This window comes from Hippopotamus amphibius, chromosome 3 (genome assembly GCF_030028045.1).
Source record: "Hippopotamus amphibius kiboko isolate mHipAmp2 chromosome 3, mHipAmp2.hap2, whole genome shotgun sequence".
In the NCBI taxonomy this organism is placed as follows: domain Eukaryota; kingdom Metazoa; phylum Chordata; class Mammalia; order Artiodactyla; family Hippopotamidae; genus Hippopotamus; species Hippopotamus amphibius.
Window position 1 is genome coordinate 160,546,504 of NC_080188.1, and position 144,179 is coordinate 160,690,682.

General features: G+C 39.9%; 1 protein-coding gene across 3 annotated transcripts; it reads right to left on the reverse strand.

Annotated features, from left to right (window-relative positions):
* Positions 1–25,114: 25,114 nt before the first annotated feature.
* Positions 25,115–104,104, reverse strand: LPGAT1 (lysophosphatidylglycerol acyltransferase 1). Of its 3 annotated transcripts, XM_057727742.1 has the most exons (9): positions 103,927–104,104; positions 103,451–103,657; positions 102,320–102,584; positions 62,279–62,397; positions 57,739–57,834; positions 54,189–54,462; positions 50,643–50,769; positions 27,887–27,993; positions 25,115–25,347 (listed from the first exon to the last, which is right to left on the reverse strand). In XM_057727742.1, exons 2-9 carry the CDS (start codon positions 103,586–103,588, stop codon positions 25,196–25,198), a joined length of 1,278 nt encoding a protein of 425 aa, XP_057583725.1. In that variant the 5' UTR covers positions 103,589–103,657; positions 103,927–104,104; the 3' UTR covers positions 25,115–25,195. The 3 variants fall into 3 exon arrangements, with proteins under 3 accessions (XP_057583725.1, XP_057583728.1, XP_057583727.1); XM_057727745.1 differs by lacking the exon at positions 103,451–103,657 and having other exon boundaries at positions 102,407–102,584; XM_057727744.1 differs by lacking the exon at positions 103,451–103,657.
* Between the last annotated feature and the right edge of the window lie 40,075 nt (positions 104,105–144,179).

The window sequence follows — 144,179 nt, forward strand, 5'->3', positions numbered from 1 at the left end:
CTAAAACTGGGATAGTCCCAGGCAAACTAGGACAGTTGATCACCTAGTAGTAGGGTTATTTTCAATGATATTTTTCTCCTCATCATGGGTGGTATTTTCCTGTTTCTTTACACACCTGGTAATTTTTTTGGATGCCAGACATTAGGAATTTTACTTTGTTGGGTGCTAGATATTTTTGTATTTGTATAAATGTTCTTGAACTTGTTCCAGGATGCAGCAGTTTTATCCTTTCAGGTCTTTAAGATTTGTTAGGTGAGATGAAAGCAGTAGTTAGTCTAGGGCTAATTATTTTTCACTACTGAAGCAAGATCCTTCAGAGTAATCTCCCCCTTAAATTATGAATTTTTCCAACCTGATGGGAACGGCAAGTACCCCCAGCCCCGTGTGAGCTCTGGGCACTCTTTCCTTCATCTTTTTGGGTAGTTCTTTCCCCAGCTGTGGGTAGTTGCTTCACACGCATATGCTGATCCGTGCTCTGCTCAAAATTTGAAGATTTCCAGGGTTTTCTCTGTGCAACTCTCTCCTCTTAGGCACTCTCTTGTATGTACTATAGCTGCTTGGGTCCCCCAAATCCCCAGCTCCTTCTCCTCCCTCATAAATAATGCTGGGCTCCACCTCAGTTCCCCTTCCCCGCACTGTGGCTTAGACATCCTCTCAAGGCTGCAAACTGGGGCATCTCTCAGGTATCACTGACCTTCGTTGCCTGATGGCCGGTGTCTTGGAAACCATCATTTCCTATGTCCCTCCATCAGGCTAGACGCTCCCAGCAGGCGCTATGCTTGCTCTTATCAGGTTGGGTGCTGCTTGAGCCCAAATAAGACCCTGGCCTCCTTGTTCCTCTTTATCCTTTCTTCAAAGCATATTTAAGTCCATCACGTTTTACTGCAAGGTTATTCTCCCCCAAATACCTGTTTGCTCTCCTGTGACACAAATTACGCTTCAGTCCCTTCATATTGCCCTTTCTTCCCTCAATTGTTCCTCAGGCCACAGGAAGTCTTCCTGGATGGAGTGAGATAGATGACACGTCTCCTTGCCACCCCATCTGCCCATGAGTTTATGAATCCTTGTTCCCTTGTTTACCGTTGTCACAGTGACTCCTCAGAACGCCCATCCCCAATCTTGCACAACTTTAGGGGGCGCCCTGCACTTGCATTCCCCTGGAGTCATGCAATACCCAGCCCTAAAGAAGGGTTTGAAAGTAAATACCCTACGGGCTTCCTCACTTCTCATCTCCAATCACGCTCTTCTGACATTCTCTTGTCTAAATTCTACTCAAGTCCTAGCTAAATGTGGCCTCGAGGAAACCATCCCCGATTCCTCAAGATGTGGTGCTGACGTCTTCCTCTGCCATCCCGTGATCTCAGCAGAGTCTGACTTTGAACACGACTGGCTGAGTCCAGGACTGTCTCCCTGACTAGAGTGTGCCTTTCATGAAGACAGGGGCCATGAGATACTCATTTCTGTGTTCCTGTCTCTCAACAGAGGGCCTGGCCCTGCGGAAGCTCAGTGATGGTTTGAGGAGTAAATGATCAGATGAACTGAGATCAGGTGGAAGCTGCAAAGAGCAGACATCCTCAGCCCTTCTGGGAATGCCTCGGGTGTAGCATACCAGAGCTCTTCAGGGGCTCAAGGCAAGCTGAGAAGGGAGGGGGCGGTTTGGGGCACTAGGGAACATGTGTCAGCTCCAGGCAAAGCCAGGGGAGTGGCAAGACTCAGTTCAACGTCCAGCCTGTTGTGTTGATGTCATCATGTTACTGGACATTAAAACCTGGTGGAGGATCGCTCAGTGTGTTTGCGAAAGAGGACCCCTACCACGAACACGAGCGTGTGCACAGGGACCGCTTAGGCAAACACAGGAATTACCACACAAGATCACACCCACGTGGAGATGAGCAGATGTGCACGTGGAGATGAGCAGATGTGCACTTGGATAGCCAGGTGTGTAGAGATGCACATGAGGCTTACGTGAACATGTGCACACATGCAGGCTTGGCGGTCTTTGAGAGCCCACAAAATACAGAGAGTATGATCACAGTTGTTAAAGGGTGGAGAAACGAGAGCCCAGAGCAGATGCATGGGCTGTCTCCTGATAACCAAAGCCAATGGATGCTTGGGCAGGCTGAACACTGAATGCCTTCCGTTCCTCTTTTCCCAAAAGTAGTCTGAGACTTTAGCAAGACCCTTGCAGCTTTGCCCCCTAAGGAACCACAGCATCTGATGCTCAGCAGCTAGAAACAGCAAGGGTGTGTGTGTGTGTGCGTGTGTGTGTGTGTGTGTGTGTCCTCTGTCCATCCAGGAGCTCCCCAGGGGCAGGGAGCATGCCTTCCACAATGAGGCTGAGCCTCACCTGGGCTCCTCCCAAGGGAACAGACATTGCTTCCTCCTCACCTTCCCATGCTCCAAGGGACCCGGAGGAGTGGTTCTGAGCTGGGGTTTTCAGTGAACTGTTGCGCTCTCTCCCCTACAGATCTTGGGAAATCCTGGCTGCCAAGGCCCCAGTGAGACAGGAGCCTTCGGGGTTCAATCGCTGGCAGGCTCAGAGGCCGGAGGCCTGGGCAGTGATGCTATTCAATCCTCGCTGCAGGGCCCCCGGGGCCGGTCCACTCAGGTTTCCTGGCAGATCGGAATCACTAGGGAGTTGTTGAGAACCCAAGGTTTCCTCCATAATTTACATCCTTGCTCCTTCTTGGATGGGATCATCTGGCCCTGGACAAAGCGGGTGAACACTGTGCTGGGGGAACCTGATCTCCTAGGTCAGGTAACAACAACAAGGTGAACAATGCGAGCATTACCCTGAACTCTGGCTGGAGCTCCTGGAGATCTGGACCCGGCAGGAGGCCAGTGACCTGATAGGGCCAATTAAGCTCAGCAGTGGCCTTTCATTCACTGGGGGGTGGAAGGTAATTGGGGAAGAGGAAGCTGAATGCTCTGGGAACCTTAGGAAAAAGACAGAGGCTCTGTTTTGCCCAACCTCACGTGCCTGTGGGGCTGCTGAATGAGGTTACTCTGGCGTGGACACCCCACTCCCCACCCTGTCTCTGATGTTGACCAAACTGGAATGTCTGCCGATGTTGCCTGTTCCTTATTCTCCACCTGTGCTCTGGGCTCAACCCCTCCCCATGTCCCACGCCTCGGTTCTCCTGAATCTTCACCCTTCTCTCTCTACCAGCTCTATTCCTTCAACGTATAATCACACTGGGGACTTGGGAGTCTTAAAATAAATTCCCCTTTGTCCCTCCAGTCACCAGCCCACTTGTCTCCTTCCCTTCTTGGATCAGCCGCTGGAAAGAGACTGAGGGTACCACGCCCTCCTCACTGCACCCTATCCACAGTCCACTTGTCTCTACCTGCTCTGCTGACACAGAGACCCCCCCGCCATGATTTGTATACCCGCAAACTCTCCTGGGCACCTGAATGTTCCACAGACAGACTCTGAACTTGTTATTCACTCATCAAACATTTTTAAAATACCTTCTTTGTGCCAGATATTGCGCTATAAGGTGAATACAATGAGGGTTAAAGAGCTTATGATTTGATGTAAACAGAGATGTAAACCAACCCTTGTGGAGCTGGTTATTAAGGAATGCAACTGAAATCTGCCCAGAATGTTATGAGAACCCAGGGAAGTACATCAAACTGGGAGGGCTGGCGCAACAGGTCAGAGTAGGCTTTGTGGAGGAAATGGGCTGGAACTGAATTTTAAAGGATGTGTAGGAAGTGGGTAGAAGAAATTGGGATTTTGGCTGCAGGACTCTTTCAATTTTAAGTGTCAGGGCTAACTTAAGCAAACCAGAACTATATCACTCAGCTGACTGTATAACTTGAACTATGTAACTCAGAGCCTCAAAAAACCTTCAGATCTGCTGCTCTTGTTGTCTTTCCCTCCTTGGACTCATTCTCTCCTAACCAGTTAAGCTTCCTCTGTGTTTCAGGGGGCAGCAGGAGCATGGACACTGGAAGTTCCAGGTTTACATCATTTCAGTTTGTTGGCCCCATGAGAAAGAGAAAACTATCCCAGCACCCATATAGAAAATCCCAGAGAAGGGCTCTGATTGGTCCAGACTGGGTCATGTGCTAATCCTGGACCAATCACTGAGGGTTGGGATACTATACTCCAAGAGGCCTGGATCTCCTGCCCAACCCTGGGGCTGGGGAGCAGGATACTGTAATTGGCAGCTGCATCAGGACCACATGGAGTGAGACAGGGGCGGTAAGCCAAAGGAGGGGGATACAGAAAACACAAAACAATAGATATAATAGAGAACTTTCTAAACAGAGAGAATCACATGCACAACAGCCATGGAATGTGTCTGGGAATTACTAGTAGTTTTATGTAGCTGGATCTAAGGATGAACTTTGATGAGTGGCAAGAAATAAACCTAGAGAAGAAGAAATTAGGAGGGTCATATAGGCTGAACAACAGAATTCAAATATTATCCTAAAAGCTATGGAGAATCTTTGAAAAATATTATATCAGGTATTTATATGATCAGATTCTTATATTTGGGAAAAAATTCTTTTGGCCATAAAACTGTTCTTTTCTTTCCTATTTCAGTTAATGGCATTCCCATCTTGCTAGTTCCCTGAGCTGAAATCTGGGGGGAACTTGGGGTTATCTCTCTCAGCCAAGTCCCCCCCGGACCCCCTCCCCATTAGCCATTTCTTTCCGTTATATGGCACTGTCTTAGTTCAGGTCCAGGTTTGTTCTTGTAAGGACAGACTGTCTGCCAACTTAGACCAGGCATCTACTCTTCCAGGGAGGTTTCTGTGTCCAGCCCAGGCTGGGTCAGACCTGGTTCTCTCTGCTTCCTTCCATAGTACCTACTCTCCTCATAGCAGTCATCTCCGCATTGTACCTGTGTACCATCTGGCTCTGACCATATGCTCTGTGTACACAGGCTCTGTGGATGTCTCAGAAGCACAACCCTGTTCTTCATTTCTTACCACAGCTGCACCAATGGTGTCCAATATACTGTAGACACTGGGTAAATATTTGTTGATTAATGAAAAGACGAATAAATGAATCCCATCTCCTGCCACTAAGGCAAATTTAAAGGCACCCATAACTGAAAAAAAAAGTTCTAAGGCTTCAGGGAGGCTCTCTGAAACAACTTATCAACTTCTAATGTTCCTGTTCTTTTTCTCTAAGCTTCGAGTTCCTCTTTTCAATTTCCCTCTCTCTGTGGAACCGTGTACAATGTTGCTTGCCATTCCAGTGAACAAAGAATGTTGCCCACCATTTCATTTCTGCAAGGATCAAGCCACAAGCCACTGCAGCCACCCACCGACAATGCCCCCTAAGGGGAATTCAGGATGGAGAAAAACAGGAAGCATCCTGTGCTTTGGATTCTGGCCCTAGACAGTTAAAATGCATATTTAAGGAATAATGTCAAATGATCCCGGATTCGTGCATCTTCCCATGCATAGAAAAGTACTAAAATCATTAACTTGAGATGTCTGTTCTTTGTGATTAGCAATAATCTTCAGATGTTCAACTACATGTTTTTTTCCAGCAAAAATCTCATATATCCTGCCTCCTCCCTTACCATTTCAGAGCAGCTCCTCAGAGCTACCGAGAGGCTGTATTCTCCTGGGCTATAGTCCTCAGTAGGTCCCCAAATAAAATTTAATTCACAAATTTTTAGGTTGAGCATTTTCTTCAGTTGACAGAACTTTCTATCTTGTCTGGCCGTGCACACTGAAGTCTGCAGTGTGTGTATGTGTGTGTGTGTATGTGTACAGAAAATGCTTTCTAACAAATCCCCCTAACCATTAGTGGTTTAAAATATTACACATGCATTATTTCAGAGTGTCTGTATGTTGGGAATCTGTGCACAGCTGAGCTGGGTCCTCTGTTTCAGGGAGTCTCACCCAGCTGTAACTAGGTTTCAGCTGGGGCCTGATCCACTTCCAAGCTCCCTTACCTGGGCGGTGGCAGGGTTCAGTCCCTTGCTGGCTGTTGGCTGGGGCCACCCTCAATTCCTTGCCATGTTGGCCTTTCCACCGTGGCAGCTTGTTTCATCAAAGTCAGCAAAAGACAGAGTCGGCTGCATAATCTTTTGTAATCTAATCACAGACGTGACATTCTGTCACGTTTGCTGTGTTCTGTTTGTCAGAAGCAAGTTACTAGGTTCAGCTCATACTCAAGGGAAGCTTGTGAGTACCAGGGGATAAAGTCATTGTGGACCATCTTTGAAATTTGCCTATCATAGGTTGTAGCCATTAAAATCATGAAACTAATTTGTTATGGCAGCTGCAGGAGTTAAAACATAAGATTAAGAAGGCATGAGAGACACACAGCATTATGGAATCAAGAATGGTATTACAAGAAGCAGAGTGATTACACAGAAATCTATTGAACTCAGAGTTCTTTTGCCTGGTTCCGAGTGCTGCCCAGATCTGCTTGTTATGTTGTTGCTACATCCACAGCCTTAATCCAGACAGAGCCACCTCTCTTTCATCCGTGCAGGCGTGACCTGCAGCTTGGAAATCATCACTGAGCTCAGAGGTGGAAGTTAAATGGGCCCAGAGCCAGCTCTGGACACTGACCCCTGAGTGCTCGCCCACGTGCTGCCACTGTTCTAAGTGCTCCATGAGGGCACCGTGCACTCGGTGCTTTTTTGCAGATGGAGAGACTGAGCACAGCAGTGGGAAAGTGGCAGCACTAAGATCAGAATCCAAGGGTCAAGCTTCAGAGCCTGTGCATGAGCTGCTCACCACGCTGCCTCGGGCAAAGAGAATCGCCTTTTCCTGATTTACTGGGCACAGCACAGCTATTACCAGAGCCTTGGGCTGCCAGCCTGCCCTTCCTCCTCCCATCTCTGCCCCCTCATTCAAGGTGATGACAGGTTTGGAAAATCCCCGTGTTCTCTAACCCCACTCCACTGCAGGCCAGTCCTGCCTTTGGTCTCCTCACTGGATGCCCAGCCCCCAGTAGCAAGGGAAATGAGCTGGTTAGAAACGGGAACCAGCTATTATCCTGCTCAGGTGCTTCCTGGCAGGTGGGACAGGACAAGGCACTGGAGGAGTTGATGTGGGTGCCAGCCTGGCCTTAGATCCTGCCACTCACCAGGAAGCTTGGTGCTGCAGCTTCCACAGAGCAGGGCTGCAAGGGGTGCCTCCCGTCTCTAAGCCCTGAGCCTCAGAATTTTTCAGGTCCCCTTTTTATCACTCCCACAACCATAAACACTCAGTGACCTCAGCCTTTATCTTCACCTCTATAGGCCCTGTCCTCAGGCCCAGTCTTTCCCTGCCACAAGCCACTTCCCTCTGAATCCTGCAGGGGTTCCCAACCCCCACCAGCTCAGGGTGAGCTCATCCAGGACCCTCATGTCCGAACTGACCTCTCCAACTCTAACACCCCCTGAGCTTCAGATCTGTTTTTAATCACTATGTCTGAAGTGATCTGTTTTTAAGTTGATGTCTGAAACTTCACATGTTGTCATCTTTTGGTTCCAGTCATCCCTGCCTGGGCAAATGGCACCCCAATTCATGTGGTCGCTTCAGCCCCCAAACCTAGGTGTCATCTCTTTTTTTTTTAAGATTTTTTTTTCATGTGGACCTTTTTTAAAGTCTTTATTGAATTTGTTACAATATTGCTTCTGTTTTATGTTTTGATGTTTTGGCCGTGAGGCATGTGGGACCTCAGCTCCCCGACCAGGGCTCAAACCTGCATCCCCTGTATTGGAAGGAGGTCTTAACCACTGGACCACCAGGGACGTCCTGTAGGTGTCACCTTAATTCCTCTCTCTTTCACTTTCCACAGTCAATTCATCAGCCAGTCAGGTTTCACTCTTCCTCCAGAATATACCCCAAATCTGTCTCCAGTGCCACAACCCCCGAGGCCACATCCATCTCAAGCCTGGACCTCACAGTCACCTCCTAGCTGGGCCCTGCTTCCATTGTGGTTTCTGACCCATTCTCTGCAGAGCAGCCAGGCATCTTTGAAAACCCAGAAATCAGGTTCATAGCTCAGCTGAAGGCCCCCCAGTGGCTTCTATGGGACTCAGAGTAAAAGCCTAAGTCCTCGTGTGTCCTCAGGGTCCTTCCTCTCATAGGCCCTCCAGCCCTGCCTGCAGCTTCCCTGCCAGGGCCCAAGCCCCGGGCCCCACTCTTGACCACTCTGCTCAGGTCTCCGCCGGGCTGGCTGCCGGCTTCTCACCACACAGATCTCAGCCCCGGTGTCATCTCGCTCGATCAACACCCCCTTCCAATCACACGCTGATCATCTCTCTGTTTGATCTTCCCCGTGGCACTCATCATAAATAAAATGACAGTCTTTCTCGTTATTGGAGGTCATTACGTTCTGTAAAGTCGCCCCGAACAATGAATTAGCAAATACTGAGCCACTGGGGAAACACAGGTTTAGGCACCTACGAGCCTCTGGCCACAGCATTTTCATCAACACCTTAACCATGTTCTTTGTGTGTTTCTGTTTAAAGACACCTTGTTTAAAATATCCTGTTGATTCATTAACATTGAACTCCCAGCCGACAGCACACATGCCTGAGGGAAGCTTATGTGACACCCGCCCTCTCCGTGGGACGCTTCCCAGCCTTCTTGCAGCTGCAAACACTAGCCAGACAGCTTCAGCCCTATGCTCGGGGCCATGTTAAACAGCGAAATCGCCAACAGAAAGCACAAAAATGTTTTTAAAAAAGTGGCCCTAAATAGCACAAAAAGGACATTTGTTTACAGTATGAGAGCTGAGAGGAGAAGCTTCCAACCCACCTGGGAACGTGCACATCAGTGACTCAGAACTGTCCCTGCTCTGCACTGGTCCCCGAATGACTCAGAGAGTACTGGCTGCATGGATCTTGGGATTGCAAATAAGTTCTAGCAAGTAGGTGAGCTTGCAAATAATGGAATGAGACTAAGGAGGATCCGCTATACTTTACTTAGTTGTGTTATGCTTCTCCTGACTAGAAGGTAAGCTCCAGGAGGACTTGTCTGCTTTGTGCACTGCCACACCCCCCAGCTCTTGGTACAGTGCTTAGTCTATGGGAAGTACTCAGAACATGTTTGTGGATTGAAAGAAAAAATGAAGGAAGGGAGGGAGGGAGGGAGGGAGGACGGGAGGAAGCTCCTTCCATCCAGGAGCTTCCCTGGGGGTGGTGGAGGAACTTGCCACCTTCTTCATCTGGCCACCTCCCCACTTTGCGCTGTCAGGTAACACCCTGGTTTTAGTTCCCCAAAGCAATGTCTGACTAAGAGCTGATGATCAGATTCTCTTTTATTCTCCCCTGGACTCTTCTGGGAGGTTTAGTGTCTGGGGGCATTTGCATCTCCTTCTGTTTCGCTCTGATTTCAGTCTCTTGTAGGTAGAGTGCAAAGTGTACTGGGCCAAGAGTCAGAAACCCTGACTTATCAGACCTACCACAGATTAGCTGTGTGACTTTGGGGGTCATTTCCCCTCCCTGGCCTCAGTTTCCTCATGTGTTTTAAAAAGAGGATAAGGTCACTTATCGTCTTGTCTTTTGTGACAATCGAATAGCGTAAGTGTATGTAAAAGTGCAGTGCAAGCTGTAACGTTCCCTTCAATAGCATGTATTATCAGTGTTATTTTATCCCGGGTTCTCTTGTCAATGGAGAACTAGGTTACAAGTGGCTTAAACGGATCCTTGTCTCACACATAGAGAAGCCTAGGGGGAATTCCAAGATGGGGCAGCTTGACACTATCCAGGCTCTCGGTCAGCATCTCTACCATGCTCTTGACTTTGTCACTAGACAGTTGTAGCCACTCTGGGCCTCAGCGTCTCACACCACCAGTCACCACAGGAAGGTGTGGGCAGGGCAGGAGCTGGTTAGAAACGTGAACCAGCTGTTGTCCAGCTCAGGTACTTAATGTCAGGTGGGAGGGCACGGGCACTGGGGGAGTCGTTGATGGGGAGGAGGGAAGAGGCTCCCTCATCTATTTTGTTTTCATCGAGGATGAAAAAATCTTTCCCCGAAGCCCCCAGTAGACTCTCTCTCAGATTCTATTGGCAGGACTGGGTTACACTCATAAGCTGATGACTGGTGCAGAATGAGATTCTAAACCAGTCATGGTTCATCCATGCTTCATGGGTCGGGGGAGGGCCCTTGTAGGTGGAGGAGGCAAGATCACCTGCCACATGAGCTGCCTCATCTTCTACCGGCTCTCCTCCCCCCCCCCCACCCCGTGTCCCCTGCGACATCCTCTCCCTTCCTGCACCCCCTCCCCTCACTCCTCCCGCGCCCCCTCGTGCACCCCCTCCTACACCCTCTCCTCCCCTCCCCCTGTGTCCCCTGCGGCATCCTCTCCCGTGCTGCACCCCCTCCCCCACTCCTCCCGCACCCCCTCGTGCACCCCCTCCTACACCCTCTCCTCCCCTCCCCCTGTGTCCCCTGCAGCATCCTCTCCCTTCCTGCACCCCCTCCCTCACTCCTCCCGCACCCCCTCGTGCACCCCCTCCTACACCCTCTCCTCCCCTCCCCCTGTATCCCCTGCGGCATCCTCTCCCTTCCTGCATCCCCTCCCCTCACTCCTCCCGCGCCCCCTCGTGCACCCCCTCCTACACCCTCTCCTCCCCTCCCCCTGTATCCCCTGCAGCAACCTCTCCCTTCCTGCAGCCCCTCCCCTCACTCCTCCTGTGCCCCCTTGTGCATCCCCTCCTACACCCTCTCCTGCACCTCCTCCCATAGCCCCCAGTCTGTCTCTCACTGCCTCCTTCCAGGCCCTGCACTGTGGGCCCTGCCTTGCTCCTTTCTGGCTCCTGCCACCCCTCCCAAGACTTCTTACCACTTTCTTCTTCCGTTTCTGGGGCTCAAAGTCCACTCCCTTCCTTTTCTTCTTTCTGACCCATAATACCTTTATACAACAACCACCACCGTAACGGTGACAACTACTGGTACCCCAGCTGGTAAAAGGACGCGTCTTTCTCTTGTGCACTGACTTTCTCAGAAGGTCCAAGAAGCACTTTAGGATCTCATCTGTGCCTCTGAGTCCACACCAGGCCTGGCGGCTAGATGTGTGTGGTGGAATCACATCAGAAAACCTTTCCTCAACAGTGACCCTCCAAATTTACACAGCACTTGAGCACTTAATTGGCCCTTTTAATCTAGCTTGACCCTCATGAGAACCCAGGAGGCAGACAGGGCAGGCATAATAAGCCCTTTTGTCAGGTGCATCACAAGGGTTCCAGGAAATCAAGGAGGTTGCCCAAGGCCACGGAGCTCCTAGGCATTGGATCCAGAGGGAGAATTCTTGGCTCCGGCCCTGGATCGTGTGACCCTTCCGTTGCACCACGACCCCAGACAACTCACAACTGGCCTGTGTGAGCGTCCAGTTTAGATTCCAGACAAACAGGAGTGTGCCAAGTGAACAAGTTCCAAATAACAAAGTCCACTGTGTGTGCCAGGAAGGTCTAAGGTGACGCCAGGCACAAGGGCAGAAAAAAATGCTTATTATGTTCCACTCACATACAACTCCGGGGGCTCACAAGTTCCGCTTCCAGATGTTATTCCCTTTGGTGTCACAACAGCCCTGTGAGGCAGATGCGGCAGGGCTGGTTACCGTTGCAGATGTGGAAATCCAGGCAATGTGACCTCACTGGCTAGAAAGAAGCTGAGCTGGGACCTCATCCTAAGTTTCCTATTTCCCAGAGCTGGATTCTTCCCCTAGCAGACGAATAACAGTCCTATACTTGCCCCGCTGCTCACAGGCTCAGGGGTTTGGCTGGTCAACTTGTCAACCAGTTTCTCAGAACAGTGTGGGAGGCGACCAGAGCCTAGAAAGTATTTTCGAGGAAATGGGGCCAAGAGAAGAAAAGCCTTGGCAAGAGGCTCAGAGCAGGCCTACTGAGCCAGCAACCCTGACTCAGCCAGGACAGCCCCAGGCCAGCAGCCTGGGAGCTCCCAGGGAGCAGGAGGGGACTGAGGGGTCTGGACAGGGGGCACCTCCTGAGTTCTACTGCCAGTGGCAGTTTCACTCTGGATCCTTGCCTGGGCATCGAGGCTCCTTCTCCAGGAAGCCTCTGGGGATTAACCCCTCCCCCAAAGCCCTTCAGCAGGGCCACTGCTAATCTCTGTGATGCCATTTGGGGTGCCGGTTCCGTGGTGGACTGGGCAGGGGGACGGGCTAAGAAGGTAGCTCAAATAATAACTGCAGTCAGTGAGGGAGGGAAAGGAAGCAAAGAGATGCACAGGAGAACAACGCCAACGGCATTTCATCCACAGAGCTTCGTGCCACCCCACCCCCATATTCTCTGGGGACCCAGTTCCTAGGGAAACCTGGTGGCCGCTGGACAGACTTCTTGGGTGTCCCTCACTGTACTCCCCTGGCCCACTGTCTTCAGCTGTCACTGCGGTGGGCAGCTCGGGCTTCCTTGCGCCTCTCACTCACCTCGGCACAGCCCACCTCAAGCACACGCCTTGGGTCTTTTTGCTTTTGGCCTTGGGGCTTCTTTACTGTGGGGGGTTGGGGGGGGCAACTGGGGGAGATTTTCCCACTCTTTGCAGGGACAGCCCTGAAGTTGGTGGCATTTAACAGCCACAGGGGCAGCCCCTCACCAGTGGGGGACAGGAGGTGGTGGGTGACTGCTCACCCGCAGAGCTGCGCTCCCACTGCCTACGGTGGCGGCCTCAGGGAGGCCCCTAACGTTGACTTTTCCTCATCCCTTTGCCTTTCCATGCCCTCCGCTTCCTGACTCACGCCAGGAATCATCTCCCAAATGACTACATGCACCCAAAGCCTCATCTCAGGCTTTGCTTCAGAGGGAACCCAAACTAAGGCATGCCTCGCTTGGACGAGGTGCGCGGTTATCTCTGCCTCTCTGGGCAGCCGGAGCTCCCGGCAGCCTTGCCCACCTCCTCGGTGGGTCTGGTGTGGTTTTACTAAGGACAATAAAGGAGAGGAGGCTACAGCCTGGTGATCCATCTCCATTCCTGTGGCAGTTTCCCCTGCAGCTGTACCCCTCTCTGAGCCATTGCACACAATCCCCCTGGAAAAGAGTAAATCATAGCGGCGAAGAGGCCAGACTGCCCGCATCTGAATCCTGGCTCCATCACCAGCTGGTTGGGTGGTCTTGGGTAAGTCAGGCAAGCTCGGTGTCATTTCATACATCCGTAAAACAGTGATAATATCAATAATAGTTCCCACCTCCAGGGTTGCCGTGAAGGTTAGAGGAGTTGGTGTGGGATGTGCCAGGCTTACGACAATGCTCTTTGTGTTTGGGACTCTTATCTCCTCTGCAAGAGCTCCTCGTGCAGTGCCTTGTGGGAAAGGACAGAGCGGGGACCCTGAGAACCCCCAGAGGCCTGGCTCCTTCCCATTCCTCGTTTCCTCCCTGGTGGTCCTGGTGGCAAGGCTGACTTCATAAGCCTGTGACCTGCACTTGGTTAAAAGCTCTGTTGTTGCCATCTTGAAAATCTTTCAAATTCTGAACCAGGGGCTCCACATTTCATTTTGTGCTGAGTCCCACAAACTGTGCAGCTGGTCCTGCCTGGTGGCTTGAATCTCGGGAAGGGGCCTCACCAAACGATGAGGGGGAAATGAACCCTGTCCTCTGGCCAAGCTGGGCTCATTGTTTCTTCCCTCCCCTGATCAGAGCAGAAAATGCGGGCACAGTGGGAGCTTTTATCACAGCCGGTGTGACTGGCAGTGGCTCCTGCGGGGTGGGGGGTGGGGCGGACAGGCCTCAGGGGCCAGCTGGTCCAACCCCCACCCGGAGTTGGGCTCTCCTGCCTGGCATCCCTGGCACAGGCTCACCCAAGCCTCTTTGTGAATTCTTCTAGTAGCAAGAAAGGACTCGTTTCATTGTTGATTCTAATTGTAACCGCCCCTCACTCTTGCGGGGTGTTTTAAGGTTCTGCAAACCTTTTCATGAGGATTATCTCATTGGATTCTCACCAACGCTTCAACGTGATAGGCATTTTCTTAGGAGTAGAAATTGAGGAAATTGTAACTTCCAGATTAGCAGCCTTTGCTGCCTCACTCAGCCTTTCCCTTCCATTAGCAATTGAAACCGCATTTCACCTCTCAAGAGAGAAGAAAACACTCCTTAATTCTTTGTAGTATGAAATTATTTTTCCCCCTGGGCTGTAGGGAATATAATGCCTTTTTTCAGATGTACTTTACTTTGAATAACAATCATGAAAATGTCATAAGCTAAGCAGACTTTCAGTGAACTGAACCTGAAAAAACTGGAGCTGAAGTAGTAGACTTCTGTTTAAAGACGGTGGAATAAATCCAGATCACAGAGCCTCCTTCTGCTTTTGCCCAAAGAAATAACATGGAAAATTTTTATTTATTTATTTATTTATTGGCTGTGCTGGGTCTTTGTTGCTGAATGGGCTTTCTCTAGTTGCAGCAAGTGGGGATTACTCTTCGTTGCAGTGCGCAGGCTTCTCGGTGCGGTGGCCTCTCTTGTTGCGGAGCACGGGCTCTAGGCGCACGGGCTTGATTTGTCGTAGCATGTGGGTTCAATAGTTGTGGCTCATGGGCTCTAGACCACAGGCTCAGTAGTTGTGGCACACAGACTTAGTTGTTCCATGGCATGTGGGATCTTCCAGGCCCAGGGAGCAAACCTGTGTCCCCTGGCGGACATTGGCAGGCGGATTCTTAACCACTGTGCCACCAGGGAAGTCCCAGAAATTTTAAAACAAAAACACAACAACCTCAAACAGTCAAAGAGTCCATCATACAAGGAAAGAGAGTAGAACACAGGCTTCTAAAAGGGCCAGTCAAGGAAAGAAGCAGAAGCTTCTAGAACCATGTGGTTTTGTCCTACTCCAGACTGGAGAAACAGGTCCATCAAGAAAATCCTGAGCCCTTCACCAGTGCCCTCGGATTCAAAGGGCAGCCGCCTGAGGCAGTCTGAAGGGCAAGGAACTCTCTGAGAGTGGAGGTCCCCAGGACCTGGGGCCTGCATGGGCAGGAAGGGCTGTCCTTGGCTTGCTGTCTGCCCAGTGGGTGCAGGGTTGACAGGAGGAACCGGAGCCCCTGGAAAGGCAGCGCAGGGAGACGAAGCCTCGCATGCCGCCCTGCCAGTGAGCACAGGCAGACCACTCGGACGTCTGTGGCTGAGTGAGAGGCGGGAGCTCCCTGAAGGCCATGCTTGCTGCTTCTCACCTGCTCAGCAGACCTCATGCTCTCCTGCCTCCCTGGCTCCCCTGTACTTTCATTTCCTTCTCGTTTGTGGTTTTCAGATCCTCCATAGCTCTGTTCCGCACCCACCACCACCACTCCTCCCCACCCCCATCCCAACCATAAATACCTTTCAAATGAAAAACCCGTGGGGCCTCCACTTGGGCTGGTCTGTGTTAGAATCTACCTCTCCTGGTAAGACAGGCAGCTCCAGTGGGGCTGGGGAGGTAGCCCTCCTGCCCCTCCTCTCCTTCCTCTTCCAGTAAAGGGTAAGTCAGTCTGAGTCGATGCTTCGCCTGACACACCACATTTCCTCACTATTCAGACAGGACTCTGATTTATTCCAATTACTATTCCTCATCTAAAATGGAACGGACTCTGCAGGCTGAGTAGTCAACTAGATCGTGTCTTTGCCTCCAAGGAGAAATTGCTTTATAAGTTCCACATTCATGAACTCACCTGATCTTTTGCCTTTTGCAGTAGTTCTTTAGGAAAACAAAGCCAGGTTCTCATTGTTAGAAGCCAGCCCGGGGCTTCTCTGAATAGTATCGCACCAGGGCAGGCACAGGTGTATCTCCATGAGTCATCACCGGATCACGGCTTCTAAGTATTTCAGATCTCTTCTAGGAGACCTATTTTGTACTCTCACCTTTGCCCTTCATCCTCTTTCTTGTGGAGTTCCACCTTCTGGTGTCAATACTCTGAAGAAGTTCTGTGAGAGATGGACTGAAGAGCCTGTTGGCAGTCAGGCTGGAAAATCAAAGGCCCTTAGGGCCGGACTGGGCTTTGAAACATCACCTTTATATCACTTCACTCCAACTCTCAGCAAAGCTGGGCCTCAAACCCATGTCCGTTGACCCAGCTCTGCCTAAAGTTCCTCTGTACTTTACCATGCACCTCCATAAGCATAAACAACATTGGATTCCAACCTGCCCACTTCCTTCGGGTACCTAGATTTCCAAGAATTGTGTATGCTGCACTTATGACTGGAAGATAAAATGTCAGTTCTCAAGATAAAAACCTCAGAATCATCTGCAACTAGAAAGGAAAAGGTTTTCAAAATTAGTGCAGCTTCCTAAACCTTTAGGAAGCTGTCAGTGCAAGCTTTTATATTTATGATCATATAAATTATACACAGAGAACTGTGGGCTGGTGGATATCTTCCAACTACTGGAAATTATATTTCCCTCCCTTTTGATAATTAGTTGAAGGTCTTTACCACAAGTGACATCATGTCTCAGAAGCAAAAATAGGTCCCTATTAAGACTATGTAATGTCTTCTGTCTAGCAGGTCCTATTTCCTCTTTATGTCCTAGTCTCCTCACCTTTCTAATTGGTTCTCTTACCACAAAGCCTTTTCTTGCTGCTGTCTGGAGCCTTAGATAATTAGATATATAGTCTGGCTAGGTGAGGTTAGGAGCTTGGCTACGCTGATTGCATTTCAGCCTACCTGGGCCAAAGGACCCAGGGCTCTGGAAAATGAGATGGTAGGCATTATAGCCTATGCCACAGTGATACAATTCTTATGATCCGAACAGGTTATTTGGACCTCAGGCACAGCTAGGTGTGGGAATAATTTACACCCTCTGTTAAACCTCGTTGGGGTGGGATAAAACAGCCTCCCTTACTGAGCATTCAGTACAATGTGCTTCACATACATGATCTCATTTAACACTGAAAATACCTCTTTGAAAGTTTCCCATTTAACACACAAGCATAAGGTTGAGAGGACGAGAAACTTGTTCGAGCTCATGGGACGAGTCCTGGGTTCCGCTGCCCATCTGCAGGCTCCTACTTGGACAAGCCCTGGAACCCAGAGGCCATCATGATGAAGGGACATTTGGGCACCAGAGATAGTCGTGAATTTATTACCTGTTGCCAGTTTCATACCTGGAATTCAGAAAGAAAGGAACTATTATGAGATTGAAATCTCTATCCCCTTGGGTCTGAAACAATGGCATTCTCTTTACATTGTACCCTATAGGGCAAAAATAAAAATACATTTCACATCTATATCCCAAAGAAATCCAAAGACATGGATTTCTGACTTTTTTAGTGGCTAATTGTATCGCTGCAACAGCTGAGGGGAACACATATTAAAAAGTAATCTTCTAGGGTTTGGGAACTATTACGTTTACTTTAAAATTGGGGAAAAGGAAATTACAGAAGCTTGTAGGTCCATTACCCCTTTAACAAGCGTACCTAATCCTTTAGATTTAACTCTTATTTACTAAAAAACAGAAATCTAATTGAGGCAATCTGCTGTTTTGAGGAAAACATTTGAATGTTTTCAAAAGACCTGGTTCTAGTCCCCAGAATTCTATTAAGAAGCCATTTGATGCTACCAGCAATGGACCAAAATTGTACCAGAATGAAATCCACCATCTCAAAACAAGGTGATTTCTAAAGTTCCAGTAACTCTGAAATTCTAAGGGCCAATGAGTTATGCATTAATCAGTGTGAAAAATAATATAAAGATTACTCCCAAAAAAAACCTTCATTGTTTTTTTAATTTATTTTTCAGTGATGGGCATCCCTTTGCTTAATGTGACATAAATGAGTGATGGAGCAACAGAGCTAATCCTCTTAAAGTACTTGGAAACTCAAAAAATTTCCAACTATTGAAATTATGGGCAAATGTGTCGAAGTGAGAGAGCTCTTCTAGACCCATGTAGTGTTCTATGATTATTTAAATAGCTGTGGAGTTTTTTCACTGTGATAGCTGGTCTTCAAAGATGGCTCCCAAAGAGCCACGCCTCCCGGTATTCATACTCTCCTGCAGACCCTCCCATATTGCCCCCTGACTCACTTCAGCCAAAGTGACATTGTGCCAGTCCTGGGCCTAAGCCAAAAGAAGTCTTGGTTGCTGCTACTTTTATGCTTTTGGAGAGCCCCAAACTGCCATTGCTTTCACTGTTCCACACGAAACACAGAGTTAACAGGCCCAATACAGGCCCAGATGCCTTATTTCCAATGCCATCCTTTGTCCTTATTAAAATGTGTACATATCAGGGAAAGAGAAAGAGCCCTATTGTGGGCTCTAGATTCCTTGATTAAAAGAAGCTCCTTGTCACCCATATTTTGAATTGTCCCTTTGTTTGGCGTCCTGGAGATGCCTAACGGCTGAGATGCATATTTCTTCTGCCAAGAGGGCAACAGTATCTAAAATGGCGGCTGGGATTTGGAGGGGAGCCCTCAGATGTGGCAGTCTGAGGACAGTTCACATGCAAGTCCATTTCCTTAAGACCACCATGTCTGAATACTCCCTGGGGTCCTCATGGATCCGGGGTGTGTGTACCTGTTTGCAGACAACTGACTTTAGCATCTTCTTTGCCTTTTAACACTCCTGGTTTCCTCTTCCTAGTACTCCAACCTCTTCTAAATCCCCTCCCAACTCCTCTCACTCCTAGGTGTCTATTTTCTTTCCCTTTAACTGTCTATCAGCTGATTCTGATACAGTGTTAGGTGTTAGTTAACTGATAAGAACTGAAGACCTTTTCAGGGAGTTTTCCATCAAAAATGAAGCAAAGGAATGAAGATGCAGCATTTGATATTTTAGGGGAGGTCTCCTAGCCACGCGATTTCTCAGACATCACTAAGATAGCTGCTATAATCACAAGGATGGCCCAGTGTTCCCTCTTCAACAGTGAGAACTTTACCACCATCTCTAGAGTGACTCTCACACCTACAAGGCAGAAAGTATTCCAAGAAGAGGCAACAGAAACTTTCCAGGGGAAAACTCAGGAAGGAGCTTTGTGATATGTTCATGCTTTCTAGCAAAAACAAAAACAAAAAATTCCAATTTCTTCCTTTGTAAAATGGGTTTACTTACCTGAGTATTTTTCTGACTAGGAAAGGAGCCTATCTCATTTCCAGTGGTTAGCCAACCCTCCTCCCACAGTACATGGGTGTGTGTGTTTATATGTGATCTGGGTAACTGATACTTAGTTTATGCTTCTCAAGCCTCTAAGAGTTAAGAACAAGGTTATCCAAGTCCTGAGAGGTAAAAATTTATTGATTTATATCATATCAGCATGTTATGATATGGTCACACCTGCTCATACAGCTGACTTTTTCTTCTAGCCAAAAGAGGAAATTTTTTTCCTTTTAAAGATACATTTTTTTCAGCAGGAAGAAACATTTTCTAAAAACAAACATTTTCATATTAAGTGGAAATTAAAAGCAATGGCTTTGCTTTTTTCCCAACTCACGAAGAATAGGGCTGGTCAGCAATGGATCTCCAAGTGCTTCAGATTTGCTCTCAGGCCTCCGCCCTCAGTCTGTTCTTTGTCTTCCACAGAAACCACACTGGGGGAGAAATTACAGCCTTACCAAAACAGCAGCCTAAATTCAGATAGGAAGAGAAGAGGTAGACTGAACTGTAACGGACTTAATTTGGTAGATTGTGGAAGATATTTAAATACATTTAATTTTTTTCAGTGGGATCAAACATATTCTCCAAACAAATATCTAAACAATAAATGTTTTCAGTGCTCAAAACAAAATCTCAGAGATGCCTATTATCAGTTTACTTAGTTTTGAGAAATGAAAGCCAAGAACCAACTTTAGAAATATGCAAGCTTCCCATGCACTTCAGGAATGATTTGCCTCTGTTAAATTTTTCAAATCAAAAGCATGTTCTGTAGGACTGATATGAATGCTTTCCCACCCTTTGAAGCCCTTGCAAGGGTCAGTGATAAGAATTTCCTGACAGCAGTGAGTTTACTCAACACTAACAGTTAAATTTAAGAAAAAACACAGGGCAGTGGTGTGCGGGAGACAGCTCCTGCTGGCTCCCTACATCTGACTGTTAAATTTTAGAATTCTGCCAGCAGTTGCTAAACAGTTGTTATTAAAATTAAATTATATAAGCTTACAATGAGTGCTGAAGCTAAAAGTGGTTCACTTTAATGAGTATAATTTGTACAAGGGTAAGAAATAGTTTAACAGATCACATATCAGATCGAATGACAATAAATTTGAGAAACCAGTGGATTACGATGTAATTCCATTTTTTAAATCATGGCTGAATTGCAACCATAGATTGGCTACAAGAGTCCAGCAAAAATCAATTAAAGCGTCCTGGGAGAATCAACTGGCTATATGGAATTAACAATACAGTATATTTTATTATGATTTGTTAACTGTGTTATATGTTCTTGCTATCAGCAAAATTTTAACAAATGCATGTACACTTGTATACAGAATTTTTTGTCTAGAAGAGCAGACTATTCAACGTTTACCAGTACACCACTTGATGGGGAAAGTGGGTAAGGAGTGGGGGGAAGAGTTTGAAACCAAAGAAGGAAATACAATGTTTTTTCATTTGGTTTTTCAGTTTGCCCTCAGCATCCAACTGCCACGATACAGGTCCACAGGTGTTAATGCCTAAATATCTCCAGTAAAATACAAACACCCCATCCCCACTACTAAGAATTAAAAGCACTTTACTTGAAAAAAATCAACTTTATTTTTTTCTAGGTTAAAAAAAATAGAACCAGCTATTAATTTTTGTTGAGAAAATGTTTCTTTTGGTGTTCACATCTAAATTTCTGAAAAGGTGATCTGGTTACTAAAACAATCCTCAATGCATTCATAAACCAGATCCACATGTGACCAGCCCTTTACAAAATTTAATTACAGTTGCCGCAGCCTTCACATTCATTCTTATCATACATTACAACATGCAGATACACAAAGACAGATCAACAAGCTGAAGTAAACATTATGGCATCGGGAAAAGGAAAATCCACCTGTATAAAATAAATACAACTTTGTAATAACTGTAAAGAAAATGAAAGCATTTAATACAACAATGGCAATTCAATGTATAACTGTGTCATTACCCAGTCATGAAACGAGTTACTGTAAAATGCACAGGCTCCTTACATGTAAAGAATCTGTGCATCACAGTCATGTGTTCAACAGTTTTATACAATAAAAATAAAGCCATTCAAAATATGAGTGCATACCTTACAAGATGACACTTAAAAACTTTTTTTGCTCTTTTAACTGTTTTAAAAAAATATTAAGTGTAAAAATCCTCAAATGAAGATTTGCAGAAAAACCCTTATTTTATTTTCCATATGGCTACAGTCACCCTTCCCCAACAGTTCAGCACCCTCCTCTGATCCCCAGGGTCCAGTTCCTAATTGTTGGGTATCAATGCAAAAGGATTACAATAAAGCACCAACCAGTGACTGCTCCAGAGAACCCCTGGCCCCTTTGTGACTGAGAAATGTCCAATTTAGGTGGTTTTGGTCCCAAACAGATTAGTCTCTACTGTCTCATAAAATGAGCCAGTATACCTGCTGCCCAAGGTGGCTTTGAGTTTGCCTTTCATGTTAACAGATGTAAAATTCACAGCACTACATTGCAAAAACAAAATAAGAATGACCATTTTTATCCACCCTTTGTGGACCAGAGCTGACACACTTACAATGGTAACTCTGGAAGGAAGTCCTATGTAATGAAGGAAATAACTAACTTCCTATTCAGTAATGCAAATAAAATTTTCTTAAATATAAAAAGAATCCAATAAGACTATCTATGATTAACTTTCTACAATTATAACCAGGTCCCAATAGTTCAGAACAGTCTGTAGGGAAGTGATTGTCAAAAAACGTTACGAAGACAAATCCACGAGAAGTGAGCGACAAAGAATGAAGAGGCGTTCTTAACACGGATCCAAATGCTATTAACACTACAGTGATGTTCTGAGGTTTACACTTGGTGATTTAACATTTCATTTTCACAAAAAGGCTTGAGAAAAATTACAATACCGCCAACTCTTGATTATTCATGGATTCCTTTTCTAGCCCATGGATTATTTAGGATTTTGTGTTTCCTCTTCCTGAAGCTGTCTTTCCAAATCTTTTGACTACTCATTAATGGTCACAAATATATGGGCAATAGAAACTAATGAACTCAAATCATTTTTTTAAATTAATATGTATCTCTAGAAGAAAAAAAGCTTGATGATTACAAAAACTCAAACTCCTAAATACAATTAGATTTTTGGCTTACTATGACTTATTACTGAATTAACTACCCAGTAATCTCTAGTTCTTTTATTGTGGAAAATTAAGGGCTGGCTGTAATATAAAAAACGACTTTACAACATGACAAATCTGAACTCACAGCTAGCTTTAAAAAAAAACCCTACTATTTAGATTCTCAGCTTGTTTGCCCACCCAAAACATCATTTTCTATTCTGTAATTTTTCTTTACCTTCCACTGGCATATAGGTTTCTCCACAATATTTGCATATTTCAACACAAATGGTAGTTTCTGAAGTTAAGCATGAGCTGCTGGGGTGGTCCCTTCTGCAGTCACTGCACCTGCCTGTGGCCAAGCAGATGTGCCCCTCACTGCGACTCATTGAGATCAGGATCCAGCAGGGAGTTCTCAACCCTCTCTGCTGTGTGAATCTAGGCAGATCGGCTGAGAACAAGAAGTGCTGAGATTCTATAAACTACTGGCATAAAACTGGCACAGTTTTATTTTTTTTCCCCTTGACAACGTGTATATTCTCTAAACATCCTTTGATCTCACTTTGCAAAGAAAATACAAATTAGGACTTTTAATTTGGTTCTGTCCAGTGGTATATCGCTGCTTCCCTGATTGCCATATAAAAACACGGATTCTCTCTTTATATTCCCTAGTGCAAGCAGGAGAACTCCAGTTACTGATAAGGAAAGCACTATCAATGCTCTCAAGCAAAACATATTCTGCCAACAGAAGAGAGAGAAAATGTTGATAAAGAATCAAAGAGGGATGGGGCAGGTCAAATACACATCTATTTACAACTCACGGATCTATTTGCAAAAATTAACTCGCACATCTACTGGTATTTGTCACTCTAGAGACTGCTGAAATGACTGTGCTTGAGAAGTAAAGCATCTTACAGAACAGTCTGTTTAACATGTACAGTATATGACACAACATCATGTTCCTTTGGAGCACAGTGATGGCAAAAGTGGCCCTAAACTGCATTTCTGTATGCATGTATGCGTTTCTCTCTCTCTCTCTTTTTTTTGGACAGGAGAACTGGCCACGCTATCTGTGGCTTGCTTAGCGATGAGGAAAAGGTCTGTTGGCTAGGACTATGCATGCCGTACTCGGACTATGCATGCCGTACTCAACAGTGAGCAACTTCTCCCCCAGATGGCTGACTAATCTCTCAAATGAACAATTTCAATTCATCTTGTTTAGTAGTGCTTGCTGGGCCTCAAACAGAGGCATCTTTAAGCTTCTATCTGGCTTCCTATCATCATCCATAACTCTAAGTTGAGATTGGCTTCACCTACTCACTGTCACTGTAAAGCACATAACGAAATGCTTGGATTTCCAAAAAATTGCATCTTATGACAACCATTACCAAACCAAGTACATTAACACTGTCTTGTGCATTTCACCAGTAGTAGTCTAGTATTCAGTGAGGTATTTCAGGTAACGCATCATTCTCTTCCACATATGCACTGAATTCACCCTAAAGAAGAAGCTGCTGTGGGCTTTTATTTGGTGTTGCTTTGCCTTTCCCACCTAACTGGGAGAAAATTCCCATCTTTTCAGTTTTTTTTTGGTTTATTTACATATAGAAAACAACAGCCTTTACTTTCATTTTCTGGCCTACTTCTCAAAATTGTCATTTGTACGATTAGTGACAACAGGGGAACCTACAATGCTCACATCACAGGTAACTACCACTGACTCGCTAGGATCTAAATAGTCTTAATAGTCCCAAACCAAGAAACAGCCTCTCTCTCAACACTGGGAGTGCAGGTGATGGGCTGACGTTGTGCCAGCACTTTTGGAGAAGTGTTTGGTTCTACTGTGAGGTAAGTCACATGAGCACAGTGACAAATTAAAAAAAAAGTTTTTTAGAAATAGAAACTTGACTTTATCCTTTCTAAAAGCAATTGGAAGAGACTGGGAAGGCCTTTTGCTGGTCTCTCTCCTGGTTACGCCACTCTGACATGGCAGCTCCTTGATGACCTAAGGGCACACAGGTTCTGGGGGTACCGTGTGAGAACTTGTCACCATGTGAAGCCAGTGCCTGGCTCTAGCTCTTATTTTTCTAATAAACTAGTCTATGTCACCATAAATTCATCATGTAAATGTCTTACATTAATTTGTTTCAACCATCTCCATATGCCTTTGATGCTAATATGCAAAATGGAGGGGGAAAAAAAGGCTCTGAGCAGGACGGAAGCCTCAGTGTGGCTGGTGTCCAGGGCAGGCGGTGCTGGAGAGCATCAGCACACAGACGGACGTGCAGACAGGCAACCTCTCACGAATCCCACTCGCTGATTACGCTTACCTCTGTTTTAGGCTAAAGTACTAATCCTTTGCTATATATGCATCTGATAAAAGTGCATTCTGTAAAAGACAATTATCAATCTATGATATGCCTTCTATACAAAAAGATAAATCAAGTCTCCCCCCCTCACACAAGGGGAAGCACTAGTGTATGTAAACATGGCATTGGACTGAGCTGGTCTTTCTGAAGAACGCATCCTAGTACCGGAATATGTCCAGCGGACACAGCGTGCTTGACATCGAACCTCACGTGGCTGTGGAGGACCGGAGTGTTGCTGCAAACCACGGGGAAATAGCTCTTCAGAAGGTGTCAACCAGCTCCCCTCGAGGTTACACAGCAAGAGTTGGTGGAGATGAGGGCGCTCTACAGCACTGCCTGATAGACACTACTAGCTAAGAGGAACGGACACGTACAACTTTCTGAGCTTGAACTAGATTATCAGGTGTATCTGGAGGCAACGGAATTTCTCTCAAAGAGTCTTCTAGGATGATTTTATGATTTCCTCTTCTCCAAAAGTCATGTTTGCTTAAATGTGTGGTAGAGTGTATCTTTTTAAAACATGAAAAGTCCTTAAAACATATTAGCAGGTCATTATATTTCTGATCCTCATTTTAGTAGAGTTTTAAAATATCCCAAAGGGGGATAAATATTAATCCATCCATTGAATCTCCTTCTCTGTTTTTTTTATATTCTGATTTGCACATGTAAAATAATGCACGCTTATGAAAGTCCAAGCTCCTATGGTGACCTTGACAAGTCCAAGTCAATTCCTAAAACAGGCAATGGTAAAAATACTGAAAGATGTTGTACCACATGTAGCCTGACAAAAATGCAAAAGACTGGATGAGAAATAGCCACATATTGCTGAGGGTCATCTCCCTGGAAACAGCTTCCTTATGGCCATTGGGAGGTGGAAAAGCCCCTAAAAGACAAGATAGAAATATTAATTTATTTTACTGCGGTGGTAGATGTTCTAGAAGAAAAGTTGAACATTAGAGTTTTTTTTAAGCATCTTCTGTGACTTCTTGTTGCTCTTAAAGAGAGAGGTCGTTTGAAATACAATTTTCAAACCTCTAAGCCTTTTCCTGCTTCTGAGCCTTTGCCTTCATTCTCTGCCTGGAATGCTCCTCCTCCACTTTTGTGAACGGCAGGCTCATCACATTCTTCCAGTATCAGAAAAATACCCACCCGTCTCTTCTCCCCTTCCCTGCCAGTCACTCTTATCTCCATGTTTATTTCCTCCTTGGCACTTTCCACATCTGTATTGATTCCAATCTATCTTTCCTTTTTTCTAATGACTGGTTTACTCTCCGTCTCCTGCTGGAATATAAACTGCATGACAGCAGGCACTATGGCTGCCTTCTTTTCCACTATATCCCTATAGATTTCCACAATGACCAGAACACAGCATGTGTGACGCAATTAAATAATTTCCAGGGAATTCCCTGACACTCCAGTGGTTAGGACTCCACACCCTCGCTGCCGAGGGCCTGGGTTCCATCCCTGGTTGGGGAACTAAGGTCCTGTAGGCTGTGTGGTGAGGCACCCCCCACCCAAATTTCCAAAACAGCGTCACTTATACTACTTCTTCAATTTACAAATTAAGTGTTTTTGCCACAAAAGGGGTTGTAAATTACTGATATTATTTTCAAAAGGCAATATAGTTTATGCAATATGTCTTAATAATAAGAAAGAGAAACACAAAGTAAACAGATGTCTTTAAATTCTTTTCTGGAAAGGAAAGCTAGACCACTTTGGAGCAATATTACCTGAGGTCATCTTGAAAACACTCTTCAGCATTTGAAATAGTCTCTGTCCTTGCTGATAATCCCCTAGGGTAAGCTGATTCACGAGAGGATTTGCTTCTCACAAACAATTTACAGAGAACATTTTTAAGTTTCAAGGTCTGTTATACAAATATATTTAGGCCAAATATCATAAAGAGATTGAGACTGAAAAAGAAGAGAGATCTTGCTGGACGTTGAATCACTTGATGCCTTCTTATATATCCATCCTTTTTTTTTTTTTTTTTTTTTTTTTAGTTTATTTGGTTGTGCTGGGTCTTAGTTGTGGCAGGCAGCCTCCTTAGTTGTGGCATGCGAACTCTTAGTTGTGGCATGCATGTACGATCTACTTCCCTGACCAGGGATCGAACCCAGGCCCCCTGCATTGGGAGTCTGGAGTCTTAACCACTGCGCCACAAGGGAAGTCCCCCATCCTGTCTTATCTTGAAAGAAAATTCTAGGGTAAAACCAAGGAATGCACACAGCGGAGAGAGGCATCTTGTTCAACTGGTCTTACTAGGAATTCTAATGGCATACACAGTGTCCTACCCCTGTCACATTGATACGCACTACTCCAAAGCCCCAGGGCCGGACATTAAGATGAGGAAGGAATCCGACTGAGGACAAAGTGAAATAATCCAAAACACAAAGACAAAAAAGCCTTAAAGGTAATTAACAGTATCACTTTGCTTATTAGTATTAGACCTTTGATAGTCTGATTTAATATCCACTTTAATTCTGTACCAAAAAAGTCTAGATGGGAAGAAAATTGAGCCTCTATTAATCTAAAACCCCATGGCTATCCTCAGACCTGGGACAACTTTCTCTTCATCTTTTTATTCCTACTGCAGGCTCTAGAAAATAGGCCTACAGCACAGCTATCTGTGAAAGCACTTCGGTATGCCCGGAGTTCTACCATGTTATTTCCTTCTTTCCTAACTTCCGTTTTTCCTCCCTGTCTTCCCTCCTCCTATGGCTTTTTCACTGAATTGTAGTTGTCATAGAACACATAGAGAATATTGAGTATAGAAAAGGGATCTTAGGGTAAATGGACTTTTTTCTCCCAAGGAGAAAAATGCAATAAGGCTATATCCATGAACACTTAAAATGTAAACTTTATCCCTCCAAGTAAAGAAAAGAATAAGCATGTGAAAATGTAGTTATTTATTATTTTTGGCCTCACGGCATGTGGGATCTTAGTTTCCAGACCAGGGATCAAAACCTGTGCCCCCAGCAGTGGAAGCGCAGATTCTTAACCACTGGACCGCCAGAAAAGTCCCTGAAAATGCAGTTAAAGATGATCTGAAATGACTGCACGAGGATGGTACCAGTCAATCAAGTACAATGCCAACAAGTGAATGATATTTGCTATTTCATAAAACAGACCACGTGATTGTAAGTGTATGTCAGCTGTTTCCCACAGACTGTGTACTCTCTTGAACTAGATCCATGTCTACAATGTTTTACTCAGCATTTGATCTTTCCGCACTGGCTGATGAAGGAAGAGCCTGAATACATTTCACATAAATTTGTCTTTATAAAAATTCTAAGCTGAAATTCTTAAATACAGAAATACTTTGATTCCTTTAGGGTATCTGAAGAATCGAAAAATGGTTATCTCCCCTAAAATACATCTTTAAAGCTATCAGTAACATCAGGAAATAGGACTCTGTGTACCTGTCTCATAAAAATGCGATAAGAGGTCCTCTTTTTCAATAAAACGCTGATAGAGCCAGTCAGCAAGGTCATCAGTCTCCAGGGGTACATCTTTAATTGGAAAGATCCTATCAAGAGTCAGAAAAAAAGCAAACACTACTTTAATTCAGAAGTCAAAATCATTCAGAACCACAACTTAGCTTTAGATTACCCTCTATCTATGAGTAATTATTGAGAAATAACCTGTCTCCCATGTTTGTAGGTTTAAGTCGGCACAGTTTTTGGAACAGGTGAAGTTTTAAAATGCAGCTTCTCTAGAACACATTTAGAATACTCAAACCCAAGGCCTAACAATGCATCTTAGCAAAGTTCCTTTGGGAGGAATGTCTATGAATCAGACAGAATCTGCCTAAATTGGTTCCTTTTTGCTAATTATATCAGAGATATTGGTTTCAGGAGCAGAGCCGACTCCTACTGACTGGGTGTAGTTGTGGGAACGTGATTCTGAAGAATCTGTATCCATGTCCTCACTTGACAGGAAATGCACTGGGATGATCAGTGATATATATCCATTGCAAGTGAGAACAGAACAGGGGCAGCATGAGTAAGTACTAGAAGTTGCTTTGAAAAAGCCTCTCTTTTCTTTTTTGTTTTCCAATTTTGAGGGGGAGGTGGTGGTTTTTTTTGTTTGTTTGTTTTCCCTCTTCATCAAAGGTATAAAGGTACAGTTTTAAAAGTCTGCAAAAAGTTTGTTTGTATGTAAAATGTAATCCCCTCCCTCTGCCCTTTGTCTCTCCCTCTCCCGAGGAATCGATTTTTACCTCTTGGTATTTATCGCCATATTTCTTCTTCAGTTTTAGGGCTTATCTACTGACTATCGAAGATGAGGACAAAGCTCCTTCCTCCTCTGTTTCCACCATTCGTGCACATCCTCCCTCTCTTCCCAATGCACTTGCACGGTCATTTTAATTACCACAATATTTGACATTTACACTATTATAATCATGTAAATATATTCAAAGGTAAGCGGTGTAGTAAACCATGGCTACTTTTCCTTTCCTCCCCAATTTTTGTTCTCCTTGGATTGAGCAACTGCACTGTTTTCCATGTATACATAACTGATTCAACCACAAACTCTGGACCAATTGCATAAAATCAATTCTCTAGAGCAGGTCTGCAAACTTTCCTTTACAGGGCCAAATAGAAAATATTTAGACGTTGCAGGCTATTAAGATTTCTGTCGCAAAAAAAAAAAAAAAAAAAAAAAAAAAGATTTCTGTCGCAACTACTTTACTCTGCTTTGCAATGTGAAGGCACCCACAGACAAGGTATAAATAAATTAGCATAGTTGTGTTCAAATAAAATTTTATTTTAAAATCTGGCCCTCAGAATGGGAGAAAACATTTGCAAACGAATCAACAGACAAAGGATTAATCTCCAAAATATATAAACAGTTCATCCAGCTCAATATCAAAAAAAACAAACAACCCAATCAAAAAATGAGCATAAGACCTAAATAGGCATTTCCCCAGGCACATGAAAAGATGCTCAACATCACTAATTATTAGAGAAATGTAAATCAAAACTACAATGAGGTATCACCTCACACCGGTTAGAATGGGCATCATCAGAAAATCTACAAACAGTAAGTGCTGGAGAGGGTGTAGAGAAAAGGGAACGTTCTTGCACTGCTGGTGGGAATGTAAATTGATACAGTCACTATGGAGAATAGTATGGAGGTTCCTTGCAAAACTAAAAATAGAACTACCATATGACCGAGCAATCCCACTGCTGGGCATACACCCAGAGAACACCATAATTCAAAAAGACACATGCACTCCCATGTTCATTGCAGCACTATTTACAATAGCCAGGACATGGAAGCAACCTAAATGTCCATCAAAAGATGAATGGATAAAAAAGATGTGGTACATATATACAATGGAATATTACTCAGCTGTAAAAAGCAATGAAACTGGGACATTTGTAGAGACATGGATGGACCTAGAGACTGTCATACAGAGTGAAGTGAGTCAGAAAGAGAAAAACAAATATTGTATATTAACACATATATGTGGACTATAGAAAAATGGTACAAATCAACCAGTTTGCAAGGCAGAAATAGAGACACAGATGTAGAGAACAAACATATGGACACCAAGTGGGGAAAGTGGGGAGGGTTGCGGGGGAATGAATTGGGAGATTGGGATACCAAATTGTACACTCTAAATACATGCAGTTTATTGTATGTTAACTGTATCTCAATAAAAATTCTTAAAAAATAAAAAAAAACAAACACCAGGCAGTGGGCCAGATTGACCTGTGGTCTAGATCTCCTCCCAGGGTATGCACATGCATCAGAAATCCTTTCAATTTCACTTTCCTGAGGAAATTCAGCCAGATTTTGGATTTGCTGTCTGTGGTTTTCATCCTGCAAAGGCCATTCACTATCATCCTGGTGATTCCCTGTACTGCTAAAGTGGATTTAATGTTTCCTACAGCTCATGTCTTTCTCTTTCTGTATTTGTTCCACATTTTGATGGAGTACGTTCTCCAGCAGTTTCCTAAGAAAAGGTGCTTGAAATCTTGCATTCCTGCCAATGTCTCTTTGGTATCCTCATACCTGGTTGATAATCTGACTAGATATAGGATTCAGGATTGGAATTCATTTTCTTCCATCTCTGTCTTTTTGTCCTCCTTTTGGAGAGATTTCTTATTTAATTTCAAACTTTTTACTGAGTTTTACTTTTTTTAAAAATCATACTTTTAGTTTCTAAGAGCTGAGTGTTCCTTTTTCTATAGAATGCTATTATTGGGGCAATATCTTACCTCTACAAGAATCTTTTTCGTAATGGGAATTTTAAAACATTCACAAAAGTAGAGAAAAGGGTTAATGAACTCCCATGTACTATTAGGAATTTTGGAAGCTGTACCTTCCCTGTACAGTCTCTGTTCCTCCAAGTGACCGTCTTATGTTTGCTTCAGTCTCCATCTTTCACAGTACAAGTCAATTAGACTCCCAGTTATCCGGGGATTCGTTGTTGCTCACTCACACATTTACAGATGTGGGACTAAACAGCTAATTGAAAGTTCTCTGCCTGCGAGTGGAGTTTGTTCACCGTGATCTTCCCTGAGGATTATCTGGCTGGGCCACTTAAGTTGGTCTTTCCTCTTGAACTCACCGTTTCCTCACAGAAAGATCCTCGGATTTTCTGCCTAGAGAGGAAAGGTCTTGTTGCTAGCTTTCTGGCGGCAGAGTGAGATGCCAGAGCTGGGAGTCTCAACACTCAGCACACTGACATCACCTAAGCATGTTATGTTCATTACGGGACTCCTGCCTCAACTGCGCCTGGTGTTCCTGAGTCCAGAGAGCCTCTGTTTCCCTCTGCAGCGCAAACCTCCAGTATTTCCAAGGTAGGGAAAGAATAATCACCCAGGAATGGAATGTAGGGTAGGGGTTCTGGGGATCTGAGTTCTCCTTAAACAGATTTCAACTAGTCTTCCCAAGTTTAGCAATTTCCCACCTCATTTCCAGAAGTACTGATGCTGCCAGTTTTTCAGGCTTTTGGCTTTTCAAAAGAGGTAGCAGATTCAACTCATGTCTACGTTCATGCTCTTCCAAAACCCCAGGAAAATAACACTAAAGAAAAGGTTTTTCTAAGGTGTAAACGCACAAGGATGGGGCATACGGCAGGAAGGACGACAGCAACAAAACGTGGGATGTTAGAAAACAGAGCAATGACTAAGGTAACAGAATCCTCAAACAGCTTTACACACGTTAGTGTGCAGGTGTGTGTGTGTCTTTCTGTACTACAGAGGCAATAATGAAGCCAACTTCAAGCCAGCCATAGAAAAGTCAAAGGATAAACAGTTCTTATTGAGTATTAAAAAGATGAATTCCTGACAGAGTTCTTCAATATCAATCAATACTGATACAATCAGAGGAGTAGCGACAAAGAGATAAAATTTCAGATGAGGAAGAGTCCCTGGGCTATTTAAACAGGTTTATTTTTCCATCTCTTCAAAGGATAACTTCTATCCTTTGAATTACAAGAAATCCTCAAATTAGAAATAATGGTCCAAGAATTTTATTATGGTCTCTTTCTGCTCTATTTAAACTAAGAATACGAGCTCCTATGGGGGAAAGTTACCAAGGATACACAAGATCCTAAGCGTGCTTGGAAAGACTACTTCACCTGCAGTGTACATGAAATCCTGCAGAGTTTAGCCATTAGGCAAACATATTTCTACGGAAAAATGTTCTCAGTGTTCACCATATAATGCTAATAAGCTCACATCTTCTTACCCTGCTATATCTTTGCTCCTCAGCTGCAAAAGGCCGAACTCCCTGTCTCAAGCCACTATCTCCACTTAAAGTGAGTTTTTAAAAGGGAGATGATTAAAAACAGAAGTCAGTTTTGTGAAGTTGTTTTCCCTCTTGCCCTCCCCTAAGAGAAGTCTTTTCAGCTACCTGGTTGCATGAAACACTCCTGTATATGTAAGGACTGAATGTCTCTGATAGAGACCAATTTTATAACCTTAATTTGCAGGTAGGAAGATGAATTAATGCAAACGATGACAATTTTGTTTTTACTTTTTCTATATTTACACTTTCGATTTCTTTTTCTCATCACATTGCCTAAGACCCCTAGTACAATGTTGAATAGAAGTGGGGGTAACGAGCACCCTGTCTTTCATTTTGGATCTTTCAGGGGAAACACTCAGTAGTTTACCACTAAGTATATTTGCTGTAGATTTCTTTGGTAGATACCATTAATCAGATTAAAGAGATTCTCTTCTATTCCCAATTCGCTAAAGGTTTTCTTTTTATCATGAATAAGAGCTGCATTTTATCAATTTTTTTCTACCTACTCAAATGCTTATATAATTTCTCTCTTTATTCTGTTAATGTGATTAATGAAGGAGACTGACTTTGAATATTAAACCAAACTTTCATTCCTGGAATATATGGTCTCAGTACATAATATGATGCATTTTAAATATTTTGCTGGGTTATTCCTTTTTTTTTTTTAATAAATTTATTTATTTATTTATTGGCTGTGTTGGGTCTTCATTACTGCCCACGGGCTTTCTCTAGTTGTGGCGAGCAGCAGGCTACTCTTCATTGCGGTGCGTGGGCTTCTCATTGTGATGGCTTCTCTTGTTGTGGAGCACAGCCTCTAGGCATGAGGACTTCAGTAGCTGTGGCACACAGGCTCAGTAGTTGTGGCACACGGGCTTAGCTGCTCTGCAGCATGTGGGATCTTCCCAGACCAGGGATCGAAACCGTGTGCCCTGCATTGGCAGGCGGATTCTCAACCACTGCGCCACCTGGAAAGTCCTGGGTTACTCTTATATCTATAATCATGTAAGAGATTTGCCCATAAATTTTCCTTTCTTATAATATCCCTGGTTCAGGTTTTGGTATCCAAGTTATTCTGGTCTCATAAAACAAGCTAGGAAGTATCCCCTCTTTTTTATGCTCTGGAATAATTGCACTTAATGTCCTTTCTTTTTTCTTTTTAATGACTATAGGATCTGAGGTAATGTCCCCCTTTTCATTCCTGATAGCAGTAACATGGACTTTTTTTTTCTTGATCAGTCTTGCCAGGAGTTGATCAAATCTATAGTGTTTTCAAAAAAACCAAATATTTTTGGTGTTGTTATTCTTTCTATTGTAAGTTTTCTATTTCAATAAGTTTTCCTCTATTATCCTGTCTTCTACTATCTTTGGATTGCATTTGCTTTTCTTTTTCTAACTTCTTGAGATAGATATTTAGATCACTGATTTTTAATTTTTTTCTTTTCTAATAGAAGCTATAAATTTTCCTCTAAACACAGATTAAGGTGTATCCTGTACATTCTTAAATATCATATTTTCATTATCATTCTGTTAAAAAATATTTTCTAATTTCATTGCAATCTCAATACCTGGTAAACATCGAATTCCTCTTATTCCCTTCTGATGGACAGTGTCTCATCTTTTGTTATTACAAACAATGTTACAATGAATAACATTTTGCAAATGTCCATTCATATGTGTATATCTATAGGATAAAATTCCAGAAGTGAAATTGCTAAGTCAAAGGTTAAATGCATTAGCAATTTTGAAAGATGTTGCTACATTGTCTTCATAAAGATTATACCAATTTACAGCCCCAGTAGCAATTTATGAGAATGCCTCTCACAGACACATTTTTAAACTGGAGAATAAGAAAATCAGAAGACTCTGATTTAGGTATAGAAGATGGCTAGCGGTGTTTCATAATTGCGATATGCCAATCTGGGGACACATTCTTGGGAATCCATCTATGAGCTCTCCTTAAGAACACAGATATCTTATGTTTTCATTTTAATATTAACCTCAATAAAAAATATTCTGAATCATATAGATAAACATGTAAGTACTGTCATGTGATTTCAGTGCCTATGTTTATAGCCATTTTGGCACAATGCAGTACTACTTCAAAAGTAAAAGGCCAGAGAAGTTAACGGGAGCATACTTAAGAGCAAAATCTATTCTTTCATCTCTTAAAAGTCACCTCCCCCTGTGACATTCAATATCCATTAAAATAAAATGAGAGGACTTCTGCTTCTTGTAATTGTAGAGTAGTTCACAGGTAACAGTTATAAATTCTGGACAAAATGCAAAAAGTAATTAGTGGAAGGCACTGGAGAGTGACTAAAGGCAGGCAGATATTGGAGGAGAGTCGGGAATGGCACAGGGCGGGTTTTTCATTTTTTACAGCTTGTTACTTGAGAATAGTTCCCAGTTAGTGCCGTGCGGGAAATTAAAACTTATATAAGAACATGTCGTCTTACTGGTTGAAGAATCAGAAGACAGAGATTAGGGAGACCGTAGAAGCTGGAAAGTGAGGAATCCCAGAAAGAGGTAAGGACTGAGTGGGAGCCACGACTTTGAGTATAATCCCCACTCAAATCTCTGGGTGACCCCTGAACCGTGTATGTATGGGGCAGACGCCAGCAGAATAAAGCCAGCGCAGCTCCAGGCACAAGGGAGATGCCCAGAGCTATGCAGGAAATTTAACTATTCAGGAAATTTAATCATTTGTTTCTTTTTGTTTCTTCCAAATTAAATGTCCTTAATTTTTGGATTTTAGGAAAGTCAGCTATTAATCCTGATACTAGAGGAATGTTTTGGTTCTTTGTTTCTTCCATGGAAGTATTCTTTTTTTTTTTTAATTGAAGTATAGTTGATTCAGGGAATGTTTCAAAATTAAAAGTTAAAAATTTAAATTTAAAAATCAAATTTTATTTTCTAAATGAATGGTATTACAAATTACTGAATTTTTACTTTTAGATAATTTAATACTGTCTTAGCACAGTTTTGTAATATAAGTAGTGCTCTTTAAACTATTCACCTCTACCACACTAAGTATAGTCGAATGGTTTGGGGAATTATTTGCATCACTTCTTAACCTCTAAAAGTATACTATTTCTGTAAATATAAAAGCAGGTCTAATCAACCTAAGGATAAGCTGGCAAGAGCCATAGAGATAAAGAATATCTTGAAATAGTATTTAAAACATCTTTATAAGGAGAAAAGTGACATTAAAAATAAGGCTGAATTAAATAGAGGAAGTTTGGGTTTACCAATTGTACTCTTTAAAGAATGTGATGACGTTGGTGAAGTATCTATTACTTTAAATGGGGTGAGTGTGGGAGTGGGGCTGTGTTTTAACAGAAAACCTATCCTACCATCTGCCTAGAATAGCTTGGACATTCTCCTGTCTTAGGAGGCAGCCAGGAGGGCAGACCACATGCTCCCTCAAGAGCACTTTACCTCTATTACTCTGATTGTTTGGTCACCATGGGATTAAAATATTAAAATGACTAATCTTCTAATATGGCAGAGTGTCAAATGCACTGGAAGCAGTCCTCTCGGAATCAAATAAAAGGAGTTCTTTATTTATGTAAATAAATAAATAACAGAAATAAATCTTTCCAATACCAATAGTTATCCAAATGCGAAACGAGCTCCTAATTTTCAAGAAACAAAAATTCTTATTAACAGTTATCCAAAATGTGCTCCTACATATAGAGTATTCCACCAAAATCCAGAGGATCCAATTTAAGAGCACTGGATAAACTATACTTTCAAAAAATATATATATAAAATAATGCTTAGCAGCTGACACCTCTATACATTCTCATCAGAACATCTGAATTTTCATGCCACAAAGACTCCAAAATGTGAGCTAACAAACAACATGGCTAAATCCTCAATTCAATTATGCCAACTGCATGTTAGGAGCTAAAAAAGAAGATAAACTGTTGGTGCTTTCTAAAACCTAATAATCTAGCAGAGGGATAAGAAAAGCAAATAATCTAAAACCAGAATGTGGTAAATGTTATATAAGGAGTTTAAAGAGTTTCTGTGTAAGTTTAAATGAGGGGCTGTGCATGTCTACTTATGATATAGGATACATGGAAAAGGCATCACCCGAGTTTGCCTAAAAGAATAAGCAGGACTAAAAAACTTAATATAAAATTTTGACAGAGTAACAATATACATGTCATTTTCAAGAGTCAGAGTACTACAAGGTTCCCAATGAAAAATAATAGACCTACTTTTCCCCTCCTCTGATACTTGTTTCCCAGATACAACCCCTTTCAACTTTCTTTTGCTGTTCACCTCCACATTGCTTATAAACATGCTAGATTATTAATTTAAAATGTACTGACTTCCTACTATGGAGGATAATGATTTGGTTTTCTTCTCCCTTTGTCCTCTGCTCCTGTGGCTTCCTCCTCCTCCTCCTCCTCTTCTACAGTTAATAATTCCTCCTCAGTGCCAACTCTGTCCTTTGTAACTATGCTTAGTTTGTGTTCTATTTATTTTCTTGTGTGTCTGTTTCCTCTATCAGACTGTGCTGTACTCATCTTTGCATACCCAATGTGTAAATCAGTGCCTGCTCCTTTGTGGGAACTCAAGTTTGCTGAATTGGATTAAATTCAAAGTAATCTGCCAGCGTAAAACTTGATGAGGTGCCATCTGCAGACAGCCACAATACCACAGGCACAGTTAACTGACACCACCAGGGCTAGTATGACAAGAATAACTCAGAAATGCGGAAACGACTTGCCACCAAAAATAGATTTATGGACAAGAACAGATCCTGTCAAATTTAACATATCAGGATATCTCCCAGCATTCAATTCCCAGAAGTTTTGCTTTGAGCCACTGTCCTTAGGAAAGCTGCTCAGGCCTCATCCTCAATATACTGAAACGTAATATTTATAGCTTCCTCCTGGATCCACTAGAAAGGTTTAAAAAAAAAAAAACCCACTCAGCTATCTGAAAAAAGAATTCAGCAACTCAGATATAAACTTTTATCCACTTTAACAGAGGAATAAACCAAGGCTCTAAGGTAGCAAACCTAAGGTCTATAGGAGAGAATTTTGAGTGACTTTAAGGTTTGTGTGGAAAGGGAGACAGCAAATAGCACCTAGACCTGGGCTTCCCTTCATGGTCGGGGACAACTGAGACCAGTTCCCCTTCCCCTTGAGCCCTGCTCCTTGTAACAGTCAAAGCTATAGCAAACCAATATGCCACTTGAGGGCATAAACAATGAGATGGGTTGTTTATACCTCATTTATTTATTATATCTTCATTTGTATTATATCCTTTGAGACACAAATGCTGAATGAACTGAACCATCCAGTAAGCAAAACCTGACTGGTATGTTTGCCTAAAAGAATCACTATTATGTCTTCCATGAGTCTAATGACTCTTAAGAATTTTTCTTAAGACTTTTTTTTGGAGTAGTTTAAGGTTCACAACAAAATTGAGGGGACGGTACAGAGATTTCTCCATATTTCCCTAATGATATTTCAGAGATTTCTCCATATCTCCCTTTAAAATTTTTTTTTATTTTGAAATAATTTCAGACTCAAAGAAAAGTTACAAAAATAGTGCAAAGAATTCATTTATATGCTTCACCCAGATTCCCCAAATATCATTATTCCCATATTTACTTTATCATTCCTTTTCTCCATATACATATTTTCTGATATATGTATATATATAGGATCTTTCTTCAATTTTTGAGAGTAAATTACAGATGGTGTGCCCCCTAAGTACTTCCATGAGCATTTTCTAAATACAAAACAGTCTCTTATATAACCATGCTGCAATGATCAAAATCAGGAAATTAACACTGATACTATAATCTACAATCTACAGATTTCATTCAGATTTTGCAGTCTCACTAATGTCTAAAACAAGCAAACAAAAAAAGGATAGAAAAAAACCACAGAAACAAAGGAATAAAGAAACAAGAAAAGAAACAAAGGGGAAAAAAGGTCCCCTGCTTTAGGAAGAGGAGAATAGCAGGGAAATAAGATAGGGTGAAGTATCAATATCAATAAAGGGAATAGGCAAATACACTCCAGGTCAGAAGTGGTGAAATCTGAGCTAGGCTATGGCATTTAGATTAGAAGAGGGAATAGACACAAACGCTGCAGAGGTACCTTTCATAGGAACTGGCAGCTGAATTTGAGAGCGAGGATACAATTTTAAAGTGGAAGAGTCAGAGAACTCCAAAATTTTCATTTTTGGTGACGGCAGAATGCTGTTAACATAAACCCCAACTGGAAATCCAGGAGCAACAAGTTTGTGTGAAGGAAGATGAGTTCAGTTCTAGACACAGTAGGTTGGAAGAAGCGACAGGGTATCCAGGGGGAGGAAAGGAAGTTAAGTGAGGATCTGGAACTTGGGAGAAAGACAGAGCTAGAGGTACACCTACAGAGGATCCATTTCTACATACTCTCCTATTATGAACTCAACCTGCACAGGAAAAAGAAAGAGGACTGAAAACAGGAACACAGAGAAGGTCTATATTTAATCTGTGTGTGTGTGTGTGTGTGTGTGTGTGTGTATTCCCGTATTAAATGGAAGGTTAGACAAAAAGACCTAGCTAGGCTTTCTACTTCTCAGATTCAATTCAATGACTTTAAGTAACTAAAATATAAATAAGGATCAGAGAGTTACGCTTAATCATTATTCAATTAAAAATTAAACTCTAAGAATGTTTTAAAATTTGGAGGACATAATATTTCCAACAAAACTTAATTAGAAAACAAAAGCATTTTTTTGAATACTGATGGCAGTCGCACTTGACTCTAGAGAAACCTGAAAATGAAAAAGACATGGTGAGCCCCTGGAGGGCCAAGAAAGTGGGAATAGAGTACTTCATTCCTAAAGCTTATGCTGTCCAGATTCATATACTGAAAATAACCTAGCAAATTAGATTTTAGGTTATGTCTTGGTTCTATGTTAACAGTAAAAAGTTTCTTTCATGTATATATATAACTTCTTATAAACACTTGAGAAGAAATTTAAGCATATCTTCTAACTAGAGGATGGAGATTTTATCTTATTTGAAATGATGATTCATCTCTTTCACAGCCTCAGCTTCATTATAGAAACACAGAATTCAATACATAATACAGTCAAACCTCAATTAAGACCACTTATTTAATGTTGTCAGCATCCTGAATGGTGCCAAATTAAAACGTTTTGTTTTCTTAAAGAAAAGGGATAAAATCTGCTGGGGCAGAAAAAAAGAACTTGAGGGTGGTGAACTTCAATAAAAACAGCCAAGCAGAACTAGAAACTTGAAGATTAAATTTAATATGTAAATTTCCATTTTCCAACCGGAAGCTTTGAATAGTGACTTAGGACTAAAACATCCAGCCTTTTCCAGGGAAAAGCTAGGGCACAGAGGCAAAGCAACAGAAAAAGAGATGACAGGAAAAGCAGTCAGGAAGAAGAGAATCATTAGATAGCAGAAGAAGAGGTGAAATGAGCGACAGTTATAAGTAGCGATAGAGAAAAGCCCCATAAGAAAAACTGAAGACAGGACAATGTTTCCTTCTGCGAGGGAAAAAAGCCACTTTTAGTTGGAGAGGCAATCCTATGACCTCACCCCAAGATGAGTAATTTGGGGGCTGGGGCTGAGGGTGGTAAACCTCTAAACCTGAATCATTAGTACCTGGTGTATACCACTTAGGTGTGTACCACTTAGGTGTGCACCACTTTAGTGTTACAGTTACTGGGAAAATGTGACGTGGTTGAATAATTGATTTTTACAATGTTAATTATATTCTACCTTATTCTAGATTTTATACTAAAAATTATTATAGAAATTTAAGCCTCTTAAAGTCACTTTTTTTTCTCTAAAAGTCACTTTTAAATTATGGTTAAAACACTAGAAAATGAAAATCTAGACTATCTATATAATTTGAGCATTTCAATACCTTGATTTAAAGGGGTAAAACCTATTTAGTGTCTATTAAATAGCATGCATTTTAAATGTGAACTTATTAAATTCTTATAAGTACCCAATGAAAATGCTTTTGTTGCAGTTACTCAAATGATTATTAAACCAAAATTCTAAATTCTGTGGGCAATTTTTTTTCAATTAATTTTTTAAATTGAAGAATCAATACATTCACATTGTTTATAAAAAAGACCTAAAATAGTACAAAGAGAAGTAAGATTCCCTCCCCAGAGGCATTCACTGTCAACAGTCAAATACCAACCATTCAGCAGTCACTGTGCTGCCTTTTTTGGGGGGTGAGGGGGAAAGAGGAGAGGCAGCAGCTACTTTTTGGACTTTTGCCTAAGTGCTGCATGCTAAATATACAATTAAATTATAATTAAGGCTTTATTATACTGGTTTTTAAGATGCCTCCCAGTTTCAGAGATGTTAATATGTGAAAAAATATGTATCTTAATGAATGAAATATGGTATATGATGTCTCACTTATTGTGTTTTTCAGAACCTAACAGTAGTATCTAAGAAGTAACACTACTTTATCTGTATGTAATGGGCTACAAATATCACCTTTATAACTACCAACTATAAGAAATATAATTAGAAAATCATCAATCATACACAAGTTCTCAAGTAAATCTGGATTTTCTAATCCTTCCATTGATCTGACCCTGCCCTCATACTGCACTGCTTTAATTACACTAAGCCTTGACAGCTGGTAGAAAGAATTCCTCTGTCTTGTTCATCTTCAAAACTATCTTAGCTACTCATTTATCTTCACTCACTCAAAAGAATTTTTTTAATAAATTTATTTATTTATTTACTTAATTGGCTGTGTTAGGTCTTTTTTTTGCTGCGCACGGGCTTTCTTTTAGTTGAGGTGAGTGGGGGCTACTCTTTGCTGTGGTGCGCAGGCTCCTCATTGCCATGGCTTCTCTTGTTGCAGAGCATGGGTTCTAGGCATGTGGGCTTCAGTAGTTGCAGCACATGGGCTCAACAGTTGTGGCTCACGGGCTCTAAAGCGCAGGCTCAATAGTTGTGGCGCAAGGGCTTAGTTGCTCTGCGGCATGTGGGATCTTCCTGGAGCAGGTATTGAACCCGTGCCCCCTGCACTGGCAGGTAGATTCTTAACCCCTGTGTCATCTAGGAAGCCCCACTGAAAAGAATTTTAGAACCATTTGTCAAGTTTCCAGAAAAACCTTCCTGGATTCTGATCATAATCCTCTTGGATATAATGTAATTGTAATTATGTTAAATTTATAGATTAATTTGGGAGAACTGACATCTCTATAATTTTCAGCCTTCCCTCTATGAACACAGCATCTCTTTCCACTTATTCAGGTCTTTTATGTTCTTCAATGCAGTTTTATATTTTCCTTCATAAAAGTTTTCTACATTTTTTGTTGTTTTATTGGTAGATACTTTATAGTCTTCTTGCTTCTCAGATGAGTATCTTTTAAAAATTACATTTTCTATTTATTGTCAGGATAAAGGGATAATGATTTTTCTGTGATTATTTTATATCAAGATTGCTGAACTCTATAAATAGATGGTGAACTCAGTTTCTTGGGTTTTCTATGTCAACTACTGTGATGGTTAACTTTATATGTCAACTTGACTGGGCTAAAGGATGCCCAGATAGCTGGTAAAACATTACTTCAGGGTGTTCTGTAAGGATGTCACTGAAAGAGATTAGCATTTGAATCAGTAAACTAAGTTAAGAAGATCAGCCTCACCAATGCAGGTGGGCAGGATGTAATCCACTGAGGGCCTGAACAGAACAAAAAGGTGGAAGAAGGGCGAGTCCACTCTCTCGCTTTGAGCTAAGACATCCTTCTTCTGCTCTAGCACATCAGTGTTCCTAGTTCTTAGGCTTTCAGACTCCCTTCCTCACTATTCTCAGACCTTGGCACTCAGACTGAATTATACCACTGGCTTTCCTGGTTCTCCAGGTTGCAGACAGCAAGCAGATCATGGGACTTCTTGGCCTCCATAACCAGGAGAGCCACCTCCTATAAGAAATCTAGTCTTGATCTCTCTATATATTGTATTGGTTCTATTTCTCTGAAGAACCCTTACTAACACAACTATCTGTCATATCTGTGAACCCGATGGATGGTTTATAGCTCATTTTCCAATTAGGTTTAGAACATTTTCAACATCTTTATAGTTAGGGACAAAGTAGGGAAAAACCCTTTTTAATTGCTCATCAAACAATATAAAACTAATGGACCCTCCTATATCATCACTATGAGGGTATCTTAGGCAAACTGATTCTCTTTATGTGTTATATGCCAGAAGAGGCCTCAATTCTAACTTTTCTGACATCAGTGCTTGGGGTTATAGGGATGGAATAAGGAGGTATCACTTTTTCCTCAAAGCACTGGATATATTTGTTTTAAAAATTTAAACTAATAACAGAGTTCAAAAACTATTTCTGACAATCAAACATTATTTACCTCCTTGACAGAAGTAAGCACCACCACTTATGAAGTATTTCTTACCTTTTTTTTTTTTTTTGTTTTGTTTTGTTTGGCACACGGGCTTAGTTGCTCCGAGGCATGTGGGATCTTCCTGGAGCAGGGATCGAACCTGTGTCCCCTGCATTGGCAGGCGGATTCTTAACCACTGCGCCACCTAGGAAGCCCCTATGAAGTATTTCTTATCAAGCAAATTCAAACCTCAATCTGATGAAGTTTTAGTATTTACCTACCAACTTATAGGAAATATATAGGAAATATAGGGGACAGAGGAATACACAGGATACAATCAGCAAAACCAAAATTGTATAAATTCTACAGAGCAAATAATATAGTATCCTCAGCAAATGAGCTATAAGGAAAATAAAAGATAGAGGGGGGAATCTATACACAAAGGAAACTTAGTAGATATATCAACCAACTGCAATCTAACTGAATCCAAACTGTTTTAAAAAAAATAATTTATGAGACAATCCAGGAAATTTGATGACTGACTAGATATTTAATGATATTAATGAATTGTTATTAATGTTTTAGGTATAATAACATACAATGTTTTTTACAAAAAAAGAATTTTAGAGAATACATAATGAAACATTTACAAATGAAATGTATAATATCTGAGCCTTCCTTCAAAATAATCCACTGGGACCTGGGAGATAACACAGAGGAAACAACATTCACCATAAATACAATAGGTACGTGGGGGTTAATTTCTAGGTTTGAAATTTTCCACAATAAAAAGTTTTGGAGGAAATTCTGAAATTATAGCCCCTAAAACTGATAAAAAAAACTTGTGATTTTTGTTTTGTTGTTTTAAGAAGTAAAGGGGAAAAAACAGAAAGAAAAACCAAAGTGATATATTCATCACAAATATATATAGGTTCATGCATAAAATTATAATACTCTGTTTTAAAATACTGGTAATTTTTCTTATAAATAAGTTTTCCTTTAATTTTAATAACTCTCCAATCTAACATGAGAACAGGTTAAACATATTATAAAAAAATCTAAAACATGGGGTAGGGTAAGCTATACGTATGTACTAAGACATTCAGCATAGTGTTATTAAAATCAAGAATAAAACCTGCAAGTCTATGATCAATAGGGAAATAGGTAATTGAATGTATCTACTAACCAGGATTTTGGAAAGCCACTAAAAATGTAAAGACTTCATAACAGTACTTAAAAATACTTATAAAATTTGTAATCTTAACACCTAGTGCACGTGTAGTACAGGTTTAATGCTCACTAAAATGCTACGTGGGATAAAGTAGAATACAAGTAACTTTTATGTATATTACAACCACAGCTACACTAAAAACAAAGGGAGTCCAACTCGAGGATGGAAGATGCCTTAGAGGACTGGGGCGGGGAGGGTGGGGGGGACTCGAGTGGGGGGGAGTCAAGGAAGGGAGGGAATACGGGGATATGTGTATAAAAACAGTTGATTGAACTTGGTGTACTCCCCCAAAAAAATAAATAAATAAAATTAAAAAAAAATACATAAAACAAATATTAAAAGGAAATATGAAAAAGGAATCTTATGTGAGCATGCTGGGAAAGATTTTTTTCCCTCTATGATGTATTTTTCATAGCTACATGCTTTTATTTTTAAAAATAAATTTAATATTTTACAAAGTACACAATAGAGAACATCTAATAACATTAAAGAAATTTAATCCTTTAATCCCCTAAATCTAAAATGTTATCATTTCAGCATATCAACAAAAATTATTAGTGAGATATTTTATATTCCTATATCTTACTAGTCTTTAAAATTCACTGTGTATTTCACACTTACAGAATATCTCAAATCAGACTAACCACATTTTAAGTGCTCAACAGCATATGTGGCTAGTGGCTGCTGTAACTGGACAGTGCATGTCTAGATAGCACGAACTTTAGCATTCATACATTCAATAATATTGCATTCTAGAAATGTTTTATTTCCTTTATTGATAAAAGTATCCTAAGGCAAATACGTCAGATGTTAACATTTGTCCATTCTTGCTAGTGAGCCTATTTTCTTTAAAAATATTCTTAAAAACTCTTTTTCTGAATTAATCCCCCCCCGACTGAAAATAATTTCATCCCCAAAGTCCCTAATTGAATGCCTTCTCTGAAGTTACCAACGTTCTAGTCAAATTAGACATGAAAGTAACAAACACCTCTGCTTTTAGTAATCTATCTATGCCACTACACTCATGGTTATAACTTACTTTAAGATTTTTAAAAATAAAAATATAAGCTATTTCTGCAAAAGAGAATCTTTTCCAACTCACGTCCCTAATTTGCAGCGAGGCAGACATTTGTATTAAGGGCAGGGGTTACTTTTGCTTTTATCTCTATAAACATTCTATCCCTGTAATTAAAATATAATTCATGTTTAATTTTGCTAATAACTCCTTAACGGCAGCACACTGTGCCCATTATTACTTTAATAGGAATAAGCTGTCTTCCAATGTGACAGTAATATGAAATGGAGGAAAAAACTGTTCGCCTCAAATGGTTCTCATAGTTAAGGCTTAGTTCCTCTTTTAAAACAAGTTTCACTTTTTTTTTTAAACAAGTTTCACTTTTGAAAGAGATCCATAATGTAGCTGCATCCATAATAACAAAAAATATTTCCCTAGTTAAATAATACATAATATTGCAAAGTAAAGAATAAGGCATCTTTTAAAGTACTAAGTAGCTTTGGGACTTCTCTGGTGGTCCAGTGGTTGAGAATCTATCTTGTAATGCAGGGGACGCCGGTTCGATCCCTGCTTGGGGAACTAAGATCCCACATGCTGTGGGGCAGCAAAGTCCACGTCCCGCAACTACTGAGCACCTGAGCCACAACTAGAGAGAAGTCCATGAACCGCAACGAAAGATTCCATGTGCCACAACTAAGACCCAATGCAGCCAAAAAATAAATAAATATTAAATACTGATTTAAAAAAGAGTAATAAGTACCTTAGAACTTACTACTTAGAACTATGAGGAATGCTAATTTATCACTACAGGATTTATCAAAAACCCATACATACTTTATATATCTTAATAATAGTACTTTGCAAGGTGCTTGGCAGTTTTTAAAACACTTAAAATCAGAGTATCATTTGGAGCTCAAACAAAGCATTTATGGCATTGTTATTTACTACCTGTTTGTAGGATAGGATCTAATAAATAACCATGTCACAAATTTTTACTTTCTCATTTACATGGTATTTTAGGAAAGTATTTCACAGCATACAATAACATGTATATTTAGTGTTCATCTCATCCAGAAATCCTGAAAATCAACAAAGCCTAAGAAGTAAAGAGTGATCTGACAATGTAAAAAACTGCTATTGGAAGAAAAAAGTTGATTTTAGAACACTTAAAATTACCTATTGCATTCTTACCTTTCTTTCCCTAAGCATCAGTACAGAAATGTAAAATCTAGAAGAACATTCTGCTGCACATTCTGGTAACTAGATATTCCTTTCCTATTTAAGTAAAGACCAAATGTTTTCTAAGCACTTAATTTTACTAACACATTATGACTCAAGTCACTTGGTAGGGAAAATGCCTTTCTTGCTCAGAGATTTCCATACATCTGTGACAGTATGTCCCAGCAAGATACAGAACAGGTAGTGGAATCCACTTAGTAGACTTGACAATAATTTCCAAGAAGAAAAGAGAAATATATTAAAGAAATTTAAAATGGCCCAACCACTGATTAATGCCAAATAAATGATGGCAACTGTATTATTTCCCAAGTGTATTCTGATGGTCAGGAAGGTTACAGCATAGAAACAGAGTGCTCCAGCCATCCAGAGGCACGCTGTGCTGTTCTCAGGAGGCGCCAAGACAAATCACATGATACAGGCAAGGAGAGTTACTACCTTCCATGAAATCTACCTAAGTGTGATAAAAGTACTTCATATATACAGAAAATTATTACAAATTTAATACTTAAGAATTCTTAAACTTGTCTTTTAATCTGTTTGTACTTTCAACTTGGACTTTCTCTTCCCTGGTGGTCTAGTGGTTAAGATTTGGTGCTCTCAGCTTGGAGTTTCTCTTAGAATTTTGTTTTATTTAGTCACTACTATCTCCACCTTGGCTGTGATTTGATCTAAAACGACTGCATCATAAGTGGTACTAGTGCTCTGGGATTTATCTATATTAGCTCTTTTCAAAACTTTCTACTAATTGTATTATTTCTTTTGAAATAGTGAAATTAAAATACATTCCATATTCTAAGTGGGATCTGATAAATGCTGACTGAGCATAATGGAATAATAATTTCTTTGTAACTCTCATATGTATACTCTTCTACACTGTACTGGAAAAAAAGCTAGCAATAATACTAACTTGTCCAGCTATACCAAATCACCAAAGTGATCATTTCAATTAAATTCTCTAAGAATGGGTGCTGCCTTATTTTTAAAGAAGTCAGTTGGGATTAAGAAGAAAACAAACTTTCTATATCATATGAAATAAAATTGGCTTATACCAATTTCAGGTTAATAGTAATGTTCTGGATAAAATATGCTTAACTGCAGGGAAAAGAATACATTCATGAATAGACTTTTAAATCTGCCTATAAGTCAAGATAAGTAAGCCAACATTAAGCAAAACTACCATTTTTTCAGTGAACTTTATAGTTTCCAGACCACATTTCCTATCTCTCTGTGCACCTATTCCCCACTTTAAGCAGTCGATGCTATTTAGTTTTTCTTGTCAATCTCTTCACATTAAAACAGAAAGAGATCTAACCCCATTATTTGTATATATATGATTTCCAATGCTGCATTTTAAATCTCGTATTCTAATTGGAAACATCTCAACCTTGCTTAAAAATTTTAAAATAAAACAAAACAACTGGAGAGTCTGAACAGAAACCAATCCTTCCAAGAACAGCAAACAAACAAAACAAACAAAAAACCAAAACTGGGTAAGGAGCATGATGTTTGTTTAAATTTACTTTAATATCAATGGTGTTATTCCTGACAGGACAAATCCAGGATATGCAATAAACAGATTATTTTGGAATTGAGAAAGCTGGGGGTAAAAAAAAACAAATCTGACAACCAAACAAAAAGCCAATCTTTCTTTCCCTATCCCCCAGGGTGTCCAAGAATATAATACATGAGGAGACCTAGTCAACCTATAGCTGACATTCCTGGGAGCTGCTAAGAACAGGGCCCACATCCCTTCTCACAAGCTTCTTTCAAGTTCTCAAAATTATCTGGAAACAAAGACACCTGTTCTCTCCTGCACCTTTCACCTGCCCTCTGCTTCCCACCTGAACACATTTTCCTAACACTGGTTAGATAATGATCTCTATTAAATTTCTGGGAAGAAGAGTCTGTCCCAAGACTCGTAGGAGCGTGAGTGTGTGTGTGTGTGTGTGTGTGTGTGTGTGTGTAAATAAATACTGGGCATAATTTGTAATTTAATTCATGTTTGGGGGTTTGAGTCTATGTCATAATTTAATTTCAGCTAATTTAACATTAGAATTTTCTTTATTATTACTATGTCTGCTAATAAGGTTTTTATAAAAAATTTATTTCTGAGAAGCTTCTATTTTATTAATAGAAGTATTTTTTCTGTATCAAACTAACCATTCCTCCTCTTCTATCTACTACAGTATTTGGTTTTGATCTCAGAATCAGGGGTCCTTAATCTTTTTTTAATCCTTAATCTATTTTGAGAATAGAGTGAAAGCTATGAAACTTCACAGAAAATTACAAACATATACAAAGTTTTGCATAGAGATTCAGTTAAAAAATTCTCTGAGGTCCATCCATGAGACCCAGGGTTAAAAAATCCTGCTTCAAGTGAATTTAAGAGCCTTGCAGTTGCTCTTATTAAAATAACTTTGCTAAAAATGGACATTTCTTCAATTTCTAAGATCCCTTATGATTCCATTCATTTTTTTTCCCTGAGTCTCTATAAACTACAATCTATTCTATTTGTTGGTCAAAAAAGAAAAGCAAGGTCAACAATAAGAATGGGACTTCCCTGGTGGCTCTGTGGTTAAGAATCTGCCTGCCAATGCAGGGTACATGGATTCGAGCCCTTGTCCGGGAAGATCCCACATGCCTCGGAGCAACTAAGCCCGTGCGCCACAACTACTGAGCCTGTGCTCTAGAGCCCGAAAGCCACAACTACTGAGCCCACGTGCCACAACTACTGAAGCCTGTGTGCCTAGATCCTGTGCTCTGTAACCGTGGAAGCTACCACAATGATAAAGCCTGTGTGCAGCAATGAAGACCTAACACAGACAAAAATAAATAAAATAAATAAATTAATTAAAAAACAAACAAAAAAACAATAAGAATGCCTATGTAATTTAATGTTTTCTTTCTTGTCTCAATTCTTTTTGGGTATGATGTGCTAGGAAGATCTAAATATATCCAATGCAGATACAATCTACATGTGGCCAAAACATACATCCAACAGCCATGTATTCCAGGCTTGAGCACTGGAACTGAGCTTCACTTATAGATTACAATTTAAAAACTTACTGAAGACTAGAAATGTTTCATACAGAGGAAAATAAAACTGCTCCTGGAGAAATTCTTCCAGGGCCTAGCACATGGCCTTGTGCATAGTAAGTGCTCAATAAATTAAGAAAAATGGACAATATATATCGAATGGAGTCAGAACAATCACCAACAATTACTTTCTTACTTTATACATGAATGCATAATTTGGCAATGTAAGCCACACAGCAGAATCAACTATAATTTCATAGTCATCCCTCACACATCAAAACCCCAAACGGTAAACTTAAATTTGAGTTTTAAAATTTGTTTCGAATTATTCCAATTTTGTACTTATATTTGAAAACTCTAACGGTTTACATCTATGAAAATACACAACCTGTCTACTTCCAATGGGTATGCAATTTGGAGTAGTTTTCCTCTTGAAAGGAGGGCTTTTGTGGCAATTGTGATCTTCCTTGGGACCAACTGCTCCCGGAGTAACTTAGTTGCCATGTGTTGAGATCATTGACCAGGAGATTGAACAAAAATAAATGGCTTATAAAGTGATCAAATCTATGCAGGCCTTACCAGCATCATTTTTTGATATGAATACCTATACACATTTACCTGAAACTCTTTAAAAAAAGAAAGGTCTATGTTAAAAAATCTCAATGAGCTGGTGCAGAAATTCACTAAATGGTTTTGCTGTTGTTTATGCAAAATACATAGGTATATTAAAATATTAAAAACTTGAAAGTGTAAGTCATTGCTAAATTATCAGTTTGATCATTTAGAAAATCTCATATGACTTAATGATTTAAAAAGAAATTCCAGGGCTTCCCTGGTGGTGCAGTGGTTAAGAATCTGCCTGCCAATGCAGGGGACACGGGTTTGATCCCTGCTCCAGGAAGATCCCACATGCAGCGGAGCAACTAAGCCCATGCACCACAACTATTGAGCCTGTGCTTTAGAGCCTGTGAGCCACAACTACTGAGCCCATGTGCCGCAACTACTGAAGCCCACGTGCCTAGAGCCCGTGCTCCGCAACAAGAGAAGCCATGGCAATGAGGAGCCCGCGCACCACAGCGAAGAGTAGCCCCCACTCCCCACAACTAAAGAAAGCCCGCGCGCAGCAAAAGAAGACCCAACACGGCCAATAAAATAAATAAATAAATAAATAAATAAGTAAATTCATTTTTAAAAAAATACCATTTCCATTAATATAAATCTACTTAACCCAAATGAGTACATATTTATCCTTGATATTTGCCCTTTAAGTTAATTACTTTCACTCAAGAATGTCAGGCAATCAAGTAATCATAGTGCCTCTAGAATGCCATTTTTAGAGACTTTTATCACTCAGTGAAAATAACTACTTCAAATGATATTTTCATACTAAAAATTAGGCTTAAGAATGATTCTGAGCCAACTGTTTTCACTATCAATTATAAGTTAATATTAAAACATACACAGTGGCCCAAGATAGTACTTTAAGCTGGGTTTACGCTGAGTACTAATGTGGAATTCTTACCTGTAATGTACATGTGTGACTACTGGTTTCCTGTATCCAAGGATCCAGGTTTGAATATCTATGGGTTCAGCTTTGGGATAAGCTATGGTTGTATCTATTATCCACTGGAGGCCTTCTGATTTGCTGTCTGAGAACAATATAAAATTGGATCAATTTTTATATTATTTGCAGCAACAACATAGTATAGAAGTATAAAGCATATTGATATATCCTTTGCTTTCAGAGGATGAACTTTGGCCTTACTGTTCTATACAATGCACTTAGGATGAAATTAAGTATTTCTTATATTATACAACGGCTGAATCTCAAACAAATTAACAAGCAACAGAGTGCTATAATTTATTGGACATGCACCATTTAAGCATTCAATACAATTATGTAGTATCAAGGTCTAATTTACATTTTATCACTCACAAAAACCGGCCTGCAAAAAAGTCAGAAGCTAAAGTATCACATCACAAAAGCGAAAAGCAGACCTCGAAACAAAAAAATCCATTCACTAAATATAACACAATATAATACAAACACCAAGGTTTGTGATACTTGGGAGGCATTAATAAATATTGGAATAAGGCAATAAAATGAAGTATTTTATTGCCGTACACAATCATCAGTTGCTGCTCTTGTTCAAAACAAACAGAAAACTCCTTCCACTTTAGCAAGAGTTATATAAAAATAAAGCAATAAACCTGTCCACCCTTTGGTAGGTACAACCGGTAACTGCTGTTGTGAGAGGGGCTCGGGAAGTTCTGTTTACTTTGGTCCTCTGCACACCGATTTATTCCCAGCATGGAGTACAGAGTTGAGCAAGAATTGAGAGGGGAATTCTCACAGAGAAGGCTGATAGCTAGACTTTAAAGTGTACTGGTCTATCCTTTGTTTGAAGTATTTAAAGGATCCCTAAAAAAGTAAAACTTATTTTTAAACATAAGGCCAAATGTACACTAGGAATTAATAACATTTTACTTAAAATGTCAAATAATTAAAAACTGGCCTCAAATTCTTTTAAAATTTTAGACAACATTCTGAAGGGGAAAAAAACTCACATAAGAAATGTTTAAAAATTTAATTTTTAAGTAACATATTGCTAAAGGAACAGAGTGTATGTAAAGAGACACATTTTCACAAGCTACCAGTGATGTACATGCTGAAATGTTTAGGGGTAAAATTCACTGATGTCTGCAACTTACTTTGAGATGCATTTAAAAAAAAAAAAAAACAACCAAGATGAACTAATAGACAGATAGAAGGATGGAAACAGATGTGATAAAGTAAATATAATAAAGTGTTAATTATAAAATCTAGTTGGCCAGCTCATGGATGTTAACTGCAAAATTCTTTCAACTTTTATGTATGTTTGAAAATTTTTATAATAAAATGGTTGGGAAAAATCACCAGAGTTCAGTTTAATATCTATTAAATCATACAATAAGCAAAAAAATACTAATCCTTTTAAAATTAATTAGATACAACTTAATTTTCATACGTGTATGGAACACATATTAAAACAGACAGGAAGGCATGGTTTGTGTTTATATGGAATAAAATATTAAATAGTGAATATCAACACTAAAGAAAGTAATATACAAAATACCAAAACATACAGAAAAAAATGGTAAGACATAAGTAAAACTGGTTTTGGGGTATACAGTTTTCTAGAATTTCTTATGATTTTTCCTAAACTACTAGGATAAAAAATTTTTTTCTTGATAGGTAAGAAGTGGATTTATTTGGAGAGATACACATTCCATAGGCAGAATGCAGTCCATCTTCAAAGGGAGAGCAGCCCTGGGAGAAACACACTCCACAGTCAGAGTGTGGGTCTTCTCAGAAGGCGAAAGGCCTAAAAATTTTAACTAAGGTAAGATAAACAATAAACAATTTCACTTTGCTTATAAACAGAGATGGTTTCTCTCCAAAAGAAAAAAATATTTTTCTTCCCTCTTGTGTAATCAGTATGACAAGTGCCCATTCCTTTGAGATCTAGACCACCACAGGGTATTGACTGGGTAAAACTATTTAAAAACAGCAGCCTTTCTTAGTGCAATTACTCCTATTTGGAAGGCCTTTGCCTTCAAGCTTTGGCTTGGCTGGCATTGCCACAGTCTCTCCCCAGCCGTGAAGCTATTCTGAACCTTCCTTTCCTATCAAAAGACTCTTTCAATTTGTCTTTTTAACAGATGATAAAAGATTAAGAGAGCTGACTGCCAGGCAGCTGTTTGGAAAACACAAATGAAAACTCAGCACAATCTCACGGGCATTATTTCTATGTCTGGTCTTTACCGTCATCTAAAATAACACATATTTCTGAGGGCCAATCATTCCCATTTTATCTAAAGAATAATGAAAGAAAAAGCAAAATGCTACTAAGGAAACAGGCCTGGTAAGTTTCTTTCAGCATTTTAATTTATAATTTATCACCAAACTTTCATGGTGTCTTGGATAAACTTGTTTGAAACAGTCCTCATGCTGTTGGCACACATATCTTCTGCAAATCTGCACAATTTATTAGGCTATCTCCAAGATAGGTGCATCTTTGAGGATGGTTTACTTTTTTCCTGGCCATAAAAGTAATATATACTCACCATATTTTTTTAATTCAGTAAAGTATTAAGAAATGGGGAAGTACCCCCCAAAAATAAATAAAATTAAAAGAAAAAAAAAAGAAATGGGGAAATATTATCCATAATGTTACAACTCACAGAAGCAATCACTGCTAATATTCTGGAATCTTTCCTTTCACTGATTTTCTACTGCCTTATTACTTACATATTTGAGCTCACAAACATGAGCTTACCCAAGAGTTGTATGTTCCTCCCACTCCGTTAACATTATAGAGCACAAGCATTTTCCAAGCCAACAAACACCATTTGTAATGGCTGTGTTGTATTCTGTTAGATGGATATTCAACAACTACCTATCTGTTCTCCCTTCTGGCTATTTCCAATTTCTTGCCATTAGAAATAATGCTGTGATAAACCGCTTTGCCAGTATTTCATATCATTCCCTTTTGATAAGTATTCTTTGCAGTGGAATAACTAATTTATCGACATTTTAAGACTCTTAATAAATACTGCCAAACTGCATTAAACTCACTCTCTGTATTAAAAACAAAAAAAACTTTCTAAATTTAATAAATGCAAAAAATAAATATTACAATTCCACTTGTGTATCTATGATTAGTTTTTCAAATGAGCCATTTCTATTCCTTTATCTTTTAATCTAGCAATTCCACTTCTCGGAATTTATACTACAGACATGTTCCACAAATCTGTACAGCTATCTACAGGAATGTTGCCTGCAGCAGTGGGAAAGGCCAGGAGTAAGGGAAAGACACCTTTGACTTTGTACATTCCTGTAGTATTTGAATAATTTATTGTAAGCATGGGCTACTTGTGTAAATAGAAACATTAAAAAATTATAATTCCACCTTCTCCCTCCGTATTATTTTTATCTGACAAAAATTATAAATATAAAAAAGAACAATGTTATCTTCTGGAACTCCAGAAAATCCTCTAATTCCAAGAAAAGAAAGAATCATCATACCTAATTCCTTGGCATCTCCTCCTGCTGGACTTCCATTTTCCTGTCGTGCTACAAGTGCACTCAAAATAATTTTTGTTGCCCCAATCCTTGGCAAAGTGACATGTGTAAGGAATGGCAAGCTATTTTTCTTGGCAAATGCTTGACTGGTTTCTCGCCTCTTCCTGAGGAAACCCCCTTCTGGAAACAGAACAATCCATTTTCGATCTCTGCTCCTGTAATTATTTTCTAGGTGCTTCTTGAGAAGAAGAAGCTGTTGGTCACGATGAGATTTTCCCTAAAAGGTAGACACGCTTATAGTAAGTATAGGCATATTTGAAATTTAAAGGCCATACCATTAAATAGAAATAACTGCTTCTGTAGTAAATCCCAGTCATAGGCTAGAAGAGTGATTCCCCCCACTACTTCCCCTTTGACCACAGTAGAAAAAGGAAGTTATTAGCACTTACATAAATAAACCCTTCCCTCTGAAGAAACAAATTGCTCTAATTGCCCCTGAAAGTTCATGCGTTCAGCAGCAGTGAGTATTTACTGAGTACCTACTACTTACTTTCCAGGCACTGTCCTGGAGCTAGAGAAGTAAGAGACACTCATGGAGTTTACTTGAATGGGGAAGACAGTAAGTAAGGAGTATACATGCAACTGGTGATAAGGGTTAGGAAGAGGAGTCAGAGGCTGGAGAAACTCAACGGGGTCAGGAAAAGCAGCTCCGAGGAGGTGAAATCTGAGCAAAGAGCGGATGATGTGAGGGAATAAGCCATGTGAAGATGAGCGTCAGGGTACACACGTCAGGTAGTGAGGCCAAAAAACACAACAGCCCTGAGGTGGGAGAACAAGCTCGCTGTGTTCAGAGAACTGTGGCAAGGCCAGTGTGGCTGAAAATTGCAGAGAGAGGCAGAGAACATAAAAGAAAGGCCCTGAGCTTGGTAAGTAGTAGTCTGGGATGGGATGTCATTAGATAGTTTTCAAAAAGGGAGAGTCATGATCTCGATTACATTAAAAAAAAAAAAAATCTGCTGGCTCCAGTAACAAAAAGACTATAGGAGTTAGGAGACTGCTCCTAAGTTAGGAGCCTACCGTAGAGTCTGGACAAGGGAGTTTGATGAGATTCAACTATGGGGTATAGATGAGAGGTACACACATTCAGGAAAAAATCTGAAAGCTAACAGGACATTCTGATGGACTGGATCTTAACTGTGAGGGAAAGAGAGGAAAGAGGATAACTTGGAGACCGAAAAGAGAAATCTAGAAGCATTTTAAGGAAGGCCCAAATCCATGACTAAATATTAAAAAGGTTCTTCCTTTCAGTATGATCGACTCTCTAATAATTTTCCAGTCAGTACAATTACAGAAGCTCCCCAAAATAATCTGTATACTTTCAGTCTTTAGACTAAATTATTCCAAATGCAAAACAAGAAACAATTTTCTTAGCTAATTTACAGACCTGAATTGATTATGATTAAGCTTTACTTATTAAGTTCTCAAGACTACATGCAAAATACTCTTAATATTCTTGGAAATATCTTGTCAAAAATCTTTAGTAGCAAAGTCCCAAAAGATTTTTTTTACACCTCTTTATTGGAGTATAATTGCTTTACATTGTTGTGTTAGTTTCTGCTATACAACAAAGTGAATCAGCTACATGTATACATATGTCCCCATATTGCCCCCCTCTTGAGCCTCCCTCCCACCCTCCCTATCCCACCCCTCCGGATCATCACAAAGCACCGAGTTGATCTCCCTGTGCTATGCAGCAGCTTCCCATTAGCTGTCTATTCTACATTTGGTAGTGTGTATATGTCAATGCTACTCTCTCACTTCGTCCCAGCTTGCCCTAAGAGATTTTCTTTAATAGTAATACTTTTTTCTCTCCCCTTCCCCATGTTATAGATTTTTATTACTCTCTGACAGGGAAAAACTTTTTTGCTCTTTAGAAATGAATTTGTAAATCTCTCCAATATTTTGAAATACAGTCTCTATGCACAACTTTATACTGTAATAAAAAGGAAAATGTTTTGGAGTACATTATTTTCTACTTTCAACTCCTCAAAGTACACTGATAATTTAGTATAGTTTAGCCTCTTCTGGATGCCTGAGGATCATCATTAGGGTCAACTATTATACAACACTATAAGCTCAATCATTTCCTCAGACTCTCATGATGTAAGGGGTTCAGCTGGTTTTCCTCTGGACTCCCCCAGATTGCTTCAGTTGTTGGTTCTGCTGTCTTCCCCTCCAGCAACACTCTTAAGATATTAGGTTAGTTTCTTTGTTATGCTGTTTTCTGATCACTGTTTATTTTGTCTCAACCTTGCTGTAGCCAATCCCCATTCCCAATTCTTCCTGAGGTTCCAGTGCCTGCTTTTTCCCATCTCTCTGCTCAGAAAAACCAAGGGTGTTTCCAGAAGAAACTAGACAATTACACAGAATGTAAAAAAACAAAAATATGTTTTGTACATAAAACTGTCTGAGGCAAAGTATATGTGTTTTGGGACACCTAGTTTCATAGAGCTTAGAAGATTCTCTACACAGTTCCAGCTTATGTGTGAATTTGCGGTGCTTAGAAGAGGCTTAATTAGATTCACCAGCAATTCATTAAGTAATTACTATGTACAAGGTACTGCACCATCCAGGGTGAAACTGCTAAATATACATACACCAGATAAGTGTGGCATCACCATACATAAAAACGCTCGATATCATATTTCGGTTATCCATTTTTGAGAAAATAAAGCATGTGATACTAGTAGCATATCAGGGAAGCATGATAAGGTAGTTGCTGACTTGATGAGAGGATACTATTCTTTTTCCTATACGAAACTATTCCTAATGCTTGGGACCCATTCCCAAAACCTTCACCATCAAACCCATACTCATTCTTTAAGTTTATGCCACATATTATCTTCTCCTCTAAGGTTTTTCTGGATTTACAGAAATTTGATACACTCACCTTTCATATCATGAATTTACAAAATATTTCCTCTTATTCATTTAATTATTTAATATTCTCCCTATTGGTAATCTTATTTACTTAACAATCTGCCAGCTGTTAATTTAGATACCATCTGTATCACGTAATGGTGACTTGTAAATAAAAATAACAGTGATAATATAGATGATACTGGTAGTTGTAATGAAGATGATGAAAGCAGCGGGGACTGTTCTGAGTGTGTAACACATATCACTTCATTTAATTCCCCACTATATGAGAGCAGTACCTATTATTCTCATTTGAAAAAATGAGGAGACTTTGAGAGGTTGAATAACCTGCCCAATTCACACAGCTAAGAAGCTGAGGAGCTGAGAATGTGGCAGGTGCTTGATAAACTGTTTAGAAGGGAGGAGGAGAGTAGAGATTAAAATATTTGCATTTTAATGCTAATGCATACTCAAATTAAGACAGAAATAAATGTTTTAGGAACAAAGATTCCCAGCTCCCCAAGAGAACTAGAACTGGCTCTATCTATTATAATTGGTTTTGTGATGCCTCTTTTTACAATAAAGAATCGGATTGATCAGGCTATCACTGTGGAAAAACATGCTCATTACTTACCTGTCTTATGAAGAAGTCTCCGTGAATTAGAGAAACTATTCCAAAGTTTGTGTACTTAAAAATATGATCCATCAACCACATCATCTGAGCAACAACCTAAAATATTTAAAAGCAAGAAATAATTAAATGTTGGATAGAAAAAAAAACTGACTATAGTCTACCCAGTCTCTAAATTCTAAATATAATCATCCAAGCATATTTTTAATTAAACTAAATATTTTAAATCTAATGTTATTTCTACAAATAAAGCACTACATGAAAAATTACAGGTCTTGATTCTAAGTCTTGAATTCCTAAGTCACAGGTACATACATATCACTGGGTAACAAATAAAATTGAATTAACTTCTTAAATTTGAACTTAATGATTTCCAGTTTGTTCTATGTAAACAAAATGTTTGGTAATTCTTATATAACTTGTAAAGTTATTTTGAAACAATACAATATGCCTAAGTTATCAAATGAAGGCTATACGTTTAATTAATAAGCACTAAGGCTTTATAAAATGTGACTTTACCTTAATGGCTAAAATATTAAAAGTTATAAAATATAAATATAAAAATTTATAAAAATATAAAGTATAAGACTATCCAAAATAAAAGAATATCAAAAAATTCATTTAGTCAATAAATACACTGTAAATTTTTTAAAAATTCATTTAGTAGAATGATGTACATATTCTATTACATTATGAAGAATATTTGTTAGTTGATACAAAGGCCATACTCTGTGCCAGCATAAAAATACTCAGTTTCTTGGGACATTTGTAGAGACATGGATGGACCCAGAGACTGTCATACAGAGTGAAGTGAGTCAGAAAGAGAAAAACAAATATTGTATATTAGCACATATATGCGGACTATAGAAAAATGGTACAGATCAACTGGTTTGCAAGGCAGAAATAGAGACACAGATGTAGAGAACGAACATATGGACACCAAGTGGGGAAAGCAGGGAGTGCTGGGGGGGAATAAAATGGGAGATTGGAATACCAAATTGTACACTCTAAATACATGCAGTTTATTGTCTGTTAACTGTATCTCGATAAAAGTTCTTAAAAAAAATACTCAGTTTCTTAAAAACAAAAATATTATCCATTGCTGATAAGAGTTAATACCCATCTCAAGACCAGAAGACTTTATTTCAAGCAAATTTCAAAATTAAAAGTAAGGGTAAACAGGATCTAGTTAATGAATTGTTAATTGTTCTCCCCTGCTGAGATAAAAGCATCCCTTGGTATAAGCTTTAAATATATAAAGTGAAAACTACAGCCTCAATCAAGAATGCAACAGAGTTCTACTTTGGTTCCTATAGGAATAACAAATATAAACTTCATCTCTAAGCACCAAACTGTATGAACTAATATATATGGAAAAAACTAAGCATTGACACCCATGTGTTGCTTTTACAAAAACATCATAAAAGCTCACAAATTATATAATATTCAAGCTCCTGCCTTAATTTTTCAGTGTCACTAAATAGTTCGGTTACATGACTCCTATTCCATCAGCTTTACTATATAAAATAACATTAAAAAAATAGATACATGCCCAGTGAAACACTGATTCCCAAATCAATTAATACAAAATAAAATAATCACCAACATCTCATTTTTGAATCTTGTTTTGCTTTGTAATAATAGTTACTTTGTTTAAATAGAGATCTGAACTAAGTGGAATTTGCTGAAAAGTGCCCCAAGAAAAAACAAAAAGCGGATTGAACCTGGTGTACCCCCCAAAAAAAAAAAAAAAAATAATAATAAAAAAAAAACAAAAAAAACAAAAAGTGGATTCAACCTGTAAACCCTTTGAGCTGTATACACAGTATGAAGTGTGGCTGCCATTCATTCGTCTCTGGGTTTAATACCAACACTAAAGTAACTAGCTTTTATGTTTAATCTTGCATTTACACTGGATTTACCGCCTCAGAACGGTAACCTAACAAATTCAAGATGACAGCCGAGCTATCTTCTGAGATCTGCATGGATAATTCTGTTCTAACTTATTTTAGGGTAATGTTACAAGTCAATAACTATTTATTACATATCTAATAAAGTTCTATTGATAGAAATAAAAATTCTTAGTTTCATCATTTGCCACGAAAGGGCAAGACTCCTCACTTCACAGATACTTATTAAAAACGTACCAGCACGCTGAGAAAATATAACTAATCCTTTGTTTCACATTCCTGAGAAAAGGAGGTCAGTAAACATAAGCTGCCTGAATCAGCTCTGTTGACGTTTCACAGGCTGTCACTCAGAAGGTTGTTACGTATTTCCAAGGGACAAAATTGGTCTACATCAATTGTCCTTCACCCGGAAGCACAAATTTTCTACATATCAAAACATCTGGAGAGGCTTATATGAATGGCTCCATTCTTTATATCCTTCTGAAATGTTAGTAAACTCAACGGTTCTGCGAGGACAATTTTGGCTGTCACAATGACTAGAGAGTTCTACTAGCATGTAGTAGGTTGCAGCCGGGTAAGGAAAACAACATCCATCAGAACAGTTCAGGACAGCAGTGCTGTCCTACCCAAATGCAAGCAGTGCCTCCACTAAGGAACAATGACAGGCACTATAGGAATTCCTGAATTCAAAAAGCTATGTTATACTCACATCACCATTAAACTAATGCCCACAATTTAGCATTAGCTTTCTTTCTTTGAAAGTGGCCATGGAGTATGCGATTAATCAAGTAAACATTCCTACCTGTGAATGTAAGTTAATATTGCCCTATACTTATTAGGCAGAAAGTAGAGATTATAATGCTTCTACCTTTTTATTTCTCAACTACTTCTTTATGAAACAAGATAAAAACTTCTTCAGGATTTCAAATTATTTAGTAATATAAGATGGTAAAAAATGTTTAGTATAATTAATCTGAAAATAAAAACAAAATAACTCTGGACAGAAAAATGAACTGAAAACCAACTAACTGAAATCTTTTTACAAAAGCAAACAAATAAACCAAAATTTTTTTTGTCCACAATACTGGTGAATCTCAGATTACCTAATATTCTGGTTAATACAGTTATCACCTCTGCCAAACTGGAATTAGAGTAACAAAGTTAGGGATATTTAAACTTACCATTTTAAGCATTCTTTGAGATTCAAAAACCAATAGAAGACACTGTAGGTCCTCAGAAAAATCACTGTAAATGTAACTATCTTATTGGTAAGAATAAAAATGTTCTCCTTTACACAAAGCCAAATAAACTAGTTTTTACAAAATTTTAACATCAAGAATTTAGGGGAAAGGAAATAAATATTATTATAAATGCAAATATATCTACACAGTGATATTCTTCTATTTTAACAATTCTGAATATAAGATTCTGAATATAAGAAAGGATTTAATTTATTCTACATTCTAACAAAATTATGCCTTTGCTTTTCAGATAAACAACAAAAACAGATTTCATAATAAGCAAACATATTTTCCATTTACTCTCACCTCATTTTCTGACCCCTGACCTGCTGAATCAAACGCTCTAGGACCTAAACACACCAGGCGTATTCTTGCCTTGGTATTTTGGCCAATATTATTTCACTAAAGAAGAGGCCCTTGCTTCACTACTCTGCCTAACTAAATTCTACAAGGTCAAGTTTATGTCCTCTCTCCTCGACAAAGTTTTCTATATCCACCAAGTAAATGGTGAGCTCACCTTCCACTGAATATTTCTCACTTTGCAATTAAGTATTGTTTGCTATTCCCTCTCTCCACCTACCACTAGATTATTAGTTCCTTTAAGAGGACAGTATCTTACAGGATGGTGTTCTATATTTTTATAATCAGTGACCATGAATATGAAACACTTATAAAATACCTATTGAGTTGTTTCTTCATTATTAGGCCAAATATTAACTCCATTAATTTTATTTACTTTCTATTTATTTACTTTTCTATGAATATAACCTCTTTACCTTCTCCTAAGGGGATAATTCTTTTAATGTTAAGGACTGACTTTATTTTAAACCCTCCCAGTTTATAGATATATTTTAGTTATCAATATAAGCAATGTGAAATCAACAGTTCAAACACAGCCCTAGAACACTGAATAAAATGGCCCTAATATCTTTACTTTCAATTTGCTTTCTAAGTGAAATCCGGAATAATATTTACTTCATTTTCTTCTGGCCAAAGATCCCCATGATCATCTAATTCCCCAACCAATTTTACTCTTCTATCTTAAGCAAACTGCTTTTTGTGTTTGTATTTCTCAAACTGGCAATCCACCACTCACCCCAAGACTGCCCCATGCTGCACCATATTAACTTTGCTTTCATCTCAGTTTTTTTTTTTTTAAACCGCTTCATGGAGATATAATCCACATTCTCCCAGTTATTTTCTTTAAGTCTGTAAATTCCTCTCTTAGAGTAACTTAGAACTATATACATAGTATATCTTTCTTTTTAAAATTTTCAGGAAAAGTATGCATATTAAAGTGTAAGTCTGCATTCCCAACTGTAGTAAGATACTGAATTGCCTGTCTGTTAACCTCCCATTCTGCAGTCTATCTCTGCCTTCAGGATGGCTTACCAGTCCTTTGTCCTGCAGGCACATCATCAGAGTACACACATCTCCTGTTGCCTGATGATTCACCAACATTACCGCTTCATCTTTTGAAACTGCTTTAATATCTTCCCCCCATTCCATCACTGTAAGAGCAAAAAGTTTCAAAGCTGTCATTTTAAAGACATATACAGTTCCATAAACCTTATATTAAGAAACACTGGTGCACATTAATGATGATACAGCACTTAGCTAAAACTTCTAAAAGTTTAGAACTAAGTTTATTTCCTATAAAAATCAGGATGTCCATGTTATACAGGTACCTAATATGTCCGTTAAAATGTAAAACCGCCATACCTTTGATTTAGAAATTCTATTTAAGAGTTTATCCTAAGAATACATTTGTCCAAACAGGCAAAGATATGCATAAGATATTTATTGCAACTTAAATGTTCACCAGCGGGGGAACAGATAATTTTTATATAATGGAAGAGTATAAATCCATTAAAAGAATGGAGGACAGCTCTATGCACTAACTCAAAAGGACTCCTTATCAAGTAAACAAAACATAACACAAAACAGTATATATAATATGATCCCATCTTTTCAAAGAAGGAATAAAATTTACATGTAATTTAATACACTGAAAAAAGTCTGGGGGAATGAATTCAAACTATTAATACGGATCATCATTGGCAGGTGGTTCCCAAAGCCCCTTAAATTCTACTTTATAATAAAATATGCAAATATTATAAAATAGGTAAGCATTTTCATTTTATAAGAAAACTAATTAAGGGTGCTACATTTATTAAAAATCTCCAGATGAAAAGTCATTGCACCAAAACCTATATGTACACTCTAAGGAAAATAGTGGTATCTCCAAGTAGTTACACCTCATTTTATAGTAAAGTTACTACACACACAAAAATAAAATTCTCAGTTTCAAACATCAGGATTCTACAAAGAAGCTTCTACTTTCCTCAAATGTCTGAGGGGAATTACCAGAGGCTGGATACATGTTAGCATTCACTCATCTCCCTCACTGCTATAAGGAAAGAAGCTGAGCCACTTGTGTGCACTAGTTCTGGATGAAACAGGGCTGGGAGACCTGGCGCTCACCAGCTTTACCTCTGCCAGCCTCTCTCCTTCACAGGCACCCTTCACTGTCACTCCAATATAGCAGAGCTCCTCGTCAGTGTTCAGTGGAGAAAAGAGTTCTGCGAGTTTTCTCTTTCTATTAAAATCCATTTAAACAAGGCATCTATGAATTCATTTTAAAGATCTTAAAAATTGGGATTAAGGGAATTTCAGCTGGGCTGAACATATATTCAGTTGTGGTACCTACTTGCAGAGTAGGGTATTCCAATCATTCTCTCAGAAGTTATTACTATGACACAAATAGCTTACCCTGTATGGGGAAACTTTTAAGTTTTTAAAATGAATGCTGAATGGAAACTACATTACAGATGTCAAGTAATCCTTAAGGAACAGAAGTGGAACACTGGGGACAGCCCAACCCTCCTTCATAGTGGCCTTTTCTTTCCCAAGTTGCCAATGAAGCTTAGCTGGTAAGCTACTTTCACTGAAACATACTTGAACAGCTGATACATTATGTGTGGGGGTGGAGGGGGTATAAATTGGCACAAGAGTTGGTACAATATATATCAGAGCTAAGAAACGTGAAAATCTGATACACTTATCTATGTGCAAAATGACACATATGCAAAGCTCTTTATTGCAGCATTGTGTATAAGAGCAAAGATGAAAACAACCAAAAAGAGAGACCAGCTCAAATTCATAGAAATTTCTAAAATGGTGGTTGACAGGAGGAAAAATTGGGGAATTGTTTAATTAGTACAGAGTTTTGGTTTTGTAAAATGAAAAAGTTCTAGAGATTGGTTACACAATAGTGTGAATACACTTAACAATACTGACACTTTAAAATGGTTAAGATGGTAAATTTTATGTGTATTTTGTCACAATTAAAAATAAAAAGGGAGACTAGGTAAATAAATTATAATATATCCATGCAATGGAATATTATGCAATCACAGCACTTATACACTAATATGGAATGATAGAAGTAATAAAAGCAAAGTGTAGAACAGTGTGTGAAGGACACTATCAGTTAGGTTTTCAAAAAATATAGAGAACATATTTACTAAATGAAAACTCATATCATGCCTCTGTTGACAACCCTTCAATGAACACACACACACACATACACACACACCATTCTTTCATTAATTCGTTCTTCACTCAATAAATCAGCATCAGGTACTGTGGATGTAAAATAAATAAGAACAAAAGTATTATTCTAATAGCAGTTAAAACACTCAAGAAAAGTCTAACTTGGTTCTACAAATTGGGCTATAAAGAAGTAATGTGGAAAGTCTTCTGGCTCCACATCTATATAAATAGATGTTTCATAACCAAATAGTCCTTTATTGCAATTTCTGCTACATGAATGGAAAATACTAGATACCTAAGCCTGTGCACTGGGAAAGCACATGTGTGAATATAACTGCAAATTAAAATGTTTCCTTCATAAAATGCATCTTACTTGTTTGCTTTATATAAAGTAGATAAATCTAGTGTGCTGGTTTAAATCTCAAAAGATAAATTGAATTTAGAACTCTGTTCTGGCTTAAATAGTGTCCCCCCCAAATTTACATCCACCCAAAATCTGTGAATGTGACCCTATTTGGAAACAGGGGCCTTGTAGATGTAATCAAGTTAAGATGAGGACATAGTGGATTAGGGTAGGCCCTAAACCTATACCCAATATGACTGGTGTATTTTTAAAAAGAGGGAAATTTGGACAGAGATACACAGGGAAAATGTCATGCGACAATGAAGGCAGAGACTGGAGTGATGTGTCTACAAGCCAGGAACTGCAGACAACCACCCAAAGCAAGCAAGAGGCAAGGAAGGCTCCTTCCCCCTAGAGCCTTCAGACAGAACAACCACCCTGCCAACACCTCAGTTTCAGACTTCTAACTTCTGGAACTGTGAGAGAATAAATTCCTGTTGTTTTAAGCCACAGGTACTTTGTTTGTGGTATTTTGTTATGGCAGCCCTCTGAAACTAATATACTTCATCCTCCTCAACGTTCCCCATCCTTTCTCTTTTCCATTCTATTCCCCACAAATTATAGTTTTTTTTTCCTAACCAACAACAGGAAAAGAACAATAGCACTGTACTTTAAACATCCAGAACATTAGAAATCTAACATTATGTATTATAAATGGTTCTCAGTGTTTATTTCTGTAATACTTTCAGGGTATAATCATTAAGAGTTAATCCAATACATATTTTATCTCTCAGCCATAGCGTAGCTAAAATTAATTTTCAAACTAAATGTCAATTTACTAAGACTCACAGCCATACTAAATCTATGGTAGTCTTCTTTTACCAATATGTTTACCATACCATCATATACTTCAAAGATCACCATTAGAAAGTTATATGACTAACAAAATCAAGATTAAAAAATGCTTGTAGAGAAAAAGCATTTATTTTATGTACGAAATAGCATGTTCCTCAAATCATACCCTGCTATCCAAACCAGTAAGTATCATAATGGAGCTAGTATCTTAATCAAGGAATAGAATTATTCTCATGTTAAAGAACAGAAGCTATGGATGCCTGCCAGTTCTTACATTGTACTTGATTAGAAGAACAAAAATATTTTAACACACTGTTCTGTGAAATGAATTCTCAAAAAAGAACTGGGTCAGGTCCACTATTTCCAAAGGGAATGAAAGACAACAGAGTAAAAACGGGAAGAAAAGTTCCCTAGTTGTAATTGAATTTTTTAAAATTCTGTTAAAAATCAAAGCCAAAGACTATATCACCTATTAGACACACACACACAGACACACACACACACACATATTAATAAACTTCCCCCAAAGTTATAGACTAGAATTGATTGGGACAGTTCACATCTCAAAAAGAAAATAAAAACAATAATAAGCTATCATAAATTCCTTAAAAACAGTGATGCTAAAGCTTTTATAATGACCCACAGTATAATTAATGTGGAGAAGAAAGGTTGCTTTATACACAACCATAATAGCTTACTTCTCAAAGTTCAATAAAATATGCCTGCGAGCTGATGTCACAAACTACTTTACCATTCTGTGCCTCAGTATTCTCACTTAAGAAACATTAATAATATCATTATGCTATTCAAACATGTTGTGAAAATGAATGAGATATAATTGATAGAATCACAGACATCCTGGGCAATTAGATTACATGACAGTTGAAGTTACTTTTGAAATCACTATTAACTAAAAGAGTCATATGACTACTGTGTCAGGTATTGTCAGGTACTTTAATATGAACAGTAAAGATTAGAGAGTAAAAAAAAAAACACATGAAAGAATCTCATGTAGCTCAAGAACTGTGGCTTTCAGCAGCCCACGTTGGAGGCAGAGTGGGTTGGACTCATCCAAAGTTAGGGGTTAGCAGAGGAAGATAAAAAGGCAGTCAGGACATGAAGGGTGGCTGTGAGAACGTAGCTTAAGGTACTGATTAGTGGAGAGGAGCCTGGTGAGGAAAGGAACCAAGCAAGGGGGTAATTCACTAAAGAAAACAGAGGGTGGGCTATTATAACAGAGATACTTGAAGCCATCCCCATCTCCACCTTTCCCCATCCTATTCAAACTCCAGACATTTGGAGAAAGGCCCCGGGTGAATCTAATGTATATCTGTAATTAAGAACCACTGGAATTTAAGCACTGATGAGTTCTGTTTTATTTTCTCAAAACTAGTATACTGAACACACTAGAAAGTTGTGGTCAGTGCCCTTTTTTGGCACTTAATTTAAGAGGTTAAACTTGAGGAGGCAAGGCTCAAGGTTTAGATTCTGGAGGGGTTGCTTAACTAAAAGAATAATAGTAGCATATATTATTAGATAATTAAGTCCTAATAGTCTTAATGGCTAACATTTATAGAATGCTTACTATATGTCAGGCATTAATAATTAGTAACAGAAAATAATTCACATTATTTTCTTATGTAATCTTCACAAAATCCCAAATGTGCAGACACGATTATCCCCAATTTACAACTGAAGAAAATGAGACACAAAAGGTTAAGCAGTATCTCCAAAATTACACAGTTAGGAAGTAAGCGAACTGGGATTCAAAACCACTATACGGTGCTGTCGCTGCTGGCAGGCTACATCCAGGACCCTTGAGGACAGTAACAGATAACTTGCCCACACGGCCCCTGACGTTGCCCATGATCATACCAGGAGGTGGGGTGGACAAGCCAAGGCCCAAAGTCCTCAACAAATGAGGTTAGTGGACGGCAACGATAAGGAGTGGCACAGAAGCCAAGAATCAAGTGTTTTTTGCACAACAGCTGAATAATAACCAAGTCTAAAGAGGCAAAGAGTATCTAAGAGAAAAAAAAAAAATCAACAGTGCCTTTGGGCCCAGAAGGCAGGCAACTTAAATTTAATATGCTCACTGCAGAACCAGCTCTTTCAACTCAAGACAAAACCTAAGACCACCTTTGATTCCCCCCTTTCCTCAAATCTCCATATTTAATCCATCTCTAAATTCTTTGGACTCTATTTATAAGACACACCCTGCAACCTCTATGTTTCTCTTTCTTTACTACTACTACTCTAGGCCAAGCCATCAACACTTCTTTCTCAGACTTCTCAAGTGACCTCCTAACAAGTCTTCTCACTTCCACTCTAGCCACCTGCTTAAAAGAAAATTTTAAAATAGTTTCCAATTTCAAATACCAATATAATCTAAATCACCACTGGCAAGCATGGAAAAAGAAAGAGCAAGAAAGTCAAAGATAACTGAGAATTAACTCTAACTGGTATTGAGATTTGCTTTAACTTAAACCTAGACAGTTTCCAAAAGGGGAGACACTGGTATTTCAGGAGAAGCAATTCTTCCTGCAGTCATCAACACTGCAAAACTTTTAGCACACCTGGCCAACATTCTCTGTTACAACCCCAGGGACCCTACATATATCCCACCTCCACCTCTATCCCATTTAAAACCACTAAGAGAGTTCAAAATGACTTAGGACAATATAAGCCTGTGGTGAGAATAGCACAGACAACATAAGGACTAAGTGAACATGTGCTTATTAAAAATAAAAGATCAAGCCCTCTGATGCCCAGCCTTTACCCACTCAGCCCCAGGGTATGGCAGCGAGGAGTCTGGAAGAGTCTTCTCTAGGAAATCTGATCAGCTCCAAAGAAAAGATCTAAAACCACTGACACTTAGGATTCTCCAGTGAAGTATTCCAATCAGATTATCCTACAATGAGGCTTAGGGTGGACAAGCTTCAGCCACTAGCAGGGCTACCAATCATCCTTATAGTCCCCTAGTCTTATTTTTTTTTTTTATAAATTTATTTTATATATTTATTGGCTGTGTTGGGTCTTTGTTGCTGCACACGGGCTTTCTCTAGTTGCTGCGAGTGGGGGCTACTCTTTGTTGTGGTGTGTGGGCTCCTCATTGTAGTGGCTTCTCCTGTTGCGGAGCATGGGCTGTAGGTGCGTGGGCTTCAACAGTTGCAGCATACAGGCTCAATAGTTGTGGCTCACAGGCTTAGTTGCTCTGTGGCATGTGGAATCTTCCCAGAGCAGGGCTCGAACCCGTGTCCCCTGCATTGGCAGGCAGATTCTTAACCACTGTGCCACCTAGGAAGTACCCCCTACTCTTAAATAAGAACAGATTGTCATGTATTACCAGATACCCAGAAAAAGCCCTTAATGTGAAAGATGAAAATAAAGCAGTCTATTAAAGAATTTGATTTTATAGTCAAAAACCTTCCAAAAAATAATTCTTCTGGCCCAGATGATTTCACTAGCAAATGCTACTAAACATTTAAAAAAGAAATAACACCAATTCTATACAATCTCTTCTAGAAAACAGAAAAGAAAGGAACACTTTCAAGTTTGTTTTATGAGGCCAGCATTACCCTTATTCCAAAACCAGAAAAAGGCAAAAGGGAAAAAAAACTATAGACATATCCATTAAAATCCTCAAAAAATGTTAGGAAATGGAATCCAAAAATATACACTGCAACAAAGTAAGGTTTATCACCACAGGAATGCAAGGTTGACTATTAAAAATTAATCAATGTAATAATCCACCACATTAACAGTCTAAGGAAAAAAAACCTCATGATTATATTGTTATGATCTGAAGGTCTGTGCTCTCCTAAAGTTTAAATGTTAAAGTCCTAACCCCCAACAGTGATGATATTAGTAGATGAGGACTTTGGAAAGTGATTAGGTCATAAGGGTTGAGCCCTTATGAGTGGGATTTTTTTTTAAGTAAACAGTGTTTTTTTAAAAAAAGTTGTTTGTTTGTTTGTTTTTGGCTGCATTGGGTCTTTGCTGTTGACCACAGGTTTCCTCTAGTTGCAGCTAGTGGGTGCTACTCTTCATTGTGGTGCACAGGCTTCTCATTGCAGTGGCTTCTCTTATTGCGGAGCACAGGCTCTAGGTGCACAGGCTTCAGTAGTTGTGACTCGAGGGCTCTAGAAGACAGGCTCAGTAGTTGTGGCTCACAGGCTTAGTTGCTCTGCGGCGTGTGGGATCTTCCCGGGCCAGGGCTCGAACTCGTGTCCCCCACATTGGCAGGTGGAGTCTTAACCACTGTGCCACCAGGGAAGTCCCCATGAATGGGATTAGTGCACTTATAAAAGAGATCCTGCAGAGCTGTCTAGCCCATTCTACCAAGTGAGGGCACAGTGAAAAGGCTAAGAACCATGAAGAGAGCCCTCACCAGAAGATGACTATGCTGGCACCTTGATCTTGGACTTCCAAGCCTCCAGAACTATGTGCAATAAATTTCTGTTGTTTATACACCACCCAGCTTGTGACATTTCATTATAGCAGCCCAAACAGACTAAGACACATACGAATTGAGGCACAAAAAGCACTTAACAAATTTCAATATCCATTCATGAAAAAAAACTCTCAGTAAACTAAGAATAGAAAGGAATTTCCTCAATGTGATAAAGTGCTTCTAAACAAAACCTACAGTTAACATACTATTTAGAGTTAATTATATAGACTGCTTTCTCCCTAAGATTGAAAACAAGGCAAGGATGACCCATCTCACCTCTCTTATTTAACATTATTCCAGAAGTCCTACCAATAATGCCAAAAAAAGAAAAGGAAAGAGAGAAGGAGAGAAAGAGAGAAAGAAAGAGAAGAAAGAAAGAAAGAGAAGAAAGAGAAGAGAGAAAGAAAGAAGAAAGAAAGAAAAGGAAGGAAGGAAAGAAAGAAAGAAAGAAAGAAAGAAAGAGAAAAAGAAAAAGAAAGAGAGAGAGAGAGAGAAAGAAAGAAAGAAAGAAAGAAAGAAAGAAAGAAAGAAAGAAAGAAAGAAAGAAAGAAAGAAAGAAAGAAAGAAAAAGTGAAAGTCATACAGGTAGGAAAGGAAGAGATAATTCTGCCCATATTCACAAATGGCATGACTGTCTCTGTAGAATGTCCCATTTAATCTACAAAAAGCTCCTATTAGTTAATAGGTGAGTTTAGCAAAGTTACAGGATATAAACTCAACAATAAGTATCAATCATATTTTTACGCTAGCAGTGAATGGCAGGAAATTAAAAAAAAATTAAATCCCACTTACAACAGCTCAAAAAATATACTTAGGTATAAATCTGAAACATACAGGATCTGTGTGCTAAAAACTACAAAGTGCTGGTGAAAGAAATCAAAGAAGGCCAAAATGAAATGAATACCATGTTCATGGATTGAAAAATTGAAAGATTCAACACAGTAAAGATATCAATTCTCCCACAAATTGATCTACAAATAAAACACAATTCTAATCAAAATCCCAATAAGAATTTTTGCAGATACAGGCAATTGGATTCCAAAACTTATAAAGAAAGGCCAACAAACTAGAATAGCCAAAATAACTTTGAAAAGGAAGAATAAAGTTGGAGGAGTCACACCACCCAATTTTAAAACTTACTATAAAGTTACAATAACCAAATGGCATGGTACTGGTGAAGGATCAGACCCACAGATCAACAGATCAGAAAAGAGAGTCCAGAAATAGACCACATAAATATGGCTAAATGATTTTTGACAAAGATGCAAAGTCAATCCAATGGAGAAAGAATAGTCTCCCTAACAATGTTAGAAAAATATGAAACCTAAACCTATACCTTATACAACAATTAATTTGAAATGGATCACAGAGTTAAATGTAAAACTTAGAACTACAAAATTTCCAGAAGGAAATCTGGGGGAAAATCTCCTTGACCTGAGGTTAGGCAAAGTGTTCTTAGACTTGACAGGAAAAACATAATTCATAAAAGAAGAAGATCAGTAAATCGGACTTCATCGAAATTTAAAACTTTTGCTCAGCAAAAGACACTGTTAAGAGAATGAAAAGACTGTGAGAAAATGCATGCAATCATATATCCAACAAAGGATTTGTCTTTGTAACATATTTGTATGTTTAAAGAACTTCCAAAACTCAGCAGTAAGATAACAAACCACCCAATTAAAAACTAGGCAAAAAAATTAGACACCTCACCAAAGAGGATATAAGGATGACAAACAACCACATGAAAAGATGTTCAACATCATTAGCCATGAGGGAAATACAAATTAAAACCATGAACAACCACTATACATTTATTAGAGTGAGTAACCATACTGATAATACCAAATTTTGATAAGGATGCAGAAAAATTGGAATTTGTAAACACTGCTGATGGGAATGCAAAATGTATAGCCACTCTGGAAATAGTTTGGCGGTTTCTTATAAAGTTAAAAATACACTTACCATCTGCATCTGACCCAGGAAACCCGCTCCTGGGTATTTACCCTAGAGCAGCAGGGGTTAGCAAACTTTTTCTGTAAAGGTCAGCCATTAAATAAAAAGCTTTGCAGGTCACACATGGTCTCTGTTGCATATTCTTCTTCTATTGTTGCTGTGTTTTTTGCAAACCTTTACAAATGTAAAAGCCATTCTTAGCTCATAGGGCCATACAAAAACAGGGAATAGGAAAATTTGGCCTGTTGGGCATAGTTTGTTGACTCCTACCCTAGAGAAATGAAAACTTAATATAGAAACCTGTGCATGAATGTTATACCAGCTCTATTCATAATTGCTGAAAACTAGAAACAACCCAATGGCCTTCAGCAGATGAATGGATATAAACTGTGGTGCATCCATACAACGGAATACAACTCAGCAACAAAAAAGAACATTCTAATGATGCACCCAACAACTTGGACGACTTTCAAAGGCCTGCTGAGTGAAAGAAGTCAGTCTCAAAAGGTTACATAATGCATGATTCCATTTTATGACATACACAAAATGACAAAATTATAGTGAAAGAGAACACATCAGGGATTGCCTGGGGTTGGAAGTGGGGGGAGGATGTGATTACAAAGGATAGTGATTACTGAAGCATGGCAGAACCACAGACGATTTTTGCTCTGTTATTTTTCTTCTTTTTTTAAATATTTTTCTGTTTTGTCCAAATTTTCAGCATTTGACTTATTACTTCTGTAATTCGAGGAGTATGTGATTACCAAAGATAGTGATAACTGCAGCATGACAGAACTACAGATGATTTTTTTTCTCTTATTTTTCTTTTTCTTTATATTTTTCTGTTTTCTTCAAATTTTCAGCATTTGACTTATAACTTATGTAATTCAGGGAGGTTTTTCTCCCCAGATCAAAGTATTAGTGGAAGATATTACTAACGGACTGCCCTCTTTTAATTTGTTTCTTAAGTGTTCATTTTCTTACATTCACTATATAAAAACCTCTCCCCCTGAGTAGTCTGGTTTAAATGTATTTTGTTAAACCACTGAGAGGTGAAGTAGGTAAGACTTTACATCTTAAGTTTCCTTTTATAGTACATTTCAGTAAAAGTACTTTATGCAAAACCCTCAGCTTGCTCAAAGTTTTGTTTTCTCAACCTTTTAAATAGCTTCTTTCATTCACTTATAAGTTGACGAACAGAACACTATACTAAATTCAGAGATGGGGATTTAAACCAAAGGTACTAAAATTTGTTTCCATCGGGAAAAGTGTAAGCAATGGGATTAAGTAGTATCTGCTTTAGGCTGCCAAAATGAGTAAGTGGAAGAAGGGAAATTCTAACTTCTCCTAAAGGTAGAGGATTGCACCAAATTACTAGGAAATCAGTGGGCAATGTAGGTACTTCTCTGTGTTACTTCTAGAGCTCTAAATAGTTTTAGAATCAGACCAATACATATGGTAGGGGTTGTGATTTTAATGAATTTTATAGCTAGAAAGGAATTTAGAGATATCTGAATCCAAGTTCCTCATTTCACAGATATTTTATCAAATACAAGAAACAGAACTCTATGGCTGCTCCTTGACTGACCGAGTTAGTTGCAAAGAAAAATATACAGATGGTAAGGATAATTAATTTACAGAACCTCCTTCTCACTATCCCCCAAAGCACTGTCTGATGCATTCATTCATTAAACTTGTTTTATTCTCTTCATAGAGAAATAGGATTCTACCACTGTGGGGGATATAAATGTATACAGGGATTCTATCACAAAGTAATTAACTCATTAAATTCAACTATAGGAGCTTACTCAAAAGAGAAAAAGAGAAAAAGTAAAAGGTGAGAGAAGAGAGAGCATGGAAGGGAAGAAGTAAGACTGGAACAGAGAACATTTTAAATAGTACAAGCAATTCTGCCTGCCTTTCCAATCCTCAGACGTATGCCCTGGAGGAAGCCTGCGACTGGAACTGTGACTCCGCTGTTCCTCGTCAACTCAGCTGGTGTGTGCCTGTCATCATGCCAGCATCTTACCGGGCCAGCAGCTCACTGAGCTGGATGATTTCTGCTTTTTTTTAAAAATACATTTTCTTCCATATAAAACTTAAGCAAACTTTTAAATTGATGTAATATGATCCCTGCCCTCAAGAAGTCTACTCACTTATTGGGAATAAAAGATAAATTGGGGATTAATGCATTACACATGAAAATATGTACCACAGGGGGCAAGGAAAGAAGAAATCATTGGGAGCTAAAACATGAAGGGAACAGATGCCAAAGACATGAGGGAAATGGCCTTGAACAGACAGTTGCTACTGGGAAGAACGGAAAATGAGGTCGTATCTGTAAATAAGAGATCAGATTACATAGGTACTTTTAGAAGTCAGATACTAGAATTTAGGCCATGAAATATAAAATTCCATTACTTTTTTTTGTCACCAGGCAGGTGACAAAAGTGAGGGAAGTGGGCTTCCTATATGACAGAAGGGAACAGTGGGACTGTGTTAAAAACTGAGTGCATGCCCACCCCCAAAGAGAGCAGCTACCTATCCAACTTCAGGCTGTTGCCGATATCTGGGAATGTGGAACCAGGTTATCAGACCCTCCAATTTTTTAAGAGTAATTGGAAATTTGAGAGTTTTAATGAAAGTTAAATAAAGAGGAGATTAGCAATGGAGGAAGGCGCCTGGGCAAACAGGAAGGAGTGGAATCATAGCAAAGGGACTGGCTCTTGATAGAGAGGACATTCTTCGATGTAACAGGAAGAAGAAAGGAAAGGAATACCAAAACATGCGGCTGAAGAGGTAGGGTTGGGCCAAGCTAGTAGAGTACAGAATTCTGCACATTATCTCACAAACCACAGAAAGCCAGCAGGAAAGGAACTGACAATATGTGGGATGGAGGGAAGGGATGAAGGGCTGTGCGAATGAGGGAGAGTAGCTATTTGTTAAGCGGAGGATTTTTTTTTTTTAAGATGAGAATGTCTTTAGTATCTTCATATCCTGGAAGACTAGAGCAAAGCTAGAAGAGATAGTAATCAGTAAGGAGAAGAGATGGGATGTTAGTTTCATTTAAGAGACTTAACTGCAGATGAATGAGGGTGCAAAGAAGTTGGGGGAGGAGGACAGAGAAAAGGGGAAGAGTCTCCGGAGCACAGTTCCAGGGCACTAACCAAACCCATGGCAAAGAGGCAACCTGAGGAGTTAAAAACTGACCTTGGAAAGAGAACAGCTCAGAAAATCATCACGAACTCCTAAGATATCCTAAGTGGAGCTGAGCTAGACAAAATTGGGGATGCCCCTTAAAACGAAAGAGCAGAAAGCAGATATAATCATTCACGCCAGCCAACTGTTCAAAAGGCCTGAAGCAAAGAAGTTCATGGTTGGAGCTAATCTACCCTCTGGTTTGAGGCTTGGCCATATTCCTAAACTTTGAAATCTAGGATACTAAAAGAAGTACTAAGAATATAATCAAATGAGAAACTAATTAATTGTACTACATATTAGTAAAACTTTCTTATTTTAAAGGACTTTCATTCATATTCTCTCAATTGCCACAGCAGCACTATAAGGCATAACAGGTCATACGTCAATCTTATTTAAAGACAGGAAACAGAGAAGACATTGAGAAAGGTAATACTAGAAGTAAGCACTATAAATCTGACTGAAATCTAAGTCTGTTGGCCCCTAAAACCAAAGTATGGATAGACCCTGTCTAATAAAATTATTAACCATTCAATTAAAAGGGAAGTGTGCTGTTTTCAAAGCATAATGAAAATAGCATGGGCTTTAGAGTAGAAGGCTTTCATTCAAAGACTAGTTCTATTACCCACATTAAGCAAGTTACTTAACTTCCAGAAGTCTTCCTTTTCTCATTTGTTTAATGGGGCTGATATTACTTCCCTCTCAGGGCTGTTTTCAGTATTTATAAGAAGCCACATGTAAGCACTTGCTAAAAGGCCTGCCACATGAGGTACTCAATCAAGGTAAGTTTCTCTTCTCACTGGAAGCATTACCAGTTATCTACAGAAGTTAGTCTCCTTGCAACGGAATTAAGTAAAAAGGATTGGAAAAGGCTTTTATTTTAACAATAAATCTTATTAGAAGATAAAGAGTTCCTAAAGGAATCAGAGAAACTAACTCAAAAAGCATAATATAAATTGAAGAATCTAAGTCCCAAGAAGAAAACATCATTTCAAGATTGGTATTAACAGGAGATGAATGTAAGATGACAGAGAGGGGAGAGTAAACAGGCTAGCATACACTAGCTGTAAAGTTCTTCCCACTGAGCATGGATTTCAAACCTGGAGTCCATGGGGTCCATAAATGGACTTGAAGAGCTGTGAACCCCTTGAAACTGTCTGTAAAGCTGTGAGCACACGCAAAGGTGCTGTGGGAAGCCAAAAAAATGTTCCCCTACCCCTACTCCACAAAATACCCATGTCCAATCTCTGGAACCTGTGAATGTTACATTATATGGTAAAAGATGTGATTTAGTTAAGGATCTTGAGAAGAGGAGCTAATTCTGGATTACCCACATGGACCCTCAATCAATGACAAATGTCCTCACAAGAGATACACAGAGAACAGACAGAGAGAAGAGGAGAAGGCCACATGACCCTGAGGCAGAGCTTGGAGGGATACAGTCATAAGCCCAGGAACTCTGACAGCTACCAGAAGCTGAAAGAGACAAGGAATCTCCCCCTTAGAGCCTCTGCAGGGAGTGCAGCCCTGCCAACACCTTGATTTGAACTTCAGGCCTCCAGAATGTGACAGAATTAATTTCTGTTGTTTTAAGTGCTTCCGTAGTCATTTGTAATGGCAGCCACAGGAAATTAATACAGGTGCATTTTTTTCTGAGGGGAGGGTGCAGAGCTATCATCAGACTCTAAAAGAGGTTCTGTGAACCCCAAAAGGTAAAAGAACTATTATGTAGAGGATTAAGCAAAACCATCTATAAACAAAGGAACCAGAAATCTTCTTAAAAACTGCAGAACAAGTAGTTACTTGGATTAGGTCCCACAGTTAGTAAATACTGAAGTAAGAAAATAATGTGCTGTCATATGATATCTAATCCAATACTCATTTCACTGTCTCTTGGAGTTTAACCCTACCAGTGCATTAAAAGGCGGTGATTCCCAAACAATTAAATAGCCTGTTAAAAATATAGGTTCTCAGGCTCTATCTCAATATATTGATCAGAATCTCCAGGATAGAGAAGTCCGTTTATATACATGTTAAAGCTCCTCTGACAGTGCAGATGTGCAGACAAATTTGGGGACCACTACTATAAGCCAGGGATCAGTAAACTTTTTCTCTAAAAGGTCAGGAAGTAAAACTTTAGGCTATGCAGGCCAATGGGCAAAATTGAGGATGTTGTATAGGTATTTACATAACAAATTTGTTTTCCAAAACATTTCTACAAATTTTTTATTGACAAAATTGAAAATATAAAAATAACAATACAACTTTTTGCAATATTGGTCTACTAATGAGAAGAAAAAAATTATTTCTTGTGAGGGGTAAGATTTCACTTAATTGGGGTTCAATGTTAGTGTTTCCTGTCATCAGATCAAGATCAATTGCAAAGCATCATCCGCAAAAGCCTCCTGTGCTGGAGAGGGTTTACAAAACAAACAAGTAGTGGGCTGGATTTGGCCTAAAGGCTGTAGCTTGCCAACCTCTGCAGAAAGGTATAAGGAAGAAGAACAAACCACAGCCCCTGCCCTGAAGCAACAGACAACTTAGTTAAAGAGACAGTAGCAGCAAAGGTACAAACAACAGTGAGGGACTTCCTAGGTGGCGCAGTGGTTAAGAATCCGCCTGCCAATGCAGGGGACACGGGTTTGATCCCTGCTCCTGCAAGATCCCACATGCTGCAGAGCAACTAAGCCAAGAGCCACAACTATTGAGCCCCATGCTGCAACGCACCTAGAACCTGTGCTCCACAACAAGAGAAGCCACCCCAATGATGAGCCCGCACACCGCAGTGTAGAGTAGCCCCTGCTCTTCACAACTGGAGAAAGCCTGTGTACAGCAACGAAGACCCAACATAGCCAATAAATTAATTAATTACTTTAAAAAAAACAACAACAGTGAAAAACATGAAGCGGAATTCTGAATGTTTTATGTTGTGGAGCACTGAGTCCTGTTTCAAGTATGAAGTCTTTTTTTTTTTAATGTAACTTTTTAAAAAATTTTTTTCATCTTTATTGGAATATAACTGCTTTACAATATTGTGTTAGTTTCTGCTGTACAACAAAGTGATTCAGCCATATGTATACATATATCCCCTCCCTCTTGAGCCTCCCTCCCACCCTCCCTATCCCACCCCTTTAGGTCTTCACAAAGCACCAAGCTGTCCTCCCTGTGCTCTGCAGCAGCTTCCCACTAGCCATCTATTTTACATTTGGTAGTGTATATATGTCAATGCTATGCTCTCACTTGGTCCCAGCCTCCCCTTCCCCCACTTTGTCCTCAAGTTCATTCTCAACGCCTGCATCTCTATTCTTGCCCTACCACTAGGTTCATCAATACCATTTTTTTAGATTCCATATATATGCATTAGCATACGGTGTTTGTTTTTCTCTTTCTGACTTATTTCACTCTGTATGACAGACTCTAAGTCCATCCACCTCTCTACAAATAACTCAATTTCATTCCTTTTTATGGCTGAGTAATATTGCATTGTATATAGGTGCCACATCTTTTTTTTTTATAACTTTTACTGAGATACAGCTAACATACAATAAACTGTATATATTTAGAGTGTACAATTTGGTATCCCAATCTCCCAATTCATTCCTCCCAACCCTCCCCACTTTCCCTACCTGGTGTCCATATGTTTGTTCTCTACATTTGGGTCTCTATTTCTGCCTTGCAAACAGGTTGATTTGTACCATTTTTCTATAGTCTGCATATATGTGTTAATATACGATATTTGTTTTTCTCTTTCTGGCTCACTTCACTCTGTATGACAGTCTTTAGGTCCAACCATGTCTCTGCAAATGTCACAGTTTCACTGCTTTTTACAGCTGAGTAACAGCCCACTGTATATATGTACCACATCTTTTTTATCCATTCATCTGTTGATGGGCATTTAGGTTGCTTCCATGTCCTGGCTATTGTAAATAGTGCTACAATGAACACTGCGGTGCATGTGTCTTTTTGAATTATGGTTTTCTCAGGGTATATGCCCAGTAGTGGGATTGCTGGGTCATATGATAGTTCTATTTTTAGTTTTTTAAGGAACCTCCATACTGTTCTCCACAGTGGCTGTATCAAGTTACATTCCCACGAACAGTGCAGGAGGATTCCCTTTTCTCCATACTCTCTCCAGCATTTATTATTCCTAGATTTTTTGATGATGGCCATTCTGACTAATATGAGGTGATACCTCATTGTGGTTTTGATTTGCATTTCTCTAATGATTAGTGATGCTGAGCATCTTTTCATGTGTTTGTTGGCAATCTGTATGTCTTCCTTGGAGAAATCTGTATGTCTATTTAGGTATTCTGCCCATTTTTGGATTGGGTTGTTTGTTTTTTTTGATATTGAGCTGCATGAGATTAATCCTTTGTCAGTTGCTTCATTGGCAAATATTTTCTCCCATTCTGAGGGTTGTCTTTTTGTCATGTTTATGGTTTCCTTTGCTATGCAAAAGCTTTTAAATTTAATTAGGTCCCCTTTTTTGTTTTTTGTTTTTATTTCCATTATTCTGGGAGGTGGGTCAAAAAGGATCTTTTTTAATGTCACAGAATGTGATAGATAAGCCCTGGGCCTGGCAACATGGGCCCTCAGAGCACAGAGAAATGAGACATAAAATCTGAGCATTTCACCAACACTAGTCTTACTGCCCTACCTTAGTAGCCTAATAAAAATTTTGACTGTATATCTTTTAAGATTTACCCCCCTCAACATTAACAGATTATTTCTCAAAGTGAGTGGTATAGCATTCTGAAATTAATTTAAATTAAAAATGTGGCAGACATCTATGCCAGTAGTTTTTTTTTAGCATTGAGTGAAAAGATCTGTAACAAAATGCAACTGTAAAGTCTATAATGCTTTTAAGGGATTTCTTATTAATCAAAACAGCAGCTAAATATACTTGAAAGGTATTAACACGTATTTATAAGACCCATTATTTATTCAACCACAGATGGTACTTAATATATGTATGGATTCTTGACCCCCTGATAGAATTCTGAAGCACTGCAGGAGCCCTCGGCCCAAAGGTTCGGAACCACAGTTATAGAATAGATGCCAAAGAGGTTCAGAAAGAAGGAAAGAGTAGAAACTGAAGCAGTGGGCAAGGATGTCATGGGCTTAGATAAGGAGATACATCTTCAAAGAAACTGAAGAACAGATTTTAGGGACAGGAAGAATATCACTGAGAAAATGCAGCAGGGAGAGCAGCCTTACTGAATAAGAGTTCAGAACAGGATCAAATTACGGTAGCTCTACCTTGCTGCCTGCCTCTGTCACCAGAGCCAGCATTTAAGTGCTTTGCATGTTTCGTTGTATCACGGAGCCCTAATAAGCCTATTCTCATTCAATCTTAGAATAGCTTCCTAAATACTTGAGCTGTGTAAGCAAATGACCCTGGTTTCATCAGGTACAACTCTAAGCAGGTCGAAAGCTAAATTTTTAAATCTTAAAAAATAAAAAATAAAAAAATGTAAAGCCTTTCCTTGACCCAATTTCTCTCCTGCAACGATCACTCTCTATTCCTCCAGAGCCACGCTTCTGGAAAGTCATCCAGTCGTGTTTCCATTTTTACTCCTCCAGTCATCATTCACCTCCAACCCACTCCAAGCTAGTTTGCACTTCTACCACCTCAACGAAGCTGCTCTTGCCAAATCAATGAAAGGATAAATCAGCTCCCATCTTACAAAACGTAAACTCTCAGCAGCTCTCACGGAGAGCCCCTGCCCTGGAACACTTGCAGGACAGGCATTTGCTCTGCTTCTCTAGCTGCTCCTTCCCAAGCTCTACCACCCGCCTCTCCCCAATCTCCAAATGTTGGCATGCCCTCAGCGTTTGACCCTGGGCTCCTCACTCAGTACTTACAATCTCCCTAGGTGAACCCATTCATCTCCATGGCTTTAAATACCATTGGTAATTTCCCAATTGATCTTTCTAGCTTAGGTTTCTCTTCTGAGTTCCAGACTGCATATCCATGTCTACCTCAGAGCTTCACTTAGATGCCTCTCACTCAGTCTGTGCTCAATTCTCATTTTTCCTCTCAACACTGCTCCTTCTCTGGGCTTCCCTATCCACCCAGCGTCTCACACCAGAAACCTCATGGTCACCCCCATCATATGCCCATGCATTCCATCCTTTATGTTCAATCCCTCAGCAAGTCTTGACAAATTTCCTCCTATAAAACTTTCCAATTAGTTTACTCCTTTCCATTTCCACTGCCATTACCCCTGGACCAAGCAACTATCACCTCACCTGGGGAAGCTGAGAATCTTCCAGAGGGTATCACCTGCACACTCTCACTCCTCTCTAATCCATTTCCACAAAACAGGCAGAGTATAGAATTACAGTTACAAATCTGATTTCATCATTTCCTTGCTTAAAATCCTTGCATTGTTTCCTCTTAGGATAAATTTCAAAATCCTCAGTGGGCACTACAAGGCCTCAGTGGACTTGGCCTCATCAGCTCACCCCCACCACCAACACCACCCCTACTCCTCTCCTCTTCATTCACTCCATGCTGCAGCCAACCTGGCCTGCCCTTTGTTACTCAATCATGACAAACTCTTTCATCCTCTGTATACGTGGACCCTCCCCCAGCATCACCTGGTCCACTCATACTTGAAGTCTCAGTCTCAGTGTCACTCAGAGTCCTCCCTGATACATCATCTCCAGAACAAGCCCTCTGTTACTTACTCTCATAGCCTCTATACTTGTTCTTTGTAGCCCTTTTCATACTTCTGATTACATGGTTATCATGTGACTCCTTCTGTCTCCCACATGAAAAAGTCAACTGCAGAAGAACAGGAGCTGTCTTGTTTTATTTCCACCACCAGCACGGTGCCTGACAGAGAAGGCACTCAAACATTTGATATTAGAATAGGTGACTGAATGAATTAGAATACAGTTAAACATAAACTGCTTTGAAGCATTTCATAATTTACAAACACAAAATTTAGTAAGTATTTTAATTAGATTATGGCTTAAATTACTAACAATAAATTATTTTTACTTATTGATTAAAGCACAAGAACTATATTGAGCTATATTATTAGCTAAGTTTGAGTTTCCTCAAATGTATTTCTAAAACTATTCCATAAAATTGGCTTTTATTCATTTAGACATATCTTTCCCCCAAAGATTAACATAATGGTTTTGCTAGGCATTAATATAACAATAGTAATAATGATAATAATAATAACATTTTTATAGAGTACCAAACATCATGCTATTCACTTCACATTTAAGCTTCACAAGAGATAAATATTAAAACCTCCATTTTTAAAGATGGTGAAACTGAGGATCAGAGAAGTTAAGTAACTAGTTCAAAGTTATACAACTAGCAATGGGTGGTGGCAGGACTCAGACTCATACTAACTCGAAAGTCAATAGCAATAACTATTATTTGTTAAAAATACAACACCTGTATATAAGTATCTGAGGCTTAAAACAGCTTTAAATGATTATTTCAGCTTTAAAATGACTGCCTAATTTAGTCTCCCATAGACAAAAACTATTTCTATCCCACCCATAAAAAGCAGCCTGTGACTCATTCAGAATGACATCCTTGTGCCTTATCCATGTAATCCATACCTTATTCTACAACATAAATTTAGCTTCTAGTTAATTTTCTTCTCTGCAAAGACCTCAATTAACTTTAAAAAATGGAGCCAGCACTTTAGGGGGAAATGTGCATATTGAGCTCCATTTTTCAGACAACTTTTCGCAGGAGAATTTTGGACACATAGTTCATAGCAAACTCAACTATTCCCAAAACCATCCATCAAAGGAGAAACTATGCCAAAAATTCTTTTGGTAGAAATTAATCTAAATCACACTCTCTAGCACAGTATTATACAAATCAATAACTTTGCTAACTGGCAGTAGGCAGTGAGTATGCATTTGATTGATTCATCACACAAGATACTTCTACAACTAAGGTCCTGTTTTCCTGACAGAGCAAACAGGAAAGAAATATTGTTATTCCAAATCACACTATTTCTAAGACTCCTAGTGAAATACATAACTAGTAAGCATTTCCTCAACAAAGAGGTAAAAAGGGGTGATATAACCCAATTATGAATATTAATTCTTTAAAAATACAGTTTTCAGTAAACACTTTTAAATCCAAAACAGCTAGGATTTCAGATAGTGAACTAGCCTCATTATTGAACTCATTATACATAACAAAAAGGATTGTGAATTTTTAAAGAATTAAAATACAGCAAAATATACTTAACATTTAAAACTTAGTACAAAACTATACTAATAAAGAAAGTGTGTTACTGGCATAAGCACAGACATATAGATCAATGGAACAGAACTGGAGCCCAGAAATAAACCCATATGGCCAACCGATATTTAACAAAGGTGCCAAGATCATTCAAAATGGAAAGAATAGTCTTTTCAGCAAACAATGCTAGAAGGACTCTATGTCCTCCACACACAAAAGAATGAAGTTTAGACCCCTACCTTACACCACAGAGAAAAATCAACTCAAAATGGATCAAAGACCTAAATATAAAACCTATACTCTTGAAGAAGAAAGACGGCAGCAAAGTAGAAGGACGTAGAATGCATCCCTCTCCACAGATGCATTGGGAATTCACCAAAAGTCACAATAATTCCCACAGAGAACCAGCTGAACACCAGCAGATGACCTCGGACACCAGAAAGGACTGCAGAGATCCCGACATAACTGGGTAGGATAGAGGGGAAAAAAAAGGAAAGGAAAAAGAGGAGGAGAAGGAAAGGGATGGGTCCCACACCCCGAGGCGGGGGAATCTGAAACAGAGGGGAGGTCACCGAATTCGGGGAAATGTCACTTATCTGACAGGGAAACCCCTTCTCCAACGGGGAACCTCCCTGGGTCACAAGGGAGGCATTTGGGACTGTTCAAAGAGGGTGAAGCGGCTGAGCTGTGGCAGATGGGAAAGAGTGAGAAATACACAGAGGGTCTGCACCACGGCTCAGCGTGTCCGGACTGAGAGGTCGGTTCACAGCCGAACAGGGGGTCTGGGACCTGGAACGTGGGAACCGGAGAACTGGTTCAGGGTGAGAAACATTGTTGGCAGTGGGGAGACGGACTGAGAGGACAGGAGGGAAGAAATCCACAGCGGAGAATGCCTACCGCAGAAAGCTAGGCGGCCATGGTGGCAGCTTGATACTGCTGACTCACAAGCAGGGGCTAGGAGCCGTGGGTGTAGCCTCTCTCTCTCGGCACCTGCGACGGACAAAGGAAGGAACCCTCTGGGCCTGGCTAACGCACTCAGGGATAACAAAGGTCCCCAGGCAGGGCTGGCCTAGAGTGCCTGCAGCTGAGAGCCAAAAGTTCACAGAGTGGCCCAGCTCTGGAGATATTCTGTTTACACCTGAGCCACCAGCATCCCTCTGCAACAGGCACCACCACGGCTGACTGAGCCACCTTGACCCAGGCAGGGCACCCTGGCGGAGTCGTAGCAGAGGGGAGGAGCCACGGTTGGAGTCGCTCTCTCGGCCTTAGCCGCCCAAGCTGCTGTGACCCAGCTAGGGTGCCACTGCTGACTCACTCCCAGGGGAAGGAGCCACTATTGTATCCTCTCTCATTCCAAACACCGGCGCTTACAGAGGAACAATAAAGGAAGCTCTGCTGGGTTGCAGAGTAATACAAAAAGCCCAAGGTGGGTAGAAGGACACTTACAGCTGAGACCCCAAGGAAACAAAAATATTATTATTAATTCTATTGATCTGGTCCATTCTGGGGTCAGTTCTGGTTTGTTTGTTTTTTTATTTTATTAATTATGATCTTAGTCCTAAGGGATCTACATGTTTCATAACTTCTATTTTTTATTCTATTTTTATTTTTAGCCTTTTTATATATTTCTAACCAAGTTTTTTGGAGTGCTGACTGTATCTCTCCTACCTTCTTTTCAGCTCTATCTTTTATACATTTCTATTTCTTTTTCTTTTCATATTTCCAGTCACACTACGCTCTTCTGTTGCCCTGTCTTCTATCCTTTTTTAGTTCATTTTATCTTAATATATGTATAAGCAATATTATCAGTCTGCTCTGTTTCCTTGCTTTATTCTCCAGATGACACATGGCTTTGGTTTTTATTATTAGGTTTTGTCTTTATCTTAGTTCTAAGTATAATTGTCTGATTTCATTCTGAGAATCTTCAGTCTGTCTGGTGGTACTCTCGCTCTTTGTTATATTTGATCCTAGCTTTCAAAATCTCCCTAGATTTGTGTTTGTGTGTGTGGTGTGTTTTTATTTTGTTTTTTTGGTTTTGAATTTCTGTTCGTTTTCTCTTTGATTGTCAGATGGCATACTGGGGTTCTTCTGTCAGGTCTTTCTAATGCCTTATGTTCTACTGGATTCAGTATTTGTGTGTCTTATACATGTATGTGTTTCCTTGACTTAGTATTTGTTTGACTCAACACTCTGCCATTAGTCTGGGGCTTGGACAGTCTTCTTTAAAACCCTTTTATTGCCAGGACAAGCAACCTCTAAAGTCTGGACTACTCCATCAGAAGTCAAGTAGGAGGCTCTGGGGAGGGAGCACTGAATCCAGGATTCTAGACTACTAGGGAGTCCTCAGACATAGGGAAGATTAACTGCAGGGAACTCTCACAGAGCCCTGTATCAGAGTCTAAGACCCGACTTGGTCCAACTGTCTGCAACTGCCAGTGCTGGACACCTCACACCAAACTACAAACAAGATAGGAACACAAACCCTCCCATCAGCACACAGACTACCTAAAGCCATATTAACCTCACAGATATCCTAAAACACACCACCTGACACGGCCCTACTCATCAGAGAGTAAAGACACAGAGCCACACACCGGAAAGACCCCCCCACCAGGAAGCCTACTCAAGACACTGGACAAACCCCACCACAGGGGGTAGAGGGCAGAAACAAGAAAAATTACTACTATGCAGCATAGGGAAAGGAGACAGCAAATCCTATAAATTAGACAAAATGAGAAAACAAAGAAACACCATGCAGGCAAAGGAGTAGGAAAAAAAAACCAAAAGACCAAATAAATGAAGAGGAAATAGGAAAATTGCCTGAAAAAGAATTCAGAGTAATTATAGTAAAAATTATACAAAATCTTGATAACAAGATACAGAAAATATAAGAAACAGTTAATAAGGACTCGGAAGAACTAAAGAGCAAACAAACAGTAATGGACAACAAAATAACTGAAATTAAAAATACTCTAGATGGTATAAACAGCAGAATAACTGAGGCAGAAGAATAAATAAGTGAGTTGGAAGACAGAATGGGGGAAATAACCGCCACAGAGCAGGAAAGAGAAAAAGAATAAAAAGAATGGAAGACAGTCTCAGAGACCCTGGTGACAACATTAAGCACCACCAACATTCAAATCACAGGCACTCCAGAAGAAGAAAAAAAGAAAGGGTCTGAGAAAATATTTGAAGAGGTTATAGTGGAAAACTTCCCCAACATGGGAAAGGAAATAATTAACCAAGTCCAAGAAGCACAGAGAGTCCCATACAGAATAAACCCAAGGAGAAATACACCAACGCACATATTAATCAAATTAACAAAAATTAAACACAAAGAAAAAATATTAAAAGCAACAAGAGAAAAGCAACAAACAACATATAAGGGAAAACCCATAAGGATGACAGTTAACCTTTCTGCAGAAACTCTGCAGGCCAGAAGCAAATGGCAAGATATACTGAAAGTCCTGAAAGAGAAAAACCTACAGCCAAGAATACTCTACCCAGCGAGAATCTCATTCAGATTTGAGGGAGAAATCAAAAGCTTTACAGACAAGCAAGAGTTAAGAGAATTCAGCACCACCAAACCAGCCTTACAACAAGTGCTAAAGGAACTTTTCTAAGTAGGAAACACAAGAGAAGGAAAAGACCTACCAAAACAAACCCAAAACAATTAAGAAAGTGGTAATAGGAACATACATGTCAATAATCGCCTTAAATGTAAATGGATTAAATGCTCCAACCAAAAGACACAGACTGGCTGAATGGATACAAAAACAAGACCCTTCTATATGCTGCCTACAAGAAACCCACTTCAGTCCAAGGGATACATATAGACTGAAAGTAAAGGGATGGAAAAATATATTCCATGCAAATGGAAGTCAAAAGAAAGCTGGAGTAGCAATACTCATATCAGACAAATGAGACTTGAAAGTAAAGACTATTACAAGAGACAAGGAAGGACACTACCTAATGATCAAGGGATCAAACCAAGAAGAACATATAACAATTGTAAATATCTATGCTCCCAAAATAGGAGCACCTCAGTACATAAGGCAAATGCTAACAGCCATAAAAGGAGACATCGACAGTAACACAATAATAGTAGGAGACTTGAACACCCCACTTACATCAATGGACAGATCATCCAAACAGAAAATAAATAAGGACATACAAGCTTTAAATGACGCATAAGATGATCTCAACTTAATTGATATTTATAGGACATTCCATCCAAAAACGACAGAATACACTTTCTTCTCAAGTGCACATGGAATATTTTCCAGGATAGATCACACCTTGGGTCACAAATCAAACCTCAGCAAATTCAAGAAAAGTGAAATCATATCAAGCATCTTCTCTGACCACAATGCCATGAGATTAGATATCAATTACAGGAAAAACACTGAAAAAATACAAATACATGGAGGCTAAACAATACGCTATTAAACAACCAAGAAATCAATAAAGATATCAAAGAGGAAATCAAAAAATATCTAGAAACAAATGACAATGAAAACACAACAACCCAAAACCTATGGGACACAGCAAAAGCAGTTCTAAGAGGAAAGTTTATAGCAATACAGTCCTACCTCAAGAAACGAGAAAAATACCGAACAACCTAACCTTACACCTAAAACAATTACATAAAGAAGAACAAAGAAACCCCAAAGTGAGCAGAAGGGAAGAAATCATAAAGATCAGATCAGAAATAAATGAAAAAGAAAGGAAGGAAACAATAACAAAGATCAATGAAACTAAAAGGTGCTTCTTTAAGAAGATAAACAAAATTGATAAACCATTAGCCAGACTCATCAGGAAAAAAAGGGAGAAGACGCAAATCAACAGAATTAGAAATGAAAAAGGAGAGGTAACAATGGACACCGCAGAAATACAAAAGATCATGAGAGACTACTACAAGCAACTATATGCCAATAAATTGGATAACCTGGAAGAAACAGATAAATTCTTAGAAAAATACAATCTTCCAAGACTGAACCAGGAAGAAATAGAAACTATGAACAGACCAACCACAAGTACGGAAATTGAGACTGTGATTAAAAATCTCCCAACAAACAAAAGCCCAGGGCCAGATGGCTTTACAGTCGAATTCTATCAAACATTTAAAGAAGAGCTAACACCTATCCTTCTCAAACTCTTCCAAATTATAGCAGGAGGAACACTCCCAAACTCATAGCATCACCCTGATACCAAAACCAGGCAAAGACGTCACAAAAAAAGAACATTACAGGCCAATATCACTGATGAATATAGATGCAAAATTCCTCAACAAAATACTAGCTAACAGAATCCAACAGCACATTAAAAAGATCACAAACCATGATCAAGTGGGGTTTATCCCTGGGATGCAAAGATTCTTCAATAAATGCAAATCAATCAACATGATACATCATATTAACAAATTGAAGGATAAAAACCATATGATCATCTCAATAGACACAGAAAAAGCTTTTGACAAAATTCAACATCCATTTACAATAAAAACTCTCCAGAAAATGGGCAAAGAAGGAAATTATCTCAACATAATAAAAGCCATATATGAGAAACCAAAAGCTAACATCGTTCTAAATGGTGAAAAACTGAAAGAATTCCCTCTAAGAACAGGAACAAGACAAGGGTGTCCACTCTCACCATTATTATTCAACATAGTTTTGGAAGTTTTAGCCACAGTGATCAGAGAAGAAAATGAAATAAAAGGAATCCAAATTGGAAAAGAAGAAGGAAAATTGTCACTCTTTGCAGATGACATGATATTATATATAAAAAACCCTAAAGACTCTACCAGAAAACTGCTAGCACTAATCAATGAATTTAGTAAAGTAGCAGGATACAAAATTAATGCACAGAAATCTCTTTCATTCCTATACACTAACAACGAAAAAGCAGAAAGAGAAATTAAGGAAACTCTCCCATTTACCACTGCAACAAAAAGAATAAAATACCTAGGAAAAAACCTGCCTAAGGAGGCAAAAGACCTGTATGAAGAAAACTATAAGACACTGATGAAAGAAATCAAAGACGATACAAACAGATGGAGGGACATACCATGTTCTTGGATTGGAAAAATCAACATGGTGAAAATGACTGTACTACCCAAAACAATTTACAGATTCAATGCAATCCCTATCAAATTACCAATGGCATTTTTCACTGAAGTAGAGCAAGAAATCTTACGATCTGTATGGAAACACAAAAGACCCCAAATAGCCAAAGCAATCTTGAGAAGGAAAGATGGAGTTGGTGGAATTAGGCTTCCTGACTTCAAACTATACAAGGCCACAGTGATCAAGACAGTATGGTACTGGCACAAAAATAGAAAGGTAGATCAATGGAACAGAATAGAGAACCCAGAGGTAAACCCAAGTACATATGGGCAACTTATCTTTGACAAAGGAGGCAAGAATATACAATGGAAAAAAGACAGCCTCTTCAATAAATGGTGCTGGGAAAATTGGACAGCTACATGTAAAAGAATGAAATTAGAACCCCTCCCAGCACCACACACAAAAATAACTCAAAATGGATTAAAGACCTAAATGGAAGGCCAGACACTATAAAACTCCTAGAGGAAAACATAGGCAGAACACTCCATGACATACATCAAAGCAAGATCCTTTTTGACCCACTTCCTAGAATAAACAAATAAAATCAAGAATAAACAAATGGGACCTAATGAGACTTAAAAGCTTTTGCACAGTGAAAGAAACCATAAACATGACAAGAAGACAATCCTCAGAATGGGAGAAAATACTTGCCAATGAAGCAAGGGACAAAGGATTAACCTCCAAAATATACAAGCAGCTCATGCAGCTTAATACCAAAAAAGCAAATAACCCAATCCACAAATGGGCAGAAGACCTAAATACACATTTCTCCAAAGAGGACATACAGATGGCCAACAAACACATGAAAAGATGCTCAACATCACTAATCATTAGAGAAATGCAAGTCAAAGCCACAATGAGGTATCACCTCACACCGGTCAGAATGGCCATCATCAAAAAATCTAGAAACAATAAATGTTGGAGAGGGTGTGGAGAAAAGGGAACCCTCCTGACTGTTGGTGGGAATGTAAGTTGGTACAGCCACTATGGCAAACAGTTTGGAGGTTCCTTCAAAAACTACAAATAGAACTACCATATGACCCAGTAATCCCACTACTGGGCATATACCCAGAGAAAACCATAATCCAAAAAGAAACAAGTACCATAATGTTCACTGCAGCACTATTTACAATAGCCAGGACATGGAAGCAACCTAAATGCCCATCACCAGATGAATGGATAAAGAAGATGTGGCACATATATACAGTGGAATATTACTCAGCCATAAAAAGTAATGAAATGGAGCTAAATGTAATGAAGTGGATAGACCTAGAGTCTGTCATACAGAGTGAAGTAAGCCAGAAAGAGAAGACCAAATACTGTATGCTAACTCATATATACGGATTCTTAAAAAAAAAAAAAAAGGGTAATTATGAACCTAGTGACAGGGCAAGAATAAGGATGCAGATGCAGAGTATGGACTGGAGGACACGGGGTTGGGTGGGGCCTGGGGCGAAGAGGAAGCTGGGACGAAGTGAGAGAGTAGCATAGACATATATACACTACCAACTGTAAAATAGATTGCTAGTGGGAAGTTGCTGTATAACAAAGGGAGATCAACTCGATGATGGGTGATGCCTTAGAGGGCCAGGACAGGGAGACCAGAAGTGAGTCATGGGAGGGAGGGGATATGGGGGTATATGTATAAATACAGCTGATTCACTTTGGTGTACCTCAAAAGCTGGTACAAGCGTGTAAAGCAATTACATTCCAATAAAGAGCTTAAACAAAAAAAAGATGACAATCAAAACAAAAAACAAAAACCTATACTCTTAAAAGAAAACATAGGTGTAAACCTACACGACCTTGGATGAGGCACCAAATCCAATCCTTAGAGGACACCAAAAGCACAAATAACCAATGAAAAAACAGATAGGGTATAGTATATAAAATATAGAAAAAATCTTATAACAATACTAAAAAGACAAATAATCCAACTTAAAAATGGGCGAAGGATTTGAATAGATATTTCTCCAAAGACATATAAATGGCTAATAGGCACATGAAAAGATGCTCAACATCATTAGTCGTTAGGGATATACAAATCTAAACCACAATGAGCTATCACTTCACATCCACTAGGATGGCCAAATTAAAACAACAACAACAAAAACCCAGAATATAAGTATTAGTGAGGATATGGAGAAATTGGAACTCTTCTACACTGCTGGTAGGAATGTATAATGGGACAGCTGCTATGGAAAACAGTTTGGCAGTTCCTCAAAAAGTTAAACATAGGATTATCATATGACCCAGCAATTGGACTCCTAGGTCCAAGAGAATTGAAAACATATGTCCACCCTCAAATTTGTACATGAATGTTCATGGAAGCATTATTCACAACAGCCAAAATGTGGAAACAACCCATATGTTCATCAACTGGTGACTGTATAAACAAAATGTGGTCTATCCATACAATAGAATATTATTCAGACATACAAAGGAATAAAGTACTGACACAAACTGACACAATAAAATACGGACGCACCTTGAAAAGACTATGCTATGTGAAAGAAGCCAGACACCTAAGACTAAATATTGTACAGTTCCATTTATATGAACGTCCAGAATAGGCAAATCCATACAGACAAAATAGAGATCCATGGTTTCCAGGGGTTGAAGGGAGGAGGAACTGGGGAGTGACTGCTAAAGGGTTTGGGGTTTCTTTTCGGATGATGAAATGTTCTAGAATTAGTGAGCACTGAGGGCTGTACAATCTTGTGACTACAGTAAAAACCATTAAATTGTACACTTAAATATAGTGCAATTTATGGTATGTGAATTCTGTCTCAATTTATATATATATATATATATAAATTCTCAACATATATAGTAAAGCTATATTGATCATGGTTTAGCCTTTTGAAGATTCAGAAACATCTTGATGTGTTTAAATTTACAGGTGTTTTATCCCTTAAAGTGTCAAATAATGTAAACTCCTAATTAATAGCATATGCAAAATGTGTTTATATACCTGATTCATAATGGTTTCTTAAAGTTTAGTAAGTAATAAAAAAGTTTGGGAAAAGTGTTTTACTAGCAAAACTTGATCAGATCTACGAAACCTTAAGAAAAAGCATAACCTCATAACTAAAATTTAGGCATGCTTTTTACAATACTATTAAAATTATCTGCACTATAATTTAAAGAAACAGAAATCAACTAGACTTGCTTTGTTTTTCATACTCAAAATATGGAAAGCAAAGAGAAATAACCGATTTTTAATCATCTAGATTTTACATGACTATATTCAAAAGAAGAAATGAGACATTCTGCTAATTAACAAGAGCACAAATAACAGGAAACATTTCACTAGGCTAGTAATGGTACATGAAACTTGAAAAACCTACGACCACAGTTCTTACCAGTGGAAGCTCATTTTTCAGTTCTCATTACATGCCTCTGCTACATGAAATCAGTGGTTGAGGCCACTAACAAACTTTCAGTTTTAATAGTAGAACTCATTAGTACATAAACACTATGAAGGCATATAAATGCAAAACTATCATATGCCCAGAAGAAACAGACAAGTAATTGTTACCTGAGCATTTTTAAATGAACATCATCTAAGCCTCTGGGGTCCAGGCAGGTAATGTAAATGAGCAAAACAGGTCCAGAGTAAGACAAGGAAGGAGTGGGCTCTTGGGTGAACTGGAGAGCACAGGCCCATCTAAAGGAGGCAGCTATTACTTAGCTCCAGCAAACTGCTAGATGTGAGGGCCCAACACAGTCAGATTTCTAATTTCTCAAGAGCTGGAAATCTGGTTTTCATCTTTCATGTTTTGGGAAATCCCGCTAATTTTGAAATGTTGGCAACTCATTTAAAATAAAGTTGAAATACTGAAAAGGTCAAATAAAGCCCATCAGCTGCTGAATATGGCCACTTGTTTGCAAGCTCTGAAAAGAAACTCTTGAAATTAGTTTATGACAGATAAGCTATAAATATACTATATTTAATACAGATAATATACTTTTTATATAACTAATATACCAGAGTGAGTCAAAATTATCCACACTCTGGCTGTAGAATTTATAGACATTTTAATATAACTGGAGTGTGGATAATTTCTGACTTACCCGCATATATTAAACATACTTAATATATTTAATAAGTATATAAATATATTTATCAAACTTTGGGGGCAGTAGTCACCTTTAAAGTTTTCAAGGTGGTCCACAGACCAGACACTAGAGAACAGTAGTAATATTACATTTCATTCGTATTCCTTACTCAAGTATCAAAGGTAACTCACTTCTTCCATTCATTGTTGTGACATTTTCTTTTTTTTTTTTTTTCTCTAGCTGTAGCCAGCATGGGCTACTCTTTGTTGCGGTGTGTGGGCTTCTCATTGAAGTGGCTTCTCTTGTTGTGGAGCAAGGGCTCTAGGCCCACGGGCCCATGCTGCTCAGTTGCAGCATGTGGCCTTAGTAGTTGCAGCGCACGGGCTTAGTTGCTCCGCAGCATGTGGGATCTTCCCGGACCAGGGATTGAACCCATGTCCTCTGCATTAGCAAGTGGATTCTTAACCACTGCACCACCAGGGAAAGCCGACATTTTCTTACTATAGCCAAATGGAAACAAAGTGGATATCTTAACTATACTCCACTGATAAGTATTCCAAGAATCAAAAGAGTTTGAGAACCAAAAAACAAAACAGTTTGGGAGGAAAAAAAAACCGGGGAGGCTATTTCTTGCTTTTGGACAGACCTTAAAGAAAATTAATTAGGTAGTAAAATTGGTCTCCATTTTATAATAATCAACTAGTAGTGCATTAGAATGGAGACAGTTGCCTGAATTATAATTACATAGTTGAATAAAAATCTTTCTGGCAGGAACACCAGGGAGTTATAGATAGTTACAGACGGGAATCTTCCTGGAAAATATACATAGCAACAAGAAGAAAAAGAAAAAGAAAACCTCACAAACCTCTTTTCCAGCAAACCTAAGAGAAAAACAAAAATATAAGAACTCCAAATACATAAGGTCTGGCTGAGATCAAACAAAGCTGACATCAGACAGAATCTATATTGGGAGTGGAGAACAGAGATAGAGACAGAATATGTGGCATGTGATGAGGAGGGCCCAATAATGGCAGGTCTCAGAAAGCAACAGCAAAAACGCACATTCTTAAGGAGAGGGATTTACACTGGCATACTGTGGCTGTGTCCCTCCAGTCACAGCTGCAAAGGAAGGAGTAGGAAGTCCAGAATTGGTGGCAAAAAGCCTCCTAGACTCAGTCTGGTTTGGAAAGGCAGAGGACATGCGGCAACACGGAGAACACACCCAGGCGCCATATGTTAAAAACTAGCTCTGAGGCAGAAATCTGGAAATCTACCCTGGACCCATCCATACCTCCTACAAATAACCAACTGAGGAAAATCCAATTCACTAAATCACAGGGAATAAAAAGGTAACCGGCACAGCACTGACTTGGAGATACTATGAGAAAAATGGTAGAAATGAGCAGCATAATGTACCAACTGGCAAAGAACACTGCTAGAAAAACATTACAATGGAGAAGATAAAAACTGTAACCAAATATTCTTGCACAAATTTAAGAAAATCAATGAAGCCACCCCACCACGAAGAAGATCACAAAGCATGAATAAAATAAGAACTCGAGGAAGAACTGTCTAGACAATAGGAACAAAGGGAGCATGAACTGGCAGAACTCAAGGAAGAAACAGAAGAATAAACAAAAGTGTCACAGAAATGAAGAAGAAACTGAAAGGAGATCAAAGAAAAGAGACCTTGCAGAAGACACAGTAACAGACATTAAAGGCAGAAACAAACAAATGAAAGTGTTTAAAAGGATTAAAGAAAAAATAATAAATAAAAAGGATATACAAAGGGAGATCCAACAGACATAATCAGGGTCACCAAGAAAGACAACCAAAACAATCAAACAAAATAAGTATTTAAAGATATAATTAAAGAAAACTTTCCCGAAATAAAAATGGATTTAAATCTACATATTAAAAAGGCACATATGTGCCAGCATATCCTATACCAGCATATCCTAGGAAAATGACTGAATATTAGAGACAAAGAGAGAATCCTTTGCGGCCAATAGGCAAACAGATCAAATCATTAATAATAGGAAAAAATTCAAGTTGGCGTCGCACATCTCTACAGAAACATTTAATGCCAGAATACATCTGTACCATGCCTGTAAGATACTCAAGGAAAGAAAGAGTGAGCCAAGGATTTTATCACCTGCTAAGCCATTCTAAATATAAAGCAACAAAAAGAAGTTCTGAAAATGCTGTAAGAATAATATTCCCATATTATTTTCATGATTCATAATTGAGAAACTATCAGAGGATAAACTTTAACCAATCAAAGGATAACTGGGAAAAACCTCTGCAGAAGTACTCGGGTGAGCATTACATATATTTAACTGAAAAATGAAGACCAAAAGAGAAAGAGATAAAGGTGATAAAACAGAACACAAACATTACAGGCTATAACAATGTATAAATTCAAATAAAAATTGGGTGAAGGGGGAAAGTGAGTAGGAAGTATAATAAGCTTACTGCTTACCTTGATGTAACAGCTAGGAGTCAGTAGATAGCCTTACAGCTCACAAATCAAGCAGTAGAAGTAAAACCATACATAACAGTGCAAATGTAAATACAATTGTGAATAAATACTATTCACTATAGTCTAAAATTGGGTGATGCAAAGAGAAAGGGGAAGAGAGAAGAGAGTATTTAAAAAGAATTTTACCTTTCTTCATAGGAGAAAACTAATAGTTATTATGAATAGAGAACTAAAAATATCATATAGAGTAACTAAGACAAAAATACAAACCTTCCTAAATATCAAAAGAATAAAGCAAAGAAAAATTATACAATGAAGGACTTAACATTTATATATTTAAAAACAGAAAACATAAAATATAATGACAGAGCCCAAACAAGACATGTCTGACATTTCAATAAATGTAAACGGATTCAACTCATACTGAAAGAGATTTTCAAGTTGACTCCTAAAGCAAAACCTATCTCCATGCTGATTTAGAGATACATCTAAATCAAACTAATTTAAACAGTTTGAAAAGAAAAGGATGGGCAAAGGTATACAAGGCAAATGTAAACAAAAAGAAAACAGGAGTTATTTCACCCAGCTCTTTTTGACTCCAGAATCTGAGGTCTAATCTACTATAAAAACCCCAAAGAATGTTTCACGTGCTCCTAAAATAGTGCACGTATAAGGTGTGTACATGAATGAATACACCTTATGTGTATATTTTTAAAACTATCTATACTAAATTACTCAATTATATACAATCTTTGAAATAAGACTAGATATCAAATTGCTAAGTTTAAAGAATTTAGTAATATTTACCTTTAATGGTATATAAAATTTTTTCCATATAAAAATCAAAACACTTTACTGAAAAATCCTCATCCAGATTTATGTCAAGATCAGCTGTAGATCTAATATCATGCAGTAACTCCTCATTCTGATGACAATCCACTTTAAAGCACTCAAAAAGTAAAATTTCAGTTGAGATGTTTTCTGAATCTTAAGGAAGTGGGATTTTATGAAATGTATAATACACTATAAATAATTCTGTTGAAGTAGCATTTTTTTTAAACCTCTTGCAGAAATCCACAGCTATGACACTGCCTTCAGGTGTTAAGGATCTGTAGCTTCAGAAAAAGATTTCATGTCTCAGAAACAAAAGTATGGGTAGTAAAACTTAAGAAACATTCTAGGAATATTATATAAAGTTCAATAATGGCTCTATAATACAAAAATACACTTGTGGCAGCATCAACTCAGTTAATGCATAAGAGGAAGTAATTGTGAAATCTCTGTGTTTCAATTTCAACATCAATAATAAAAGGATGGCTAATAATAGTACCAACCTGATAAGAGTGTTGTGAGCATTAAATGACTGAAACACTTAGAACACTGCTTGGCTTACACTGCAATAAATGTTAGCTAACACTATCATCACAAAGATATAAATTTCAAACTCATGCATTATTCAAATCTTTTAAATCTATTTTAATTACTGATGATAGAATTAGCCCCACCAAGAAATATTTCCCTAATGGGAAATGGAAAGCTGCTCCTTTCCTAAATTCCCTATTCCCTCTCTGCTACCATGTACCCCTGGGGCAAGATCAGGAGCCCTTCCTCATTCATCCCACGGTACATCTCCATTAGAGCATTATATCAGGATGTGTTCGTTGTTGGTGGCACTGTCTTCCCCACCAAGGCTGCTGTGAACTCCTTAAAGTCAGCAATTATGTCTTCTGCATCTCAGCACCTCCAGGGCACCTGTTCCCACACATATTATAAGCTAAATTAAGGTGTGTTAAATTAACAAATGTGGTATTGTAGGGTGCAGGGGGTGGGGGTGGGGGTGGGGGTGGGAGGGTGTGTGTGTGAAAAACATGATCCAGTTCAGGGTTTATATTCTGTGGATTGCAATGATCTTGATAACAGACTGAGCTGCCTTAGCTGCCTACCTTCCTGAAAGGTCTGTTACCAAGATCAGAAAGGTAGGCAGCTAAGGCAGCTCAGCTGGGTCCAAGAATGAAAGTAGGGACCGTTCAAGAAATATTTAGATACTTATAGAGCACCCTGTGTGCATCAGGAATGAACTGGGCTCTAGCGTTGTAAAGGAGACCACATCTCTGTCTGTAGAGAGCTCACAGCCCGCAGGCAATGGAACAGGTAAGGATCTCCCTGCTACTAGTTAAGTAGAGACGTTATAGCTAGATCAAGACAGCTGATGCCCCGAGTGCTCCTAAATTTCAGTGCTCTTCTACCAGAACAATGCCTTTCAAATGTTGACAGGGCTCATAGTAAAAAATGTATTCTATAGCACTACCCAGTACAGATACACACACTTCTGATCTTTTCTAGTTAATTCTTTTCCATTTCACTTTTATTAATGTTCACCTTGACACATTAAATTGGTTTATGACTCAAAGGTGGAAAAATACTGCTCTAGAAGATATATTTTAAAACTCTCTCTAAAATGTCAAAGTCAGATATAATTCCTAATAATTAATTTTTCTCACACAATGAATATCCCAGCCAAAAAAAAAAAGGAAAACACTATCAAATAATCAAATAACCCCCAAAGACTAACACAGAGCCATGACAGCTGTCACTTGGGGAGTGGGAGGAAGCTAAACCTAATCTCCATCAGCTTTCTCTAAAGCCACCCAACCTAAGGGAAACAGCGACTGCTACAAAAAAACAGCCTGGTGGCAAGTCCCCCTGGCACCTCAGCTCTCTTCCAGCCAGACTGTGGCCCAAAAGACTTTCATCATCCTACACAAGAAATTCTGGAGCTTCCACTTACAATGAATATTTTTAAATGATTTTGTGTAAGAGAGTTTAATTAAATGTGTTTAGATGGGGAACAATGAATTTATTAAAATAAGTGAATGAAAATCAAAATAAACTATTTTAAATAAACATCTTAATTTTTAAAAATCTCTCACTGAGATTGCCAATCTTCACTTAAATTGAGGGCAGGGGAATGTACTGATTTATCCCAGATCTGAATAAAGCATGTAGAAGTGAATCATTAACTAAGGTAGTAGGTTTTTTGGTTTGCTCTTGAAATAAGCAAGGCAGTATACAACTTTTCCTCAACATAAGATGCTTGTACAGCACTTCCCACTAAAGGAAATATGGTAAAAACAATCATCACTACCCAGTAGCAAGTTAGAGATGAAGAAACCCCAATATTCTCAGAATTATTTCAAGAAATGGGCAGACAGTACTCCAGCTCTGAGAAGGCAGATTAAGTACAAGAATGTTCAGTCAAGTTCTAGGCCTTACTGGCCTCACCATTCCCCGTCCAGCAAGCATGTCTGAGTTTAAAGGACTCATTTTTTGTGACATTTGCCTCAAATTACAGGACAATTTTTAAAACTTTAATAAATCTTCCTGTCTTCCTCTAAAGAAATCTGTTTAGAACTATGCTGAGAAAAATATTCTTTTATAAAGATAAAATGCATTTTTTTCTAAGAAAAAGGAGAAAGTCATACCTACTATTTATCAGCTCCATCCAACAGAACTTTCTGTGATGATGAAGTGTTCTATTATCTGCACTGTCCAATACAGTAGTAGCCACTAGCCACCTAGCACCAAGCACCTAGTCCAATCACTTGGACTGTGATTGGTGTGACTGAGAAACTGGGTTTTAGATTTATTTCATTTTAATTAATTTCAATTTAAATAGCCATATATGGCTGGCAGCTACCATATGGGGCAGTGTAGATTAGATAATCAACATAAGTCCTCAGCAGCAAAGCTGAGTAATTGACTTACCTTGGACTGAATGTCACAATTTGAAGATATGATACTCTATACCAATATTCAATTTTTAGCTTCCTAATTAATATTTAGTTAATTAACATTTAAGGTTTCCTCAGAAGTGATCTTTCAAAAAAGTTTGGTAATTTTTATTCTAAAACATGAACATACTAGATCTGCTGAGCAGGATTCCTTTGGCAATGTTCAATTTTCCATTTGTGAAACTTAAACACAGGGAAAAGAGAAAAAAACAACAACTTGGGCCCACCCTCCTCTTGATACAAAGGTAAGAAATAAAACACATAATCTATACAAAGCCTAATACAACCTCCTCAACTCTTCTGTGTACATCTGCCCATCAACCCCTGCTTGTGTTTGCTTCTTTAGACCCAGTGTGGCTTTCAACAAAAGTCATTCCTACATTTGTTTGACCGCTTGACTGTGTTCTGTTATGACCAGACCCTCTAGAAGTATTCTACCTAAAAGAAGACCACTTAAAATGTACATACTAAAATATTCTATATTTAAATAAGACAAACTGATCAAATGGCCAAAATGCAGTAGCTTGAAAGAGAGCAGATGCTTCAGAGAGACTAAAATATGCAGATCATGCCAAGACCACCTTCCAAGCAGGTGGCAAAAGAAACTGTGTAGTTCTATAGGCAGCAAGGAAGAGACACCCCAAGAAAATATGCTTAAAAACACACTGCAGCCTTGCTGTGGCCATAGGATAACTAACTTTAACTTCAGTCAGCACCACTGCACTTCTTACAATCTCAAGGTCAATGCCAAATTATTTTTTTCCAGCTTCTCATCATGCTAATGCTTATACACAAATATTCCACAAACACACACACACACAGGAACAAGTGTTTCAGTAATTTCATCATTTTTAAGTAGAATGAACTTCTAGAACTTGCATCTAAACATACTATGCGCTCATTTAAAACAAGCAAACTTAAGTATACTGTGCAAAGAACAAAGCCACTACTATTGCATAGCATATTGGGGGAAGCTCATACCACACAGAGCAAAGCTATTCTATGACAGCAGTGCAGCCCAGGTAAGAATTCAGCACCACAGACGAAAACTTCATTTTTACTTCATTTTTTTCTCTCCCGCCACTACTGTTACTACCAGGTCCCCCCAAAAAGGACTAGAAGTTCACCTACTGTATCTAAAGAGCATTGGGATCTTAATAAGACACCTAAAGAAGCAACGCATACACTCTCTCCAGGGCTTCGGGTCTTACAGAATAATAACTGGCATTGCCAGAAGAAGAAAAGGCTTCATCTGGGGCAACTAAGAGCACTCTGACCTAGCAAAAGACTGTCAGACTCCATAAAATCTGCGTGCTGTCAATGCCCTCATGTGTGTGGATAAAATCTGCAGATGTAGCCGCGGCAGGAAAGAGGGAGACAGAAAATTTTCAATGGGGAGCTGCCGTGCTGTTCAACCCTAAGAGTACCTTCCTCACTCTTCCAAGAAACGACCTACATACTCCACTGACCGCAGCATCTGCAGCACTATCTCTAAGGAGCTTATCAGTTATAAAATTCTATGATAAAGCCTCAATGTCTAAGACAAGTGCCAGAAACCTCAATGCTTTTTTCATTATCCTAATTCTTTGAGGAAAAAAGTCAAATAAATATAATAAACAATACAGAATTTTCACAGCAGAGGCACAACTTCTCAAAGTACATAAAGTCTATAAACAAAATAAATACTACTTCTCATTCAGTTCTTTAAAAGTGCGCTTCAGAGTAGCATTACTCTTGCAGAAATAAAAATCTACTAAAAGACACTCTGAAGATAAATGAGCTTAACAGGGGTAAACCTTATTTTTCTTATACTTAATATTCTAATGTAGAATTATGAGATAAAATATAGATTCTAGTAAACAAAATAAACATTCATAACAGAAAAGAAAGCCGTTTTTCACTTGGCTCCAAATGTGAACACAAGTAGGACACATCATTAAATGAAAAAACTTACTAAACTATCTTAGCACAAATGGGGCTCAGTACTTTTTCTTAATGCCCAATGATTATGGGCTAAATATCTCACCTCTTTATTTTATAAGCCCTGAAGTTCTATAAAACTCACTCCTATTCCTCTAGGAGAGCTTTCACAGACCAGTTTTAGTAGACATCAATCATTAAAAAACATTATTTAAGGAATTTATCAATATATAACTATGAAATTATACTTCTGAAAATATCATCCTTCCTAAATTAGGATTCTGTAAAAAAAAAAAAAAAACTCAATAGAATTGTTTTCTATTTATTTTTTCAATGGTCAAAGCATCAAAGCATCTTCCACCCAAAGTGTAATATATATACATATATTTAAAAATCATGGCTCCTGACTTAAGCATAACATTACAAATTTTTTAATATGCATTTTACAACGTGCTCTCACTCTTACCTGTATATCCGGCATACCATCCCCAAGAAGCCACCATTCCTAAAAGCCATTTGTACATGATTCCTTCAATATACCAGAACCGCTTACTGTTCAGCAGTCGAAGGGGCTGAAGCACAATTATATAGCAGACGTAGGATGAAATAGCAACCAGGTTGTTGGCGACCATGAAGGCAAACCTCATCAGGGCTTTCACCAAGATCCAGCCCAGCCACGGAGCTTCTTCCAAAGTCACAGCCATTCTCACATTGGACACTGTCCTGTCTTTCTGAGGTGAAAAGAAAATTCGTTTAAAAGGGAAAATGGATTAAACACATCTAGATAGTCACCAACAAAGAAATCACCTCCACCACAAAAATAAATGAAAACAATCGAGGGTCTAATCTTTCCCCGTGTAGTACCTCTGCGATCTGTCCGGGAAATTCCAGAGGGGGACAGAGAGCGAGGGAGGAGGAGCCGTACAAGGTCAAGGGAGCTGCTCACGGAGGCACAGGCTATGTCATAATATATTTAGCAAATGATAACACTATTCCCACCAACTAACCGGTGGCCGGCCCGCACCGCGTCTGACTGCAGTCTTCTGTTGGACTTTAAGGAAGAAAAATAGACCCACTTGCTTCACACACCCTCAGTATCTCCAAACTGACAACACGAGTGAAAAGAAGACTGAAACGGGGACCTCTCGATCAGACCTCCCAGATATTGAGACCTCGGTACCCTCACCGCCACCGTTCCTGCACTGATTCATTCCGTTAAAAGGTCTCTCGCATTAGCAAAAAGAGTTACGTTAAAATTGTTCATTTGCGGCAAATCCTGTCTTGTGTTCCTCGCCCCCCCCCCACCCCGCCCCCAGGGGGGGAAAAAAAAGAGGGGCAGAAAAGAGAGCAAAAGGGTGAGAGAAAGAAAGTGGGCGATAACAAGGCAAAAAGGAGGAAGGACAGGAGTAGGGGGAGGGGAGCGATAGCAGAAGGAGGTGGAGGCAAAGGGCCAGGGATGAGGAGCATCGTCCCCGACCAGAGGGCAGGGAAACCAGGGATGACGAAAGAAGCGGGGAAGAAGAGGCGACGGCAGCGCCGAGGTTCCCGCGATGGGAAAGGGTCTGGGCGGCGGTCTCGGCCCGCGCGCCGGGCTCACCTCGGCGGGCGCGGGCGGCCGGCGGTGGAGCGCGGGGGTCGGCGGGGCCGGGGGTTGGCGGCCCGGGGCGCGGTGCTGCGCGGCGGCGGCGGCGGCGGCGGCGGCGGCGGGTGTCCCCAGCCGAGGGGTCGCGGTCATGGACTTGGCGGCGGCGGCCGAGGCGCGGCGCGAGCGGGCGCGCGGACGCCCTACTCCCCTTGCGGCTGCCTGTGGACAGAGGGACGGCGGGGACTCAGAGGCCGGACCTGTCACCGGGGCGGGTCCCGGGGAGGCGGGCGGATGCCCCGCGCCCCCGCCTCCTCCTTGGGGCCTACCGCGCCCGCGTCCCTCATGCCGCCGCCGCCGCCGCCGCCGCCGCCTCCCCCGGCCACGCGACGACGACACCCCTTCTCCGGCCCTCCCCTCCGCCCCCCAGCGCCTCCCCGGGCCCAGCACGCCGCAGCCGCGGGGCCTGCGCCCGCCGAGCCTGGGTTTACCTCGGGCTGGCCCGGCCCCGACCGGGGCAGCGGGAGCCAGAGGAGCCGGAAGAATGCATGGCCGGCGGAAGGAGGAGCGGCGGGGCCCAGCCCCGCTCCGGCGGCGGCGCGGCCCGCGCCCGGTCCCCGGCGGCGCCGAGACTCTGTCCCCAGTGCCCGGCCGCGTTCGCCCGGGCTGGCGGGGAGGGGCGGCGGGGAGGAAGCGGCGGGAGTCGGGACTGCTGCAGAGCCGCCCCCAGAGCGCCCTCTAATGAAGGCACGGCCGCCGCCGCCGCCGCCGTCGCCGCCGGCGCCCGGGATCCCTCCGTCCGCGGGTCGAGGCCCTTGGGGCTGCCTGGCCCCCGGGCCGGGACCTGGCTCGGCCCGGGACCGAGGAAGAGGGCCGCTCAGAAAGATCTTGGAATGAGCACCAATCCTTACACCAACACGAGTGATTTGGTCCAAACTGAGAGCCGCTGTTCAGCCAAAACAGCCGTTTTTCATTGTTAGGACTCGCTCTCCTGACACACTGATCACTGCCCAAACTGGGAAGCTGTCTCCTTGAACGCTGACTGTCCTCTTTTCTTTCCTAATGAAACCCAGTTGTTCTCATGGCTATTCTTCTGAACCTCTCAAGAGTATTAAGGGCTGGAGTTTAAAATCAATTCATGTTAAGTGCCAAAACTCTTGTTCCTGGAAAGCACCTGGAGCATGAATGGCAATTCCAACGCCCCATCCATCCTCCCGCCCTGCCCCCCCCCCGCCCCAAAAAGAATCCAGTGGGAATGAGTGGTCTACACAGAGACGTTGAAATTTACTTAGTCAAGGAGGGGAAAGCACATAGGCAGTGACTGTCATTGAGTAAGTGCCCAAAAATTCGTGGCCACAGGTACCCCTGGACAGGCCTGGTCATTCCCGGGATACTGCAGCTGCATTCTGTTTCAGAGTTTGGACCACCAGAAGAAAAACAGAGAAATAGCTCAATGACCTGCCCACCTGAACATTCTCATATGGCCTACCTAAATTTCAGTATCAAAAAAAAAAAGTATAACATCTTGTTATATCCTTTTATCACATTTGTAAATTGGGGGGGGGGCTCATTTTTTCACACTCCTAGTAAACTGCCTTATTTAAATCAGAATGCCACTTATTCTGCCTATAAAATGTTTATCACTGTGTCTGTTTTGGACTCTCAAGGATCTCTCTCTCTGTCTCTCTCTCTGCTTAACTTCAGCTCCTCTGGCTCACAGGTGAAGGAAAGAAAATTCACCTTATGACATATGAAAGAATATTTTCTATTCCTGTTCCCTTGGGTGATGAGGAAATATGAAAGCACAGAGCCTGGCTGAAATAATTTATTAGATTTCTTTCCATTTATAATTAATTTGTTTTTATTTATATATGTTGTTTATCTATTTTATCAATATTATATTCTACCGGTACAGGGCATAAAAGCACAGGCCTCCTTAGAGATCTTTCTGTATAAGATCAAGTGATGCCAAGGTAATAGCATCTTTAAATAAATCTCAGGAGAGAAATAATGTATGTACTGTAGATTATTGTTTAAGATATGTCATTATACTCTTAAGTGGGTAAGACAGGTGAGGCTTAATTCTTGAGCAAGAATTAAGAATAAACTCCCCTAAGATTCCATTAGGTCCATCCCATTCAGCATTCCCCACATGCTGGCAAACACCGGATGACACCTGGAGAGAGATAACCTACAATGTGATCTGTACCTGGTTCCTGGATCACAGAGCATCTGCCAGAGCTTCAGATATACCAGCACTTGCTGAGATGTAATTAGTACCAATCAGTCATGCCCAGAAAAGGGCCAGAGGTTGGGCAGGACCTTGCACAGCGGGGGTCAAACTTCAGCTTTGAAAAACATCACTTGTGGTGCCTACCAAAAAGAGAGATTCTTGGACCTCATACCAGAAAAGTTTAATACTTTAGGTCCAGAGGGGCCTGAGAACCTCCTTTTTTAAGAATATCATAGGTGGTTCTGATGCAAGTAGAGTATGCGGACTTTGCTTTAAGAAACTCTGACCTAGAGGTATCCTGAGATAATCACATCCTTTTCTTGAAGCTTCATGATTTTAAATCATTTAATCATATCTATTCTCATCTGTATTAGTTTGCTAGGGCTGCCATAACAAAATACCACAGACTGGGTGGTGTAGACCACACAAAGTTATTTTCTCACTGTTCTGGAGGCTGGAAGTCCAAGATCAAGGTGTTGGCAGGGTTCGTTTCATCTAAGGTCTCTCGCCTTGGCTTGCGTATGACCATCTCCTCCTTGTGCCTTCACATAGTCATCTGTCTGTGCATGCAGGTGTCTGGTGTCTGTCTTTTTGTGTCTCAGTCTCTTCTCACAAGGACACCAGTACTTATTCCAGTCACACTGGATTAGCACCCACCCTAACGACCCCCATTTAATTTAATTACCTCTTGGAAGGCCCTATGTCCAAATACAGCCACATTCTGAGTCGCTGAGGGTTATGGCTTCAGTATATGAATTTTAGGGGGACGCAATTCACCCATAACATCATCCTTCTACTGTTTACACAGCAGAATTCTGCCATTTCGGTAGCTCTTTATGGGAGGGATGTGGAAACCCTAATCTTGATTATTTCAGCTGGTCTCCTCTTGACTGGCTCCAGCTTCATTAGACTTATCTTGAAGCTAAGCACATAGAACAAGACATGTTCCAGGTGTAGGTATGCCCTGTTTTATTACCCATGGTGAATGAGGGGGCTTATCTTTTTAACTTTCTTGACCACAGCAGTGTGTTCAGTTTCCAGACAATTCAGTGCCTACAGTGGATAAGGAACTGCATTTGGTCTGGCTTCTTCAGGGAACAGTTTCAGATGATGCTTATATTTATTTCTTGTATTTCAGAGTTCATTTAAGATATATGTTTTGTATTCTTTTACCTTACATGTAATACCTCCCTCTTGCCTATATGGTTTTTTGCCCCACCAGCTTTCAACTTACTGAGGCAGCCTCCTGAGATTTTTCTGTAGCTTATTTTCACAATACCACGGGCAGACAGATGTATAAATGCTCTGAACGACTATAAGAAGAAGGTTGGGATGGCCAGTTCCTGGGGTAGAAGATCTGTAGAAAGCAAGGGTCTTCTTCAGTGACTAACTAGCCTCGAGTCCTGCTATCCAGCTATCTTAGAGTCATGTTTATCAAAACATAAATGTAAATTAAGAATTTGCTGCCTTCATATAGTACAGCCCAATAAGGGAAGGAGGAAAACAGAGACCCCACCCAACAGCCACAAGAGTTATAGTTTCAGTTTCAAAAGCCCACATTTGAACCACAAGAGGATGGTCCTTTGAAAGAGAAATATGACTTCTCATATTTCCAGTAGTCTCCAGACATTTTAAAACAATCTCACCACAACACCAGAGAGGGTTTAATTCCACCCATCTGGTCCACATACACACAGCAAATTAGGTTATAACCAGGGAGGGGCTCCCTTGGGCAGAAGAATCCTCCTGGGCCCTCTCTTTTTCCTGGTGGCAATTATAAAAACATTTCACCTACCTGTACCAGTTTCTGCACTAAGCTGCAATGAACTATTTCCTCTCTAGGGGAAACCCAACCAGCGGTTTTATAAACATGCAATGACTTGACACAGGCCCCCTCACATCACTAGAAACAGTTGCAACCTGGAAATTAGCACCCCAAGACAGTCATGCATTCTAACTGTTGTCAGCTTTAACTTCAAACAAAAAAGGGAGATATTATCTAAATATATATAAATATGTGAAATCTATAATACACATTTTTTCTTCTATGTTAGTATCGATAATCATTTTACATAAAGTATGTTAGGGCTTATAACCTTAAAATTTTTTAGACAAGACTTGACTAAAGTTTTATTTAAGCCATTTCAGCAACTCCTGTTATTCACAGGGAGTTGTGAATAAACAATATTGTGAAGTAAACAATTCTCTCTTCTCTATGTCCCTCTCCTCTTTGACTAATTTCCTTTCCCCTCTTGATACTGAAATGGTGCCTGGTTTCCAAGGGGCACCAAATACCCCACCAAAGACCCCCCACCCCCAACAGACAACAGTCTAAGCTAGACCCTTCTTTCTCACCTATCCAACATTGTGTTTCCTTAGTTCAGCCCTGTCTTTGCTGCCTCGTGTGGTAAACTAATCCCTGCTGAGCTGCGGATGGCTAAAGCCCACATTCCCTCTTTCTAAAGTATTGACCTTTTATAAAGGACTTCCTTAAAAGCATTTCTGTCGGTAGATTCCCAGGTGCTGTCGTGAAGAAGCATTCTTGTAAGATAGTTTAGAGAGGCTATTTCAGCAAGTTCCTTCGCTGACAGAACCTACAAAGTCATGTAGTACCCCTAAGAATAAGACAAGTTGAGATTTAAAATTGCCTTTTCCTAACATAATAACTAAAATAACATGTTATTGATGATCATGTTAAAATAGTGATAACAGCTGACATTGATCGCTCACTTTCAACACCACAGGCCCTGTCCACAGTGCTTGCTTTCCATGCATCAACTCATTCATTCTTCACAAAGACCTTATAAGGACCATGTTATCACCCACATTTTCGGGGTGGGAAGATTAAGTGATCTGCCCCAGGTGACTCAGCCAGCAAGCGGCGGGGCTGCGACTCCATTCCTTGTTCTCAGGTTCCCGACCCCATTCTCCTGACCACACGCTACGGTGCCTCTCTAAGAGAAGTGGATAGAAAAGCCACTCTCCACTAAGAGGGTGAGAGAAGAGAAGGATTGAAAGGACGTTTCAGAGGATGCTACTCTTCTCCAGCCTTATCTCTTATCGCTTCCTTCTCACACCGTCTTGAAAGGATGCACTGTGCAACTTCACACATACAAGCTCATGCATTTTTTATGGGATCTTAGTTCTGCAACCAGAGATCGAACCCAAGTTCCTGGCAGTGGAAGCGCAGAGTCCTAACCACTGGACCGCCAGGGAGTTTCCCCTCTCTGTGTCTTTTTGATCCTATCTATCCCTCGTGGTCCAGCTAAGTTATCAAAGGATCCATACCCCCACCCCTAGAATTCATTCTTCCTCTGTGTGCATTCTTATACCCCAGTGCTTACCGTATTGTAACAGGCTTGGATGTTTTGTATTTCAGGTTCTCTGCTAAGAGTAGAGATTCCATATCACCTGTCTTTTTCACTTTTTTCCAATGTCTAGTTTAGTGCCTTATATTTGGTAGGAAAAAAGTTTTTCAATTCAATGTTTATTTAATTTGTTCAAACTAAATCATTTCATTTTTTTAAGTTGACAGTAGGATACCTTGAATGGTGACATCATCATCATCATCCAAACCATAGCCAGAAGCAATAGATGTTGCTAATACTTCATCTTGAAATATATTTCAACTTTTTAAAAATGATTGTTTCAGTGGCTAGAAGCACCTCAGCTGCATCAGATTGTACAAAATGATATCCCTTTTATTATTAAAATATCTTCCTTTCTCCATTCTCAAGCTATCATCTGCTCCCAATCCATCCTAGATGATGTGGTTGTAGTATTTGTCTTAAAGTAGCATTTTTTAAAAGATCCTTTTAAATTTTATTTATTTTATTTTTTGGCTGTTAGGTCTCTGTTGCTGGGTACCGGCTTTCTCTAGTTTCGGTGAGCGGGGACTACTCTTCGTTACAGTGGGCAGGCTTCTCGTTGTGGTGGCTTCTCTTGTTGTGGAGCACGGGCTCTAGGCATGTGGGCTTCAGTAGTTGCAGCACTCAGGCTCATTAGTTATGGCTCACGGACTCTAGAGCACAGGCTCAGTAGTTGTGGCACACGGGCTTAGTTGCTCTGTGGCATGTGGGATCTTCCCAGAACAGCGCTTGAAACTGTGTCCCCTGCATTGGCAGGCGGATTCTTAATCACTGTGCCACCAGGCAAGTCCCTAAAGATTTTTTTTTAATGTGGACCTATTTTAAAGTCTTTTTTGAATTTGTTACAATATTGCTTCTGTTTTATATTTTGGTTTTTTGGCCAGGAGGCATGTGGAGTCTTAGCTCCCCGACCAGGGATTGAACCAACCCCCTGCTGCATTGGAAGGTGAAGCCTTAACCACTGGACTGCCAGGGAAGTCCCTAAAGTAGCATTTTTAACATTTTATTTTCCTGCTCAAGTTTTGACATTGTTTTTCCATGTCCTAGCAAATCAAGTGTGTCTCTGTCTAGTTTACTTCAGGACCTCAACACCCGATTCCTCACTCATTATCCCAGAGTTTATCAACCAACAGGCCATGCATGTTTCTGTGTCTCAGTGAGTTTCTCACAGCAGAGCCTGGTGCTCTGGGGTAGCAGACTGGTGGCCCATTTACCCAAACTATTACCACCATTGTCAATGACTGTTGTGAAATTAAAGGCTGGCAAACATCGTCACATTCTACTTCAGTTCTCATTTACTTCCCAACCAGCCGCCTCTACTTTTAAACAAACACATTCCATAGCTTTGCTTTTGCTGTTCCCCTACATGGAACGCCATCCTTCTTTCTCTCTGACCATCTTTTAACAACCACGGGAAACCTGTCTTCTCGTCTGGGACTCCTGAGTCCCCTCTCTGAATAACTACTGCATTCATAGCGAGCGCCCCACCGTTTTGACTTAATTCTTTGCTCTCACACATCCCTTCTGCACACTTGTTGCAGTGGATAGCAGAACTACCTACCTGAGCCTGCGTTACAGGGAGGTCTCGGCATATAAACTGTACAGGTTGAGAAGTTCCAGGTGCGTTGTTTCACGGTACCCCCCTCAGATTGCAAACAAGTTCCAGCTCCTCCTTCTCACTTCTTTATCTGCTGGTCATCCAGGAGCTTGACCCTTTCAATCATTCTGTCCTTCCACACTCCATCCTCCAGTTTACAGCCAGACCTACTTTCTTCAGCCTCTCTAGCCCCTCAGAAGAGTTAGGTCTTTTCAGGGTCCTGGATTCCCCTTAATTTCCAGACAAAACTGCTCTCCTCACAGTTACCTGAATTCCAGCTTAGCAATTTCCCTGGACTGTGTCCACAGAATTTCCCAGCACTGATTTCTTTCTGGAAAGAGTACCCTGACTTCTGCTTTGAACTAGCTTCCTTTCCCTTTCCTCTGTCCTCACTTTTATCCTCAGGCCATCACATCGAATCTCTTATCTCAAGCTTTCTTTCACATTTCCACGTCCTGCCATTGACAATAGACTCCTAACTTGTTCTGGAAGCCTTTAACTCATAAGTATCCTGTGTTTCTGGGGTTTCCCACAAATTAAAACAAAACAAAACAAAACAAAAACCCACTGTGGCATCTTTGTTCAGGTGTTGCAGTGGTGAAATTTAGCGATGTTTGATACAGAAGAGGAATTCCCCTGTGGAAAAGGAACACAGGATAATTCCACTTATGAACAGAGGAAAGAAGGTTTGGGGAAGTTACGTGGCTTGTTCATCCCAGAAAATACCAGAAAGAGCCGGTGTGGTCTTAAGGTGACCACACCAACTCCTCCTGGTTTACCTAGGACTTTCATTGTTTTTGCACTCAAAGTCCCACAGCCCAGGAAACTACTCAGTCCTAGCAAATGGTTGGTGACCCCCTGTGGTGTCCTGGGTCCCCATGCAGTTCCTTAGCCAGGTTACAGAGGTCCGGCTTCCCGCCCGGTCTACCTTTCCTCTGCTACACCTGCTCCCTGACAATTTGATACATCAGATGTTAACAAGCCATTCAGGGCTGATAGTGTGTTTAATGTTTCCTCTAAAGCGTATTACTTGTCCTTACCTGGGTTAAATTTCCCCTCTTATCCAAGACTTCAGCCGTGCAGGTTGGCTCTTTCCGAGGTTCTCATCACCTTAAATCATAAGGGGTTTGAGCAGAAATTTTCACCCTGCTCCTTTTCAAACTGTGGGGACTGAGCCTGTTGGCTGAGACTCTGTTGTAATGAAAATCATGCCACCTTACGTTTCCCCAGCACCTTGCACACAACAAAGTGCCCTCTCTCTCCCTCCTCTCCCCGCCCCCAACACACCTGTTGCTGGGTGTTACCAATAAGCCCCTGAGGTAGGCAGGTACTTACTGGTTGAAAGAAGTAAGAAGGGGAAGGACAGAACTTCTTTACAAGTGGTTTTCTCTTGAAATGTCTTCAAGAAACAGTTTATAAAACATGTTTTCAAATCCCTTGTGTCTCTTAACTTCTGTCTTCAAAGCCCAAACTGAAGTGGAGATCTAAACTATCAGGAATCAACTACTGGCAACCACACAGCCTGGAGAAACCCCAGAGCAGAGCTGGGGGGATCCCAGCTCCTCCTTCCCAGCACAGCCAGCAGCAGACCCGGAGGGAGGGTCCCACCCTCTGCACCCCACAGCTGGCAGGCCCTGCCTCTCTACCTCCTCTCACCCAGAATATTATTTCTATGAGGAAATGCAAATTTACATTCTCTCAAAAGAGAGCCTGATTATAAATTGGGAACCACCAACAAAGAGTCCCTGGTCCCTGTCCCTTGGTTTCCTATTGTAAGGTCTTCTAGGCACAAGCTCCTGTTTTAAGTACGCCCAAGGCTATGGGCAAAAGAGTGAGACTAAAATGCTACCTCTTAAAGTATGGGATTTTTAACGTTTGGAGCCATCTAAGTTCCAGTTGTCCTATAGTTTAAGTTTTTACAAGAGGTTTTGGTAAAATTTCAGCAACTCCATGTCATGCTGAATTGAATGACATTCTTCTGAAAAGGTACCTACTCTGTTTCAATGTTTTTAAATATGCCTAATCATGAGAAATATCTGCAGTTCTTTTTACTTTGAGACTTTAGTGTATATAATCATCTCCTGGAGAGCTTGTGGATTCCTGGGCCTCATCCCAAAGATTCTGATTCAGTCTGTCTGGGGTGGGGTCTGGGGATCTTCAGCATTAAAAAGCGTCTTCAGGTGATCTGAGGCAGGTGCTCTGAAGATCTCTATAAGCCTTGCTGTTTACCATGAGGGCTGCCAACATCATGTCACCTGGGATGCATTAGAAATGCAAAATCTCAGGCTCCGCCCTAATCTTCTGAATCAGGATCTGCATTTCAATAAAATCCCCAGGTGGTTGTGTGTACATAAGGTTCGATAAGCAGTGCACTGCAACAAACAACATCATATCAACTCAAAACTTGAAACCAAGTGAGACTTATCAATGGATAACCTGGAGCAAGCCTTGTTCCACGGGGGCCTTTCATGTGTACTCAACAAATATTCATTAGATGGAGATATTTTCAAGGAAGAGGGACCGTGGAAGTTCCATTGTGCAGACTAACCGGCATTGACAAAACCCTGAATGAAACAAGTCTAGATACGCATTAGGGTATATAAACATGACTTTTTTACATGTTAATCAACAAGTATTTACTTTTTAGGTGCTTTCCATTTGCCCAGAATTTTGCTTCTCCCATTCTATTTGGGAGGAAGGAAAACGATATAGAGAAGACTTACAGGAGATAATGAAATGCCTCGATGTGGGCACTTGATGTTTGCAATTGGAGTTCAAAGAAGGGGGAAGCATATTGACTGGAGGAGTCAGTGGGACCTGCAAAGAGGAGGAGGTGAGTGAGTTGGTAAAATGTGGTGGGTATTATGGAAGCTGGCAGGGGGCCTTCCCAAGAAGGAGAGAGAGCAGGGAGAGTAAAACTTAAAATGACAAGACTTCTCTGGTGGCACAGTGGTCAAGAATCTGCCTGCCAATGCAGGGGACACGGGTTCGAGCTCTGGTCCGGGAAGATCCCACATGCCGCGGAGCAGCTAAGCCCTGTGCATCACAGCCTGCACTCTAGAGCTGGCAAGCCACAGCTACTGAGCCCACATGCCACAGCTACTGAAGCTTGCATGCCTAGAGCCCATGCTACACAACAAGAGAAGCCACTGCAATGAGAAGCCTATGCACCACAACAAAGAGTAGCCCTGGCTCCACAGCTAGAGAAAGGCCACATGCACAGACCAAAAAAAAAAAAGAAGAGCTTGATTCGTCTGGGAGACAGAGAAGTGAATGGCCCTATTGTGGCAAAGGTTTAAGGGGAGTGAAGGACAGAAAACAAAAAGGTTATGTAGGATGAAACTATATTGTAGATGGTATGAAAGTCAGAAGTAGAATGTGGTATAGCATGTGTTTAGACAATGCTTATTTTCCCCAATCCATTCTTTCTTCTTTATAACTTTTCAAAAATTGCAATATAGTTGACTAAGGTTTTTTTTTTTTTTTTTAATTTTATTTATTTATTTATTATTTTTGGGGGGGTACACCAAGTTCAATCAACTGTTTTTTTGGGGGGGGGGGTACACCAAGTTCAATCAACTGTTTTTATACACATATCCCCGTATTCCCTCCCTTCCTTGACTCCCCCCCTCTGAAGTCCCCCCCACCCTCCCCGCCCCAGTCCTCTAAGGCATCTTCCATCCTTGAGTTGGACTCCCTTTGTTATACAACAACTTCCCACTGACTATCTATTTTACAGTTGGTAGTATATATGTCTGTGCTACTCTCTCGCTTCGTCTCAGCTTCCCCTTCACCCCCCGCCCCCTCCCAAACCTCGAGTTCTCCAGTCCATTCTCTGTATCTGCGTCCTTGTTCTTGTCACTGAGTTCATCAGTACCATTTTTAGATTCCGTATACGTGAGTTAGCATACAATATTTGTCTTTCTCTTTCTGACTTACTTCACTCTGTATGACAGACTGTAGGTCTATCCACCTCATGACATATAGCTCCATCTCATCCCTTTTTATAGCTGAGTAATATTCCATTGTATATATATGCCACATCTTCTTTATCCATTCATTTGTTGATGGGCATTTAGGTTGCTTCCATGTCCTGGCTATTGTAAATAGTGCTGCAATAAACATGATGGTACAAGTTTCTTTTGGGATTATGGTTTTCTTTGGGTATATGCCCAGTAGTGGGATTACTGGGTCATATGGTAGTTCTATTTGTAGTTTTTGAAGGAACCCGCAAATTGTTTTCCATAGTGGCTGTACCAACTTACAGTCCCACCAACAGTGCAGGAGAGTTCCCTTTTCTCCACACCCTCTCCAACATTTGTTGTTTCCAGATTTTGTGATGATGGCCATTCTGATTGGTGTGAGGTGACACCTCACTGTGGCTTTGACTTGCATTTCTCTGATGATGAGTGATGTTGAGCATCTTTTCATGTGTTTGTTGCCCATCTGTATGTCTTCTTTGGAGAAATGTCTATTTAGGTCTTCTGCCCGTTTGTGGATTGGGTTATTTGCTTTTTTGGTATTAAGCTGCATGAGCTGCTTGTATATTTTGGAGGTTAATCCTTTGTCTGTTGTTTCATAGGCAATTATTTTTTCTGACTAAGGTTTTTTTTTTTAAGTTGGGCTCATAACCAACCAAGACATAGACTAAGTTTCCCAGCCTCCTTTACAGGGCAGTGTGATCATATGACTATCTTTTGTCCAATGAGATATAAACAGAAGTGTTTATATCAGCTGTGACTTCTCTAAAGTAACTTTAAAGGATGGGGACACATCCTCTTTTACATCTTCCACTTTCCTGTTTAAATAGGGATGAGGATACCTGGAGCTCAAGCAGCCATTTTGGACCAGAAGGTGGAAGTCACAGGCTAGGATGAGAAAACGGTGACACAAGAGGAGTCTGTGTCGCTGGCGATCAGCCCTTTCTAACCCGATTGCTTTCCTCCAGTCTCTTTAACATGAGAAAGATGTAATTCTACATCTTTCTTAAGTCACTAATATTATACTTTGACTTTCCTGTCATGCACAGCCAAACCTAATTCGAATTCATAAAACATAACTGAAACCTAAAAATGCAAGTGTTTATGCACCACGCACCATCCTGGTTCCGGGTCACCGGCCCTATGACCCTAATAGATTAATTACCTAATCTCTCTAAGTCTTCGTCTTCTCACATGTAAAATAGGGAAAACATGCCTTAAGGGTGGTTGTGAGAAGAAAATTAACTATATAAAGTATCTAGCACAGTGCGGGTGTACAGCACACTTTTAATAAATGCACTCTTTCTAATTATATATGGGACATAGCAACAGACCAATATTGGACACAGTGGCTGTAGAAATTCAGAGGCTATCTATATCTGGAAGGTTAGCATAGCGGTAGTGATGTGGAAGGTGAATAGGCTAAAAGCAGGGAAATGCTTCAAAAATCCCAAGTCTACCCTATGGCATTAGCAATGAAACTGAAGCAGATATTTATGGAGTCCCTTTTCTGTCCCAGGTACATTCTAGGAGTTAAAGTTACAATGACAAACAAAAACACACATGTTCTTACACTCACGTAGAGTTTACAGCCTGGTATGGGAGTTAGACATTAAACTACTAATGAATAATGATATGACCATGATAAGTGCTCTGAAGGAAAGAAACAAAATGTTCTGAGAGCTTGCACTAGAGGCACTTAGAGTGAGGTAGGATTCAGCTGAGATATAAAGGATTGAACCTGAGTTAACTAAGTGAAAAGAGGCGGAAAGTACTTCCCCTGCAGAGAAATGAAAGGCAGAGGCCCTGAGATGGAAAGGAGCGAGATAAGTTCTCATAAATAAAGATAAAGCCAGTGTACCTGAAGTGGTGAGCCCACAGGGGAGTCTAATATGAGACGAGCTGGAGAGGAAGGCAAGAGACAGGCCCTATAGGGCCTCGTAGACCATCATAAAGGGTTCTGTCCCAAGGATGATTGGAAGCTGCTGGCAAGTTTCAAGCAGAATCCTAGGATGGCCAACCATCCTGGTTTGCCTGGGACTGAGGGATGTGAGACTTTCAATGCTAAAACTGGGACACTTCTGGGCTAACCAAGGGGTTGGTCACCTTAGCAATCTAATTTTTCCTAAAGGTCACAGTCTGGCTGCCATGTGGAAAACCAAGTGTAGAAGGACAAGAATGGAATTTAATAAGACCAGTTAGATTGTTGGAGTATCTAGGCAAAAGAAGACAGTAGCTTGGGCTGGGGTGGTGGCAGTGAAGTTGAGGGGAAGAGGATGGATTTGAGAAAAATTTAGGAGGTAAAATTGTCAGGACATGGTGAGAGGTTGAAAATGCTATTTCCAAGACCACGTGGATTAACTCAAGTGTAAAAGTGAAATCTGGACTTCAAATCCCACATAGGAGCTACTCTGATTATATTCTTCTAAGCACTGAAATACTAGGGTAGACCCAAGAGGATGTCATCTTAGCCAAAGGACAAACTATCTGGTCTAAGCCTTGGTTTCAAGAATCGAAAGCTATAAAGAAAACGTTATGGCTCCTTAACTTGCTGCTTTTCAGGAAGGGCTGTTTAAATCACCTTAGATTACTGCGTTCCCCAAGGAAAACAATCTTTTTTACATCCTAACAACTACACCTAACCTCAAAATGAAGCCAGGAACTCTTTCACCTCCTCTAAAATACTTTTCCTCCTACTAGAAAGTGGTGCAATAGCTACCAAGAGCTAATGATCTAGGTTTTAATGGTATGAGAACTGTGCTTCTGACTGTATCTCCAAATAATCATTTGCTTCTGTCTTATTTCTTAACCCATATTTCTAAACTGAAATCAATTAAGGAAATTTTTTTTAAGTTTTATTGGAACACAGTTCCCCTCCCCCCATCTGATTACATCACATCTGTAGTTGCTTTATGCCACAATTGCAGAATGAGCAGTTTGTTTGTTTGTTTGTTTACTTTTGGTTGCACCACGCGGCTTGCAGGATCTTAGTTCCCTGACCTGGGATCAAACCCCTAGCATTGGAAGCTCAGAGTCCTATTCACTGGACCACCAGGGAATTCCCAGGAAATTATTGTTTACTTATAATTGTCATTGTAGTTTTATGATCATTTTAACATTCTTTTCAAGATGTTCTACCTTTTTAGTAGGAATAGCAAACAGTATATATAACATCTTAATTGCTGCCTCTTTTTTGCACCATAAAAGTAATTGGTGGCTTAGGAAATGAAAGGTTAGGATTGTGAACCAAGCAAACAATGATGAAAAAAGCTTGATGTCATAGAATCAAAATTTACACTTAAACACAATTATGCTTTTTTTTTCCATCCATATTTAATCTAAAGTTTCTAATAAACCTGCAGGAACTTCTTTGTTAGTGTTTTTTACACCTGTAAAGTGTATAAATATTTTCTTTGCAAAGTAATAATTAGCACATCTTAGTATTACTAAATTATACCATATAGTAGCCCAATTATTTTACTCTGCAATATTTAGCACTTTCAACTTAATTTCATTATAAAAACACTAAAAATAATGTTAATGAAATAATTCTGAAAATCTTATGGCAGTGACCAGGATGAGTATGGATGATTTGGGGGTCAAAAATGTGTGTGGCAGGGACAGGCATGTTTCTCTCTACCTTTTAAAGGTAGCAATAAATCCAGCCTCCATCCCTGAAGATAACTGATTCAGTCAAAACAGCTAAAAGGCTGCCCCAACACCTAGGAGCTCCAAGGAAGCCAGTTTGGGGATAATACAGCAGCCACCCAGCTGCCACCCACTGTCAGGTCCACCCAGACTGCTTCAGTTATGAAACCTGAAGCTTCATAGTCCAGCCTCTGGCCACAACCTCCTGTTTTCAGCTTCACCCTCTCACTCCTGCTACCCTAAGACTGCTCAATCATTCCTTTTATCGCTCTCCATCTCTCTCCACTGGGTTTCTCTTACCGCACTTGTCACTTTAATTGCTCTCATCGGTCCCCTCAATTTGCCCTTCCCATAGTCTTCGAATTACACCTGCCATGCAAAACCTGGGATGGTTCCTGAGTCCATTTTTTTGGCCACACTCATACTGGGGCTGTTGGACTCAGCTGAAAAAAATCAAATCACACAGCTCTGTACAGAAGGGTGACATAACACAATATGGCTTCCAGACGCAACCAGGCCCCTGAGCCACTTGGAAATCCTTTCCTATATCCCTGACCAGCTTCCCATCCCATGTGTCTCATTTCGAACACAATCTCCCCTTTATTTTAAACTCCTGATCTGCATTCTCTGCCCTCAGACTCAGCGGAAAGCCTCGTCTCCCTGCCCCTCATCTGGAAACCTATGTGCAGCTGCCTTTATGTGCTGTTGATCATCTAGAGAAGTTTTAATTCATGTTTCTTAGACACATAAAGTAAGAGTTACTAGGAATTTCCTCTTTTTGTGTTACTATTTAAAAACCATCGAACTTATAAGTAGTGAAGAGCACCTATTGAGTGAATACTATTTTTGAAAGGAAAGGAGGAAAAGACACAGACTTGAAGGTGCTTTTTACATGTATATAAATAAATTGTCATATATATCAATAAATAGAGATATATATGTATATATAAAACAGCTTTATAGATATATAGTCATATGTTTATAAGCTTTATTGAGATATAATTCACATACTACACAATTCACCAATTTCAAGTATTCAACGGTTTTTTGTATATTCACAGAGCTGTGCAGCCATCACCAAAGTCAACTTTAGAACATTTTTATCATCCCAACAAGAAACACTATATTCATGAGCAATCACTCCCTGTTTACTCCCAAATCCCCCAGTCCCGGGAAGCTGCTCTCCCATTTTCTGCCTTATGAATTTTCTTATTCTAGACATTTCATATAAACGGAACCACACAGTACATGACCTGTTTTTTTTTTAATTGTTTTATTTATGTATTTATTTTTGGCTGCATTGGGTTTTTGTTGCTGCGTGCGGGCTTTCTCTAGTTATGGTGAGCAGGGGCTACTCTTCGTTGCAGTGTGCAGGCTTCTCTTGTTGCAGAGCACGGGCTCTAGGCACGTGGCCTTCTAGTTGTGGCACTCAGGCTCAGTAGTTGTAGCGCACGGGCTTAGTTGCTCCGTGGCACATGGGATCTTCCCAAACCAGGACTTGAACCCATGTTCCCTGCATTGGCAGGCAGATTCTTAACCACTGCACCACCAGGGAAGTCCAAAGATTCATCAATTTTTAATAGTTGGCTACATTTGCTCTACCAATCTCTTTTTCTCTATTTGTCTCTCTATATAAAATTTTTTTCTAAATCCTTTAAGAGTAGGTTGCACCAAGTGTCCATTGACAGATGGATAAAGAAGATGTGGTATGTATAAACAATGGAATATTACTCAGCCATAAAAAAGAATGAAATATTGCCATTTGCAGCAACATAGAGGAACACAGAGATTACCACATTACGTGGTCAGACAAAGACAAATACCATATGATATCACTTATACATGCAATCTAAAAAAAAGGATACAATTGACCATATTTACAAAACAGAAATAGATTCACAGAAACAGAAAAACTTACAGTTACCAAAGGGGAAAGGTGGGGGAGGGATAAATTAGGAGTTTAGGATTAAAATGTACACACCACTACATATAAAATAGATAATCAATAAGGACCTGCTGTATAGCACAGGGAACTATATTCAATATCTTGTAATAACCTAGACTGGAAATGAATGTAAAAAAGAATATAGAAAATATAATATATATGTATACGTGTATATATATATCTGAAACATTTTGCTGTACACCTGAAACTAACACAACATTGTAAATCAACTATATTTCAACAAAAATTAAAAAAAAGAGTAGATTGCATATCATGCCCCTTTACTCCTTAAAACATCAGTCTGCGTTTCCTAAGAATAAAGATATTCTCTCTACATGACCACTGTTCAGTTAGTAAATTCACAAAATTTAACCTTGATAAGATATTTTTAACTAATCCATAATCCAATTTTATCAATTTCCTCAGTAAGTCCTTTTATAGCAACTTCTTTTCCCTAACAGGATCCAATCCAAGGATCACATATCACATTTAATGTGACATCTCTGTCTCCTTCAATCTGGAACAGTGCCCCAGCTTATCTCTGTTTTTGTAACATTGACTTTTTTTTTGAAAAATACAAAACAATTATTTTTAGAACGTTCCTTATTGTGGGTTTGGCTGATGTTTTCTAGTGATTAGATTTGAGTTATGCATTTTTGGCAAGAATCCTCCATAACTGATATGTCCTTTTCTGAATAACTCCTCTGGAGACACACGATATTCATTTGCTTATTGATGACATGGGCTACACTTTGAAAATACTTGACTACTTTGAGAAATATTTGTCCAGCCACTTTTTGTTCTAAAAGGCCTTAGAACCTGGAGTGGTCAAAAAAGGACACAAGACCTTTACTCTTCTGATTTTTCTGATTCTTAGTTAAGGGGCTTACCTGTCTGTTACTCTGGTACTTCAGAAGAAGGTCACATGTTAACCACAGCTGCCATTATTGGTACATTCAAACCTATAACACACCTTCATGCTTCACTTATACAACTCCCCACCTCCACCTCATTTCATTCTTCGTAACCCTGGATCATGACTTTTATTTTGTTGTTGATACAGGTAAACTATGTGATTTGTCATATGACATAACTAGGCCCATCCATGCTACTGACAGTAGTTTGAGGCTAGCAGAGAAAATTGAATTAATTTTTTGTGTCACACATTTTACAATATCAGCCTCATTTTTAATGATGACTTTAAAAGTACTCACTTATTCTTCCTTTATCTCTGAAACACACTCATCTGTGAACTGAAACTAATGTTTTATCTTATTACTTATACTCCCATGTAAAACCTCTAACCTGCTGTCTCATTGTATCTTCTTCACCACTGACTACATAATTCTCCTGGCATTCATTTGTTCATGCATTCATCCTACAAAGACTAAGGAAGAATGTGTTTTAAGTCTTAAAGAAGTTAGCATTTATTGAATATCAGCTTTATGTCAGCCAATATTACTTATAGTACCTCACAACAACCAGAGAGGAAAGTTTTTGTTACCAACATCTTACAGACAAGGAAACCAAATTAAATAACTTGACACCAAACCACTAACAAGTGATAGAACAGAGATTTAGTCCTACATCTGATTAAATGTATTCTTCATGGGTTCTACCTATAAAATTGCAATGGTAAAGATAGAGCGAACAAAATTAAGTTTACAAATTTCAGAAAGCCCCTCAAAATTGAAAGTGCAACTTAAGGTCAAATGAAAGCATTACCTTACAAAATGAGTAGGAAACTTTTACCCCTCGGGGCCCTTCAGAAGAAAACCGGAAGTTCCATAATAGAGTCCTTTGAAAACTTTGACGATAAAGTTGAAGTTCATATATTCTCTCCCTGTCCCACCCACCCTTCTTCCTTTGCATTTGTTACTATTATTGTGATTTTATACTTTGCATAAAATAATGTGACTAAAAATATAAATAAGTATAAATTAATGCAAAAATAGCATGCTATATGTAATACTGTGTAACTCGGTATTGTCACTAAATATGTTTTCAATTCTAGCATTTCTTTCTAACAAACATTTGTCTAATACATGATGTTTAAATACACATTTCTATTCATATATTTATTTTAATGACTGTATAGTATGAATATACCAAATGGTATAAATGTTTACAATTTATTTATATATTCTAATAAAAAACATTCAGGTTTATAATGGGAAGCTAAGATTGATTGGTAAATACCTTTAACTTTTGAGATTAGCCTTATGAATAAAGTCCTCAAAGCCAGAGGACAAAGGATGTCTGGAGTTGGCATTAGGAAGGCCCTTTGGCTTGAGTCTTAAGATCTCAAAGAGGTCTCAAATTAGACATTATTTCAACAATAACTATGCATTAGGAAAAAGAAACAAATGTCAAAGTGAATGGTATGTTAAAGGTTAATATTATATGTTTTCTCACATGTACACATTATCTTTTTTTACTTATTTTGTTATTAACAAACTTTATTTTTTAGAGCAGGTTTAGATTTCCAGCAAAATTGAGCAGAAAGTACAGAGAGTTCCCATATCATCCTTGCCTTACACATGCCCAGTCTCTCACACTGAGTTTTTAATCATGAATTGGTGTTGAATTTTGTGAAATGTTTTTCCTGCATCTATTCACATGTACATATGATTTTTCTCTTTTAGACGGTTGATGTGATGTGCTACATTAATTGATTCTCAGCTGTTGATCCAGCCTTGCATACCAAGGATAAATCCCACTTGGTCATGGTACATAATTCTTTTGGTACATTGTTGGAGTCAATTTGTTGATGATTTTTGCATCTATATTCATGGCATATATTGTCTATAGTTTTCTTGTACTATCTTTGACTGGTTTTGATATTAGAGTAATGCTGGCCTCATAGAATGAATTTGGAAGTATTTCATTGGCTTCTATCTTTTGAAATAAATTGCAAAGAATTGATATAATTTCTTCTTTAAATGTTGGATAAAATTCCCCAGTGAACTCATCTGGGCCTGATGCTCTCTCTTTTAGAAGGTTATTAATGATTGATTCAATTTCTTCAATAGTTATAGGCCTATTCAGATGATCTATTCCTTCTTGTGTGAGTTTTGGCAAATTGTCTTTAAATGAATTGGTCCATTTCATCTAGGTTATCAAATGTGTAGACCTAGAGTCGTTCATAGTGTTCCTTTATTATCCTACTAGAGTCTGTGGGATCAGTAGTGATGTTTCCTCTTTCATTTTCATTTTTGATATGAGTAATGTGTATTTTCTTTCCTTCCTTCCTTTCCTTCCTTCCTTCCTTCCTTCCTCCCTCCCTCCCTCCCTCCCTCCCTCCCTCTCTCTTTCTTTCTTTCTTTCTTTTTCTTTCTTTCTTTTTCTTTCTTTCTTCCCTTCTTTTTCTTACTTAGCCTGGCTACATGCTTATTGATTTTATTAATCTTTTCAGAGAACCAACTCTGGTTTTTATTTTTCTATATTCTTTCTCTAAAACTCTTCATGTCTTTATATAGATCCATTTCTAATGTATATAATTCTCCTTCTCTCTGAATAATTTTTTAAAACATTTCTTGCAAGACAAGTTTACTGGCAACAAATTGCCTCAATTTTTGTTTGTCTGAGAAAGTATTTGTTCACTTTTGAAGGATAATTTCACAGGGTACAGCCATGTCAGCAATCTCTAGTCTACTAATGAACCCATCAAAGGCATTCTTCATTTCTCATGTAATTTCTCTGCTTTTATTAAGGTGTTTCACCCTCTGACCTCAGCCACATCAAGGATCCCAGAGCATAAAACCTCTCTGAGTCAGCCTCTCTAGAGAGTAAACCTCCAGCTAGTCTTCCACTGGGATGGGGGAAGTCTACACTTGTGCCTGAGAAGGAATAGCAAGCAATCTTGGGACTCTTCTTTATACAAACCTTCCTTCAATCCTTTGGTTCTCAGGGCCACCCCAATCCAGTACCTCCCTTCTGGGGTACAGCATGGGTTTTGGGGTTGTTCTTGTTGTTATCTCCCAGAAAGCATCAGTGTTTCTGCTTTTTCCTCCCTAGTAAGTCAATGATCATCACCTATCTCCTTTCCATCTTCCAAAATGTTGTTGACATTTCTCCTTTGCTGTGGTCTTTTTACTTGTTCTCTTTTTCCTTGTAGATTTGTACCTTTTTTAAAATCCCCCCTCCCCCACGCTTTAACCTTTTAATGAGATTTTGGAAGAGCATAGAGACAAATAAATATGACTAATTCATTAGGTTATCCAGAAGCCTATTTACTATTTATGTATTATTACTTTAAAAAATTGTGGCTAAGGGACCAAAAAAACTAAGTTGTAGTGTTTCTTTCAACTTTTAAGTAGGTCTGATAGCTATGATCTTCATAAACTCTTCCTGGAGACAGAATCTCAGATGAATTCTAGATCTGACACAATATCAACATTCTCATGTCTTTATGTACAAACATAAATTAATGGGTACTTATCCGCTTTACAAAGGGATTTATTATAGGAAATAAATTCCTTTAGGATATTTAAAGTAAAATTTTATGTATGGAAATTCAATTTATAACTTCGAACATAATCATTATATGTATATTATAGTATACTTATGTCTTCCTGCTAGCCAAGTCACTTAGCATATTCTTTAATTTGGAATCTGGAGTTTAGTAAATAGCACAATCATTTAAATCACATTATTATAACCTCAAAAAGAAGTGGATCACACTTACTAAGTGAAGTAAATCAGAGAGAGAAAGACAAATATCATATGATATCACTTACATGTGGAATATAAAAGTTTAATAAAAAGGAACTTATTTATAAAACAGAAAGAGACTCACAGACATAGAAAACAAACTTGTGGTTACTAAAGGGGAAAGTGAGGGAGGGATAAATTAGGGATTTGGGATTAACAGATACAAACTACTATAAATAAAACAGATAAACAACAAGGACCTACTATATAACACAGGGAACTATATTCAATACCTTGTAATAACCTATAATGCAAAAGAATCTGAAAAGAATATATATATATGAATCACTTGGCTGTACACCTGAAACATTGTAAATCAACTCTACTTCAATTTAAAAAAGTAAAAAGAAGTGGAAGCTGCAAAGAAAAGGAAAACAAGCAGGAAAAGAACAACAACAACAACAGGTTTTGAGAATGATTGGGCAACAAATAGAGACAAAGTAGGATGACAGCCACACGTGAGAGAAGGCCATCCAAGTACCTGGGAAAAGGTACTGCTAAGGTAATGGGAAAATAGTGGTGGGTTCTCACTCATGGTAATGAAGGGCTTAAAGTGGAAGACTGGAGAAAACAACTCCTGCAGACATGAATCTAATATCATGGTTTAAATCAAGGGCATGACTGTTTTTGAACAGACTTTCTAAGTTATAAGATGTGCTGGATTTGAATAATGGGTTGTGCATCAAGAGTTCCTAAATTAAAACAGTGATGGCAGAGAGAGAGGACTAGAGAATTTAAGAGAAAAAAAGTAATCAAAGTAGACCCAGTGAGAATTAGAAAGAAGGAATCCAGTGGAATTCTGCCAAGTTGATTTCAGAATTTCAAAAGCTTTGATACTCCAAAAGAGGGGAAAAGGGCATGTGGAGTCATTGACAAGGAAATCATAGCATGTGCGATGATGTCAGGAACAAACCAAACAAAAATAGAATGATAAGCTCTTCATAACAATGTTAACATCGTAACTAATGTTTATTCAGCATTTACTACATGACAAGCACAGTGGTAAATATAGCAGCATTATCACATTTAATCCTCACAAGAACACTATAAAGTAGGAACTGTTTCCTACCATTTACAGATGAGGAAACTGAGATTTTGTGACTTTAAATAACTTGCTAAAGGTCACACAAACTGAGGTCTGTCTGACTCCGGAGCTGGAGCATGTGTTTCTACCAAATTCATAGAATCAGTAATAGTTACTATTCAATAAATATCATATAAGTCTGGCACCTTATATACTGATCTTTATTCCTCACTACAACCCTGTGAGGTAGATTTAAATAATACCTAGGTATTAATAAGTTATCATTACCTTATTAAATATTAATAGCAGCCTTACAACAATTCTGAGGTAGCTATTACAGATATTTATAGGATATTACCTTATTAATTATTAATATCTTGTTGGAGAGTTACATTCAAAAGCATGAAAAACTGATATTGAATTCCCTCAAAAGCAAACCACCTTTAGCATTTCTGTTTCTCCTCGTCCTCCTCCTCCTCCTCCAATTCCTCCTCCTCCTCCAATTCCTCCTCCTCCTCCAATTTCTCCTCCTCCTTCTCTTCATCCTTCTCCTGTGAGAATGGTCAATGGAAGAGAGTGGATAGGCTATGGGTGTTGAAGCCAGACAGGCCTGGCTCTGACAGACTTGGGATCAGACCCCAATACAAAAAAAATAGCAACTACAAAGATCTTATGAGCAACATAACTGATGCTTCAGCTCCTTTGTCACTTTCCTTTTAGTGTCCTGTGGATACAGCAACTTGTTTGTGGGGAAGTGGGGTGAAATCTCAGGGTTCTAACACGTATTAGAAAGGTTAAAAGGGAAAGCACAGGGCTTCCTAGGTGGCGCAGTGGTTAGGAATCCACCGGCCAATGCAGGGGACATGGGTTCGATCCCTGCTCCAGAAAGATCCCACATGCTGCGGAGCAACTAAGCCCAGCGCCACAACTATTGAGCCTGCGCTTTAGAGCCCGTGAGCCACAACTATTGAGCGCATGTGCTGCAACTACTGAAGCCCACATGCCTAGAGCCCATGCTCCACAACAAGAGAAGCCACGGCAATGAGCCCACGCACCACAAGGAAGAGTAACCCCCACTCACCGCAACTAAATAAAGCCCGTGCACAGCCAAAAAGACCCAACACAGCCAATAAAATAAATAAATAAATTTATAAAAAAAAATAAAGGGAAAGCACAGAAAGAGGTAGCATTAGAGAATTAATGTAATTCTTTCTAAGAAAGAGCTGAACGTTGTTCTCTGCAAATAACAAACCTGAAAACCCAGAAGAATGTCAGCAACTTCCCATAGGGAATGAGTTCCTAGAAATATGAAATATGACAGGAAAGATGTTGATTATTTTGGGAAAAAAAAAGATATACTTCTAATGTTATGCAACTTGTCCTCAATTTTTGAGGGAGGGTTTGAAGTTGTAATTTGAAAATTATCCAAATTGTTGCTTTTTCTTTTATCATTGCTTTCTTTGGACCACTTTATTATCCATTTGCAGGATTCCCAATGAGTGGGCAATAGAAGAAAGAGGAAGATGGACTCATGTCCCAATAGATACTTTGATTAAATATTTAATAAAAGAATGGGGGAAAGTATGAAATCACTGGTTAAAATTACTTATCTAGGTTAGTTGAGTGATTCAAACACCCATGATTAGAAGAACGCTTGGAGCCAGGGTGGGGATTCTGTTGGTTCATTGTTTGACTAGGGTATCGGCTAAACACACTTTAGTTTACAGATTGCCTCTTCCCTGATGGTTTATAATATAAAGATTAGAGCATATGCAGCCACACTCATGGATAACTGGAACACAGGATGAGGACATGAGAACAGTTACCCCGGGGAGTCCACCTGAGAAACACCCCCTGCTATTTCGACCCTCATGCATCACTCATGCTGTAATCAATCTCCCCAAAAACCTCACCCAAAACTCTATACCAGGGGAATTCTGAATGAAAAGGAATCTATTCTTCTTAGAAAGAATGCATAGAACTTGTCTGAACTCAGTTACTGAAATGATAGCAGTAATAACATTGATAATATACACACTCTATTAAATGTGCTAAAGGTGGAAATTCATGAAAATAGCCTATGTGATCTTTGGTCTATCCATCTAACATTGAGGAGCAAAGTTCACAGTCAAATAGGCTTCATCTCCAGTTCTGATAAAAGGAGTATCTAGCCAACTCAAATTGTGAGCTAATTTCAAGGCTCAACTCTTTTGATTTCATGAGTTTAGAAAACCCCTAATTTCACCCTTTTATCTTAGCAGATTTCCTGATGTTTCCATGGGCAACCATGATGATGTCATGAAGAGCTGGAAAGTTCACCTAGCCCCATTTTCCATACACAAGATCAAGAGAGCCTCTGTTTAATGGCCTTTACCCTGTGTCAGCCCTGGCCTTTCTTCCTCTGTAGTTCCCAGCACATCACAGCTAGGTTCAGGGCTTATTCCTATACCCAGTCCTAGCTGCCTCTCTTCACACCCAGTTCTAGAGCCCATCCTAACTGAGGCAGGGAGTTTGTCTTTGTTTATTTGGGCTACTCTAACAGAGTGCCATAGACTGGGTGACTTATAAAGAGCAGAGATTTATCTCTCATAGTTCTGGAGGCTGGGAAGTCTAAGATCAAGGTGCTGGCAGAGTCAGTGTCTGATGAAAGCCCACTGGATGGTTCACAGACTGCCAGCTTCTCACTGTGTCCTCACATGATGGAAGGGGCAGGGGACCTCTCTGGGGTCTCTTTCATATGGGCACTAACGCCATTCATGAGGGCTTCACTTTTATGACCTAATTTCCCTTCAAAGCCTCCACCTCCTAATATACCACATTAAGGGTTAGAATTTCAGCATATGAATTTTTTCAGTCTATGACAGAGTTCGGTATTTATAGGTTTCATCTCTCCCTACAACCTCATTTCATGGGGCTAAGAAGGAAGTCTACTCTCTAAGACCTGTAGTTGGCTCCCTAGTTATAGATGCTGGATGCCCAGGTGACCTATCCATTGCCAGCTTCTTTGGTTTCTGGGCAGACCTGGGACTCAGCATTCCTAAGGAGTGGTGGAAGGTGATTGTACTGACCTGTGAAGCACACCTCTACTCATGGCCTTGGTCCCACCACCCCTAGTCCTGAATTTTGACCAGTTACCTTCCCCAGGATCTCAATGCTGAGAGGTTGAAAATTAAAACTCAGCACAGCTGTTGGAACTACTTGTTTCATTGCCAGGGTCATGGTTCTCCAGACTTCCAGTCGGGACTACAATCTTGATTTCCTCTTGTTGTGCTCCCCACCCACCTCCAACCTACCTCCCAGTGCCAAGTTTTCTGAATCATGATGAAGATAACTGGGTCTCGTGGGCCTTGTGCCTGCTCTACTCACTGGGCCTCTGTCCAAAGCAGTGTGCTGCATGCAGCAAAGGAAGACCCAGAGGTAAATTTCCCATAAAGCTTTCTCAGGACGCTTAAACATCAAGGCACCTGTATTCTAAGTGGGGCAAGAAAGCCAGGTTATCAATAAGAATTTTGGTTGGTAAATTACCTACATTGATCTCAAAAGAAAGGGATATGAATCTTCAAGTCACCAGTATTTTGTTGTGATTTCTTTACTCATTCTAAATGAAATTCACTTCCATTCCTGTAATTTGTATTATTTTTCTGAAAGAGGAACCCCTAAATTGAATAAGCTTCAAGCCCCACAAAATCTGGATCTGCCTTTAGGAAGCCCCATGGCCAAGCTCCATCTCCAAAGACTATGATTTCATTGATCTGGGGCCATAGATATTAGCTGAGGTCAATTTTCCCCCCAGTGGAAATTTAGCAATGTCTGGAGACATTTTTGATTATCACAACTGAAAGTGAGGGGAGCTTTGCTATTGGCATCGAATGGGTAAAGGTCAAGAATGCTGCTAAACGTCTTAAAATGCACAGGGCAACTCCCACAAGAAAGAATTATCTGATCAAGAATGCCAGTTGTATCGCAGATGAGAAGCCCTGATCTAGAATGTGGCTCTGAGCATTAGCATTCTTCAAAATGTTTCCAATTAATTTAAATATTATAATAATTATATATTATTATTATCCTCATTACAGCTAACCTTTACTACCGAGTACTATGTGCCAGTCACCGTTCTAAATTAACTAACTTGTTTAGTCTTTGGAATAAGCTTATAAGAACCATTATTGTTCCCATTTTACAGATGAGGAAATTGAGGTGCAATATATTAAGAAATGTGTCCTAAGATTCAATCTCAGACAGTTGGGGTCCAAAGTCTGAGCTCTTAACTGCTATTATATACCTGAACATCCTTGACTGGCTCACTTCATCGGTAGGGACCTCTAGAAGGGAAGGAGAGTCCCGGGTGGCTCCCATTGCCACAGTCCTCTGCTCCCATCACTTGGAAATGAAAATAAAATGCAAAAAGGACTCAGAGTAGGTGCAGTTGAGATTGGGGAAGACGTATAGAACCACTTTAAACCACTTGTCCCAGTTCCTCAGATATGTTCTATGGCTAGTTCAATTGCTGGATGCAATTTCTCAAAATGAAAGTTTTATCCAGAAATGATAGACCCATGTTTGGGTAAGAATTCTTTTTTAAAAGAAGTGCCTTGCCCACTAGACTGTAAATAAGTAATAGTAATTGTTGCTACCATCACCATCCCTGGAGCAGTAATGGGCTGTGTGGCAATGTCCCTTTTACAGACGGCTGTCTTTAATTGAAAGCCATGCCAAGCAGCTGTCAGAAATGCTGACTACCAGACTGGGGGAAGTACTGCCAAATGGGAGGAAGGCAGACAAGCTCTGTGGAAAAATGGGAGAAATATATAACTGGAAATGACTCTCTTTATTCACTGTTAGAAAATGCTGAAGTGGAAAGTACCAGCACATTTGGGACTTCTTGGTTCAATTTCACAAAACCAATGTGGTGGGGATGTGCTGGGGATAAGACAAAGGCACAAGAACTTCTACAACAAAATAGGCCATGGAAAGAGGTATAATAAAGGGCTCTTCCAAGCTTGGAAGAGAACCGCAGGCCCCACATGAGGAGCACAGCTATGGCCAACTGCTTGATACCAGCCTGGGGAGACACTGAGCAGAGAATCTAGTAGTTGTGCCATGCTTGGACTTCTGGCTTACAGAAACTGTGAGATAATAAATTTGTGTTGTTTTGAGCTGCTAAGTTTGTGATAATTTTTACACAATAGAAAATGAATATGATGAATTACATTGGCTGATTTTCAAATGCTTAACCAAGTTTACATTTCTGGGAGAAACCCTGTTTGGTCACCATACACTGCCCTTTATATACTGTTAGGTTTGATTCACTAAAATTTTGCTCAGAATTGTTTGTATATGTTCATGAGTGATATGGCTTGAAGTGAAAGTGAAAAGAAATTTGAAGGAGAAAGACATGGAAGTAAGATGAGAAAGGAAGACATTACAGATAAGAGAACAACATAGTAGAGGAGAGCAAGTATCACAGAAGGTTTGGATGATAACCACATATGGGAATCAAGTTGTGGGGAAGGGTTGGAAAACTGGGGAGTAGAATGCATCCTTAGTTTGGGAGATGAATTAAAGAGCCACTGAAATTTGTTGAGGGTTGTAAGCAGATGAGCAAGCCAGAAGCAGTGTGTGGTTTGAAACGCGCTAAGCAGAACCTGAGGGACAGTAGCGAGGCCCTTGCAATTATTGGGTTTGAGGTCAGGAGAGCCTGAATCTCGCAGGGTAAGGAAGAGAAGAATCAAGCACTAGAGGAGATCTAGCCCCTTAGCACTCAGCCTAGATGTTAGACAGCTCTACACTCTCTTTGGACACCTGAAGAACGTCATCTGGTGACTGGAATGACCACCGAAGGCAAATCTGAGAACTATTGATCAGCTGCAGGTCCAGCTCCCTGTGTTCCTGGTGGATCCAAGCATGCCTGGTGGCCCCAGAAAGTACAAAGTTATGAACAGTGGCTCTAGAGGCACAGCCCAGAAGGACTCCAAGAAACTGGTTTGAGTCTGCTGTCCACTCTGGGATGGGAGGTAGTTCAGTTTAATTGATGAAACATGGGAGAGAGGAACAGGGGAGCTCAGGGAGCAGAGCTGTGTTCTCTTAGTAAGGGCTTGAAGCTTCTCTCTTGGGTTTGTGGTCCTAATGCAGGATCAGAAGCAGAGGCTGATGGGAAGGACTTCCCTGGAGGGCACCACCACCAGGCCTGGAGCAAATCCTACCTCAGAGGTTAGAAGATAATGGAGCAGGTTTGGGGGAATGGAGCATGTTGGACATTTATTCTTGATTCTCTGTTGCATGCAAGCTCCCTGTAAGAGACCCTATATTTGTGAGCACATTGGGCAGTTACCCCACAATGTCCTCCAGGGAGCTGCCTCTGAATTCATTCTTTCTCCAAGAAGTTTTAACTTTCACAGCAGGGGCAGGTTCCTGTAATGAAATGCTGGCATTACCTGGCTTACCTGGGTTGGGGGGAGTGGGAGGTGGTTAGTACATCAGCTTATTTGACCATCTCCTCGCGGGCACAGCTATCCATAGGGAGAGATAAAATACGTCATGGGCTGAGGCGGACTGATAAGAAGCGGTGAAAACAAATCTGAGATGCTGAGCCGAAGAAGTGGGGATGGGGGTTGTGTGGCCACTGGGGTGACACTGGCAACAAGATGAGACGCCAATTCACAATTTTGCTCCAGGTGGTTTGAATTATGTCCACTAATCCCTTGATCCGCCACTCTTCAATTGGTAAAGGGAGCTTGACCTTCCTTCCCTTGATTATAAGCCAGAGTTAGTGACTCCTGCTAATGGACAGAATGTGGCAGAAGTACGTCTGTGTTACTTCTGAGATGAAGTCATGTGGCTTTCATTTGGCCATTCTCTCTTGGATCACTGGCTCTGGGGGAAGCCAGCTGCCGTGTCATGAGGCGAGGTCCATGTGGCGTGGGACCAAGACTTCCCGCCGACAGCTGTGTGAGTTCAGCCATCTTAGAAGTGGATCCTCCAACCCCAGTCAAGCCTTAAAATGACTGCCGCCCCATCAACATCCTGACTCCAACCTCATGGGAGCCCCTGAGTAGAACTATTAACTGTTAAGCTGCTTTTGAATTCCTGACCTAAAGAAACTGAGATGATACATATTTGTTGTTTCAAGCTGCTAAATTGTGTGGTCATTTCTATGCAGCAATAGGTACCTATTTTACCTTCCAGTGGGTCTCAATCAGCTGTTTCAGGTCAATATAATTCAGTGGTTCTTAGCTTGGAAGAACCCAGCAAATAAAGATTATTAAGACTAATCTCTGCATTTTATAGGTAGGGAAATGAGGGCTGATCTGGAATAGGACTAAAGTGCTTTGCTTTGTTTAACTTTGCCTACTTGAATAATGCTTTTGAACCTCAGCAAAGCAAGTTGTATGTTGGAGTATACAAATTCATGCAAAGCACTGAGAGGGAAACAGTATGCTTTCTCCATCTGCACTGATCCCAGAAAGTTGGCTCTTAGGTTCACTAGTCTTGACTTCCATGCTTGAATAATGGAGTAAACAACCCTGGCTTGAACAGCACAAAATTTTTTTTTTTTTTTTTTTTTTAATTTCCACAGCTTTATAACAAATAGCAATCTTTACATGAAAGTCAATTCTTAAAACCCTCAAACTTCAGAACACAAAAATAAATTTTCCTTTACAGATTTTTCCCTTTCCAGTTCCAAAAGTGGTTATTTTAGAGTAAGTATTCATCCTGTAAAATTTAGCTAAATCAAATAAGTAACAATTACCCAATGCAAATATCAATTCAATGCACAGATTTTATATATACTGCTTTCATATTTCCCTTCCGCTTCTTTTCTAGTTAAAAGCAGGACACTATAAGTATTCTCATTAGAAAGTTCTGACCAAGGACACTGGCCTTTTCAAGTAATTCATAAAAAACTGGATCAGCAAGAGAAATTTCTGAGACACGGCGGCCTTCAGTGTGTTGCAGGAGCCACTGACTGCAAGCCTCAGGGTTAACCACCCGCCGCTGATACTGTTCACGCAGATGTGCTCAATTTCCTTTACCGGACACGCTACAAACCCTCCACTGCCAACCAAACTTGTCCCTTCCACTTAGGTTGGAACATCTTTCACATTTTTTAGCACAGTAATATCCCCTCCCAGGAGAAACTAGTTCAGACACACTCATTAGTTTCTTTGGTTACAAGGGGAATATAGTGCGTGGATGCTGTTACTAACGGTTCCCCCGTGGCTAAGTCAAGATGGGAAAAAATCCTATAGGTAGGTATAAATGTAATCTGCATTTTCTAAGCTCCTTATAAGTCATTATATAAAGTCCAGCTCTTTTTTAAATTTTAAATACATATCAATGGAAGCCATCTCTCCATAGGGCCACCCATAAACTTTCTGTAGTACAGGTGATAGAGGAGGTCACCAAATGTGATTCCTCCAGTCCCCTCCAGAGCATGCTAGGTCTCCAAGGGGCACACAAAGGACAAGAACATGTCCAGTTGGTTCTTCACAATAACTTCATCTGGATGTAGCTTGTGGGGCAGATAATGGGCCAGGGTCATCTCCCAGGCATCAACGAGATATACGCCAACCCCTGAGAACATCTTCCGAAGGATGGTGTCCAGCTGAAAGTTATACCAGTCGCTGTTGAAAAGGCTCACCTCAGGTCCCAGCTCTTGGGCATTGGCTGTCCGGACGACTACCACAGTCTTGGGGCTCCGATCCAGGAGCTGGACCACAGCTCGACGGATGTTCCTGAGCCGCCGGATATACGCTTCCAAGGGGAAGGTGCTGAAATGAGACCACACAGCTATGGCAACCACTGTGTTCTTCCCTCCCACGATGCCATTCAGCTCATTCGCCACATAACGGAGGTCACTGCTAAAGACGGTCATGAATCGGATGGGTGGACCATGGCAGCGGTATTTGAGTAGGATGTTGGAACAGCACAAAATTTTGAAAATATAGGGCACTGTCTTAGCAAAGTGCCATCTAGACTAAGAATCCTGGAGTGACCTTGGGCTGATTTGTTTCTGGACCAAAGAGGGATTGCTCCGTCAGGGAAGCCAGCCAATAGGGCAGTCAGTGAACATATCTGAAAGGCCCCTGCAGGCATTCTAGAAAGATCTGTGTGGACAAAGAATGTCACCTGCCGTTTTAGTAAACAAAGGATGTTGCACCCATAAAGCCATCAGCCATTGCAGCCGCCCCATGATGTGCCCTGAGGTGATTCAAGATGGAGAAAAACAGGCCCTAAAATAGTTACGATGCATATCAAATGAATGATTCCAACAAGCCCAAACTCGTGCATCTTCCCATATACAGAAAAACACTAAAATCATTAACTTGAGATGTCTGTTTTTGTGATTAGCAATAATCTTTTGATGTTGGACTACATTTTTTTTTTCAACAAAGACTCCTATATATTCTGGCTGCTCCCTTACTTCTTTGGAACAGTCCCTCAGAGCTATCTAAGTGGCTGACTCCTGGACTTAAGTCCTCAGTAAGTCCACAGAATAAAACATAATTCTCAACTTTTAGGTTGTGATTTTTTTTTCAGCTGACTTCTGCTTAACTAACCTTGCTTAGCTCATGATAATCTTGGCTAAGTGCTCATCAGTGGCAGCGCTTGTAGCCTAATGGGGGCTGTATTTTTGCTGTAATATGTCCCAGTTAATGTTCCCAGCAAGAGGTTGTGAGGCTTTGCACCCAGGTCCCCAGGTGGATTGACATTTTACTCCTCTAACAGCTTCTGCTCTGCTAGATTAACCTTGTGCTCCTCCGTGTTATCGCTGCCCTTCCTATGCCCCCGGGGAGGCCAGCAGATGCCTTTTTGAACTGGATTATAGATTACACAGATCCAGGAGGTTAAGGTTCTTAGTCAGACTGGTTGTTAACATTTATTTTTGTATCCCCAGGATTTAGCACAGGGTCTGGCTCAAAACTGTTTGAATGGATGAATGAATGGACAAAAGGATGACTACCACTCCCTGCGATGGTAAAACCCCAAAGGTGGGTCAGTCTGGCAAGCCTGATGGCTTTCTTGTTGTTTGCAGACAAGAAGCACCAGCCAGAGATCTTTAATTCTTCACTCAGAGCACAAGGGCCTTTACAGATTTTCTTTCCTGTGCTTTGTCCTTTTTGAATGTAAACCGCAGCAGCGGCTTTCACAGAGGCAGAGGATTCTTACTCTGAATCACTCTATTATATCTGAGCCCTACCTTGGCACTACTTCCTGGCCACACCGGACTCTCCCATTCCCAGATGGGCCCTGGGGTTTAGTTCCCATCAAAGAGCTCCCAGAAAAGCCTGATGTCTTCATCCCCTGCCTGGGCACTCTTGGCCAGGCTTAGCCCACAAAGGCACCTGAGTTCTCCCTTTCCTAACCAAAGTTTCTAGTGGACAGTCCCTACACCCCACCTCAGCCCCAGGGGAACTCATTTTGTATTGTTATGCTAATATATTAATCAAATAAGACTCTTGTTTTGCATATCCAGGAGCCTTTCATTTTTTTTATCTTTAAAGGGGTTTTGCATATTCCTGCTCTGATTTATTGATTTTAATTTTATTCCTCCTCACGGTTTGCCTCACTGCCTTTCTTGATGGGGCCTCCAAAACAGCATGTGAGAGTGACCTTCCTTCTGAGTGCTCAATGCTATTGACTGTTCGTGGGCACAGCCTAGGCTACAAGGTCAGCACCTCTAGGGAGTCACTTCTTTTTTAAAAATTGTATTTTTTCCCCAGCCTTATTGAGATGTAATTGACATACAACATTGTGTAAGTTTAAGATATACAATGTGATGATTTAATACACATACATATTGTGAAATGATTACTACAATAATATTAGTACATACATCAATTCACATAATTACCATTTTGTTGTGGTGGTGGTGGTTGTGGTAAGAACAGTTAAGATCTAGTTTCTTAGCAACCATTGAATAAATAATACAGTATTGTTAACTATAGCCACCATGCTGCACGTTAGATACCCAGAACTTATTCATCTTCTAACTGGAAGTTTGTACCTTTTGACCAATATCTCCCCTTATCCCCCACCCCCAAGCCCTTGGCAACTACCATTCTACTCTGTTTCTATGAGTTCACCTTTTTTAGATCCCACATATAAGTGAGAACACACAGTATTTGTGTTTCTCTGACTTATTTCACTAAGCATAGTACCCTCTAGGTGCATCCATGTTGTTGCAAACTTCAAATTTTCATTTTTTTATGGGAAAATTGGTTTTTTAAAATTTTATATTGGAGTATAGTTGATTTACAATGTTGTGTTAATTTCAGCTGTACAGCAAAGTGATTCAGTTATACATATATCTATTATTTTTCAGATTCTTTTCCCAAAAGGTTATTTCAGAATATTGAGTAGACTTCCCGTGCTATACAGTAGGTCCTTGTTGATTATCTATTTTATATATAGTAGTGCGTATATGTTGATCCCAAACTCCTAATTTATCCCTACTCCCTCCCCGTCCCCCTCTTTCCCCTTTGGTAACCATAAGTTTGTTTTCTATGTCTATGAATCTGTTTCTGTTTTGTAAATAAGTTTGATTGTATAATTTTTTTAGATTCCACATATAGGTGATATCATATGATATTTATCTTTGTCTGACTTACTTCACTACGGATGATAATCTCTAGGTCCATCCATGTTGTTGCAAGTGGCATTACTTCATTCTTTTTATGACTCAGTAGTATTCCATCATATATATATATACGCCACATCTTCTTTTTCCATTTGTCTGTTGGTGAGCACTTAGGTCACTTCCATATCTTGCCTATTGTAAATAATACTGCTATGAATATTGTGGTGCAAGTATCTTTTTCATTAGTGTTTTCATTTTCTTCTGATATAAACGCAGGGGTGGAATTGTTAGATCATATGGTAGTTCTATTTTTAGCTTTTTGAGAAACCTCCATACTGTTTTCCTCAGTGGCTGCACCAATTTACATTCCCACCAACTGTCTACAAGAGTTCTCTTTTCTCCACATCCTCTCCAACATTTGTTATTTGTAGTCTTTTTGATGACAGCTATTCTGACAAGTGTGATATGTTATCTCATTGTGGTTTTGATTTGCATTTCTCTGAGATTAGTGATAATGAGTCTTTTCATGTGCCTGTTGGCCATCTGAATATCTTCTGCCCATTTTTTAATTGGGTTGTTCGGTTTTTTGATATTGAGTTGTATGAGCTGTTTACATAATTTGGATGTTAACCCCTTATTGGTCATATCATTTGTAAATATTATCTCCCATTCAGTAGGTTATCTTTTTGTTTTTCCTTTGTTGTGCAAAAGTTTTTAAGTTTAATCAGGTTCTATTTGTTTATTTTTGCTTTTGTTTCCTTTGCCTTAGGATACTGATCCAAAAAAAAAGGTTACTACAATTTATGTTAAAGAGTGTTCTGCCTATGGTTTCCTCTAGGAGTTTTATAGTAGCTAGTCTTACATTTAGTTATTTAATCCATTTTGAGTTTATTTTTGTATATGGTGTAAGAAAATGTTCTAATATATTCTTTTACATGTAGCTATCCAGTTTCCTAGCATCACTTATTGAAAAGACTGTCTTTTCTCCATTGTACTTTCTGGCTTCCTTTGTCACAGATTAATTAACCGTAAGTATGTGAGTTTATTTCTGAGCTCTCTATTCTGTTCCATTTATCTATATGTCTGTTTTTGTGCCCATACCATACAGTTTTGATTACTGTAGCTTTGTAGGATAGTCTGAGGTCAGGGAGCTTGATTCCTCCAGCTCTGTTCAAAAGATTGTTTTGGCTATTCAGGGCCTTTTGTGTTTCCATACAATTTTTAAAAATTATTAGTTCTAGTTCTGTGAAAAATTCCTTTGGTATTCTGATAGGGATTGCATTGAATCTGTAGATTGACTTGGGTAGTATGGTCATTTTAACAATATTAACTCTTCCAGTCCATGAACATGGTATATCTTTCCATGTGTTTGTGTGGCCTACAATTTCTTTCATCAGTGTCTTATAGCTTTCTAAGTATAGGTCTTTTACCTCCTTAGGTTAGCTCATTTAATTCTTAAAGTAATTCTGTGAGGCAGTAGTAAAAATTAGTCTCCTGGGCTCTGTTGCTCCCTGTATTCATTTTCTAGGGGTTCTGGAGCCTGAAAGTCTGAGATCAAAGTGTTGGCAAGGTTGGCTCTTTCTAAGGGCTGTGAGGAAAACATCTGTTCCAAGCCTTTCTCATTGGCTTGGCTTCTCCCTGTGTCTCTTCACATTGTCTTCCTTCTATTCAAGTCTGTCTCTGTGGTCAAATTTCCCTTTTGATGACTCCAATCATACTGGATATGGATCCACCCTATTGACCTCATTTTAACTTGATTACCTCTTTAAAGACCCTATCTCCAAATAAGTTCACATTCTGAGATACTGGGGGTTATGGATTCAACACAAGTATGTGGGGTGGGCATGGAGGGACACAGTTCAACCCATAACAATCCCCAAATTACTGAACTGTAGGTCTCATAACAAAGATATATGTAAGCTGGTGCTGACTACCTCAGCTAGGTAGAGGCAGGAGACAGCCTACCCTATGCACGGGTCATTCACAATTCAAAAACTCACTTACTAAGATCATTGTCCAGGAGTGAAGGGTTTTACCTGACTCACTTTTTAAAAACAAGAAAAACAAGAAAACAGTCCCCAAAAGGAGTCGCTTTTGCTGAGTCCATGTCACCAAAGTAAAACTTAATACTACCTAATTGTAGTTTCAGCCTCTCCCAGGAATGTAATTTTAAACCAGTCAATCTGGAGTTTCCTGGTAGTGTGGTTAGCCCCTCAATAAATCCCTTCCATCCCCCAAAGAAAGATGTGGTAATCACTCTTTCTTTTCCCTGCCCCTTCTGTCTATAAAAACCTCCCATTTTGTATAATCCTCAGAGCTCCTTTCTAATCCCTGGAAGAGATGCTGCCCCATTCATGAACCATTGGATAAAGCCAATTGGGTCCTTACATTTACTCAGTGAATTTTGTTTTTAACACACCAAAAAGTCAAATATTCTGATTTTTTTAAAAGAGGTACCAAAAGATCTAGATTGAATTACATGTTGATTCCAGAATCAGCCACCTCTTTAACTCCGAGTGACCCTGGAAAGTTCTGTAGGTTCATATCAAGGATAAGCAAGGCCTGGGCCAGCTACTAAAGCAAACACTGAAAAACTGAGGAGAAAGAACAAGAGAGAAAGGATATATTAGGAGGGATGTGAACCCAAGGAGAAGGAAGTAGGGTGTTGAGGAAAGCGGAAAGAAAAAGGAGGTCAGAGAACTTCAAACTGCCTCCAGTCACCTGAGATTTTAATTGCACATCCTCAGATCAAAGTAACATATGCAAGTATGTTTTCAAAGGTTAAAAGTGTTACACAACTGAAAAGTGTGATTTTGTAAGGAGGAAACACCAAGGCATTGTACCCTTTGGAGACTGATACTCTATGTTTTCTGGTAGACTGCTGCCTAGTCTTTGCTTCACTTAACTGTTTAGCCACAAATAAAATATCATAACTTCTCAGTAAGTCATCAGCATCCTTCTTTATTGCTTTGAGGAGGTTTGTGTTATAATCAGCAAATGTGAAAAACTTCCAAGTCACATTAACCTCTGTGCTAACCTAACTGGGAGTATCCGGTGGGAATGCTCCCCTTCCTCCAGAGATCCCAGCAAACACTTACTGTAGAAGGCAAAAGAGTTGGAATAAATGTACCTGGCTTTCAGATTTCATATTTTGCTTCTGGCTTGGCCTAAGACCCTGTGGATAACAATTCATCTGTATTCCAGAGCCTTCTACCCAATGATTCTCAAAGCTACCCAAGGCCAACAGCCTCAAACGGACCCAAGAAAGCAAGTCTTCCCTTTAGTCCTTCCAGAACTATTTGCAAATCTCCACACTCCGGTTTTTATGTACATCTAAGACCTACTGTCTAGTAGCTTGATAAGTGAATTATTAAAAGAAAATCTAATTTGGAATTAATAAAACAAAATCAATGAGATACCAGTTCTTATTGAAGATTTCTAATTTCTAATTTAGTATCCCACCAAGAAATCTGACTTCCAGGGAAAGATCTGATGGAGATTTGCCCACACCTAACAGTCTATGGATCAGTGCTTTGTCATTAGTCTACTGTCAGTATTAGTATATTTGGGTCAAGGTCTTCAATTGTTGCCATTTTTGCTTTAATTATAGTTTATTGTTAACTTAGCTTCATTGTTATCAGGTTAATTGTGATTTGTCTGGTTAGCCTTAAAACAACTAAGGTTGCATATTTGTTTTAACTGTATTTTTTGGCCTCTAATTTTCCAGTAATCATACTAAAGACAATTATGCATTGCAATTTGAATATGAATTATGTATGCCCTACTTGTTAAAGCACATTGACATTTAATCCCCCCAAATATACTTTACAATGGTCCCTCAATAGTATCCCTGAGTTACTTTTCCATTGGTATGTGAGAAAGGATGGGAGTTGATTGGCTGTGGGCTATTTTGTCCAGCTTAAAGTGGGCTCAAGGAGGAAAAGAAAAGGTTGAAAACCACTATCTTAGACTTGAGGAATAAACAACTGAATATACAGCACATCTTGCAAATACCTTATAAATGGCGTGTGCAAACGCATTTCCCTTGATAGATGCCTGAGAAATAAATATCCACACTTACCTTCTTTCACCCCTACTCAGCTGCAGGCTCACTGTGGTTGTAGCAGAAAGTAATGGAGTCTGACGGATCAGGCAGCAGAACAGCCGTAAGGAATGGGAGCGGGGCGGGGCTCTTCTGAGCAAAAGTTTCAGGGCAACTGTAAATACGAGTGGCAGAGTCACAAACAACACCGAGTTCTGCAAACAGTGGCCAAAGCTTGCACCAACAGGTTTCTGTTCAGGGTTGTGGAAACTGCTGGTTGTACATTAGTAAATGGCAGTGACCGTGAAAACCCAAGGGACTTTGGAAGACTGGTCATCTGCATACTCAGGAATCCCTCAAACCTGGGACTGGGCTGACCTCGGGTACAATCGTGGTCTCAAAGCTCCCTTCCCTGTGGATCTCACTGACTTTTATTTGTATCTCTTCTGTAACATTTTGTTCTGTCTTGCTTTACAGTGGTTTATACAGGTCTGATTTCCTTGCAGACTTTATTACTTTGGGGTTAGGACCAGGTTTTACCCACCTTTAGGAGGCAGCTTGGCAGAGTGCCAGCAGTGGAGTTGGGAAATCAGCCTTCTATTAGAATTGTCTCTATTCTAAGTATTGAAAACCCAATTCAAGCATACACACACACAAAAAAAAAAAAAAAAGAAAGAAAAAAAACAAAACAAGGAAAAATACTGATACATAGAGGTATTATATATTAGTTTATGTTATGACTTAATCCCGAGACTATAAGATCAGGATCTCTCTGTCTCTCTGTCTCTCAGTCTCTCGGTCTCTCATAAACAGATAGAAGGATGGATGGAGAGCTAGACAGATGTATATTTTTATATATATAAATTTCTTTCTTTTTTTCCACACACACACACACACACACACACACACACACTCATTGCTGTTTCTTTCTGTAATTGCCCTCATTTTCTCCTACAAATGAGCTTCCTCCATACAAGTGGTGACATTGCTTGCAAATAGTTTATTTCATTTCTGGTTAGCAACCCAGAGGGGGAAAGGACTTCTCTTTCCCCAGTCAGCATATACAACTCCAAGGAAGTCTCTGATTGGTCAGATCTGAGTTGCAAGCTTACCCCGGGGAAGGGAGAGGGGAGAAGTGTTTTGTGATGAACAGTCCTACCAGAATCTTCTGGTAGACTGGGGAGAGAAAATTCCCCAGAAGAAAGGGTATTTGTAAATGTTGTTACCAAAAATAAGGACTTTGGCGGTGGAGGTGGGGAGGAAGCGGAATTTGGGCCCATGAAATAGTAACTCTCGATTTCAATCAATGGGCTGCCGTATATAAGGGGACAGTGCCACGTACTGAGACAGACATTAAACTGAGCCACCTATTTCTTCCTTCTTTTGGCAGCTCCCAGTCCCTCTGTTCTTGGAGCCTCCTACTTCCTTCCTTAAATATCCTTGTCCCAGCCACACCTAAAGTCACTTCTGAGACTGTTGGGGAACTCCAGCTGAAGGGAACTGAAAGGATCCTGCCCTGCTTGACTCTCTCCAGGAGCAGGAGAGAAAACAGGCTTTTGATCTGGAATAGGAGGAAGGTTCACAGGGAAATCAGAAAGCTGTAGTAGAAAAGAAAGGAAAGCTAGCACTGCACGGCCATGATAAGGCCTATTCTCTCAAGTGCTTGAGGAGTTAGGAGTTGAGACACAGCAAGTCCCATTAGCATCAGTGGCAGAGTTCAGAGAGGTGCGGTTCAACTGACAGGCAGGGTTACTTTTCTCTTCCCTCTCCTCCCTTCCCTCTTCCTTTTTCTCTTCTCTGCTGTTATCAGAGAACTCCAGGCAATGTTCATTCCCTTCCCAGAGGCTCAGCAGGAGGAGTCCAGGGCTGAGGAGTTGAAGCAGGAAGCAGAGAGTGATTTAACTCAGGCTCTGATGAGGTCTGCGGGTGCGGGCATAGCTGGTTTCAGTCCAGTAACCTGCTCTATGAGGCTTTTCTTGGAGTCAGTGGCAGAGAAGACATCTGTGGAGGAGAGGTGGTTGACAGACCAGGCTCCTGAGCCCGTAGCCAGTGTGGCCCTGGCAATGGAGTCAGTGACAGCGGGAACCAGGGTCAGGGGGGCGACTACATTTGCACAAGGATTTATGCTGAGTCCTTGTTTGTTTTTTGTTTTTGCCATTGAAATCATATTCCAATAAGACTGGAGGTGCAGAGAAAAAGGAAGTCATCTGTGGTTTCCAAAGTTCTTGGCCATAGCTGGGGGCTAATTGGCCCAAGAGTTTGGGCACAGGAGAAATTAAGCGACTGAAGTTTAAGAACTGCCTTTGGGGCATTTGTGATGCACAGGAAAGAAAATGGGATGTGGAATCAACAGATCTGAAGTTAAAGCCTGACTCAACGACTCATTCACTGTGTGATCTTGGACAGGTTACTCTGCTCCTCTGTGACTCAGTTTCCTCATTAGAAAAAGTCAAGACAGTAATACTTCACAGGGTCATTATCAGAATGAAAAGAGCAAATACTGTAACCTGCCATTCTGTTTTGGGGTGTCTACTACCTTCCCAAGGAAGTTGTAGGGTGTGATTGTTAAGAGCTCAGACTCTGGAATTTGACAGAGCTGGCTTCAAATCCCCA

Coding starts and splice junctions, on each gene's coding strand:
- LPGAT1 (XM_057727742.1), bottom strand. CDS start 103,588: ATGACCGCGACCCCTCGGCTGGGGACACCCGCCGCCGCCGCCGCCGCC. Junction 57,835..62,278: donor GCCTGCAGGACAAAGGACTG/GTAAGCCATCCT, acceptor TAAATATTTTAG/GTTGTTGCTCAGATGATGTG. Junction 25,348..27,886: donor ATCGCATTTTTATGAGACAG/GTACACAGAGTC, acceptor CTTGTCTTTTAG/GGGCTTTTCCACCTCCCAAT.